This window comes from Mercenaria mercenaria, chromosome 6 (assembly GCF_021730395.1).
Source record: "Mercenaria mercenaria strain notata chromosome 6, MADL_Memer_1, whole genome shotgun sequence".
NCBI lineage: Eukaryota > Metazoa > Mollusca > Bivalvia > Venerida > Veneridae > Mercenaria > Mercenaria mercenaria.
In genome coordinates, this window is record NC_069366.1 from 72,132,513 (window position 1) to 72,276,691 (window position 144,179).

The following is a 144,179-nucleotide window of genomic DNA, read 5'->3' on the forward strand; positions in this document are numbered from 1 at the left end:
CAGAAAATCAATAAAATACTACACTTCGCTGTCTACTGTTCCAGACACGCTGGCATACTTTTCTATCCAACAGTGCGGTAACTAGCGCGCGGGTATTAAATACCTGCACACTTTTAGTTACCGCACGCTGTACTCAGTGTATACGAATTACCTGCACCAAATTTGTTAAGAAAAAACACCGAGCTATGATACAAATAAACATATGGACTATTATACTGTAAAATAACATTTCTGAGAGATTTAAGATATACCAACATTTCAAGCTGATTTTAAGAGACAGATAGGAATATTTCAACGTGTTAAATTTTTCAATATCATATTTTGTCGTTAGTGAGATAGACAACAGTAACTTGTCCGTTTCAGTAATGCTTACTTACGCGGTGCCCTCGATTCATGGAGTGATTTTCATTTCCTGAGTGGGGGAATTTTTCTAACGGTTATCCGGATAAATGATGTTACCCCATTACTGCCGGTTTATCAAACGTACCGAGCTACCTTAAGTGCGTGTTCGAAACACAATGAAGAAAACAGAGCTTATAATGTTGAAACTGCTATAATGACCTGTAGATATATTATCGCGGTAATTATGTTGAAACTGCTATAATGACCTGTAGATATATTATTGAGAAACTCGAGGTTAAACGCTTTGTAATATTATTTGTAATGGTGCTTAACATATAACGTCGTGAAGCAGTTTAATTCAGTTTATTTCCAATTCTTTTTCTTTTAAGAGACGCCAACTTACTTTTAGCTTGTCTAATTTCGAAAAGAAATCTATGATGTATTATGGTCACTTGATCGCGGGGTGCTCTTGTTATATTTTTGTCTTAACTAATGCAATACGGAGAATGATAAGTTCCTTACTGTGAAAATAAGATTTACATTTGTATAATCATTACCGTAAAATTTATCAGGAAAGGATATCAAACTTCCATTTATTGTACATATACTGTAAGTGTGTCTACTGTTCTATGCTTTCTTTGGTTTTGATTATAATTTCCATCATGTATAAAGGAAATCTCTTATCACATGGTGAAAAATATCTGATGACTTTCTGTATAAGAGTACGGAATAACATTCGCATTGACTTTGTACGACAGTTTTGTGTGAAACAGACCTACGAACTTCGCAAGCATTTTATACGTTTCGCGTACGAAGTGTCTTGCGAACTTCATAGGAAAAATGTGAAACAGACACCAGTATGGTAAAGAAACATTGTTTCATAGTTTCGGAGTCATAAATTCATCACCTATAAAAATGATGTGATTTTCGGTAAAGTTCATGTTTCGTTGTAATTAGTCGTCGGTAGAAACCAGCGACTATATTTGATACGCTTTAGGATTTTGCAGCTGGTAGGAGAAGTTATTAAAAATGTGACAATGAAAAAATGATATTGTAAATAAAAGAAAAATAAGGCAGTTAGTGAAAGGCTTACATGAAGGAATTAGGAGCTGAAAATTTCGTAAGATTTTATTATTTCAAAATATAGCTTTTCAGTTAAATAAGAAATATATATAAAGAACTTATCCCTTTACTCCGTATCAATAGCCCATCACGTGATCTGAAACAGGTAAACATTCTCACTAAACTGCAAAGAGAATGCCTTAACACTGGGTTTACAACTATGTCAGGTTAATAACCACAGTTAATCTACTTCTTATCACTTGTTAATAAATAAGCAATTAGACTCCCAACCTACACAGAATCCCAGTTCAATCCCAGTCTTTACAACATTCTACAGATACTTTCAAAAATGGCCTCTAGTAGTTCTTTAAATTGGAGTAAAAATTAAATGGAATTCTAAAATATTGCTGATTACATAAAAGAAAGAGGGAATATGACAGGGTCTTTGTAAAAGAATACAAGTTTTTATTGAAAGTTATTTGCACGATGTGTTTGTATGTAAAACAGACAATAAATTTATTCTAAAAGCAGAATATTGTCGAAGTTAGAAGAAAAATGAATTACCACATATATTTTCTTAAAGAATCAAACGTTCTTGATGGACAGCTAGGTAAATAAAAAATAAATGTGTACTTTCATTAAAACAGTTGAAACTTAATTATTTTTTATATTGTAAATACAGTTTTCCGGCGACTTGATGCTCTGCATCAAAATTTTACTTGCAACTTTTGAGCAAATAGTTTCATTCTGAAGTGGATCAATCTTTGCTAGAATGTTCTCTTCGTACAACTTTGTTAAGTATTTTTATTGCGTTCATATTCTCACTCGTAATTAATTGGGAGTCAAAAAACGAATATCTACTTATAGAAAATTACCACCTCTGGTTGTAAGGACGTTTATATCGAAAATAAGTTAAACTCGAGTGTAGTGTATCGGAGCATCTGTGACACCTTTTGATATAGTTTAACATGTAAAGCATTTATTTTTTATACTTAGGTGTTTGTTATTGCTCAAACCCGCTATTCTATAGCTGGAGCATGCACGGTATGTTTAAATACTGTTCCACTTGCAGAACTAGTGTGAGAATGCATATTTATAAAGAAGATAGTCTTCACCATCTTTCACCGTCTGTATTTTCTATATTATACAACACAGACCAAATACAGCGCAGTCGGCCGTAAATGACCTTATATTTTTGTTAAGGTCAACCCGAAATAATAAAATTATGACGAGAGTGAAATGAGGAATTTGGAAAATACCTGTATATGAATGGAAATCTGAAGCTGAAAAAAAAACCAAGTGCATAAATAAATGTATTCCAATATATGGCCCTTTGCATAAAAGCAATATTATTGTCGCTCTGGTATTTGACCAAACGTTTTCCAGTTATATACTACACATAACAAAAATAGATATGAAGTTGTTTAAACAAAAATGTTTTCATGTTCTGTCGCCGATTCACTTTTTCGGATGATTGGCAGCCAACTGAAAACAATTCATGCTTATAAACAATATCAAAATAGTCCATAGAATAAATGCGATAAATGGAGTGTTGTGTGTTCGTCAATATTGATACGTACTGTTTTCATACTCTTGTCAAAAAGTATAGGACAAACACAGTCCAAGTAAATAATACTTTCAAGAATTTAGTGCCTCTGCATCCGAACTCTTAGCCTGGTTTGACTTTAACTTCGATTTTTCCAGGAAGTCGGCTGCTGCATAGGTTATGTGTCTAAGCGCCAGTAATATTGGGACTGATGTTTCCAGTTCTAACTCGATTTTTTGTCCTCCTCCGTAATTAACAACCGGGTATACATTGTTCGCTGGGATAAGAAACCAGTCTCTAGCTCTCTCGACAGCTTCTTTTACCTTAGTACTTCTGTAGATACAGCCAGTATTTTTCTCTACTTCATTACACAATATGTCGCATTTCGTCAAAATGACAACACGCGGCACATCTGAAAAACAAACATTGATAAGTATTATTTTCAAAATAAATTCGCGTTACTCATTTTGAAATTAAAATGGTTATTGATTTATCCAACAATTTTGTAAATGTGACTGTTTAAATGAGAGTGTCAGCTAGTTTAAGTGGACTCGTGCAGCATATATATATTATGATGAGTCCACTTAAACTAGCTGCACGACATTGCTATATTTTTAGAAAATACTGTAAATATTAGCTGTTTGATAAACGTACTCATATTTTATACATATTTGTTCCTGTATTTTCATTTTTTTCTATCTTACGTAATAAAGATAACTTAGTCTGTCTTAAATGTTAACCACACGAAACATATTTGAAACCGTTTTGGTTTTTGTCAAGAATACCAGCTATTCATATGTCACAGTGTATTTCTTTTTTAGAAAATTAGGTACTTGTGTTTAGTATGACTACATCCCAACAATTACCAGGATGTATTTGCCGAAACCGTGAATACCAGGTTTGTTACAACCATGTTAACAGTGTTTCTCTGTTTACAGTCTTCCTCATTCAAGTTATGAAGCTTGCGTAGATTGTGTTGCATATGGATATTGGATTAACACCCTTTTTAAACTAAAGAAACATCATACACCACTAAATTATTTGTAATAGGAAAAACTTATATATAACAAGGCAATGTGCCGGTAAAGTCATTTGGAATCTGAATTATACATGACTATGGACAGATGAATTCGGCATATAAACGCAATTGATCCAAATGTAAAAAGGATCAAATACTTATATGTACACAATTTTTGTGCATTAGCAGGGATATCAATATCATTTTTAAATAACCTTTACAAAGAAGAAAAATGGTAAATCATTAAAATTTTCAAAGATACACTGAAAGTAGTAACAATTAAATTACATTTATTGAATAATATATCTTTAAAATAACATTTGTAGACAGGACTGTACATTGTAAATATAAATAGCTTAAATATTTAGCAATCGTAAATAAATGAAGAATTCTTAAACATATGAAATGTTTTGACATAGATTATTAATAGGTTATCTACAGTTATATACCCTTTTCCATTAATGCTTTCTGCAAGGTTCTTATTTTGTTTAAGTACTTTTCGCCAAGGTCATCATACTGTAATTGTGCATTCATTATAAATGCTGCACAGTGTATCTTGTCTTTCTCGGATGGTTTGCTAACGTAACACGCGTCGGAGATTTGGATAGGACTTGCCGGATTGAACTGTAAAATAATGTCAACTAGAATAATTTTAAACATGGCAAGAGGAACGTAGACTTTTTATGTACATTTGCGGAGATAACATCTCGGATGAGTATTAACAGGTAAGAATTTAAGAATTGATTATGCACGATTGGCGGTTATACGTCGGGCGTAATTATTACACAATGGCGCAGCCCGAGTGAAATGTTTTGTACGACGTTTTACCGTCTGAGTATTTAAATAGTGTTAAAATACGGTTTTGCTGTAAATTATTTCGATTTTGATATGCCCTTAATCTAAAACAGTAGATAAAATACGGTAGGGCTCTTTTTTGGCCGCATCAAAAACTTTGACGTCACCACACGTTAACGCGACGTCATCCAAGCGTAAGCGTGTTTTAACAGAGACAAGCATATTAATACTGTCTCTGTTAAAACACTCAATTTTTTGTACGACGTATTACCGCCTGAGTGTATAAATAGTGTTAAAACAGGGTTTTATTATAAATTATTTCGATTGTGATATGCCCTTAATCTAAACCTCTAAACCAGTAGATAACATATAGAAGCGCTATTTCTTGGCCGCAACAAAAACTCTGACGTCATCGCACGTTTCCATATTTCCGAAATTAAAAATAAACAAACGAAAATGGAAATATAGTAATATTAGACAAGTAGTTAATTCAAAATCCAACAACAAGAACATTTTAATCATATTTAAGATATTAAAATGAGGATGGGGTAGGAATAAGAAGGAGGTGTCTGGGTGAACTAACCGTTATATGGTTGGCACCTAACCTTTAAGATATAGAAATAGTGATCGGACAGAAAAAAGAGGGTGTGGGGATGCTTTTGGGAAGGTTACGAAGCAACATACAAGACAAAATACGACACATTATATAAAATGGACTAAAGCCAAGTATAGGGGCACCGCCTTGGTACAGTAAATAACCCAAATAAAGGAAACTTAGGGAGGTGGGGGTGGGGGGTTAAACGCGTTTGAGACATGCCAACCCACCTCTTACCCTATTTTCAACAAGATAGTCAAGACAGTAAAAATAAAACTACACCCCGCTGAATAAGCTCTTATGTAAATGACAGCATACCTGATTGTATAGAACATTAAAAAAGGGTCAGTGTCAGGTATAGGTAAACCTATACACTCATCTCTAATGTCTAAGCATTAAATCTAACTTTTAAAACAACAACTTAGCAAGTTGGAAGATAAATTTCCACTTCCTCCTTCCGTTTTTGTAGGAATTAAAAAAAGCATCACGGAGTCCTCAACATTATTAGTCACGCAGTGTGAAGTGACTTTTGAGTAGTCAATCACTAAACATAAGCTCTCCTGTACGACTTTCGCATTATTTTCATCACTCAAAGCTACTACTAAGTATTTTCGTTTATAAGATGATGTGGTAAATTTGTATAAAGAGTAGAAAAACTCGTACGTACCATTAAGCGAATATTTATAGTGTTTATTTAATAGTGTTAGAGTTGTTCTTGATGCACCAGAACAGATTAAAAATACGGCTTGTAATTCACAAGTAAATAGAAAAAAGAGAAGAAAACAAAGTTCGTACTGTACTGTAAATTAGATACAGAGCAATACTCATCAAAGCGGTTTTCATTACTGGCTCAGGTGGGCGCGAATAATAGAACACGAAATGGACATTTCAGCCGAATGCTAGCCACTGGCACCAGAACAGAAAAAATGCCTCTGTACATGTTATACCCTACCCGTAAAGAGGCATGTTCTTTCTGTTGTGGTGCCAGTGATGCTAGCAGGTTTGAACTTTATGATCTCAAACCTTATGTATTCTAATAACGGTAACAGTAACAGTAACAGCCAATTCATGCAAATGAACTTAGCATCACCTGTACTTTCTCCAAATAATATACCTACAACGCCAACGATCAAAACACATCAAATGGACATGCTATCTTAGATTTTACAACGACTCTATTCAATGGATCAAAAATTGACATGATTATTGGAGAGACCTCTCCATTGTTTTGACTTTCAAACTAGGGCGATTTAGACTAATATACTTATTTTACGGCGTTAGACTTCACTTCCTAGCGCAAATTATGGTGAGCTAGTCTAAAATGGCCCAGTGCGCTTGGGCACAAGTAAGTTTTGAAATCCTCTAAGACGAAAATAAGCGTTCGTTTAAAATAAAGAAATATAGTGTAATACTAAAGTTACAAATGTTGGAAACGGTTCAGTTATTAATAGCAAAATCTATAGATATATATTTACTATTCTTTGTTCGCAGTATTTTAAGATATGCATATGCATTGAATCACGTTAAAATATCTTTCTTTCAATTAAATGAATTTATTGTTTAACTTTTGTATCGTTTGTCTCATTCGTTTTGGCCACGAAAAATCTGCCGGAATAAGAAGAGCTTGGGCCTATGATCTCTAAACTTGATACGCAGGTTGGAAATCACCAACAAAATGTTGACCCCTAATAGGTCACAGTGATCTGCATCAGGGGAACTGTTTTTTTTTTGTATAAAGCACAACCAATCATATAACCAGAGACATTGTTATCTATGTCCCTGATATAACTTCAAAAGGAGCGACACTGGACCTCTCCTAGGTTTCTTTTTAAAAGAAGCCTACTTGAATATAATACAGAGTTCGGTCACAAACTTAACGGGACGCCTTGATATAGCTGAGCAGACGATCAAGGGTTTTGATGTCAAATTTAAAAAATCGAGAGAAGTCTTCAGTTTGACAGTAATGACCTCAAGGAATTTAGTAAAAAAAACAGCGACAAATTTACTCTTCGTTGGCTTATCTGCATATGTTTGAATCAGAACAACCTATTAAAGAACAGGACTTAATACAAAGAGAAATTACTGATCTTAAATGCAGAAGCATGAGGACAATCTGCTGTTATTAAGTATTCCAAAGGAGAAAGACGAAATCTGCGAGAACAAATTATTAAAATTATTAGAGTCAAACTTAAGAACCGAAAACGCAAAAACAGAGATTAAACTTCAAAGGGTACACAGCATTGGTGCATTCAAATCTTCTAAGATTTGACCGACTGTCGCAAAATTCGAAAGCTTTCCAAATAGAGAGAAAGTCAGGAAGTCTGCGTGATACAACATATTGAATCAAGGAAAAATTTCCACCGGAATTGTTGAAGTATGGAGAAAGTTTATTCCGGTGATGAAGAACTCTTTCTTGGAAGGGACGAATGCGTTTCTCAGCATAGATAAGCTAAATACAGAGAAGCGTTTGTACAAAAGAAATGAGTAGAAAAATGCCGAGAGTGTTATAAAATGATGTTCTTGTAAGGTAGAGGGATTAACAATAGCAAGACGATCATCAGAAAAAAATCTCAAACTTATTAGTGAGTATGATGTAATATGTTTAACTGAAACTTGATCGGATAAAAATCAGATAATGAGTTGAAGGACTATAGTAACTCAACACCCGTTAACCGGTTGCGAACAAAACAGTTCGTGGCTGACAAAACAGTTCTCCGATATTTTTGCCGGCATCTAGACTGGGGCAAATATTTTCAATCCAAGAATTGGTTGGTGTAAAATATGTAAAAGATCTTTATTTCTATAAAAAGTAGCATGAACAAAGAACATGCCATATGATTCCCGTTTGAAAGTAATGTATATTGCGAAAGTTATGGCGGGTTAAAATGTGATTTTGTTGAAAAAACAAAACAAAACGAAAACGGACGTTTGTCGGGATATATTTAATTCATTTGTCAACTTACGGCTATAGCGTTAACGTCAACCTTTAAAATAATGTTTGGTCTGAACAATGTGCAACTTTTAACCGACAAAGCGCAATATTCAAGACATTATGGTGTATATAGTGATATCAAGCTCGTTACTCATTGTAAACTTACAAAAGCAATCGGTACTGACTCTGCAATGTCTCAGTGAGTGAAACGTTAGACAAACGTAAGACTTGGATTCAGTACCTTTATCTATAGACATTTGCGTATTTTAAATAGCCACGGTACAGGTAAAGCAACGTGCATAAGCTGTTGTGTGTGTTTAAGGATTTATTATTTATAATGTTTAAAGAGTATAGCGGAGATGACATTATGCATTTCGTATGCATACACTGATGTAAAATATGCGTATATTGATTATATACATCGCCAGTCCATAGTTCTATTTTACAGGTATATTTTGAAATAATAACTTTAAAAAAGAACATATTTTTTGATTTTCATGTAATCCATGCCGGTCAGTTACATAGTATTTACTGAATAAAATAGAAAATATGGAAACTTCACAGGTCGCTCAACACGACAAAAACTAAAATGTTGTAGGCTCGGTTTGATTGAGCCTGTTCATGGACGGTAGTGGAAATGCATGCTACCGTCCATACCCTCTAGCCCCTGGTTGAGAAAACTCAACATTTACACATGCTAAAAGTACAAAAAGCAATTTAAAAACATCCACAGATGTATTCAAACGGTGGTGCACAGGAAACCTTCAATGATACACGGGTTGTGGCGTGTAATTCCATGAAAAGTGGCGTTTGGTCCCCAGATAAAGTAATGGGTTTGCCCTAAACGAACAAACAATGGGCAGAACTAAACAAACTGGAATTTAGAAAGGGGATCTGAGGTTATGGGGCCTGCATATCACAGGAACTGTCAAAAGACAAAATTAAAAAGCAGGCACCATATGCAAGGGGTGATTATACAATACCCAAGGCTATGAAAGCGGGAGTATTGGAACTACCCAGGCCGAAATGTTCATGCTGAGAAACTAAACAGTACCATTAACAGGACATAAAAGTCGTGCTGAACGATCTGAGAAGATCTAAATATAACAGCCCTGATTGAATGTACGGGGAGACATTTTACGGCCGCCACACGGCACAAACATCGCTGCTGTGATAATAAAATAGAAAAAGTGGAAACTTCACAGGTCGCACAATACGACAAAAACAAATATGTTGCAGGCTCGGTTTGATTGAGCCTGTTCATGGACGGTAGTGGAAATGCATATTACCGTCCACTCTCTCTAGCCCCGGGTTGAGCAGAACTCAACATTTACACATGCTAAAAGTACAAAAAGCAATTTAAAAACATCCACTGATGTATTCAAACGGTGGTGCACATGAAACCTTCAATGATACACTGGTTGTGGCGTGTAATTCCATGAAAAGCGGCGTTTGGTCCCCAGATAAAGTAATTGGTTTACCCTAAACGAAAACACAATGAGCAGAACTAAACAAACTGGAGTTTAGAAAGGGGATCTGAGGTTATGGGGCCTGCATATCAAACTTTGGTTTGTTAGTTAATAATCATAGTTAATAACAAGTAAAATTTTGATGCAGCGCATCAAGTCGGCGGAGAGCTGTCGGCTAATATTTTGATGACTGTATTGGAAAAAAGGGTTATAAAGCTATAACTGCCATTGCGGTGCATTGCATGCCGTTGAAAGGCTGAAAAACGTCGCATCCTTGATGAAAGTAACCTCAAGACCGTTACCCTCTTAACATCTTAATCGTTTTATTTTGTCTACAAAACCAGCGCTAAGCCTCGTTCTGAAACCCACGCGCCAGCATCCTCACGAATAACAGAAATCAACGACGGCAAATATTTTTCACATTTTCAAACAATGAGTGCAGAAGATTTCTTGTAACCAATACACTTCAACAAATTACATTATATTTCTTCTAATGAAATGCCCATAGTTTGACAAGAAAGTAAAAAAGAATCACGAATTTTATAGACTGGCCTTACAGATTGAAGGTCAGCAATTTTGTCTCATATAAAAAAACGACAATTTCAGGTCGTCTTTGCGTATCTTTATAGAACGTCACTTTTTCCTACACCTATTTTTCATGAAAGTTCTACTATAAATTAACGACAAAAATGAAAAGAAAATAGGGGGTGGATTAGTTCCTAGTGAAATGCCAGTCAGTTGTGGTCTGCTACTCTAAAAATGGTGCATATTTGCTCTTGTCCGCACAATAAACCCGTACTCTCTTTCGGTTTCGATCCACACAACTTGCCATGTGAGGTGTAGAAACACGAAAACCGTCTCCTTTCACGCAGAATATATTCTAGCAGTGCAAAAGCGTAATTAAAGCACTCGCTCTACACGAATTTGCGCTAGAAATAGGAAATTCTTCTTTCGACTACACCACGAAAGCACATTTTCGACCGATTTACTGACCTTATTCCTACAAATTATGCCCTAAGAATGTGTTACTTCCCTTGTCTTAAGTAGATTAGTAGTATATTCTACATGTACGCAGCGTGACGTTTACACAGGTAGAGACTCAGCCAGTCATTCTCGCTGGAAATCTCTAGCAGTCGTAAATTTATTTATAGGGATAAGTTCTTTATACGTTTTTCCTACTTTTTTTCTAAAATGCTTCCTTTTAAAATAATAAAAATCTTATGCAGTTTTCAGCACCTTATTCCTTTATGTAAACATTTCAATATCTGTCTTATATTTCTTTTACTTACAATATCATATTTCATTGTCACATTTTGATAAATTCTCTGTACCAGTGGCAAAATTCTAAAGCTTATCAAATATAGTCGCGGGTTCCTACCGACGACTAATCAGTACTATTTGTCCGAGGTCTGAATGAAACCAATCTATTTATAAATAGTTTATTACACGAGATCTGAAATAAATTTTCAAGTTTTGTTAAATACTGAATACTGCTTGTTTATTTGTTGGTTCAGAGTTTAGCGTCGTTTCTTGATAATATTATCGTTATATAAAGGCGAGTCTCACTTGTGGTTCTACCCTGTTCTCTGCCAAAAAAAAAAAACCCTATCAATTTCGCCCACTGAATGAATCAGAGTCGGCGGACGAAAAGTTTAAGAATAATTGTCTTCTCTCAAATAGTCACAGGGGACTTGAACTCGAACTCACAGCTTCATTATGTATAGCCCTTTCTAATGATCTAAGTGAGTGGCCTTTGTTTGAACTGTAGAATGGCTATTTATATAAGGATTCCTATAGTTAAATTGGTCTAAATGTCGTCGGCATACATTTATTTTGTAGACTGGACTCAATGTCAATGCCAGATAGACAATTGAAAACAAGTATAAATATCCTAAAATATATTAATATTGATTGTACAAAATATTGTACAAAATATATATTGTTACCTCAGAAACATGAATCAAAACACTACAATGACCAGGTATCATGTGCAATGAAGCGTCACACATAGTACCCGAGCATTGGAGATTTAGTTACGGGTGACAGGTTACACACTCTATAGCGCGACACTACCAGATAACATGACACCAGATCGGACAACGCGACACTCTAAGGAGATTGTTGTCGTTTTGAAGTAATTTTTTTTCAATTTTTTTCTATACACAGTCTGAATCAATGAAAATCAGATTTCTACCAGGTTTCGAGGATAGATAGAGGCAGCTAAAGGAATGTTTTCTGAATTAACAAGACCACCAAATAGTCATGCAGATGGCTAATCCACGGCCAGATTTTCATTGTTTTGGATATTGAACTTTGGAGTCTTTCTCATATCTGAAGCAACAAGCTTGGCATAACCCTCAATAAAAAGCCCAACATTCGCTCTCTTTGTCTACCAAGTATCCCGGCGAAATCTCCATTACTTTCGAAAAAAACGAGGTGTTCAAGTTGGTTGGGTAGACAAAAAATGTTCTGTCTTACACCACATGTTTCCCAGTGAAGGTTCTTACTGGCACCAGTTTATGATGATAAGAAGTTCTGTTTGACACCAACATTTGATCATACTATTTTTGCCGTTATTTCGCTCGGTTTGCAGTGTTTTATCAAATTCACGCGTGTTTTCGGATGTAACGGTTCGTTAATTTTTTTTTTCTAATTAGGTTTAGGTTATAATGTAGCAATTCACCGTAATTCAGTCGAAAATGTGCCTTCGTTGTGTAGTTGAAAGTAGGAGCCATAAAGATATTTACTGTTTCATTTTTGGCACTTTTGCATGTACAATGGGGGCTAAGTTCATTCGTAGAATGTATTTCCAGTAAAATGAGACATATTTCAGGTTAAATATCTCAGGTATACGGTCCGAGAAAGGGACTTTAATCTGGCGGCGTTTTACCACAAATCTGTCTACACCCTCTTTTCTTTTCAAAATTTGAAAATTGGAATTCGGTTTTCCATCTGAAAATGATGTATCGTAATAGCCGTAAAGTTTGCTAACTTTTTCACGGAATCTAGCGAGAGTAACGTTGGTGTGAAATCGCATCTGTCGTCTGGAAATACAGGTGCAGAAATCCGGCGTCGGACTAGAAGGTGGGATGGTGTGAATGAATCTTCATCAAAGTGATCAGAAGACACATATGTTAGCGATCGGTCGTTGATGATGCATTCAACTTCTGTTACAAGCGTCTGAAGAACCTCGAGGCTGATAAGCGCTTTTCCTTTTACTTTCTTAATGCAGGTTTTTGTCAAACCGACCAGCCTCTCCCACCAGCCTTCGTACCTAGGCGCATGTTGAGGTATAAATTTCCAGGTAATTTCATGTTCTGACAGTGCAGATTGGTCCCTTAAAATCTTCGCAGAAGCATTATACGTTAGAGCGTTGTCTGACATCATAACTGTTGGTGTTGATTTTCGGCTGGAAAAAAAACGACGGAAAGCTAACATGAAGGATTTTATGGTCATATCGGGAACAATTTCAAGGTGCACTGCTCGCGTTTTCGCACAAGTGAATAAACAAATGTTTGCTTTTCCAATTGATCCGTCTTTATTTTTGATATTCATGGCTCCAGTAAAGTCTACTCCTGTAATGCTAAATGGTAGTCCGTCCTGTACCTTGTATTACGGTAATAGTGATGGGTCTGATACTCTGTAAGCTTTCCCTGAAATCTTTCGACATGTTATGCACCTGTGTATAATGAATTTTATTCTTTTTAGTATTCTCGCAATCCAGAACTTCTGTCTCAGGTAAGTAACTAAACTTTCTGGACCGCAATGCAGTTATTGTTTTGTATGTTGAAGTAATGATGAGGTCTGTTAGTGCGTGCTTTGTAGGTAGCAAGAATGGAAATTTTCTTTTCTCATGTACATAAGCATTTGACATACGACCACTACAGCGAACCATATTCTGTTTATCCAAGTAGAGGTCAAGTTGTCGAACGAAATTGGACTTTGTGTTAAATATCTTCTCTTCTTTTGTGAAAATTTCTTGATATCTTGTATGTTGTACATCTTTAATCCACGTACACAATACGCTGTTTATTTCGTCAGCAGTAAGAGAACCTTGTATTTTCTTTGTATTTCTACAGTTATATATTAACCGTTGTACATATGCTGTGGCGTTCAGAAGTCTATGGTAAGAGCTAAAATTATCTATTTTCGTCCCATTTGAAATGGTTGATAGATTGTCGACATCTGTGACGGTTAACTGTGTTGTAGACGGCAACGTTGTCTTTGACACTAATTGTGAAGACTGTAACTTATCTTGAGTAGACTAGTACACGTCTCTCATATTCAGGAAATTGGTTTTTGCACTGTAAGACGTATCACTTGTATTCTGGGACGAATTTCTGGTAGTCTTTTTGTATTCTGAGACGTATCTCTAGTATTCTGGGACGTATCTTTTGTATGGGACCTATGTCTGGTATTTTGGGACGTCTCTTTTTCTTCTGTCAGTGATGGTAACAGTAGCGTTTAAGGGTAATTGCTAATGATCAACCACGAAGGTCCATGTAACCAAAGCTGGTTAATTTGGACTTTGTCGAAGGTAATACCTCTTGATGGCAAATCGGATGGATTAGAATCGGTAGGGCAGTATCTCCACTCACCATCACCACGCAGTTCTTTGATTTTCTTTATCCTGTTATTTACGAATGTGTTTTGTTGTTTTGATGATGTAACCCATTTAAGTACTACTTGGCTGTCACTCCAAAATATCGTCGTTGTGCACTGGGCACTTTTCTGGATATGCCAATTTTGCACCAACAACAACAGCAATCAATTCTAGTTTTGCTATAGTTAAAGTCTTTATCGGAGCAACTCTTGTTTTTGCCATCACTAATAAGATCTCGTTTCTGGAAATTATATATGCGCATGCGCCGTATACTTTCATATTGGAATATGTAAATACGTGCAGTGTAGGTAAATCTTTGAATTCTTTCAAGCAATAACACATGGGAAGCTCCGTTTTGATTCTCTCATCAATATCTGCTTTCACGCTATGCCATTTGATGACTATTTCGGCAGGTAATGGTTCATCCCATTCCAGTTTCTGTTGTCATAGCGATTGCATCAATATTTGACTTCTAACTGTTAGTGAACTCAGGTTTTTCTAATGAATCGTATATGGATGAAGTTTCTTTAAGCGAGTTATCGTTTCGTCATATGGACCAGACTGCTTGTACAACTTTTCGAAAATGTGATGATGTCGCTTTCAGGGTTCCATACTATTCCAAGGACTTTGGTAGCTAAGCAGTCGTCTGCATCTTTCTCTGATCTTGCTGTTTTACGTAGAATCTCGTAATTCGAAGCCCAAGACCTCAGACCGAATCCCGCTCTCTTAAAAATATATCTGCTTCAATGGTAAAATTCCATTAGAGTGTCGTGATCAGGTAAGATTAAAAGTATGTTGTCAACATAAAGATCCCTTGAAAGTTGCTCTCTGATGGCACACTGATTTTAGGGCAGATATTTCTGTATTACGGCGCTCAGAATAAAGGGTGAACACGTGGCACCAAACAGCACGGACTTGAAACTGTAGATCTGTAAGTCACTGCTCGGACCGCCAGGATCACTCAACCAATAGAATCTTGTGATGTCAAGATCGTCTTTGCTCAGTCCAACGTTCAGAAGCGTCTTTTCTATGTCAGTCGTGACAGCATACTAGTGAAACCTAAAACACATCAGAATAGACGACAGGTCGTTCAGTATAGGCGGAGTACTTTGGAGACAATTATTCAAGCTTGCTTATATGTGATAAAAGATCTCTGTGCTTCTTCATCGAAAAGTACATTGGCTTCAAAAATATGTAGAGTCTGTCTGTAACTTGGCAACGGCGGTTTTCAGAAGTAAGGGTCCATCTGTATGTATATGTGAGGAATGCAGCATTGCTGTATCTTTCTGTTCAGTGTTTATGTTTTCTTCTTGTGTTGACCTCTTCTCTGTCAGTGTCTGACTTTTAAGCTTGTACTTACATAGGCTGGTATGGTGTCTTCGATCACAGTTCTTACAGTTAGACTTAAGTTGCAATTTGAGACCCTGTGGTTTCCAAGGCAGTTAAAACACAGTCTGTCATGTTTAACTGTATCAATTCTTGAGTCATAATCTTTCACAATATTACAATCTGCGTTGTAATGAGGTCTTTTGCAGAAAACGCACCCTTTCGCATTTTTTAACTGAAAACTAGACCTATATGGATTTTCATGCCATTTGCCCGATATACCTGATTTATATTTGTTACTATTGGTCACAAACGCTGCTGTAGCTAAATAGGCCGAAAGCTGAGAGTCATTACCGGCTTCCATAATGATTAACGTCACATTCGTCTAATGTCACTTAAACTCCATTTTGTTAATCCATGTTCACAGGACATGTTCTTTTTCATTTCCATCGGAAGTTTCTGCAGTATGACGGGAACTAGTAAAGAAGCGTATGTATTTTCACATTTCCCTAAGGAATCTAAACCTCTGATATGTGTCTCTGTTTCGTCGTAGAAATGACGAAGGCTTGCAAAATGGTTTACTGGCGCAGCTATATCTAGTAATGCTTTCATGTATGTCTAAATTATCTTCTCCCTTTGTCCATAACGCTCGTGTAAAATCTCGACTGCCTTCTGGTAATTTACGTTTGTAAGCGTGAAACCTGCGATAGGTTGAAGAGCCTCTCTCCTAAGAAGCAGTTTCAAATAATTGAATTTCTGTGCATCTGGAAGTGATGAGCATAAATTGCAGATTCATATGAATTCCAGAAGGCTTGCTGGTCAATTACATTTCCGGTGAATATGGAAAGGTCTAATTTCGGCTGAAAGCTGTTTCCGGAATTTATTCATTGAACATTATTATAACTGTGAGTCAGCATTGATAGATCTCGTGCTGTACTGCATGAATTAATTTCGTACTTGTTAGGTCGATTCACTTCCGGTACTGTATTGCATTTCTGTTGAGCTATTAGATTGACTAAATACATTGGCGGTGGCGTTAAGATTTGAATTTCTTAACTTTAATGTTGTTTTTTTTTTTTGCTTTGATTTCCTTTAATATGCACTGTAGAGTATAGCTATAGTCGTGTTGTGCGATCACCTTCCTTCTATTTCCTCTTCATTTTCCGGCGGTAGATTTTCTAGAACCTATGAGTGTAGACTTTCAAGTGACGTCTGCTTCTCTTCTAAAGAATGGAGACTATTCTCTATTTCTTCTGCGTTGATCTCCGAATCGTCTGCATCGAACTTTGAAGTGCATTTTGTAACTGCGGCTGTATTTCCCTTAATATAAGCCTGTAATTTCGTCAATTTCATTTTTGCGGCTGTAGCGGTAAATCTACACTTAAACTGTTACATAAGTTTCTCTTTGTAGGCTGTGCATCCGCTTCGCGGGACCAAAATGTCGGGATTGACATCAGTTCTAAAAGCAGGTTCGGTTTCGATGACTGTATTACATCAACTCAATTCAAATACAAAAAAGTACACAGGAGGTACGTCAAGAAGTTACGTCGCGGTAAAAAGCGCCAAACGATTTGGTCGGTTGATCTGCACTATTTTATTATATGTCTGTTATCTATTAGTAACTATGACAGAGTGTTCTAGAAATGTATGTTTTATTCTGTTTATCATATACATTTGATTATTAAACCATTGTCAAAATATGAATTGGTCAATATTATATGAACCGGTCTCTCAGAGCTCAGATGGAGCGGGTTCTGAATATGTCTCGGACATCCCTACCAAAATATGCTCCCTGAGACGCCCTCCGAGATGTATAACCCTCACATGTTAGGGGGTTTTCTTTCTCTACACAGTAAGTGTCGTTTCTACTATCATTTGCAACATACCCGAGATATTTAACCTTAAACCTATCTTATTGTACTGAAAATACATTCAGCGAATGAAATAAACCCCCACTTTACACGCAAAAATGCTAAAAATAAAAAAGTAAGGATTTTTTATGGATACTACTTTTAATTACACCACGAAGGCACATTGTCGACCGAATTACGGTGAATTGTTACAACATAACCTTAATCTAATTAGAAAAATGAATCTAACGACCCGTTATACCAAAAATACACGCAAATTCGATAAAACTCTGCAAACCGAGCGAAATAAAGGCAAAAAAGTATGATCAAATGTTGGTGTCAAACAGAACTTCTTATCATCAAAAATTGGTGTCATTAAGAACCTTCCCTGGGAATCATGTAGTGTAAGACAGAACATTTTAGGCATACCCATTTGACTTCAACAACCTGTATTTTCGATAGTATTGGAGATTTCGCCGGGATATTTGGCAGACAAAGAGAGCGAATGTTGGGCTTTTATTAAGGGTAATGCCAAGCTTGTTGCTTCAGATTTGAGAAAACATTCTCGGTTCAATATCCAAAACAATGAAAATCTGGCCGTGCATTAGCCATCTGTATGATTATTTGGTGGTCTTTTTGATTCAGAAAACATTCCTTTAGATGCCTTTTTCTATCCTCATAGCCTGGTAAGAATCTTGTTTGCATTGATTCACATTGCGTATAGACAAAAATGGAAATACTTACTTCAAAATGACAACAATCTCCATAGAGTGTCGTGTTGTCCGATCTGGTGTCATGTTATCTGGTAGTGTCGCGCTATCACGTTATAGAATGTGGGTTAGTAATTGTTAATGATGAACGGAAGGCAAAAAGGCAATGTTTTGAGAAAATACCGGACTGACATAAAGGTCAAGTATAGGATTAAAAAGGTTATATATGATTTTAGACTATTGGTTTATCATAGATGGTTACACGTCGATAGAGAACGCTGAAAATAACAAAATATCAGTTATGTGGGTGTACTGTTAAAATAGCGTCCCAGGACATAAAGATCCAACCAGCTACCAAATATTTCCATTTTTACTCACTTATTTGATTAAAATGCCGGTTTACAGGGTTCCTATCAGTGAGTCAGCAAAGACACTTATTGATTTCCCTCTTGATAAAGCTATCTTTTTCATTTCGGTGCGTCCATTACTGCAATACGTAAATTTATTATATGTTCAATAAATGATCAGGCGTTGTCAGAATATAAACATGGCTTTTTAAGAGTTACGGGCCCGATATCACTATTTAGACTCTATCTATCAAAATAAAACCACAAAAGTCGCGGAACTACTCTGTCTCGCCACACAAATAATTTTGATTTGCGCAATACCGACACTTTTTTCAGACCATGTCATATTTAAATCTATAACTCGTTGAATATTGCGCTTTGTCTGTTAAAGGTTGCACAATACTCAAAGTAAACATTATTTTAAAGGTTGACGTTAATGTCATAGCCATAAATTGAAAAATATAAGATTTAAATATATGGCGATAACCTTTCGTTTTCGTATTTTATCAACAGATTCACATTTTTAACTCGCCATAACTTGCTCAATATACGTTAGTTTTAAACGGGAAACACATGGCATGTTTTTTGTTCATGCTACTTTTTATATTTCAATTAACGATCTAAATAACATATGTTGCACTAACCCATTCTTGTATCGAAAATACTTACTCCCGTACTTGCATATATAGGGGTTTCAACACAGGTGGGCAAAAAAGAAGGTATAGTGGTGAAATCACCGTATACATAAAATTATGTCAAACTGTGTAAAAATAAAATTGATTTTAAAGTAAGGGTTAAATTTGATAAGAATATTTTTTTTTGCATATAGATGAAGATTTATATGCAGCACTTGCATTAATTCCGTCAGAAAAATCACCTTTTTTTCATGACATTAACGATAATAATAATTTTCAACAATTGGGAAATGATGTAGTTTCTTTCCTAGACAAAGGTAAATTTTTCCTTACAAGTGACTTAAATAGTAGAATAGGTCAGGAAACGGGCTATATCTAACATGGTTATGAATTACAAGATGATCGATACACCGTATACGTCACCTTAAATCAAATAGGTTCAGAGATAACCTTTTAGATCTGTATAAAAACTATAAACTTACGGCATATCGCACAAGGACAAAAAAGTATAACATGTGTGCGCCATAACGGGAAAGTGAAGTAGATTATATTTTAACTTCCGTTTATAACTTTGATTGTATAGAAGAACTTGCTGTAAAAGAATTCAATGAGTTCTCAAACTTTTAGTATTTAGAAACCACAATATGCCGAAACATTCGTTAATGAGAACTGCTATAAAGGTGATAAGTAACTCAAACAAAATGTTGCTGTAAAATCTGTAGTTTGCGTGTATAGACAAAAATCAGACGATAGTAGTATAATGATGAACGTAAACATATAAAAAGCTGATTTGAGTATAACATAAGTAGAAATAACTTAACAAGAAAGGCATTGTTAGACAAGGAGAAATATTATAAATATTGCTGTAGAAAATATGAAAAGGAATTTAATAGACAAAAGTATATTACAAGAAAGCATATGATTTAATAGATAGGCTTTATGGTATAATCTGATAAAATCTGGCATTGATAGGAAATTATTATTCATCATTCGCTCAATGTACGAAAATATTGAATTATGCGTACGACATACGAATACATTGTCAAACATTTTCAATTGCAATCTTGGTTTATTACATAAGAGGGGAGATAACTTCTCCGATTTTATTCTCGTTCCTAAACGATATTCAAGTACACCTACAACAAAACTTAGATGCCGACATTACATTAGATCAGTAACTGTAGTCAATTTATTTACTATTATTTACAGACGACGTTGTATTTCTTTTTCTAGAGAAGGATTACAGAACAGAACAGAAACTTTATTTCGACTTAAGCATTTACGGCTCAACGTCATAGATGATGATCATAATATATATTTACAATATACATTTATAATATATATTTACAGACTATATATGAATATTATAATAAGAACATGTCGGTAAACAAAAACGTAAAAACGTGTGTTTAACTTCGAATACACGAGATATGCTCAGTTGTTAAGTACATCATTTCTAAGTTTAAAACCTCTAGTACAAAACGTAGCTAATTTATTAAACACTGACATGTAAATAAAATGTTTAACTTGTTTGATTCATATGTTTTATCTGTGTTGAACTATGGTTGTGAAATATGGGGATTTTTAAAAGCAGATAACATAGAACGCATCCATAGAAAATTTTGCAAATGGTTGTTAAATTTATAAAGATCAACAAACAAGTTGTCTTAAAATGCGGAATAAGGTAGATATCCACTACATGTTAATCATCAGACTAGCATTATTAAAAAATGGTTTAAACTATATGGCTGCAAAAAATAATTGTATCATAAAACTGTTGTAGATAAACAAAGAATAGAAATACTTATTGACCATAATATTACAAGTTGGTCGTCAAAGTTACGAAATTTTTCGCAAACCTCAGGGTTTCCAAATGTTTGGTTATTTCCAGAATCAGGAAATATTAATGTCTTTATACCTTTGTTTTAAACTCGACTTCAATCAATGTTGTTATATTTTCATCCTTCAGGGATTGTTATTCGTTCTAAACTCTCGGCCTCTATCAAGATGAGAAGTATCTTATACTGCGTTGAAGGTTTTGTGTTCACTGACATTCGGGTCCATGCTAGTTATCCCGTCCTATTGTATTCTGGGACCTCCAGCGCTTTTTAACTGTCGCTTAACATTTTCACTTAACGAATTGAAACTGATGACTGTTCTACCCGAACGCCACTTTTTACAGAATGGTATTGGTTTTCGTTTTGGGGAGGCTGCGTTTTTGGTACGTGGCATTCCCTGTTTGATATTTGCATTTGTATTTTTTGCAGATATATATATGTATATATATTAAACAAACAGATGGAAGCATGTTCTTCATTGTCACTTCATAGACATACCAGTACTAGTATATCTCATGCTAATTACCTTAAAGAGGCACCACAAAAAAAGCAGTGTTCTTTTGTGTTTCCATGATGGAAATTATAAATGATTTGCATGAAAAAAGTGAGAAATACTAGCAAATTTGCTGAGAGATATTTAAAAGGCCAATCCAATGTGTTTAATGTCTAAACATTGACATGACTCTCGTGCTGTAAATGACGTATTACGAACTACATAATTATATGCAGAAGATTTATGTAGTAATTTATATTTTATTTCCAAAAAAAAAAAAACAAAAAAAAAAAAAAAACGGAATAAAAATCCAATACCTTGACATTTCCTCTTTGCTCCTGATAGTATATTTCTCGATTCAAAACACGTTATTTTGTCAAAAACTCATAACGTTACGCTGTAACTGATAAACAAAATCGGATCTAAACATTATTATTTGTCTTTGAAACGTCATGACGCTTTGTTTAAATACTCAGCTATAAGAAATACTTCTAAAAAAGCCGTTCGTTTAATTTTATTATCATTATTATATTTTGAAATCGGTATGCAAGAAAAAGATTCTATCACTGGTTATAGGTGCAGAATATCCGGCTCTCGGGTAACTATTTAGGCGGTAACTCGGTTGGAGCCTCGTTACCCTTCCAGTCTGCACCTACAACATGTGAAAGAATCTTATAATATTTCAAGGTTCTATACGTCTCGACCTAGTATCTGTAACTTTGTTAAACTCAGAAAAGAAATATTTGTTAACTTAACTGGCACTATTTGTATCAAACTTAGGAATGATACTTTGAATACGTAAGAACGCATGACGTTTGTGATTACGCTCAATATGTTTTTAATGCTATTTTGAATGAGATTGTATATATTACCTGCATTTATAATTTAACATGATTTATTGAGACCGACATATTGACATAATGATGATGAGCTTGTATGCTTAAATCATAAAGTTTGTTATGTTCTGTTCTGTAAATACTGTATTGCGCATGTTACCGATTATTATCATGACATACACAGTTTTGTTAGGAGCGTACTCAGTTCTATTTCAATATCGATAAAACTTGGAGATTCTGTTCAATGTTCAGTTGTCAAAAACCAAAAACAACAAACAAAAAGGTGACGGTAATATATTAAATGGTAATTATTACAGTAGTTATATCTGTTTTAATAGTATTCGGCTTTCGTGGAGTTTTTTCGGGGGCAGATCACTCTCGGAGTGTCTCGCATGATCAGACCTTGCGAAAGAGCAGTATTGTGCATCCTAGATCATGATTTAACTATGATAACCCTGTTACATTAAACTTACAGTATAGCCACTTTTGACATGACCATCTATCAGTGAAATAATGTTTTCAACATTAAAGCCAACCGGTCCTTCCATCAGTCCACTTGTATCAAACATATTTACGCACTTCATTTCATCTCCCCCTTGGAATGAAAAGTACTGAAAAAAAATAGATAAAGCTGAAAATATATTTATTTTAGTTTAAACGTATTTAAATTTGCCATTTAACATAATGATACAGAAATGCAAATATGAGTTGGTCAAATAAGTTTTGAACATTAAGCAATGCCCTTCCTATATGGAAAACATTCTAAGTAAAGTTACGATATATCCGCTAAGTGATAACGTGACCCACCCTCCGCATGTAGTTACGGAGAACGTTCCTTAGGTAACGTCGCATATCTATTCTGTTTGGTAAATTGAATGACATGGAAGCTGATTTAATTAAGTAATATTTTATAGCAAAACACTTTCTTAATACTATTTATACACGCCACCGGTCATACGTCGAGCGTAATGAATTTATGAGGGCGTAGCCCGAGTGAATTATTTTGTACAACTTATAACCGCCGGAGTGTCTAAATAGTGTTAAAACACGGTTTGGCGACAAATGATAAGTCGTCACGTTCCTTTGTTTATACACACCGAGTTCGTTTGCGGAATAGCTCAATTAGAGCGCAGATGATGGCGAATTATCTGAACAGAGAATTACCAACTCAGTGAGTGTATAAATTAATCAAGATAGTTGTGCTGAGTGACATTTCGTTTTAAACATGATTTAAAGTAAAATATCTGATCAAATTTGAAAGCGCTATTTCTCGATGCGTCCATGGCACTGAATATCACGCTGACGTGACGTCAACATAATATTGTTGTGATGCTTTAAGCATTGCCTAGTCATATAAAAATTTAATATAAAAAAGCAACAAGTGTATGCAAATTATAAACCATATTGTTAACAAATTGAAAAGAAATATAATGTAAATATAAAATGATTTTTGCGAAGTTCATGCGAAATGTGACTGGCAAACTAACCTTGAGCACGACTCGTAGTTAAATCCCCGATCATATTTTATCATTTAGTGCGCATGAACTACGAAAATAAAATCTGAAATGATTCAGCGAATTTTATAACAAATATATTTTTCGAATTTCGCATTCAACTACAGTAAAACGATTATCATACACTACGGTGATTGTTACGTTTGGCGCTGAGATAACTCTGAACGTCTACATAGAAGTGTATGCAAGCCACATGGTGTCACTTTTTATGCTTGAGTGTTAGATTATACATAATTTATTTTAGGTCGATTGTGAAGGAAGTTCTAAAACTTATGTTAATCACTCTCAACCCCTCATTCCTGGTGGAATCCATCGCCACGAGGGTATGAGAGAAGAGGCCAGATTCCCTTTTAATGCTGAGCACCAAGCAAGGGAGCTACTGGTACCATTTTTCACGTCTTTGGTATGACGCGGTCAGGGATCGAACCCACGGCCTCCTACACTCGAAGCGGACGCTCTACCACTAGGCGGTACTAGTGTTGAGTGCTTGAGTGTTATTCAGTCCCTCATCTAAAGTGTAACGGGTTGTTACAGTTTGAAATCCATACTTTTGCATGCAGGCCACGAAAGGTGGATGGCTTAGACAGAATCTGAATACAATTAATTTTAGTGGTCAATGCATCCAATTAATTGCACTTATTTTCCTAAGTACCTAAGCTACGTCTTCTTGTGAGTTTTCAATGACAAATAAAAATATATCGATAACCAGAAGAAATTATATCATGAACAATACATTCAGCATTAATACATTTATATTAAATTTTATTGTTGTTTATGAAGAGCATTAAACATTGAAATTTAAACAGTCAAATTGGTTTTTAATTTACTACCTCTTTCGTAACACTCCCCCAGTCACCATCTGCAGTGTAGGCCATTTCACACAACCTTCCCTTGGAAATAGATAGTACCGAGTTGATGAAAGCTGATTGTCCAACACTAGTTGGACCAAGAAGCAAACAATTTGCTGATCCACTTTTCCAAACCTTTTCAAATTTGTTAATCTCGTCCTTAAGCTCCTTGCAATACTACAAAAAACAAATAAACTTTTGTGAAATTTGAAATGCTGCCATTTACTTAAGAAATATTTCTGATCAAATAAAGACGAATAAAGTCATTGAAATCCATTTGTTAATTGTTAGAATTTTAGTATTGGTGGTCAAATTGACCTTAGTAGATCTAGCTTCTCCGAACATAAATTCAATAAGGAAACTATATGTTAGCAAGTCACGTTTAGTGCTATTAATAATGTATTAGTGTTTATTAAAATCTCATCGAAGTACACACTGCAGAACACAGCTAAAATTGACTCCCTGTCAAAAAATTGCTAAGATAATTACCTTTGTCAAATTATTGGTGGGGTGGGGTGGGTGATGGGGGTCATATATTTCAACATAATTCGCCCCCTTAATGCAAAAAGGGTACCAAGTGCCTTCTTCATTCATATGCTCATGGTTCCTTTTTTGCATTAAGGGGACGATATAATCCTAAAAACAGGGAGTTATTTCGAATACTTAAAGGCAACTTAACATGGATACTTTATTTATTGAGGACACTTTGAAAAGAATAATAAACAACACAAAAATATAAAATGTGAAAGATAACTTCCAAATTTAAAAAGTCATCTTATTAGATCTGAATTTAATGAAAACAGAACTTCTCCATCAGTACTAAAATGCAATGACCCAACAAGAGCTTGTTGAAAGGATATACTTTAATAATTACCCTTTGTTAATTAGCTTTTCATAGTCAAATGATAGCCTTTCTCAAGGAAACAACTGTGACACAATATGTCTAAGTACTTCTAGCTGTTAATTTACTCAATCAAAATGTTTCAGTCTGAAAAGGGGGTATAATTTTGTATACTTGAAGTCGAACATATGGAATCTTCTTTGAAATGACCATTTCAAAATGCCGAGTGTTATGACAGGTTTGAAAGCTTGTTGTTGTTGTTGTTGTTGTTGTTGTTGTGTGTGTGTGTGTGTGTGTGTGTGTGTGTGTTTGGGTTTAACGTCTTTTTCAACAATTTTTCAGTCATATAAACGACGGTGTCTACTTGTAGCAGTGAGCACAATGCCCAACTTTATAGTGCTGCCTCACTGGAATATCACGCCGTAGACACGTGGCATGATACCCCACCCAGTCACGAAAGCTTGTTGTACAGCTGTTACTGACACACCTGCTTTACATGCGAAACAGTTAACAAAATTCAAGAGAAAAACGGCAAAATTTTGTCAAATAATAAAACAATAAAACTACAATGATTAATATTTAACAGGAAAAGTCACGTTTAGAAAGCGTGCTTCCTTAAAACTGGTTCATTTCTAGTAATGAGCAAACTTTTAGGAAAAACAAATGTGCACAATATTCATGAAATGAAAACCATACAAAGTCATACAAATGGCTTTTTAACAGCTTTATTTCATATACATGTACCTGACCCACGCACAATGGACACTTGCATGAACGTAAATGTAGGTTGTATTTCATTGCGGCTTTTGATTTTCAACAAACAACAAGAAACACTACTTGTAGCCATGTTCGTGTGCGTAAATGAACATTTTGATAAAATGCGCCAACAGCCACGTAACAAAGCTCTGACTTTACTGAATTTATGCGAAAAGATAATCTGTCAATAGCTTTATTAGGCAACATAAGACAACTGTATTTTCATCTGCAAATTAAAAAGAACGGCCTTTTCGGCGAAGGCCGTCTAAATTCGTTTTCGTTACCTATGCCACGTGACTTCAGTTTGCAAATCAAACTACTTGATAACGCATTATAGATAATTTATCAAAATGGAAGATTTATGCAACACTCTGCCTGATTGGACGAGAGTGTCAATTTCTTTCACTCTGTTGATTGTGCTACGCTGAGTGAAATGTAGACAAAGCGTTTATCCTAAACGACGCTGTTCACAGTTTTAAAGCTAACTTTGGCTCAGTATATTTAGCAAGAATATTGATGTATCTCAAAATGATAAGTAAGTTTAATAAATATGATAAAAACCTGTTCAAATACCAACATATATCAAATTAAAAAAAGAGCTGAATACGGTCTGCGTATCACATGAATAAGGGTGTGATAAGAGTCTTTTATGTAGAGAAGTGCTTTTTAAAAGATTTTCCTTGTTACAATTGTCGTCTGTATATGAAAAGGTTTCTTGCTTTTGTGACTTATTCAGATTGCATATTAAAACGAGTACGTGTTTGCTTTTAAATATTTGTTATAAATTATTTAACTGATTTATTATATATGAATATTTTTCTTTAGTATGGTATGCAAATATTGAACTCAGTTGAAATCTGTTTTATTATATATATGCTATATAATGACTGAATCTCATTACACAGAAATGAAGGTACGCTGCATACAGTTTATCTATGTGATATGACTACGGTCAAACTTTGCTTATGAAACAGAAATATTGAAATAATTACAATTGTATGTTTTGCTTGACCTTCACTTTTTTATAGGTGTGACGTCATTTTCCAAAGATTCATGAATAGCGAATATGCATTTGTTAAAGCGGGATCAGTTGGCCTATTTTAGAAATAAATAAAAATAATAAATAAAAAAATCCTTTAATTGATTTTTTCTCATGTATTCTAATCAAACTTGATTTGTAGCATCTTTATTAGGCCCGCAGCCAACTTTGTTCAGCTGGGACATTTGACCCCTTTTAGGGGCTGCTAGAGCTAAAACTAGAAATGCTTTTATACAGCGTCTCATGAACAGCTTGGTGGATCTTTGTCATACTTGGTCTGGAGCATCATTATAAGGTCCTCTTCCAAATTTATTTATATAGGAACTTGGGCCCTATTAGGGACCACTATAGCTAAAAGTAGATATGCCTTTCTTCGCATTAACCACTAAAATGTAATGGATTTTTATCAAACTCGATGTGTAACAATATCGTAAGGTCTCCTGCTATTTTGTTACAAATGGGGATAGGGACCAATTGAGCTAAAAATATAAACACGTTTAATGACCTCTTCTCATGAACCTCTTCATGAATCTTCATCAAACTACTGCTGTAATTATTCGTCTAAGGATAAACGAAACAAAAATGCAACCCCGCCCGCTTAGCTCAGTAGGTAAGAGCGTTGGTCTACGGATCGCGGGGTCGCGAGTTCGATCCTCGGGCGGGGCGTATGTTCTCCGTGACTGTTTGATAAACGACATTGTGTCTGAAATCATTAGTCCTCCACCTCTGATAATTCATGTGGGGAAGTTGGCAGTTACTTGCGGAGAACAGGTTTGTACTGGTAGAGAACCCAGGAACACTGGTTAGGTTAACTGCCCGCCGTTACATGACTGAAATACTGTTGAAAAACGGCGTTAAACCCAAAACAAACAAACAAACAAAAGCAACCCTACGAAACCTTTGCGAAAAATTAAAAGAGAACCATTTAAATTGTTAAAGTGCGGTGTTTAGTTTTGCAGTTTGAAAAATGTTAGATGAAAGATGAATGTTAGATGAAAAATTCATAAACTTCTTTCCTTATTATAATTCGCCGACCATCATTTTTAAAGATATTTCTTGTTACATTTTATCTTCGGTTAAGAATCGCAAGTGATTACGCTGACATGAAATTAAAAGTATGCTTACGTCAATATTGGGTGCCAACTCTCGTTTATAAGTGCTTAACATTATAGGCAATTTGCATAAAAACAAATGTTGTTAAACACTTACCAATGATAATGTATTTAAGAAACAGACTCCGTTTTTATACTGCTTTCACATTTTAGAATTAATTGTTGAGACACCATACCTTCTCATTCCAGACAAGAGTCTTCATTTTCCTCCATGGCTCGTCTGTGAGGTCTTTCGCTGTTTCTGACCCACTATTTCCTTGAAGATAGTAGAGAATATTTGTTAATTTATGGTATATACTCGCTAAGTGATGAGACAATTTCATATCTTCACGATCACATAGCGCTCTCTTCGAGGTAAGATATCTACCAAATTCGTTTTAAACTTTAATTTATGCATAGTAACGTCAAGATACGCATTTTGCAACATTTAAATTTCAGAGCGGGTAAAAGACGCTCGTAAACGAAAATGACGACAGAAGTCACATGTGACATCACAAAGACACACACGACGTCAGGTTCCATTTATTATTGAGACCACGAATTAAAAACAAAATATTTGAATCTTACTGGGGAAAAAGGTAATGTTTGTCCGTTTTGATGGGTCAGTAATGTAAACCAACCCAAGAAATGATTGTTTAAAAACAATGAAATTGTTTACTGCATTTACAGTATTTCATTTTGACAGATTTGCTACATTTTATGCGTATTGAATAACTTTTATCAAGCAAAATTATTCCGCAATGCCAACGGGTATAAATAGAGGGTTATCTCATTCTCAAGAAAACTAGTTAAATAAAGTATCACTATTCATATGTTAATCTGTCCGATATTTTGTTGGAACTAAGATAGTTCTTGAAAGACATGTAAGTAGATAGACATGTTTCAATTTATGGAAGGCCGTACACAAAATAATGTTATAATGGAATTCTGTGGGAAAAGAACAACTGATGATCTCTACCATTTAATTTATTATTTGCAGCATAACGTTATAAACTTACCGCCAAGTAACGTTATTTGAATCAAGAAATAAAATATATGGAACATCAGCCCATTGTAATACATGGAAAATATGAAATTAATAGTACACACTGTGTACGTAGATCTGCAAAGCTATCACACACCATGAGTTATATGCAGTGAGCTGTAAGGAATGTATCTCATTGATTAAACATAGTATTTCACTTAAAAGCAGAAAATAAATATACTACATGTACTAAATATATCTTTATTTTTTTTACAGGTCATTAAGTCACAATATTACATGAAACGTTAATACCTTTTCATATTGACTTTCAAATTTCTTATCAGGTGAGTGTTTTCAATCACTCAATAGGTGTCGTCATGTAAGAGAGATATTTTTTAATTTTTCTGAGCACAAAGAACAATTGTGAATCATTTTCATGTGTACATGCGTATTACTTTAAAAAGATTATTAGCTTTGCACAAACAAATTTGCTCCTAAAGTCGCGCAGAACTCGTGCATATTCTTTGATACAAATTGGACTAGAACTGTCGTTCTTTCGGCAATCGATATAATACCTCAATAACATCGCCTTCCCATACGAAATAAAGACATAAAGACTTTACAATTCTAAAATGTCTGCTTTTAGAATTAAATGATTGTGTAAAGGCTTATGGGTGTAAAATGAATTTAATATATTCATCCATTCAAGAGTTATTGAATTGACAGCCAAATTTATGTCCAAAAGGTTTATAGGCCCAACTAAAGTCAAGGAACCAGCGTGGGAGCCATCTGGTCTAGTCATGTAATGGCTGCTAGGCTTTTGAATATTAATTTTTCACTTGGCATGGTAACAGAGGTCTAAATTTAAGATAGTTTTTGTTTAAATGTCATTGTGGAAGTATTTTTGAGATTTCTGAAGGGAAAATGGGAGAGGAGGATGTATTTGGTGAAGTGAAACTCAATTTTAGTATGAGTAGTAATTCCAGGTCACAGCAATGTGCTTTTGATGTGATATTACAATAAGTAAATGTGACAAGAGATTGAATCTCTCTTAGAAGATATATGACCCCTACTTTTCTCTATCTTTTCTATCAGTTTTAACATAACTCTTTAAAATGAGGTAAGGATTTGTTCTCTGAAATGGGTCTAGCTATGTTTGGTAACTCTTTAAAAATGTCAATTTTATATAGAATATACAGGGAAAACTATTTATAGTATTGTGACCTATAACTTTGCCAACAAGAGCTATCACTAAAGGTGATGAATGTACCCCCCCACATGCACTGACACAGTACATTGCAATTTGACGCACACAAGATTGCATAATTATGTGGACTGTATGTATATAGACTGTATGAATACAGTATAGTAACAAAAAACAAAGTCCCATAACTATGCAGAATATTTATCTAAAAGAACGTAACAGGCACCATGCACAACTAGGGTTTGTACTGATCACTTGTGTGAAGTTTCATTTAATTGTGTGCAAGGGTTCGGAAGATTAGGCGCGCACAAAATTGCATATGCAGACTGTATGTACATAGTATGTTAACAAGAAACAAAGTCCCATAACTCTGCAATGTTTGTTGTTGAAAGAACCTAACATGCCCCATGCACAGCTACTGTTGTTACTGATCACTCGTGTGAAGTTTCATTAAATTGTGTCAAGGGGATGAGGAGAGATGGTGCGCTTAAGATTGTGTCTATGTATATAGTATAGTAACAAAAAACAAAATCCCGTAACTCTGCATTTTTTCCTGAAAGAACCTAACGTGCCCCATGCACAACTACTGTTGTTACTGATCACTTGTGTGAGGTTTCATTAAATTGTGTCAAGGGGATGAGGAGAGATGGTGTGCACAAAATGGACAGACAGCATTTTCAGTCTGTGTATCGAAAAATAATTTAGTCCATTCGTCTTTTAAAATGTTAACAAACTGACATCTACATTTTACCACGTTTGCAACAACCATGTAAATGACTGGTGGATTGTAATCAAAACTGAACTTGGCGTGTATTTTATAATCATATCCCTGTGTACTATCAAAAACTTTGTCAAACGATCATCAACATTTTGCAAAAAAAATTAAGTTAGAATCTCAACAAAGGGGAAGACTGTAGCTAAAACTTAATTTTATAAACAGTCTTTATAAAATTATACATGTGTACTTAAAATGAATTCAATCAATTCATCCAAACAAGAGTATGAAGTATAAGCATTTTTAAAACAAATTAATGGGAAACACTTTTTTACTGGGACAAGGGGAATAACAGTAATTGTGGGCAAAGGTTATGGACTAATTGATAATTATGTGATGTCTGGAGATTCTAGTTATAAGAGCATGTAGAACACTTGCATGAAGTAACTGACAAGAAACAGAAATTATTTGGTCACTGCACACTGGACATTTAACGTATTGACCTCAAATTAATAATCATGGGTCATTTACCAGTATGGCAAAAAAGTTCTATTTTCAATGTGATCTTGAAAAAAATGTCTTTGAAAACGCATCTCTTTCTCACATGTTATGCATAATAACAAGATCTGAAATACTGTTGAATATGGCGTTAAACCAAAATCAAACCATGACAGGTTTGTTTCGTGTAGAGATAGGCATTGCTCTCATAATGTAGTTTAACGTTGACGTAATTTATGGATGATCTTGTTTTAATTACTATTCCTTTTAATCTTTTACCAACATATTTACATGTATGTATATGTATATATGTATGTGTTCTTTATATTTTTGTAAAGCACTTTTGAACGCACATATTATTTATGAAAGTGTGGTATAATAATAAATAATGTGATCTTGACTTTTGACCTACTGAACTCGAACTCAATAGGGGCCATCTGCTGGTCGTAGCAAATCTCCCGATCTCATGATCCTAGGCTTAAGCGTTCTCCAAGTATCATCCTAAAACCGATTGGTCTACAGATTGACCAACATCCATCATCAAACACTAATATTTACAATATACCCCTCTTCCTCCGAAGGAGTGTAATTAATTTTCAAATTAGAAGATGCCCATGTCTCCCTAAATACATAGTCGTAATAGGCAAGAAGTCAATAGAGGATGGGAGCGAAAGACAAAGAGGCACTAATGATTGGCTGCAATAGAGATAATCTACTTGGCATGTCCAAACACCCTATGAAGTTTCAAAATTCTGCGTCAAGTGGTTCTCAAGTAACCATTTTCCCTGTTCAGGCCCCTTTGACCTTGATCTTTGATGGAGTGAGCCAAAATCAACAGGGGTCATTTATCCTGCATGTCCAATCATCCTATGAAGTTTCAACATTCTGGGTGAAGTGATTCTCAAGTTGTTGATCTAGTAAGAATTTTTCAATCTTCAGGCCTCTGTGACCTTTCTCTTAAGTCAAGTGACCCCAGAAACATTAAGGGTCATCTACTCTGTAATTCCTGTTATCGTGATTGAAGGTTTTGGGTCAAATGATTCTAAGGTTATTGATTGGAAATTGTTTTCAAAGGTCTGGTTCCTGTGACCTTAACTTTTGATCAAGTGATTTAAAAAACAATAGGGGTCATCTTCTCTACATGTCCAATCATCCTATCAAGTCTTAACATTCTGGGTCAAGTGGGTCTCAAGTTATTGATCAGAAACGGGTTTTTATGTTCAGGCCCATCTGACCTTGACAGGTGGTTTTTTCAATTTTTCAAATGAGATCTCATCTTGTTAAAAGCAGGCTATGATTATATTATACATAAATTACATAGATAAAAGACACTTCAGAATAGTTCTTAAACTAAAAGCAACCACAAAAAAATGTTTACAATGAAATTAAATGTTTCTTTCAATTTCAAAACAACCAAAACAACTAGTACTGTCTCCAATATCAGCAGACATCATGATCTTCAGGTTGCATTCAATTATTTTTCAGCTGTAGACCGCCTCGGTAGCCTAGTGATAGAGCGTCCGCTTCTAGTGCGGGAGGTCGTGGGTTCGATTCCAGGCCTCGTCATATAAAAGATGTAAAAATGATACTAGTAGCTTTATCGCTTGGCTTTCAGCATTAAGAAGATATTGCTAGGACTGGTCAGCCCGGTGTCAGTATAATGGGACTGGGTGGGGTATCATGTCACGTGTCTACGGCGTGATATGCCAGTGAGGCAGCACTATAAAGTTGGGTAATGTGCTCACTGCTACAAGTAGACACCGTCGTTTTTATGACTGAAAAATTGTTGAAAAAGACGTTTAACTCGAACACACACACACGCACGCTCACACACGCTATGTTAATGTAAGATGCCTCATAATCATGACAACATGCAGTGTTGTTATATTTTCTGGTCCTTTTGGATTATGGAGTCCATTCAACATATATGTAATAGAGTTCCGCTTCAGCCGGTGCTAGGGGGCGTAAGAGGTGTTGCACATTTCATAAACGCTCATGAACAGGGTCAATCAAGACGAGTTTGTATTATTCTCCTTAGTTGCATTCTATGCTTCCAAAGGATCGTTCTACGAATTTTACTGCAAATATTGAAAATTGAAATTTTTCAAACTTAGTTTGAACTGTCTCAAATGATTTCATTGCAGTCTTCCGAATCCCGCTATTGTATAATTATCCGAGAAGAAATTATACACCAGTACGTGAATATTTGGGGACGAAAACACCACGAATCTACCGGTGATTAAAAGGCTAACCTGTTAAAAACAAGGTCTGTTTCGAATTAATTATACCCTTTAATGATATGTCAATCACAAACACTAAAATGTAACATTAAATCAAATTGAAGTGCAGATGTTCGTATTTTCGGGAAACAGGTACGAATTTCTCAACCCCTCCGTTACGGCTGCAATTATTTTTCTAAGTCGTGCAAATAAAAATTATTTACGTAAATATTATGAAAGATATATTATCGTATCTTTTCTAAGAAAAATAAATAAGAAAGCACCTCTTCTGTTGATTTCAGGCAATTTATCTTTTCCTTAAACCATTTCTATGCTACAAATTTCGACCGATACAATGGTGCAATTTTATCATTCAGTATCGTATCGAATAGAACGCACGCCGTGAAAGTGAGATGTTTTTTTATCATGTCATGTGACCAAAACAAGCTCTTTTGTGTTGTTATAATAACAAAATTTCGGTTAACTTTTCTAGCAGGAATTGAGTTTTAATCTAAAATGTTTACAAAAGACGCAATTTGGCTTTAATACCGGTCATAGATCTAAGCGGATGGTACTGTTTTGTAGGTTATTTATTGTTTATTTTGGTCATTGATGAAGAATTGTTTTGGTCATGTGATCAAAGCAAACATGCTCATTTTCGTACGCTTTGCGTTAGTTATGAAGTATAGATTACGACAAATATGTACTTAAGCAGTGCATTTTTGATAAAGTTGAATCTAAAAAGCTTTCTTAAAGTAAAAACAGACTAGCATATCAACTTGCTGATGATTCTGAAGATCGTAGTGTGCGTTTTGAAACTTTATTAGACAACAGATCGATTAGGAATTGAGGGGCATTTCCAACAGAACAGTTGTACATATAAGCAAGAATCTTAAAGTTAATTCTTGTTTTGATGGGTAATCAGTGCAGATCAACAATGTATGTTTTGAACTATCGTACCTACTGCGGCCAAGAACAAGTTTAGCGCACATATTCTGTATGTTGTAATTTGATTCTGAGTGATTCCATGGAGAATAACTTTGCAATAATCTAAGTTGGAAATCACTAATGAAAGAACTAAAACCTATGTTGCTTCTTTAGTTAAATATTTTCGAATACTTTCAATCTTAAAATAGTTCAACATTGTAGTTAGACACTTTCTTTTCACATGCTCCTTGAAAGTTAGAGTGTCATCGATAAAAGCGACTAGATATCTGATTTCATTTATATCATGTAATTGTACAATTTATGTTATGCATTTCAGGAAAAATATGTTTAACTAACATCCTAATGCGGGCTCAGTAAGTATGCAGTGCGAACCACGAAGATCAATGATGAACAGCAAATATTTCTTTAACTGAGAGAACGGCAATATTCAACATGATTATTTGACAGTTGAATGAAAATTGTACGGATATGAATTCGTCCAAAGTGGTGAAAAAATACTATCTTCTATGTCTCCTTGTGCTATGAGCTCTTAGAAACTGAGGATTTCCGTTCCCTGCTTTGTGATACACTACGACGGTTTGTTTTAGATGACTGCTTTATGCACTTAAGTGCTTATGCACACTACGTGCGCCACTCCTTGTTCTGACTTTTATCTGAATTTGTTGGAAAGTTAGCGGTGGCACTAGACGTGGGTTGTTGAGTGGTTTTGTATTTATTTCAACGGATAAAACGTTACACGATAGATTCATCGCTAATTGCGTCATCTCTTTCTATGTTCATTTTTATCACAAGCCGTTTAGGCTGCGCTTCTGCCTGTCGCCACCCGATTGATTAAATCTGCTGCGTCGCAAGTTGACTCGCGTAGCAGTATTTGAGGCAATATGTGTATTTCTAGTTTTTACATCGGGGCATAGTGACTTTTGCGGGGTTCAGAACAGAAAATGAATTCATATTTGTTGACGGGAGAAAATTTGTTTTCAGCAAAACGGTAAGGTATGGTCCGTCAACTGGTGAGTCATATTACTATCCCGAATGTACATACCTATTATCAGTTGTTTGACGAAAAAAAAATCAAATATTGTAAACATTGCGTTGTTTTGTAAATGTGGGATTACATATATGAAATAAAATCATACAACTTAGAGATTGTTTTCTATTTAACAAAATATTCTCCATTGCGGTAAGCAATATATTTTAGTCACTTTGTCATTTCTATCTTAAATATGTTTTGAATTATAAGCAATTTCAATTTCGGACAGATGGGCGATCCACAGACAGATGGAAGGATGAACAGCCGGACGGACAACTCCAAAACAATATCCCTCTGCTTTAAACATGTGATATTCAACCAATTAACGTTCATTAAAAAAATTCAAATTGGTAAGGCCTAAAAAAAAATCTTTGTTTCCGGTAACATGCTAAAAAAAAATTAGGGTAGGTAGGTCGGAAATTTTTTTTTTGAATATTTTTTTATTAAGGGAGACTTTTCGGAAATTATTTTTGTGTCAAAAAACGAATACAAATAAGGGGGTTATGCCTTTAGAGCATCAGTAAGTTGATTTCTAACATCACTGGCCATGTTTAAAGCATAAAAAGTGCAGTTTTGCAACTTTTTGTTAAAAAGTTGAAAAAAAAAATCTCCAAGGCCATAAAAACATTTAGGGTCGGGCCAAAAATTTAGGGTAGGTCGGGATACCGGAAACAAACATTTTTTTTACGCCTAATGAATGAAAAACAAGGAATAAATTGTTTGCTACCGGAATGTTTATCTTCTATAGTGAATTTAGCTTTTTTTTTCAAACAGATTTATCATTTTTGTCCAGAAGATGTCACTGAATATTGCTGAAACCACAGCTATTTCGAACAATGGACAGTTTTTGTCACATTAAGGTCACATAGGAATGTTTTCGTGAGCACAGTCATTAACCATAAAGATATTTCGCCAATAGATCAAGCTTTTTTTTCACAAAATTTATGATTATTTTTTTATTGTAGACAACAGCTGTGTCCATATAAAAAACTTCTGATTTGTTTAAAAATTCAGATAGAAAATACATGTTTCTCATACCTATAATGTTAAAGGTATTTTCATTTACGTCAAATATTTTCTTTGATAATGAATAAATGGAAAAATATGCATTTTGATAAAATCTGAAAAGTAGAACGTGTCAAACTTCACTGTTCCCACTGACAATCCACTTGATAATATTATTGACTATTCAAAGTATTCAGCTGTTTCCGAAAGGTTAACACTACAGTTAGAATCCTTTCGGTGTTTATCTAAACAAGATTGCTTTACAAATAATAGAAACGGATGTAAACAACCTCAATTGTAATTTTAAAAAAGTCCATACGGGAAAATTTAACCCATCGCATTGCACCTAATAATCTTCGCCAATATTTTAGGCCGTTTTTGTTATTTTACGCAGTATTTATATCCTGAAAACATCTTAAATACTTAAATAACCTATTTGTGAGGCTCTCTGAGGCACGTTGGATACCCAAATTACGTTCCCTGAGCTTTCCGCGCATGATGATACTAGCCGGTACACACTTGTTTATATAATCTAACTTTTATTTAGATTAATTCTGAATGCTCCATATTTATGTATAATTGAAATGTAAGGAACGTATCCCTGACTACGTGCTGGTGCCGTCCAAAAAGCGGCACGTTATCACCAAGCGGCATTATCGTAATTTTGGCGCCTTTCCTTAGGCAGTTCAAACAAACTCAACGTCATAATTGTCAATATTACGTATAAGGAGAATGTAAAAATAATTAAACATTATATTTTGAAACATTGAGCGCAACAAACATATCGCAAGTATATGGTGACTGATTTGGGCCATTTCGTAATTCAGTTCTATCGCAGCACAACGACAAACAGTCCCGCCGAAAATCAGTCAGCCGAATGTCGCTCCGCAGAACGTAACCCCTACGAACGTCGCACCGCCGAATGATGCCCCGTCAAACGTCGCCTCGCCGAATGTGGCTCCGCCGAACTTCGTCTTTTCACCTTTCTGAATGCCTTGATAGTATTTATTAAGTTGGACATAAAAGTTAGTAAGATATGATATTTGTAATATATTTATTAGTCCCTAATGTATGAAAAGCCATAGAGAACCCCCGCTTCTTCAATATAGAATGTATAGAAACAGCGGAAAGTATGGAAAACCGTAGAGGACCCCCGCTAATTCCATGTAGATTATATAGTAACAGCGGAAATTCGGGAATCCCGCACTTCTGCAACCTCACACATAGCTCCCGTATTTTCAATATACATACATAGTAAATGTGGAAAGTCGGAAAACCTGCCGATTTAGGGAAGCCCCGCTAATTCAATATAAATTATATAGTAACTGCGTTAAATCGGAAAATACCGACTTTCCGCAACCCCGCACATCGCCCTTGTGTTTTCAGTATACTTATATAGTAATTGCGGAACTTCATAGAACCCGCCGATTTTCATACAGTATGTGCGTTATTTCGGGAAATCCCGCATTTTCCTATGCAAGTCCTATAGCCCTCGCGTTTTCAATATAGTTAAAATAGTATATTACGGAACATCAGAAATACCGCCGATTCAATACCTTCCGCGCGTTCGAGTTTTTGAACAACGCAAATTAGCTCCTTCAATAAGGGAAATGAAAACGACAAATAATATATATGAATTTTAATGCCAAATATAATCACACGTGTATCAATTTAATTATCAATTATATAAATATATACTGAAAACCGCCATACGGCAGGTTAACTTTTAACAACATTAGCAATACATTATATCAACATCACGACAATTCAACACGGTTCATTTCTGAAACAGAGTTCATGACACTACACAACTCGTCATCTCTGCGCCTAACAGAGTTCATGTACACATCATTTTATCACTGTATATCACCATCATTAGCACATGAATAAACACCGTTCATCTCTGATACAGAGTTCATGATTGTATGAACACACACACATGCACATGTAATCCAAGAATGAATTTAATTAAAAACAAAATTGTATAAATATTTATGTAAACATAAGGTAATTAATCACTGTAAACGAAGGAAAAACATGACAATTATTTGGCTGTAAGTTAGCGGAGGGTGGGAGGGTTTTTCGAAAAAGAACGTGTGATCAGTTCGAAGACAAAAACAACAGTGAAGAAAAGGGTTAACTCTAAACAAAGGACTGGCCTCAAACTACGTCAGAAACCGCGGAGAAATACAGTCTAATGCGCCAAGAATAAACCAATCAAAAAGTACGTAACAAAATGTAATTCGGAACTATGACCAAAGAAGTTTAATAACTCAAAAATTATGGACTGGTTTATTCTAACTATTCTCAAGAAAGGTAATTACAGACAAGAGTAAGTAAACATGGGTAGCAAGAGTTATCACTCGCTAATTAAATATTTTAAAGCTAAACCTTAAAATAAACCGATTCTGATAACACAACGCGGAGCCTGCTAATTTATACAGCATTAAGCGGGTTTCCTATGACAACCCGCCAGTTAGGTTTCAACCAATATAAGTAATGTGCTGCGTTGCGGAAAAGTTTTTCATTGCGACAACGTTTCAACTCAGGGCCTTTATCAAGTCACATGCATTTGTCTTAGATTACATATTCTGCAATTCTTTTGGGTAACAAATATATAAGATAAGTTACATTATATGGAATAACGGAAATGACGTACGACCTTGTTGATTCATTTATTACGTGTAATAAAGCATTGATTCTACGTTATCATAACTTAAAAGGTGAGTTTAATGTGTGAAAGTTATATTAGCTATTTGCAAATTAAAGGCACTAGTTACAAATGAAGTTCTGTAAGCTTTATAAATGTTGCATAGTCGCAACGATAACAAAAAATATGTGACAACGTCTCACATACAGAGTTGCAGTCATTATTACCATTTGAAACGTTAGAAAATTCCTTTGTACATTTTCTCTTTTCCTTGAGACCATTACTTTGACACTTTCATAAATGACCGGGTGATGTCTGAGCAAAGTACAACAATTTAATCAGTATGACAAATGTATTTGTTAAAACCCTTAAACGAAACAAAACAATTAAAAATGCAGAATTTCATAAAAGTTTGGTTCTGCATGTTTCACAAATGATTTTACATCCAAATAGGGCTAAATCTTGTTCGAGCACTTTGTTTGCTGCAATAGGTTCAAGCAATTTCATACATAAACCTTTATGGTGTACAACTATTGCGTTACATGTACATTTTTGCAGCACCACGCGGCCCTTTGATGTTTTGAGATAAAAATTTGTTTTGATAAAAAGCTTGAAACTTTGAACGTAATGTGTGACTTAAACTGAATGCACCAACTTTAACTCAAACTCTATAAGACAAATCTCAATGATTCACATTATTTTATAAATTTCATAATCTCAAAAAATCTCAATCCTTTGAAAATAATCTTTTCATATTTAAGGCTGAAGACGGGTTTCCATCACGCCAAGATAATATTATAAAAATGTCGTTAAATTAAGCAAACGAAAAGCAAAAAGTCCAACAAACGGCACAATAAAGAGGTGACGGATATGCATATTGTTTTAAAAAAGAGATGAACTATTATATCTCTAAGTTTATTAGTGCAAATTTTCGTGCATAACATGACACATGACATTTTCGCCTTTAAAACACCAAAACGAAAATGTTTTGCTAAAATTTACGATGGACTGCTTTAAACTAAAGTGGTATAAATAAAGAGGAATCAGTGAAAACTACAAAAGAATATGAACTTTCTGGAGCGAAAATCATTTAAATAAGGTCGAAGGAAAAGAAATTTAAAAAAGAACTGATAGTGTACCTTCAGCAAGCAATCTTACATATACCAGCGATAATGAAAATGAAACATATCAACAAACTTCAGGTAAAATTGATGAGGCGACATCATTTTTGACACGTTTGATACGGGATGGAAAATATTCTACAACAAGAATTTAATTTAAAACGATTGCAAAACTATTTCTTAATTGAGGCTTACTGAAGAAAGTAAAGAATTATTTTGCACAGGCTAGGTTTATTGGAAGGACAATTTGCCAGATTCATGCATGGAATTTGCCCATCAGGGGTTTGTTGAAGGACGAAAAGCGACTGTAGGTTACTACAATTCATCGTCATCTGACATCGAATGTTCCTGTTCCGTCAGACAGAGTATTAAAAGATTTCTGCTCAAAGTTAATTGCATTTAGTAGTGATAAACTGGAACTAGGGATTCGTAAAGAAAACATAGAAATGTTGGCTGAGTTTGGTGATATTTTTTAACATCAAACATAATTGTGAACGACGCATCTTTCGTTGCTTTTCCATACATTTCATTGTTTTCTATTAGAATCCCTGATTCAAATTCAGCACTACCAAATGCATTCATCTGTGGGCAAAGCCAGGCTTGAATCTGACAAATTGTCCACCAAATAGTCTCTGACATGTCCAAAAGAATTTTAGTGTCTTTTAAATACCTCATTTCAGAATTCGTTTGGCAACAGTACAATTGTAAGGCATCTTTGAACAAATTGAAATATTTGATTTGAAATCCCTCCCTAGTTCGCGCAATATTTCTGCCGCATAACTGGGGCATATATCTCTATACAAATCTAATAACCTATAATTACTTGCTCACTTGTTGCTTATTTGCTTCCTGGGCTTCAAATGGATCTTTTACAGACTGTATTATAATTAAGATTCGCGCACGAAATAGTATAAGTCAACTCTGTGCTACGTATATGTTGCTTTCATCTTGACTAAGATATCTTAGGAAAACCCTTTAATGGAAAAACAAGATCAAAATAAACTGCTGCCCACTGATCAGAATCTAAATTTTCAATCATATTTAGACTTGAGGTTTGGCGGGGCGACGTTCGGCGGGGTGCCAATACTACTTTTGTCGCTGTGTCGCTGCAACAAAACGAAATGGCACAAATCAGTCACCGTACAATCATACAATCAGACAGTACTTATGTAATTTTAAAATTATCATTACTTAATCCTGATTTTCTAAATTACTAGTACAATTGCATTCTAGATCTAACTACGGGTAACGCTGAGGACGCCTATCTATTTAAAATTAAATATCAAAATACATAATGCTCTTACCCATGCTGCTAAACTATATCCTTCGCTTTTTCAGAATGGTGAACTGAATATCTCTTATCATGCTAATGTTATTCACTGTTGGGAATATTGAGTTTTGCAAACTCTTAACATGCCGAGAAACGAAACCTATATTAGAAATGATAAAGACTAAAACACAAGTTTTACAAGAAAATACTTTGACGCACACTTTTAAAGCAGACTCAGAATCCATCACCATGCAATCGTATGAAGAATTAATTATGACATAGATCTACCCTCCTATTTTATGTATATCATGCAGGTATTAAGTTCACCAAGTTCGTAAACGTACAATGCTTTTGCAAATAATGTTGACATAATATGACTGAAATATACCCGATTACTTCTGTAAGGTGTTGCTAGCACCGGTAAGTTTGTAGCAACCTTTCGTGTATGCATTAAATAGTTTACGTTACTTTACATTTTTATTGAACTTGCCATAATGACAGATGACAATGGAAATAAGTGCAGTTTCATACTGTGACATAATTTAGAAGAAATTATCACTAATGTCAATAAATGTTTAAAATTAAAAGCACATGATCGGAGATGTAGGTATATATGGCAAAAAGAAAGTAATATTTTTGATATTTTTGTGTCGCCCATCCAACTTCGGCATTGTTAAAAGTTATATCCCTGTTTAAATATTATAATTCTATTTGTTTAGGCTTAGGGTACAAATCAGTGCCTTGAAAAAATCAAGTTCTATTGTCATACTAGAAGTTTTCACGTCGAGATTGCAGTTAGATTTGACACTTGTCCTCCCTATCTAGTGGCAGACACTAATAACTAGGTAATTTGTCATATCTGTTTCATTCTTATTCTATTATGTTAAGAATGTGTCACATGGAACAGCTTCATATTTTTGTAAAACAGCGTTTTTGATTTTTAGCTCGACTTTTCGAAGAATAGGGGAGCTATCCTACTCGTCCCGGCGTCGGCGTGAACGTGAGTGTGAGCGTGAGCGGGAGCGTGAGCGTCACAAAAATGTTAAAGTTTGTGTACCACCCCAAATATTTTCAAAGTCCATTGAGATATTGCTTTCATATTTTGCATACTTGTTCACCATCACACAGTCTGTAAAAAGGAGGAGGCAACTCTATCAAGCGCTTTGACTGAATTATGGCCCCTTTTCGACTTAGAATTTGTTTATTGTAATGTTAAAGTTTGTGTACCAACCCAAATATTTTCAAAGTCCATTGAGATATTGCTTTCATGTTTTGCGTACTTGTTTACCGTCATGACCTCAGTCTGTATAAAGGAGGAGGCAACTCTATCAAGGATTTTGGCTGAATTATGGCCCCTTTTCGACTTAGAATATGCTAACTGTAATGCTAATGATTTACTCATAGCTTATATTATACTATCAAGCACTGAGAATAGTCAAGCACGCTGTCCACTGACAGCTCTTGTTCTTTATCCCTTGAAAAAAATATTAAGAAAAGAACGCATGAATGTAATTCCGAAGCGCAGGTTCCGCTAAGTGATTAGCAAAGCCTTATTGTTTGTTACACTCGCTTGGTAATAAATGTGCACCCGTTTTACGTCAAAAGCAAAACAGAAGTTTTGGATTTTGTTGGACTGCAAGTAAGAAAGAAATTATATTTGCAAATTATTATATAGAGGATAATTGTTGGTTTCGGTGTAATATCACGTTATAATTTCACCGAGTGGGCACCAAAAGTGATATTTTCACGAGTGGCGCAGCCACGAGTGAAAATAACAACTTTTGGTGTTCACGAGTGAAATTACCGTGATATTACATCGATACCAACAATTTTTCTGTTTATTTTATGTCTAAAACTCTACTTTTGTTGTGTTTATTTCAATAAAATGTCGAAATTTGCGGGAAATTTTATCAGGAAGCATCGCAAAGATGACGTCATTTTAACGACGTCATCGTCATATTGTTTCCGGCTTTCAGTACGCTCGGTAAACTTTTTGACGTTAATCCGGGTATCAGATTTGATAATTTTCACTGAGTGGCCAGTGAGTTTATCAGGATATAATTCACCGTTATATTTCGATAAACCACCGAAAAACATAAAATAAATTAAAATATAAGGCAAACAGTGATGGGAAATTATTAATAACAAACTCTTTTGAATTGATCCGTTCATTTAAAGTGCAATGATTGCGTAAGTATAAGTTAATTTATATGAAAGCAATTCTTAAACCTTTCATAACGCTGGAAAAGCTAAAAATCAGACCAAAATTGAAAAATATATGGTTGTTTGAAATTTAAGAAAATGGCTGAGCATGGAGGTAATTATTTTAGTGTGTTTATGACGTCATTTACACATTGCTTTTTTCCTTGTTTAGCAAATAACCTTTTAAATAGATTAATTTTAAACTTAAATTAAAATGTTTTGGTAACGTTTTTACATAAATAAGTGACACACAGTTCCAGTGTATGTCCTCCGCCATTTTGTTTAGTGTTGCCGTGGAAAAAGGCCGCCATATCATGAGATATTGCAATTTTCACACACACATATATATATATATATATATATATATATATATAATGTTGTGTTGGGTGACTAGTTTTCCACTTTTCTATATTATGGTTTATATTTATAGTTTGAAATTCGTTTTATGAACATCCATATAGCCAAAACACAAAATACATTACGTCACTGTGGGGAATCACATGATCAAAATAATCTCTAAACCAAAGTTATATTTCAAAGAACATGAATAAATTCCAACGTTCAAGTTTGCAATATTTCATTGAAAAGGGATTCCATTGGATGAATTCTAAAGTAAAGGCGATTCCACAAAATATTCAAACAACAAAATGTCTAATACTGGTGCTTTGTTTCTATTCAGCTTTTTTGAGTTCGCTATGATTTCATCCCGCGATATTGTCTTATCTGTCTCATGGGAGTAGCGACTATTGCGTCAACCGAAGCACTTGCCTCGGTCAATGTTTTTGCTTCATCTGCCTCTGTAATTCTTTTCTGTCTCAGATGCCTAATTTATTTTTTTGCCTAGCCATTAGTTTTGTCTCCGGATTTTGTTTTGCCTTAGCTGTATCTATACGGATTGGAAAGTATTTTCTGAATATTGTAAAAGCAGAAATTTTGGCGAGTAATTAATTTTCACTATATTCTCGAGGCCCTACATCTCGCAAAAAGTAATCCTCGCGCAAATATTCAGCATAAAATATCGGTATTACGCACACCTTACCTAACACATCTAATGGAAATGGCCATATTTACAAAAATCGGATATGTTCTGTATTTTTTTTCCCGTAAGAACTATAGGAGAGTGTAATTTTAAGACGAACACAACAAGCCACAACGGAACATAGAAACATATATATTATAATTTTCACGTTAGTCTAAAAGTCACCAAACACATAATGAACATATTATAGAACATATTATACACAACTAATATATATTTTAAATTGAAGTCGGTTTTTTTTGAGACAATTCTGCAATTACAGTTCTATTATCAGGTCATACGTGTTTACACGTTTTCAAACCAAAATTTCTCCACTTACAATATGTCTTTTTGATTATGTCTGTCTGTCTGTCTATCTATCTATCTATCTATCTATCTAATCTAATCTAATCTAATCTAATCTATCTATCTATCTATCTATCTATCTATCTATCCTGCCTCAGACCTCTCACGAGTATTATGGGCAGGGTGCGTGTCGGTGATTAGTACAGAATAAAAACTGAAAGACAGTTCTTTCAGCAATAGTAAGAATGTGAAAGTGACGAATGTTGTTAAAATGTTAAAAAGGATAGAGTAAAAGGATACAAAACAATTGCAGTTTACTTAGTAAATGAGCTGGGCCACTGCCTGCTTGAAGGACCCGAGGTCAGGCAGGGTTGCAATATTTAGTGGTAACCCATTCCATAAGACTGTAATGTGTGTGTGTGTGTGTGTGTGTGTGTGTGTGTGTGGATGGGGGTGGGGGAGGAATATTTCAAGTAATCTGAATTGACATGGACTTGACGAAGACATGGATGCATGTGCCTAGTAAACCTGGTAGGGGCCTGTAAGTAATTGGGGAGGGAGATAGCTACAAGACCATGGTATATATTATAGAACCTGACGAGTTTAGAGTCTAGACGTCTGTTCTCAAGCATGCGCCAATCAGGGTTATTTTGCATTTTTTTACGCTGGAGTAACGGGAATAATCATTCTACGTTTGATTAAACCTAGTTTTCTGTTTGCATTAGATGTGATTCCGGAGATATGTGTGTTTCATCTAAGATCGTGACTAATGTCGACTCCAAGGTATTTGGCATCTGTAACTAAGGACAATGTTTGGCCATGAAGTTTATAGTGGAATTCAATGGGTTTCCTGTTGCGTGTGATATGGAGGACCCGACATTTACTAGGATTAAATTCCATGTCCCATAAAGATTTCCATTTCGCTAACTAAAGGAGATCATTTGATAGTCCTCGACAATCAGAGTGGGAAGTTACCGCGAGATACATAGCTGTGTCATCTGCGAACAGGTGCACCTGGGACGTGACCATGTCAAGGAGGACATTAATATAGAGTAGGAAGAGGAGGGGCCCCAGAACAGATTCCTGTGGGACACCGGTCGTGACGGGGACTTGATCAGATGCAATGCCCTTGGGATCTGCCTATAAGGAATGACTGTATCCTAGACACGATTTGGTCACACACACCGTGTTCTGGGAGCTTGTATAGTAGTTTTAAGTAATTGACCTTGCCATAAGCTTTACTAAAATCAAGCAGGATAATATCTGTCTGTTTACCTATTTAAAGATTTTTTGCCAGATTGTCTACTAACGCAATGAGCTGGGTCTCGCAGGACCGTCTTTCATGAAACCCGTATTGCAGTTCATAGAGTATATTATGTTTTAAGCGTGTGGATAGGCTAGATGCTATGACGTGCTCCAGGAGTTTATATAGAACACATGTTAATGATATGGGCCTATAGTTTGCTGAATCACTAGTATCACCTTTCTCATAGAGAGGGGCGACGTTTGCCTTCGTCCACTCAGAAGGGAGTTGACCAGAGTTTAGGGACTTTTGGAATAGCAGCAATACTATATCAAGGATCTCATGGAAGAGTTCCTTAAGGACAATGAGCTTAATCTTATCTGGGCAGGTAAACAGGTAAAATATTTAAGTTTGAACACATGTTTCATTCGTAATATTTGCAGTATGTCTACAGAAAACAAACATTGAAATTTATGCCTCGGAACATAAATTACATCCACAGCTGTGATTTTACAATAATTATATTTGTTAAAGGTATAAAACTGTCAAGGTTTACATGTAATCAAAACCAAGAGTGTTATTTACAGCAATCGGCCGTTAAGGTACCAGTATCATAGATCAGTGCTGGGGCGGGTCCGGGTTTTTTTTGCAGTGGGGGATCCAGATTTGGGTGTACGTGCAGTGTGCGGGGCCTCCCCCGGGTTTTGTTTTGTTTCTCGGGGTCAACGGACAGCAAATTTCGAGTGTTTTCGAGTAAATCTGAATCCCACAAAAAATGTAATCATCACTTCGAAAATAACAACTCTTATTTTACAAATTTTCCCATGAAAGTGGAGGTACGGATGAACAAGCATGAAAAAAAATCAATATTGGCATTGACAAAGTTTAAGGCCCCCGACTGAAGGGTTATTACAAATATAATATAAATCATGTATTGCCATTATTGATGTGGGTGTTTGTCGTTTGATCTTAAATGTTACCACTTTTAGAACCTTTTTATTTATTTTGTTTATTTATTTTATTTTAGATATAAGGCCTGTGGTGTACCGTTCTAAGTTATGTTTGGATTTTTGGTGCCGTAGCACGTTACACCCCGCTGGATTCGCAGTGCAGTTCAACATTTATAAACACCTGTCTTTAGGTAACCCTTCCCCCACGCTTTCTACTTATGGGATGATGATCTGTACATACTCGAACATTGACTCCTCCGTGCTCCAATGAGAATCAGTCTGAGTGATATGCCAGCTTTCGGGAAGGGTGGCACACTCAGTTACTCTGCTGATTGCTGAGAAACATTTTCACCTCCACTCCTCATTGAAAACTGCTACAAATCATTGCGCATATTATTTAGATTGCATCTATTTTGGGCTCCTACTTACAAGGACAGACAGATAGACGGAGACAGATAGACAGACAAAATTTATTGCAATTTATTTAGGCTTAAAAGCCCATCGTGACATAAATATTACATAATAGACATACAGCAAACATTGGTGGATATCACTATATAATAGGTACTGATACAAAATTGTATAACATGAAGACAAGCGACATAGAAGACCAAATTACAATCAAAAACACACACACAAATAAACAAACAAAAACGGAGAAAGTCATCTTTTGACGTTAACAAGAGTTATACTTCTTGCAATAGATCTATACAAATAAAAAAGAGAAGCATAATTAATGCTTAAATATGTAGCTTAAAAACAAAGGAACAAACCAAATCGATATCTGGGCCGTCTAACAATATATTTAAATAACAACATGTATAGAACAATCAGTTCAGTTACAGCCTTGTCGAAACTAAGAGCAAGACCTGAAGAACACACACATTTCACTACAGTCATATCATAACACATAATTCTAAAAAGTATTTCAAATATTCCTAAATTTTGTATTATTTTCTTATTTTTGGAATTCAAAATTTCTATAAATTTAAATATATTTGGTCTAATCCAGTATTTTTTTGGTATATATTGTTTTCTTAAATCATTATACAAAAGATATTCTATTATTAAATGGTATTCATCTTCTAATTTTATAACATATAATACATTTTCTTTATCTAAATACGTACTAACAGGTTTTATCCATTTTCCAATTTTCCAGCTTCTACTTGTAATTTATGCGAAAATACCCTTAAAGCAGCATGCCTCTAGATTTGGCTAAAACTAATATTTCTTTCAGATTGAAGTTTTTTTCACATTAAGAACATTAGAATATGAATTTTTGTTTCTAAAATATTTTAAAAATTCCAAATCAAGAAAAAAAAGATGACCGTGTCGGGAATCGAACCCCGGACCGCCGCGGCAATAAAGGCATTTCCCGTCGTCGTAACCAATAGCGCTATAGCTGAAGTAGTGAATAATTACTTGTAAATATAGATATTTATAATCGAGACAGTTTACTTGGAGTAAAAGCGTGACAAACGCTTTTCGATTTTCATCGTAAAACGTAGTAAAACAGCAAATTCTCATGTGTTTCCCTAACATAAAGTTTGTCAGTAATTAAGTTTTAAAGCCTTCTTAAGAAATATAGCATTTATTTCTAGATATCTAAAAAATATTTTCTTTTGTTGTCGAACGATCTGGAGGCATGCCGCTTTAAATGTGTAATAGATATGAAAAATTTATATACATTAAAATATTCAAGATACGACTTAAATCTAAAAATCGAAATTCATTTATACAATAAGGCTCCAAAAGATTTATTTATTCTTGAATTGTAATGTTGTATAAATTGATCATTTAATCTTTGTTTAACCTTATATAAGAACATATCAACATTTCCTACACCTATATCCAGGCATCTACGAAACCCAGAGAACAAAGTAAATCTTTACGTAATGAGCACCAGTTACGTCTAATGATTTTCAAAGTCGTTTTATAACAATGTGTTTATAATATAAACATATTAATTTTGTTATGACCAAGTTGTTATAATTTCAACACGTATTTTACTATATTATACATGGGAATTGTTCTGTAAGATTCTCGACCTCATTCGCCATGAATAAAGTCATTTTGAGTTGCCTTTCTAACTCCTAAAATTTTCTTGCAAAATTGCATTTGTACCCTCTCGACAGATATATCATTTGCAAAACCTCTGACTTTGCTGCAATAATTTAAAATAAGTGACACAAACTTATTAAATAATTCTAATTTATGTTCAGGTGATATATAAGTAAACTTGTACAAATATCTATGTAACTTGAATATTGCCTTTTGTGCGTGGCCTGTTTAAAAAATTTGGGTTGTACTCAGTGAGCCTTCTCAAGTAAATGCAATACCTAAGTAACCAAATTTATTGACAATTTCAGCCCGAAAACCATCATATAAAAGTTCTATGTTTCTTGGAATACTACCTTCTTTTTAAAATTATTATTTTTATTTTTGTAATATTTACTTTAAGTTTCCAAACCAGACAATAACAATACAGCAGATTCATATTGTTTTGTAATTCTTCAGCAGAGGACGTGTTTGGCGAAATATCAGATCGTTCAATTAAGATGTTCCACATTTTACTGTTATTTAGTAGCTAGTTCAGGGATTTCTGTTCTATAGGCATATCTGAAACTCTGGGATACAGTCAAACTAAATGTACTTGAATATAGATGTTAAATTTGCCTAATGCAGATTTTGGTACTCCTTGTCCTACAGCATTGCTATTATATTTCATTGTAAATTGTTCACCGTGCTCTAATGTAAATGATACCATACTGGTTTACATCAATAGAAATTTTACCACTATTACAAAAATTGGATGACGGATTAATATACTTTGATATCCTGTCATGATCCTTTCATGATTCAGACACATCTATAAAGAAATTTTAGTAATCTTCAAAAGATTTATCAGATATAATACTGGATCAAGTTTAGCGGTCAAAAATGTTTACTGTATCAGAATGACAGTATATGTTATTAGATACATTCATCATAATCTAAACACTGCTTAATGCAAAAAAGTATCTACAATACGATTGGAAAAACCGTACGATGAAACTGCTTTTAAATGTAAATAGCGAAATGAATTTCAGTGCAGTCTACCAGAGGTAATAAAGCCCTTTGTTGCAATTTTACCGTTAGAGATATTTGAACTGCTACCAATGTTTTAAATATATTTTAACAAAATGTGATTTTCCTATCAACAATATCATTTATTTTATGACACGGGTGTAATAAGAACTAGCATGAATTATAGGTGGGCCGATGGTCTAGTGGTAACACGCTTGACTGAAAGGTCCGGGGTTCGAATCCCGGTCCAGGCACTGGAAATTTCTGAGATGCTCTCGAGTGTCTCCCATCTAACTAGAGGCCTGTACTGGTTCTTCCCAGGAAAGACGGCTTCGCGTGTATCTGTGCTATACACCGGGCACGTTAAAGAACCAGACTGTCTATTTGCAAAGAGCCAGGCTAAGTTAGTCGGACACGTCTGTATATAAAACGTTCTCTCTGTCTATTCTGGGGGCTTTATCTCACTCTGTCCTTCTGGTCAGATCGCTCTGTGTCTGTACTAGTGGAGGATTAATTTCGCGCCCTGTGTGGATGCGTCTGCTGTATGTAAAGGGCCTTTAAACGTGGTTATCATGAAAAGGGCGCTATACATATCTGATATAATGAATGATGAATTGTATCTATAAATCTCACATTTCGCTTTGTGTAACAATCTGCAAGAATGTCATTAATACCATTTAGAAAAAATCGCATGATAAAGAAATATGCACTATAGTACACCTTTGCAAGCAAATTTTCTTTTAATTGTTTCTTCACGATTTACATTGTAAGATAACAAATAAGTATAGGCCGGCACAGAATGTGTTGGGATAGCTTTGGTTTTGCCAAGCTGATTATTACTTATACCATGAACAAAGACCTTTGAGACGGCTTGAAATAAGAACTGTGTAAGAGTTCTTTTTTCTAGATTTGTGTGACTTAACCATTTTCAACGGTCCAATTTTATTCATTATATATACATATTTTCATTTGTCTGATATCAAAATAGAGAAAAGTGAAAACTTCACAGGTCGCTCAACACGACAAAAATGAAAATGTTGCAGGCTTGGTTTTATTGAGCCTGTTCACGGACGGTAGTGGAAATGCATCAACCCATCATAATAACCCCTTAGAAATAAATCGCGATTTAGTAGTTTACATTTGGGTATGAAATACATTTGCATGTTATAAGTGTTTGAGATTCCGCGCGCATTTTAAACACGCCCATGTATTTCATCTTGATATCTCAGAGTAATTAGATATTGATGTAAGTTGTTCTATATAGACAATATTACATTTAAAAGGATTTGTGTGCCAAATGTTTCCGAATGCTCTTAAGGTTGTAAAAATTGTCTATCAAATGTCAAAAGATTGTTAGACACATACGATTTTCTGATTGTTTTATAAAGAATTATAAAATAGATTATAAAACATTCTAGAAGCGCCCTGGATGATACAGAAGCTAGACGTTCGGGGAAATCTCTAAAATTTATCAAAAAGAATTTAAGATGCCAAAAGCACCATAAAGTTGAATAATTAAGATATAATTTATAGCAAAACGGTGCTTTAACACTATCTATACACGATGGGTGGTTATACGCTGGGCGTAATAATTTAATAAAATAATAACAAGGGTGCAGCACGAGTGAATTATTTAGAACGACGTATAACCGCCCTAGTGTATAAACAATGTTAAAATAACGTTTTTTAGCTCACCAGAGCCAAAGGCTCAGGGTGAGTTATTCTGATCGTTCACCGTCCGGCGTCCGTCGTCAATCGTCCGTCGTCCGTCCGTAAACTTTTACTTTAAACGACATCTCCTCATAAACCGCTAGGCCAATTTCATCTAAACTTCACAGGAATGTTCCTTGGGTGAAGCTCTACAAAAATATTCAAAGAATTGAATTCCATGCAGAACTCTGGTTGCCATGGCAACTGAAAGGAAAAACTTTAAAAATCTTCTTCTCAAAAACCAGAAGCCCTAGAGCTTAGATATTTGGTGTGAAGCATTGCCTAGTGGACCTCTACCAAGTTTGTTCAAATCATGACCCCTGGTCAAAATTGACCCCGCCCCAGGGGTCACTTGATTTTACATAGGAAAATCTTAAAAAATCTTCTTCTCAAAAACCAGAAGCCCTAGAGCTTGGATATTTGACATGTAGCATTGCCTAGTGGACCTGAACAAAAGTTGTTCAAAACATGACCCCGGGGTCAAAACTAACCCCGCCCCAGGGGTCCCTTGATTTTACATAGATTTCTATAGGAAAATCTTCAAAATTTTTAAAAAATAAACCAGAAAGCCTAGAGCTTAGATATTTGACATGTTGCATTGCTTAGTAGACCTCTACAAAATTTGTTCAAATCATGACCCCCCAGGTCAAAATTGGCCCCGCCCCAGGGGTCACTTGATTTTACATAGGAAAATCTTCAATTTTTTTTAAAAAATAAACCAGAAGGCCTAGAGCTTAGATATTTCACCTGTAGTAATGCCTAGTGGACCTCTACAAAATATGTTCAAATTATGACCCCCGGGATCAAAATTGACCCCGCCCCAGGGGTCACTTCATTTTACATAGGAAAATCTTCAAAAATTTTCTAAAAATAAACCGGAAGGCCTAGATCTTAGATATTTGACTTGTAGCATTAACAGTAGACTTCTACAAAATTTGTTCAAATCATGACCCCCGGGGTCAAATTGACCCCGCCCCATGGGATTACTTGATTGTACATTGAAAAATCTTCAAAATTGTCTAAAAATAAACCAGAAGGGCTAGAGCTTAGATATTTGACATGTAGCATTGCCTAGTGGACCTTTACAAAATTTGTTCAAATATTGACCCCTAGGGTCAAATTGACCCAGCCCCAGGGGTTGCTTGATCGACATAGGGAAATCTTCATAAATTTGCTAAAAAAATACCAGAAGGGCTAGGTCTTAGATATTTGATATGTAACATTGCCTAGTAGACTTCTACAAACTGTTCAAATCATGACCCCCGGGGTAAAATTGGCCCCGCCCCAGGGTTTACTTGATTGTATATCGGAAAATCTTCCAAAAAATTTCTAAAAATCATCAGTTTGACATTTGAAACATGTAGCTCATATTACTCAGGTGAGCGATCCAGGGTCATCATGACCCTCTTGTCTATAAATTATTTCGATTCTAATGTGAATTTTGTTGTACGATTTAGATGAAATATTACAGAGCTGTTTCTTCGCGCATGCATGGCGCCAAGAGCGGAAGAGTTCAGTTTTGGCTCAATAGATGGCGAATTTTTCTGCAAAGTGAATAACCAACTTAATATATGTGTAAATCAATCAAGACAGTGGTTCAATGCGACATTAGTCGGGTCACAAAAGTGGCCCTCTGGCAGTCTTAGGGTTAAGGAAGTGATAGAGGAACCTTTAAGACCCATGGCAATATGCAATAAATTGACAAAGTTTTGCTGTTGAAATAGGAAGTAAGTTATCATATAGATAGTATGTGGTGTGAAAGGATGTATTCCGCTTTAAAGCGTTTCTATAACTGATTGCCGTAGCTGGTGCAAGCGAACCCTCTAGAAGCCTCAGAACAGACTGGTTCAAATGTCTAATAGATGTTCCGGGACTGCCGTCGGCATGACATGCATACCTGATGGCAGGGAATTGAATATGTTGATCTGTAAACGTGAAACTAAGGCAGGTAAAGTATTGGTTTTACCAGGGTTGTAAGCAACTTTCACTAAGATGTTCAATCTCATACATGCCAAAAACTAAACGTCTAATCAGTACCGTACCATAATATGCTTACTAGTATTATTACTTGATTGTTTGTTGATAATATAAACAACTGCTTGGTTGTCAGAATGCAAAATAATGCACCTATTTGTAAATATAGAACGCCAAATTTCCAGTAACAAAACTATTGGAAACAACTCCTTAAATGTACTTTGGTGTAGCCTAAGATGAGTAGGCCGAATCAGTCATCATTTGAAATCTAACAGATTTTTTTACCGTTGAAATGCCAAATGAAAAGTTGCTAAGCCTGCATGTCACGACGACTCTTGGCAGTAAGAGAAATGCGATGTTGAGGCTTTTTCACTCGAGTAGTGATATCAGTCAATCTGCGCATAAAACTCCGACCAGGCAGGACAACACTATAGCAAAAATTCAGTAAACACAGTAGTGACTGCAATTCTGCTATCTTAATTTTTCTATGCTTTGTGTATTCCTGCAAAAGTGACCTTAGTTTATCCGATTTGTCTTCTGGTAACCTAGCTTCCATCGCCACACTGTCCAGCTGTATACCCGTGAAAGTCATGACCTGTTTGGGAGGTTCTGTTTTTTTTTCAGACTTAATTGGTATACCGACCTCCTCGCAGAATTGTAAGAAGGATGACAGATAAGAGTGACTGAACGTGAACGTTTAACCCAAAAGGAGGAACTCATCTAAAAAATGAACCAAGTTTGGCATCTTAAGCTTGACATGAGCTATCTAATGGAAAGCAGAACATAACGTGTCAAAAATTGCACAAGAAGAGGAGCTTTTCATTACCAGACAGATATTGTAGTAAAATTTGTCTCTAAATTTGAAACACAAAAGCTCGTAATCTGCTGAGAGAATGGGTATGATCATAATTGTCAATAATGCGCATCCTCAAAAGTCATGTATTTTACAGAAGCTAAATTTGACCTAATATGGTAATTGAATGAGTAACCTTTTGGATGACCAAGATTCTGAAAAAACCTATTACTTTTTAACCAACCCTATTGGCCTTAATTGACGGTTCGGAAACGGTTTGGATTTGAACGGAGCCCGTTATCAGGTAGATGCCAACTCAATATGCTCCCGAATAAGTTCCCGAAAATCCTCACACGTTTTCATATTCATACAATCTACGAGACTTCTTGGACCGGTATAGTCAGTATCAAAACCCTGTGAGAAACCCTGAACTAAATGATTTGTGTGTGTATTGCCCTACAAATAATATTGCAGTACCTTATTTTTATTTAGGTGACCACACCATTTTCTGTCTGAACGGGGCTGGGATGGGTGTGGTTTGGTTTTGGAAACCTGCAGTTGCCTGATCTGTTGTTAAACACCGAACAGTTGTTCTCAAAGAATTCATCGGAGTTTGGATGTTGACACGGTCTTTTTTCTGGAAACGGGAACCCCATTGATAAGAGAAACTGGTGTTCCGAAAGGGACGAAAAGTATGGTTTGGGCTGGGTATAGAAGCCATTAAACCAATATTCTGTGGGGGAGCGGAGACTTTTCCAACAACGGGAAATGTGACACATCCAAGTCAAATAAATCATATTGGAAATTCCCAGCTAACTTATACTTACTGAATTTTTATATGTTAAAATTTGTGGATGCACTAATATTTGTTTTTGGTTATAGCATATGAATCAGTTTCATACCAACTTACTTTAACAAGTGTTATGTTACACAGGTCTATACCCGGCACAGTATCATTGGTATCATTGGTATGGCTCTGTATTGCCTCCCCAAATGGCAGCCCTTCCTCTTCATCTCAAGAAACTGAAATATTCGAATAATTGCTGGAGGCGTCATATAGAACATCCTCTGTGAAAATTTCACCCGGGTTCTCATCCGCTGGCTCAACCAGATTCCTCTGTGTTGATGATTTCCCTTTATTGTTTATTTTCTTGTTGTGAAATTTTGAAACGGATGATTGCACTTGAATGTCATTTTGATTTTGCTGGACGTGAGAGGATTTACGTGCCCTTCGACTGTTTGTGATTTACCCACATCAACCGAAGGCATTTGAGCTTTTCGGGATTCACGACTAGCTTCAGTTTGTAAGTCAGCAGCGGGCATGTGAACCTGACAATTTACTGTTTCTGCCGGCACTTGTTTCCGCGTTTCTTTTCTCTGACGGGCAACACGGACATGAAAACACTGTGGAAACAGATTTGCGTTCAAACCGCATCTGAAATACAGAAATTATGAATAAATTCCACGTACTTCAGACACCAAACACATATGAATAACTTTAATACGCCGTGTCGGGCCATTTTTACTGTCTGAAACAGACTCTGCGACAGATCAGCACGGAAATCCCTGTTTGTAAATAAATGTGCGAGTAGATTTATAGACAAACAATTCATTCAGGAACCAATCGAACGTTGCTGTTTATCAATAATATTTTCCATAATAATGTAAAACTGCCTGATGAAAAACAACAATAAAACCTTTTAACAAAAGGCAGTATATATTCACGGACAAACGATAGTGTAAAAGTAATAGTGTGTATAATGCGCCTAGGTATATGAGAGGAAGCCACATAGGTTTTAAAACAACTGCCGAATAACATGTTCTCAAGCAGTAAATACGCTCTATTGCTGAAAAATATGACATCTCATATGTCAAGCATATATACTGAACAGCAGAAGAAACTATCATGTATAACTGGTATAACTTGAAATAAAAAAATATTTTTTTTTCAAATTTGAATTGCTTTTTCATACCAAAATTACACTTGAAGATCTTCATGTGATAATTTTTTAAAAATCAGTCAACCATGAAGTAAGTAGTCCCACAATAGCCGTTTGAAAGGCTATATCTTCTGAGCGTCAGTTGCATTGTAACACCCCAATTTGACGCTCACGAAAAATTTGAATCAGTCGTGCGGTGCTAACAATATTTTTTAAACTTTATACTGTTTTTCGAGTTACTCAATTATCAATATTTCCAATGACAAAAATTTACAAAGAAAATTGTTAATTACAGGCGCACGTGAATTCCGTGCAAAACAACTACTGACTTCACGGTTGATAAATTTTTTAAAAATTTTACACGTGAAGTTCTTCAAGTGTAATGTGATATGAAAAACAAAAGTGATTTATAGATGAAAGTTTTTTTAATTAACAATAACCCAGTTATAAAACTGGATAGTTTCTTTTGCTGTTCAATATATTACGTATGTCATATACACGGCATGTGTACTGAAAAACTATATATTGAAACATAACTGCCTAATAGCGTTAGCGCTCAAGCAGTAAATAAATAACAATTGCTGACACACATTAGTAGTGAGTAAAATAAGGCTTCTAGGCCAATCTGACCCCACCTGACCCCTTGCCCCTCTTTTGAAAAATCCAACACCGACCAATTCAAATTTAAAAAATCCAAAACCAACCAGTCTTTAAGAGAAACAGAGTTTCTATCTTTAAGAGAAACAGAGTTTCTATCTTAAAAACGACTCGCGTATTACTGAAATCTTGATGACTAAGTGAAGGTCAATCGGCCCCCCCGCCCTCATCCCTTTAAAACCAATACAAGCAAAAAAACTCTGCCACAAAATAAAAACCCAAGTTAAATGCATTTCATTTAAAACAGAAACAAGTTTCAATAGAAGTACCCTTATTGATAAAACACAACGCATTAGATTTTTACTACGTTTATTCATTCATAAAACGTAGTAAATATTGGTCCAACCAAAGAGAGAGTTTATCATGCGGAGTGACAATCGATACTAGCTATCAATCATTTCTCACTAGAGAGAAATCAATATCATTATTGCCAGTGTTGAAAGCATTAAAAGCTTGGACAAGCAAATATACCTGGGAATACCTCTTTTAGTACGAAAAAATTTCACTAGCGAGAAATGTTCCCTACCCCATTTGGCGGACCTTCCACAGTCTCGAAATGCACGGAAGGTTCACCTGAAGTAGTGAAATGTATGAACAATAACGTGGTCAAAGCTAATCAGTCACACAGATCCGTACTTCAGTCGGACAGTTTTCATAGCTTCATAAGATTAATTTATCTTTGATATTCCAAGTATGCTAAAGGTAAACCGTTTAATTATAAATATCGATATTTACACACGTTTATACACAAGCGTTCATAGCTCAATCGGTTAGATGGAACGAAATAGTTTTTATTACCGCCACGGTCAGGGGTTCGATTCCAGGACCAGGAGGGTTTTTTTCTTTTGTTTTTTTGGTAAAAATGTTTTTTTTTTTAAATAATTTTAAATACATATAATATAAATGAATCAAAAACAAATATATTGTGTAAAAGAAATGAAATTTACTGATAGTATAAATCCTCAATAAGTTACAACAAAAAATGGTAGACTTATGTTAAGAGCTCAATGTGCATCCTGCGGTAATATAAAAACACAATTTGTTAAACGCTCTGGAGGTGCAATTGATATTCATAAAGCAATGTTACCTTTATTACCTAAGAAAGGTCTGCTTGTACCAGGCGGCTTCCGCTATAGTGGGCCTGGAAACTCTTTAGATAATGGACAACCCATAAATGAACTAGATGCAGCATGTAGGGACCATGATATCTGTTATAGTTCAGAAGTAAGTAAACAAAAATGCGATAAGCAAATGCTTTCCGACTTAAATAACACTAAATCAAAAACATTTGGGGAAAAGATTGCAAAACATTTAGCTGTGAAACCTATAATTAAAACGAAATACAAATTTGATCTCGGACAAAAACGAAAGTCAAAAAACGGGAAAAGGGGGTATACTCTACCCCCGAAATAAATTGGAGTGATGAATTAGCAGAAGAATTACACATACCAATTAAAAGAAAATTTAGGATACGAAGAGTGATTGTCAATGATATTGATGATACTTGGTCTGCCGATTTAGTTGATATGCAAGTTTTTTCAAAATATAATAAAGGAGTAAAGTACTTACTTGTTAACCGTTATTGATATATTCAGTAAATATGCTTGGGTTATTCCATTAATGAATAAAACCGGAGAATCTGTTACAAAAGCATTTGAAAAAATAATTTTAAAAGGTAGAATTCAGGGACGAAAGTCCCCGAAGACTGCAAAGATACCACAAAATTTATGGGTAGATGAAGGAAAAGAATTTTATAATAAAAGTTTGAATCATTTTTGAATAAATATAAAATTAACATGTACCATACATTTAATGAAGGTAAGGCTGTAGTAATCGAAAGATTTAATAGAAGTTTAAAAAGAATAATGTGGAAATATTTTTCAGCAAATTATACTTATACTTATTTAGATAATTTGCAGGAAATGGTTGATAAATATAACAAAACAAAACATTCTAGTATAAAAATGACACCAATCGAAGCCAGTAAAAACTTAAATAAAGGTACTGTTTACTTTAACTTATATGGTAATTTAAAGGTACCAAAGAGTAAAGCAAAATTTAAAATTGGTGATCGAGTTCGTTGAAGCAAACTTAAAAGACATTTTGAAAAAGGATATACACCAAACTGGACAGAGGAAATATTTATAATTTATAAAATTAATAATACAAATCCAAGAACATACTCTATTAAAGATTTAAATAATGAAATAGTTCAAGGTTCATTTTACGAACAAGAACTTTTACCTACTACGCAAGAAGTTTTTAGAATAGAAAAAGTTATTAGACGAGACTTTAAGAAAAAACAAGCTTTAGTAAAATGGAAAGGTTACAATGAAAAATTTAATAGTTGGGAACCATTTAATGAATTGGAAGAAATTTAAATTGAAAATATATTATATCAATGAGTAATAAAAATTTAATTTCTAATAATGGAATAGAAACAATAGATCAATTAATTATTCACCTAACTAACTAGCTGCTGCTACAGAAAAAGTATAAATTTTGTGGGAGAGTAAGTACTGGGTTATATATACAACAAATATCTTTGGTTGTTCAGCTGCATTAGCACTTGTTCCAGCTATTCCTATATTTGTAGCAGCTGTTGGTGTTGTTCCATCAGTAATTACCATATTTATTAATAGACTAAAACTTGACGACAAGAAATTTATTTTAAAAACACATCATCACAAAATAAAACAACTAATAACAAAAGCACGGATTGCAGCTTTAGCTGTTCATAACCCTAATGATCCTGGGAAAGAAGAAGAGAAAAAAGTTATTCAAGATATTTTTACAATACTGTTAGAAATGCAGAAAGAAAAAAATTATTTAATGCCCTTTGAAACATATATGAAAGAATTTTAACTTAATGGATATAAAAGTAAAAAAGAAGAAGAGTTATATTAACTTTAACTTTAATTAAAGATTTTTTCTATAAGTATTTTATATAAATGAGAAAAATTATATCAGTTGAAGGTAATATTGCATCAGGAAAAAGTACGTTTTTAGATATTATTAAAGAATAGAATCCTAATTTTAATATAATTCCAGAACCAATTCATGAATGGCAAAATGTTAAGGACCCAAGCGGAAATTCATATAACCTTTTTGAACTTGCTGCTCAAGAACCTCTAAAATATTCATTTCCTTTTCAATTAGCAACTTTAAACAGCCACATAAAAATGTTAAATTCTGCTAAAAAATTTGATGGTGTTTCTTTTCTTGAACGATGTTATTTAACTAACAACAACGTTTTTACAAAACAATATCACGACAACGATGTTATAAATGACCCCGAGTGGGCAGTATACAATCTTTTCTTAATTGATCATGTTATTAAAATACATGATAAAAACCCAATTGATGCTTTTATTTATGTTAAAACTGATCCTTAAATATGTTTCCAAAGACTTTAAAAAGGAAACAGAACTGAAGAAAACAGAGTTGGTTTAGATTATTTAGAAAAACTGCACAAATTACACGAAGAATGGCTAAACAGAATGTCTCAAGAAGGTATTAAAATTTTAACAGTTGATAACAATTTAGAAAAAATAACTTTAAAATCTTATTCAAAAGATATAGATAATATAAACAAATTTCTCAAATCAATATAATTTCTTTACGTGTGTTTTTAGAGATTTTTTTCTATAAGTATATTATATATAGATGGTTAATAGAAAAGTAGATAGAATGATTATGTTAAAATTATCTAGCACTTTAGGAGAAATAATGAATCCAGACAATAATTCAGATAAAAAAGTTCTTAAAAGAAGAAATGTTATTAAATCAAAACTTAATCAAATAGTTAGCGATGAATATAAAAATCGTGTCATTGATAAATTACAAAATGTTATAGATCCTTATCTATTAGAAAGGAATTTTATAAATGGGACTGTGGTTGTTTAATGTTAGAAGAAGAAAATGTCGAAAAAATATGTGATTGTCCCAGACCAAATAATCATCGAAACAACCCTAAAAGAGTTATTACAACCGATTGTGACACTAATGAAGAAAAAATATATAAAAGCACTTACGCAGCATTTAAAGACCTTGATATTAATTCAGGGTTAATAAAAATGTGCTGTGAAGGGAAAAACAGAGTAAAAAGTGGAATATCAAAAACTAAGGGAAAAAGATATAAATTTAAATATTTTATTTCTTCTTAAACTTTATTTATTTTATTATTTTTTAACCCTTTATTACTTAACGAATTTTTTCTAAATATAATATATAGATGGAAATTGAGAGATCAATAAAGCAATATTATAAGAAATTTGAAATTAAAATTGAATATAGACATTATCCAAAAAATCAATTATATTTAACTATTAACGACTCTTATGAAATACTTAAAGTTGAACTTAAAGCTTTAAAAGGTATAAAAATAAACGTTGTTTTAAAAATAACTTTTGTAAAAATGAGTGCAACAGATACAATATATAAACCAGCTTATTTTCAATCAAAAGATTTAGAAATTATTAATACAAACGAAATAAAAAACACTTTACGTCAAACTTTTGATGAAATAATAAATAGAATTGGTAATTGGATTTCAGAAGGAAGCGGCTGGAGAATAGAGTCAGTTGATGCTCATTATATAAATAGATATAAATATACACCACTGGCTGCTTCAAGTTATTTAGAATTACCAAAACCATTACAAAATCCAAAGAAAGGATTGATAAATATAAAGAATGATGATAATGAATGTTTTAGATGGTGTCATTTAGCTTACAAATTTCCTGTAACAAAACATTCTGAAAGAGTTTCAAATTATAAAAATCATATAAACGATCTTGATTATACTGGAATTAAATTTCCTGTTACATTAAATCAAATACCTAAAATAGAAGTTTTAAATGATATTTCATTTAATATATTTGGTTATGAAGAACCTACGGGAATTTATCCATTGTACATATCAAAATATCAATATTCCGAAAGGTGTGACATGTTGCTAATTAATAATAACGAAATAACACAGCAACAACATTATGTTTGGATAAAAGACGTTAAAAGATTAATGTTTAAAAAAACAAAATGTAAAAATAAAAAACATTTTTGCAAATCATTTTTACAAAATTTTTCTCAAGAAAGAATATTAAAAGAACATGTTGAAATTGTTTAGCTATTAATGGTGTTCAGGGTGTTAAAATGCCACCAGAAGGTAGAAAAGTAGAATTTAAAAACTACCACAAACAATTAGAAGTACCTTTTGTTATCTATGCTGATTTTGAATCAGTAACGAAGAAAGTTTTAACAACTCTTCCAAACCCAGAGTTTTCATTTACTGAACCATACCAAAATCATATAGACTGCGGCTATGGTTATAAAGTTGTTTGTTGCTATGACGACAAACGTACTAAACCAACACATATTTACAGAGGACCCAATGCAGTTTATAAGTTTATTGAAAAAATGCTTGAGGAAGAAGAGTATTGTAAGGAAATATTTAAAGATAATTTTAACAAAGATTTAAGAATGTCTAAAAAAGATGAAATTGAATTTAAAAAGCAGAAATCTTGCCACATCTGTGGAAAAGAATATATAGAAGGTGAAGTTCGAGTAAGAGACGAAAAACAAAATTTTCCGAATGGACCGAAGGTCCGTGACCACTGTCATATAACAGGAAAATTCAGAGGAAGTGCTCACTCAGAATGTAATATTAATTTTAGACTAACACATAAAATTCCCGTCATTTTTCATAATTTAAGAGGTTATGATTCCCATTTTATTATGCAACAAATAGGGAAATGCAAAAAAGAAGTCAGTGTTATTCCAAACAATATGGAAAGATACATGGCATTTATGGTAAGTGATTTAATTTTTATTGATTCATTCCAATTTATGTCCCAATCATTGGATAACTTAGTAAAAAATATTCCAGAATTTAATCTCAAGAATTTAATTGTGAAAACATTAATTTATTAAAAACAAAAGGCGTTTATCCATATGATTACATGGATTCATTTAAAAAATTCAAAGAAACAAAATTACCCCCTAAAGAAGATTTTTATTCAATTTTAAATGAAACACATATATCTAATGAAGAATATGAACATGCTAAAAATGTTTGGAATAAATTTAAAATTAAAACAATGGGAGAATATCATGATCTATATTTAAAAACTGACGTATTACTTTTGGCTGATGTATTTGAAAATTTTAGAAGGTTGTGTTTAGAGTACTACAAATTAGACCCTTGTCATTACTTTAGTAGTCCTGGATTAGCTTGGGATGCAATGCTTAAAATGACTGGAATTCAGTTAGATTTAATAACTGATATTGATATGTATCTTTTTATTGAAAAGGGACTGAGAGGAGGAATAAGTTATATTTCAAACAGATACAGTAAAGCAAACAATAAATATATGAAAGATTATAATCCTAAACTTAACAGCAAATACATTATGTACCTCGACGCCAATAATCTTTACGGTTGGGCCATGTGTCGACCTTTGCCCTCTGGAAACTTTAAATTTATATCCGAAAAACAATTCAAGAAATTAATTGCAAAAGGTAAAACTAACTTTATAGTTGAATGTGATCTTGAATATCCAAAAGAATTACATACTGTACATAATGATTATCCTTTGGCTCCTGAAAAAATTAAAATACCAGACGAATGGCTTTCAAATTATAGTAAAAATATTAAAAAAGAATTTGAAATAGGAAAAAGTAATGTAAAAAATTTAATTACAACTTTATTGGAAAAACAAAATTATGTTGTTCATTTTAAAAATCTTGAACTATATACACAATTAGGGTTAAAAGTAACAAAAATACATAGAATATTAACTTTTGACGAAAGTTCTTGGTTAAAAACGTATATTGATTTTAATACTCAAAAAAGATCTAGAGCAAAAAAATTCATTTGAAAAGGACTTTTTTTAAATTGATGAACAACTCTGTATTCGGTAAGACGATGGAGAATTTACGTAAAAGAATTAATATTAAGCTGACACATGATGAAAATATTTTATTGAAGTATATAGCGAAACCTTCATTTGTTAGTTCAACGATGTTTAACAAGAATTTATTTGGTATTCATAGAATAAAAGAAAGCTTGTTATTAAACAGACCTTGTTATGTTGGAATGTGTATTCTGGATTTATCAAAATATTTAATGTATGATTTTCATTATAACTACATTAAGGAAAAGTACGGAAGTTCAGCAAAGCTTTTATTCACTGACACTGATTCATTATTATTATTATGAAATAAATACTGAAGATGCATATGAGGATTTTTATAAGGACAAAGATTTATTTGATAATAGTGATTACAATTACAACTCAAAATTTTATTTTAATAATAATAAAAAGGTAATTGGAAAATTTAAAGATGAAGCTGCCAGTATTCCAATCGTTGAATTTGTTGGATTACGTAGTAAAATGTATTCATATTTATTAGAAAACGAAGTTAAAGTTAAAAAATATAAAGGAATTAAAAAACATGTTGTTAAGAAAACAATAGTTCAAAAAACTTATAAAGATACTTTGTTTAATTCAACACGAAGTAATCACACCTTTAAAGTTATTCGTTCTGATAAACACAATCTTTCCAGTTATGTTATAAATGAAACATCTTTATCATGTTATGACGATAAAAGATATATTCTTGATATGGTATTGATACATTAGGTTATTCTTAAATTAAAGAACCATAAATTGTTAATTGAATATTTTTAACATTTAAACCAGTAATAAAAATAATATCATTCATTTTAAATTTATTAGCATAATTAATAGAAATAGATTCATTTTTTTCTGTTATTTTTTATATCCTAACTTTGAAGAATTATATTTTCTTTGTTTTTTAGTTGTAATTTAGCTTCTCCTTTATCTAATTTAATTGCATCAACAAGAATAATTAAAATACAATTAAAATTAATTCTTACATTATTACCATTTTGAACTAAACCAGGACTAGCATTTACAGTTTTCCATTGAAATAATCCACTATCAGTATCTTCGGTATAACATGTTAAAAACAGTGGAGGTTTTCTTATTATTTGTCTTTCTATTTTACTTACTTTTTCGTTTATATTATTGAATATTCCCATTATATTAATTATTCCAGTTAAATAAAAATACAGTAATTAATTAAAGTTTTAATTAAGATTTTAATTCAAAAGTTTACTTTCTTTATAATATATATATTCCTCCAATATGTAGAATTTGACATAACTCTCCGACAAAAGTGTAAATGATACTTCTGTAGATGTTGAATCGTCATAAGGATGAATGTCAAACATTGTCCTTTCTGTTAAATAAATTTTTTTTTTTTTTTGATATCTACATAAACTGATTTGGGTGGGTCTAACTTCACTTATCTCGGGTGTTATATTTACACTCCCACCGGGAAATTTACCTGTAAAACCATCTTGCCACCACCTAAAAAGAAAATGTGATATTTGGCATTTTCCCCTCTGTCCAATCGACGTTAAATAAAACCTAATATCTATTATATAAGTTCCAGCTTTTTTGACTAAAAACACATTTTTTAATAGTACATCCGGTACAGCTAGTTTATATTCTTGGTTTGTGTTTATAAAATCTCTATAATCTACGATATTTCCAGATTCCAAATTAAATGTATTAAAATATCCCTGACCACTTCTAATTATATTTTCATATAATGAATATATCCAGACACCGTGGCGATCAAAATACTTTTTCATTTTTATATATGAATATGTTGTAAAGGAATCTGGTTCTTCTTTATTATAACCGCTGTTATATTCAAAAAGAAACACTTCACGTCTTACTTTTTCCAGTTCAGATTTATATTCTGCAAATTTATTTTCATGTTCGAGAATTACTTCAGCTAAATCATCAACTCGTTTTGTTGTAGCAACTTCAGAAGCAGACAAATTGTCAACAACACCTTTTGTTCTAGTTAATTGTGTTTCTTGTTTTAAGAAAACATTTTTTACTTTTATAATTTCTTCTGCATTAGTAGAAATCGCTTGGGTATTAGCAGTGGTTGATTCTCCTTGTTTAGCTGATATTTCAACTACAGAGTCCAGATCATTTATTATTTTTTTAATTTTATCATTAAATTCATTAATATCTTCTTGTAATAAACCTGTAAGTGTACTTAATTCCGCGTACTTTAAATTATGACGTGTGCCAACAGTACTAATCAAGATCCGGAGTTGTTTCTTTAAATTTTTTAGTTGATCATTAATTGTGTTAATTGCTTCTCCTTGTTTAACTGATTTTTCAACTAAAAAGTCCAGTTCAATTTTATGTTCTTCAACTTTAGCATTAAATTCATTAATATCTTCTTGAATTTTTTTTTGTAATATTACTTAAGTCTGCATACTTTAAATTATGACGGTTGTCAACAGTACTAATCCAAATTCGAATTTGTTTTTTAAAGTCATCTATTTTAGAATTAAACTCTTTTTTAAGGTTATTTAATGTAGTGTCATGGTCATCGCCTCTTTGCGAAGCTGCCTTTTCCAATTCAGATTTATATTCTGCAAGTTTATTTGAAAATGTATCGAGCAAATCTTGGTGGTTTTTTTTTTCAGTTTCAGTGTTTAGTTTATTTATTTCTGTTCTGATTTCTAACTGATACATATTTTGTAACTTTTCTCGGTTTCAATAATCTTGTCTTTTAGTTCTTCATGTTTAATCATACTATCCTTTAATTCTTGAATTTGAGTGAATAAAATGTTTAAATTGACTCGAAATACTTCTTTTATGTTTTCATTTGTCAAATCAGATTTCTCTTCAAGTTCTTTAATAGAATCGACCATAGCTTTCATTTCTTTTTCAATTTTATCTTGTAATTGAACTATTAATAATTAATTCTTTTTAAAATCTTTTGTTAATTCTTCAATATTCTTTACTTCTGTTTCTAATGTCTGTTTTATGCTTTTGATATCTTCAAAATTATAATCATCTATTACACCTTGAACTTTTTTAAACATAAACCGTCTTGAAACTGCATCGTTGGGTTTATCTGGATCTCCTAGGTTGATAAGGTTATTACCTCCCATATCCAATGCTCTGTTCATTGTGTTATCAAGTTCCGTATTTCTGTGAAGATATGATTCCGATTCCTTTTTAAGTTTTTTAAATTGTTTTTTAGTAGCATAATCACTTAAATCAATATCAAATTTAACTTTACTTATACTGTCAGGTTGATTATTTTGTTTTACATCATTAAAAACTCCCATCTATATATTACCAGTAAAGTTTTTTCTTAAAAACTTCCTTGGTTTGTCAATATATAAGAAATCATATTTTTGATTTGTTGCATTAGCAAAAGAGTTAGGGTTAATATTTTGTTCATTACAAATCATATCATTTTCTCGTTTACTTGGATTTTCAAATAAAATATAATGTGAACAGTTTATTCGAATATCTTTTGGTGCTTTATAGTAAGACTGACTTAAATAAATAACACAACAGTTTTTGTGACGTCCTTGAATAAAGTATTTTGTTTTTTCATTCTGAACCTTTTTATCTTCACATATAAAATCATCAAATATTACTACTTTTTGTTTTTCTGATTCAAGATTCTCACAGGGTTCAATTTGGCTGGGATCAGCTGAATATTCAAGTAATTCATTTGGATCCATTTTATTTTTTTCTGCAATTCCATTTAAGAGCTTAATTAAATCCTGATATTTAGATTGTTCTAGGTTTTTAGCATATAGATAAAATTTATCATAATATATAAGAGGTTCTCGTATCATATTCATTAATGTATTTGTTTTTCCAGATCCAGAAGATCCACATATTAACATTCTAAAACATGAATCTGGCATAAAAGGATATTGTTTAATTTGTTTAAAGTTATTGTGCTCGACATTACTTTTTGTATCATAATTTGGAATTACCATTATACAATAATATTACATTATCTTACATTATCTTACATTATTATATAAATGTTAGCAAAACTTAAAGAAATAAGAGAACTAAACAACCTACTTGAACAAAAAGTAAAAACTAAAAGAGAAGAAATAAGAAGAGAAAAAATAAGAAAAACTACTAGTCAAGAAATGTATAATGAAATTTATAAACCAATTACTGAAGGAATAGAAAGTCAAAAAGAAAAATTATCAAGTCAGTTAAAAGCATTACCTGGAATTCAAGAGCAATTAGCGTTACTAGGTGATGAAATGAAAGACATACAAGCATATCAGGGTTTACCACAGTTATTTCAAGAACCGCCAATTACATGGTCTCCTGAAGAACTGGCGAGGGAATATAAAAAATACAGGGAAATACACAAAGAACCTATTGAAAAAGAAATTAAAAAAGTACTGAAAGAATATGAAAAAGAACAAGCTTTAAAATCGGCTTCTTATATACCGATAGATTGGGGAGATGAATCTGCTGGATGGGTTCCTCAAGATGAACTTAAGAGATTAGAAGATTATGGAAGAAAAAAGATGGGAATAACTGAAACAACTGATGATACAACTGAAAAATCAGAAGAATTGGGAGCAAGACCAAAAGAAAAAAAATACCTACAGTAGATTTAGATGTTTTTCTGGATGATAATGTTTTAGAAGAATATGAATATTACAAACCGTCTAAATGTTTGTCTTTTTTACTGCAGATGAATCTGATACTAATAAAATAAATAAAAACACACTTAAACGTACAATAAATTATGTTACTGCGAATATTAAAAAATTAAATGGTCCAATAGCTAGCAAATCGAGAACAAAAGATCCAAATAAACAAAAAGAAGCAAAAGAATTAAAACATACCCAAGGCGAATTATTAAAGTACAAAGACCGGTTAAATCATATTCTTGGTAAGTCTTCTACATATGAGCAAGGAATGAAATATCATAACCCATATAAAGTTTCACCAAATGGACAATATTGGAATTTAATTATTAACTTAAATAAACTTTATGGTCAAAACAAATTCATTGCTCAGGATAGAATGACTGGAAAAGAAGTAATTAACACTAAAGTAGATGATGATTTAACTGATTTGATTAATAAAAGATATAACAATAATAAAAAACATACAATTCATTCAAGAAAAATATTTCAAGAATTAACAGAAAAGTCAGGATTACCTATCAATAAAAGATCTATGAAATTTAAAAAAGTAATTAGAGGACGAGGTTATGACGTTTGTCCATGTAATCCAAAACAATTGGTTAATGACTTCGAGTTAATTTGTGGTTCAATTAATGCTGGAAATAATAATGAAGAACTAAAAATTGAAGGTATTAGAATAATTGATGAACTATTAAAAATGAATAAATTGTTACCAAAAGAACATGAAATGTTATATAAAAATTATTTTTCTTGAATATATAAATGGAACAAAAATAGTATTAAGTTCTGAAACAGTTAAAGATGATAACAAAAATACTCCAAGTGATTTTACAATTAGATTTAGTCGTTCTTTAATTTTAGATAAAAATAAAACTTATGTTGTCGGTTTGGATAGTATTAACACTATGACTTATTCTTGGCATAATATTAGTGATGAATATGATAATAAAAGAATTCGTTATAATAATGGTAAGGATTGAAAAGATATCAATTTTACAAATGGTTCTTACAGTTACACAGACATTAATAATTATATAAGGGAAACATTAATAACCAATGATGATTTTAAATTTGATAAATCAGATATTGCTCCAATAAGTTTAGAATTTGATTTAAGTAGTTTTAAGATTTTGATTTCAATTCATCATAATTTTATGTTGGATTTAAGAATGTCAAATTTTCATACATTACTTGGATTTGAGAAAAAAGCATTGAGAAATACTGAATGGGGAACTACAACACCAAATATAACTAACTCTGTGGATACAATTTATATTCATTGTGATCTTATTGATAATTCACTTGTTGATGGTAATTTCAGTGATATTATCTATGCTTTAAGTACTGCAGATTTAACAAGAGCTTATCCATTTACAAAAGAACTACAAAGAGTTGGATATTCTGAAATTAATAAAAATATTATAAATTCAATAAGAATATATATTACAGACATATTTGGTAGAATAATTGATTTTAATGGGGTTGAAACAAGTTTTACACTAATTTTAAAAGAAATATAAATTTTAGTTTTATATAATGTACAAGAAAGTTTTTGATAAAAATAAAGGAATATTTATTTATGTAAATGCTCACACAGGAGAAGAAAATATACATGGTATACCTGTGGTCTCCGAGGACGTAGTCCTTGGTACAGGTATCTTTGACACTTTAACGAAATTGTTTTCAAGTGGAGTTGCATCTTCAATTAGCACAGCTGGAAAAAAGGCTCTGGAAACAGCAGGAAAAGCAGCACTTGAAAGTGGAACAAAAAAGGTTGGAACGGAAGTTGGAAATTCAGCTGCTAATAAAATTGTTGAAAAATTTAAAAAGAAACCTGCTCCGGCAGTTGGTGATTTAATTGTTAAGGAATTACAAGAAAAGAATAACAGTAAAAATAATGAGGAGGAGGAGGATATTAATATAAGATTAAATAGATTATTGTCAGGATCGGGGACGCGTATACGTATTAACAGATTAATTTATAAAAAATAAAATAATATATAATATACATGTTTAGAACAAAACAATATTGTGAAAGATACGAACTAACTCCTATTCAATTAGATACAGCCTTAATATCTGTCTTGGGAAATAATGTTAAACAAGAAAAAAGTGGGTATCTCTTTACAATTAATGATAGAAGTTCATATTTTGATTGGTTTAATGGTTATTTTGAAGTAAGTTTTAAAGTAAATAAGCTTGCTAATGGTAATAATTATGTTGACGGAGATCAAATTGCTTTAACTGATAATGCAACATCATTAATTGATCAGCTTATAGTAAAACAAAATGGAAAAATTGTATATGATTGTAATAATTTATACAAGGTAATCAGTGTAAAGGGTTTAGTTGAACTATCTAAGGATTATGCAGAAACAACTGGAACAAATGAATTTATTTATTTAGACGTTAACGCTAGTGCTGAAAGCAGAAAAGACCAAGCTACATATAATAGTGGTTTTGCTTCTAGAAAGTTATTAATCCAGGGTGGTAAAGAGGTAAATGCTAAAATTCCACTAAATAATTATTCATTTTTTCAGGGTTTGGAACAAAACATGTTACCACCAAGCCAAATACAAATAACACTTCAATTAACAAATGATGATGAATTAATTTTTAGAGCTAATGCTGCTGATCCAGGTAGGGTAATTGTAACTAGATTAATTTTGTGGGTTCCACGTTTAATTTTTAATCCATATGGAATTAATTTAATTTCTGAAAGATATATGAAAGCAACAAGTTGGAAATACCTTCGTTAAATGATTTCACAGTCAACTGATACGCAACAGGTTAATACAACTTTTAGAATAACAGCTGGTGTAACAAACCCCGAGCATATGTTTGTTTATTTACAACGACCTGATAAAAGTAATTCACAAGAACATAATCCACATTTATTAGATACATTTAAAGCTAATGCTGCAGATAATGATTGTAGGCTGGAATCTTGCCGTCTTGAAGTTGGTAATGGTGTTTTTTATCCGGAAACGGAATATACAAGCATATCAAGAATTTATGATGATGTTCTTAATTATTATTATAAACAAAATAACAAAACTACTGGAAGTCTCTTAAATAGATGTAATTTTCAAAGATTGTTTTGATTTGTTCTTTTTAACTTAGAATTCAAAAAGGAAGGAATGACAGAAGATCCTAAGCATATCACATTACACTTACGTTTAAATACACTTCCCACTGCAAGATATCGTATTTATGCAATTGTATTATATGAAGAAATAGTTAAAATAAATACTATTGGAAATGAACTTGTTATTGTGTAAATAAAATATAAATTTAATATATAATGACATCAAATTATATTGAATATAAAGTTAACCTAACAGATGGACAAAAGAAAAATTTAACACAAGCTTATAATAATAAAATTCCATATACTTTTAGATTAAAACATGAACAATTACGTGGACACTTCCCTTTGCTTTTAACAAAAACACAAATTAATCAAATTAAAAAAGCTGTTGCAAATAAGAAGGGGTAAGAAATTACAATTTCAAAAAAACAATGTCCAGTCAAGGTCAAAATGGTGGATTTTTAGGAGCTTTGGCTGGTTTGTTAGGAAAAACAATTCTTCCAATGGCAGCAAAAATAACTCCAAAATATTAGCCCCTCTAGGCATTGGGGTCCTCTCTGGGTTGGCCAGTACCGGTGTTAGTAAGTTACTTGGGAATGGTATGATTTCGGTAGCTAATGATAAGAGAAATATGATATCGCCATATCTTACACCAAATCAAAGAAAGCAACTAGTAGGATCTGGAGTGATTAAATTAACACAAAAACAGAGACAAAATGGCGGCTTTTTGGGTATGATGGCTGCTAGTCTAGGAATACCTTTGATTACATCTTTGTTAAGTGGGAAAGGATTACAGATTGATTCCCAACGGAGGTCGTAAAGACGAATTCCTATAGTAAAAAAAAAAATTATAAACAAACCAATTTCTAACTTTGAAATTGAACAATGGGTTCAAAAATTAAAAATTAAAAATTTTAGGGGTGTATTTAGTAGAAATAATTTACCAAAATCAAAGTTGAATAATGAATGTGGAATTATAAATTTGGACGACTCTGTTGGACCTGGAACACATTGGGTTTGTTACTTAAATACTTTGTACTTTGATGAAACCAGAGTTTTCGGAAAAGTACTTTGTACTTTGATCCATTTGGGCTTCCTCCGCCGAAGGAGGTAACTGAATATATACCCGGAGTTAAGTATAACAAAATACAATATCAAGACAAAACAAGTACACTTTGTGGTTATTATTGTTTATTTTTCATTAAAATGTTACAAGATGGTATAAATATTTATGATTTATTGTATAGAATACTAAAAGTTAACAATCAAAGAGTAAATGAACAAATAATTATAAATTATTTTAATTAATAAGAACATTTTCTTCCAGTTTTTTTTCTGTTTAATTAATGTGTTTTGATTTGAGTGGACCTTGGTTTTCATTTTATCCCTTCAACCTTACGTCCATCAAAGATTTTCAGGGTACAAATACGCCTAGTTAGTATTTTAAGATAGAAACTCTGTTTCTCTTAAAGATAGAAACTCTGATTCTCTTAAAGATAGAAACTCTGTTTCTCTTAAAGATAGAAACTCTGTTTCTCTTAAAGACTGGTTGGTTTTGGATTTTTTAAATTTGAATTGGTCGGTGTTGGATTTTTTAAAAGAGGGGCAAGGGGTCAGGTGGGGTCAGATTGGCCTAGAAGCCTTATTTTACTCACTACTCACATTAACATATAATATTCAAAGCATATGTATGTAGAATTGTGCCAAGTTTGATACTGCTGAATAGCGTTTGCTCTCAAGCAATAAGATGAATTACAAAATAAAAGCTGATAAGTAAATTACATACTACTCTCAAGCAAAATCTTCAAATATACTACCAAATAGCACCCGCTCTCAAGTAGAAAATAAGCAGACTAAAATGATTGATCTACCTCATGACCTAAAAATTACATGTACCATTTAATATGTAACTGTCAGTTCTATTTATTGCACTTATTCTTCGTAAAGCCCTTAAATATCCAGTATTGTACTAAACATTTAGTAATCAGCTGCAAATCCATAAGAACAAGGCAGTCTGAAGGACAGCTAAATCCCCCGCCACTGCTATGGATAGTGAAAGGGTAAATCTTTGATTTTAGCTGTGACCTTGACCTTGAACTGACATGAATTCTGCACAACGTCTTGATGAGGTGATCATTTGACCAAAGTTTCATGAAAATCCTTCAAGGGGTTTAGGAGATACAGAGCTGAAACCTTTGACCTTCAGTTGTGACCTTGACATTGAGTTGACATGGCTGACTCGTGAGTTCTTGATGAGGTGATCATTTGCCCCAAGTTTGATGAAAATCCTTCAAGGGGTAAGGAGATACAGAGTGGACACCAAATGGAAGGCTCAAACTTTCGACCCTTAGTTGTGACCTTGACCTTGAGCTGGCATGGTTGACTCATAATTTTTGCACATCGTTCTGATGAGGTAATCATTTGACCCAAGTTTTATAAAATTCCTTCAAGGGGTTTAGGAGATATAGAGCGGACACCAAATGGAAGGCTCAAACCTTTGACCTTCAGCTGTGACCTTGACCTTGAGCCGACATGGCTGACTCATAAGTTCTGCACATCGTTTTGATGAGGTGATCGTTTGATCCAAGTTTGATGTAAATCCTGCAAGGGGTTTAGGAGATATAGAGCGGACACCAAATGGAAGGCTCAAACCTTTGACCCTAAGTTGTGACATTGACCTTGAGCCGGCATCCCTGACTCATGGGTTCTGCACATTGTCTTGATTAGGTGATCATTTGACCCATGTTTTATAAAATTCCTTCAAGGGGTTTAAGAGATATAGAGCGGACACAAAATGGCAGGCTCAAACCTTTGACCCTAAGTTGTGACCTTGACCTTGAGCCGGCATGGCTGACTCATGCGTTCTGCACATCGTCTTGATGAGGTGATCATTTGACCCAAGTTTTATAAAATTCCTTCAAGGGGTTTAGGAGATATAGAGCGGACACAAAATGGCAGGCTCAAACCTTTGACCTTGAGTTGTGACCTTGACCTTGAACCGACAAGGTTGACTCATGTGTTCTGCACATCGTCTTGATGAGGTGATCATTTGACCCAAGTTTCATGAAAATTCTTCAAGGGGTTTAGGAGATATGGACCGGACACGATTTTGTTACGGACGGAAGGACGGACGTTCTAACGAAACGGTCTTTATGTGACTCCCCCATTGTTCTCTCTATTGTTCTAACAGTCACATAAAAAGAAAAATAGTCACATAAACAGAACGGAATGAATGACATCAAAGAGAAAGTACCGTTATGCAGTCACTTAACCATCATTTCGCGGGCACGGACAAACGGAAGGACGGACGCAGACCATTCCTATAATCCCTCCGCCACGGCGGGGGATTAAAAATAATAAAGAAGTCACAGACTTTGTCTTAAGAATGCAATCTATGTATGCATATATGAAAAAAAAAATGAATTTAAAACAATAAGTATCTTATAACACATGTCTGCCTGCATTCAACTCTGCAACTACCGCCGCCCGGATATTGTTGTATAGTTTCTGTTGACCCCTCTCTGACAAATGAACACCGCCACTAGCTAGGACCTTCATCAGCGCCTCATCTGACCAGAAACCTTTTGGCACCCAAAAGCGAACACGTTTGTGAGAACAACAATTTATTTTTGCAGAGAGAAGGTCATTGTTTCATAAAATAGAAAAAGTAGAAACTTCACAGGTCGCTCGACACGACAAAAACGAAAATGTTGCAGGCTTGGTTTGATTGAGCCTGTTCATGGACGGTAGTGGAAATGCATGCTACTGTCCACGCCCTTTAGCCCCGGGTTGAGCAGAACTCAACATTTACACCCTGTTATTGAACCAGAGAATATTCACTACAAGATGAATTGGAATTTTGTTTACCAAACGATAGAAGATTGGTAACACGGTTACAAATGATACTGCCTGAATAAATTACAGCGTACCCACCAAAGATAATAGGTAATGGTAGATTTCTCGGAAGCACAGAGCACCAAAAGACCATAATGGCAGAACTAACTAATTCGGGACTGTTCGGCGAAGCAAGGTCAATAGTGCCGATGATTAAAATCACATGTTCCGGACCACGGTCCTTCACATAAACTAAATTCTGTCTAAATATATCCACGCCAATGAAATAAGTGTATTGCATAAGCGTACTTCTCTGAAGTTCGAAATTTCAGTTGAAAATCATCGTGCGACAAGACTAAGTTCTTCAAATGTTTTCCAAATGAGTGACCAAACAATTGCACTTTAAATGCTGGATCCGCCATCTTGAACGTTCTGCCGATGACACGTGACTATGATAAAAATAGTAGTCCAATTCTGGTTGTAGTTTGACTTAATTCCAGCTAGGCTATAAGTGATACATCCTTTGTGATGAAATTAAACTTTCACACAAAATTATTTCGAGCGACGGTGGTTGTGTTGACAAAATAAGTATGCCAAATGCACAAACAATATACCCAAAATCTCATACCATTAAAGTTTTCAAGAAGATATAAAATTTATTAACAAAAATTGATTGATAATAACATGCAAGACTGGCAAAAATCCTTTCAAAACAGCACAGTGTTAGAGCTTTACATACAATGTAAAACTGCTTTGCCATTTATCTTGATATTTAACGAAGTAACTTAAGGTTTTTCCTCTTTAGATTAAGACTTCCTGCTCATTCTCTTAGAATACAAACTTACCGTTTTAATAGAAATAGACTGCAACGAAATGAGAGATATTGCCAATGTTGTAATACCCTTGATATCGAAGATGAGTACCATTTCATTTTTATTTGTCATTGTCACAGTAATTTACGAAGAAATATATAAAGAAATGCTTTTAAAGACGACCATCGATGTTGAAATTTATTTAGCTATTGCAAACTACTAACAGATCTCTATTATACAAATTTGCAAACAGTTTAAAGAAAGTTTGAAAATGAGAAATTCTATCATAAATGTGTAGCAAAATATAAACATCCTCTTTGTAAACTGCTTTTTATTATAATTTATCATACATTCTAACACGATCCGTAGCAGTTGCTTAAAAAACATATAGCAAAATCGTAAGTACATGAAACTATGACAAAATATAGCTGTTCCAATCCACCCTACGATTGTAACAGGACTGTGAGATTCTACTCTGCTTCCGTTGTATGCCGACTAATGTTCTAAAAGTAATAAAAGGTACATAAATTTTTCTTAAACAAACAATTTCTAACTTATGAATTTATTAGTGTCCTACTGGTTGAAAACCAGTTTCGGGGACTATAGGAATGCGCTTTTCTGTTCGTCCGTCATTCTGTCATTCTGTCGTTCTGCCCGTCCGTCCGTCCGCAGTTTCGGGTCAGATTCATAACTCTGTTATCCATGAAGGGATTTTAATATTACTTTGCACAGATGTTCCCCATGATAAAACAACGTGGCATGCGCAAAACCCGGACCCTTAGCTGAATGGTCAAGGTCACTATTGGTGGTCAAATGTCAACAGTGCTTTTTTCCTGCCCGTTCTATAACTCTGCCATCCATGAAGGAATTTTAATATTGCTTGGCACAAATATACCTCATAATAAGACAATGTGTCATGTACAACTTTTAAACCGCTATCTTAAAATCAAGGTCACACTTGGCAGCAATATGTTAACATGGTGTGAAAATGGTCTGTTTCTAGTCCGGTCTATAACTCTGTCATTCATGAAGGTATTTTCATATCACTTGGCACAAATGTTCCCCATAATAAGACGATATATCATGCGCAAATCTTCGACCACTGGCTCAAAGGCAAGTCACAATTGGATGTCAAAGGTCTTCAGGACTTTTTTCCTGTCCAGTCAATACCTCTGCCATCGATGAAGGGATTTTAACATTACTTGGCACCCATGATTTCCATGATAAGACGACGTGCATTGAGAAAAATCCGGACCCTCGCTCAATGATAAAGGTCACAATTGGAGGTAAAAAGTCAATAGGATATTTTTTCCTGTCTGGTCAAGAACTCTGTAATCCATCAAGGGAATTCAATATTACTTGGCATAAATGTTCCCCATGATGAGAGGACTTGTCATGTGCAACACCTGGAACCTTACCTTAAAGGTCAATGTCACTCTTGGAGATCAATGGTCAATAGGATTTTGTCTTCTTCATGCATGGAGGATTTCGATTTCTACTTGGCACACATTTTTACCACCTCGAGACGGATTGTCACGCGAAAGAACCAGGTCCCTCGGCCTAAGGTTAAGTTCACACATAGCGGTCAACGGTCAAATTCAAGAATGACTTTATCCGGAGCATTTCTTTTCTTCTTCATGCATGGAGAGATTTAGATGTAACTTGTTACAAATGTTCACCACCATGAGGCACCCTTGTTTTTTGAATTACGCCCCTTTGTTGTCGCCATAAATAGATTATATGTTAACCTTTTTATTACTGGTCATAGGGAAAAATCGAGACCATTTTTCTGTGGTACAACATGGATGTTACATCTAATCTGTAGGTGTATTTTGACATATCTCTATCTGGTAAAGAGTTTCTTGTGGAATTATATTATATATATATATTTAGGATTTATTTCCACTTGTTGTTACTATATAACTTATATGGTAACTTTTGTATAATCGGTCAAAACATTTCATTTGAAAACAACGGTAGGTTTTTATGTATTTAGATTTTAATCCAAGTGTTCTGTTATAACGTATTGTATATATAGTGCAAAATTGTTATATTTCATTGACAGATATTAGTTCATTAGTAGAGAAAATTAGGTGCATTCCAGTAGGGGACATTGTATTGCATTGCAATAATTCATTCACTTGTTTGTTTATATTTTACCGTAAGAAAATGATTCAGCCAGTCTACACAGTACCGGTAAGACAGCGCATCCATATCTGATCGTGCACGTAGTTTACAATTTCTGCGTTGTAGGCACCACAAATGTCAACTAGATTCCACATTGACAGTAAATAAATTATGTTTTATGCTCCAGTCTTCTAAGAATGTTTATATGCTGCAATTTTCAGTTGTGTATGTTGCAGTGTCATCAAAGGTGACGTGTACTATTTTTAGAAGCTGCATAGATAAATTTTACATAAAGTATTTACTTATGATCTTTTCCGACCTAAGATGTAATTGAAAATAACATTTTCACAGTAGTAACTATCTAATACTTTAATTAATTTTTTTTCCTGAATGTCGGAAAATTCCGTTATGCCACGCTTTCCAGTCGTTGGGAGGTTTTACAATAGCATATGGCCAGCCGAATGACATATCGAGCTAACATATAGTGCTGTAAAATGTGAAGAATATGCGTGGTTAGAATCGATATAATAAATATGTTCCAATATTTTTATCACTTATTCTAACACGATTCACAGCAGTTGCTATATAAACATATAGCAAAACCGCCTATACATGGATCTACGATAAAATATAATTGTTCCATTCCACTCTACGAATGTAACATCACTGTGAGATTCTACTCTGTTTCCGTTGGATGCCGACTAAATACTCGACTTTGTCAGTGCTAAGTAGTAGTAATAAAAAGAACGCCAAATTTCTGAAACAAACAATTTCTAAGTGATGAATTCGTTTGATTATATTTGTACCGTAAGAAAATGTTCCAGCCCGGTAAGTTTCAACTTCAGCATCAGTGGTTATATAACGTGTGCGTAGTTTACAATTTCTGCGTTTACATAGGCACCACAAATGTCAACTAGATTCTGTTTTGACAGTAAATGAATTATTATTCATGTTCCAATCTTCCAGACTCAAGTGTTTACGTGTTTATATGCCGCAATGTTCTGGCTTGTATGTTTTAGTGCCATAATGTAGGTGACTTGTGCTATTTTTAGAAACTGCATATATAAACTTTGAATGAAGTATTTACTTCTGATTTCTATATCCTACCTTTAATAGAAGTTATTGCAAACACAGCAGTACAAACTAATACTTTAATTAGAATTTACTGAATATCGGAAGATTCCGTTTTATGCAACGCTTGCCATTCGTGGGGAGATTTTTATAATAGCATATGGCAAGCCGGATGACATATCGAGCTAAAATGAAGTGCTGTGAAATGCGAAGAAGTTGCATGGTTAGAATCGAAATAATAAATATGTTCCAATAATTTTATCAGTTAATAAAATATGGGCAGTCGTTCGGATGCGAATATCAAATTACTCGTGCCACGCACTCGTGATTTAATTATTATTATGCATCCGAACACCTGCCCATATTCTATTAACTGATAAAATATAGGTGTGGTGAAACAGGGTCTAATGGTTCACTCTACTAAACTACAGCAGCAACAACAACTGTTCTCTATAATAACTACTTTTTAATTTTTTCTATATGCTACAACATCATTGTCTATCATTATACTTCATTAATATAGTCTCTAACATAAACTCTGTTATTTCAATTAAACTCTAATCTTTAACATTAATATTTCATCGTTAATTGCCTTGGACCTTATTTAACTTATTTCGTATGGAGTACCGGTGTAATGAAGTATTTCGACCCCCATAGAATAACGACCCCCGGTCAATTTATAGAAAATAGTGACTCTTTCTGTAAAGATTGACTCCCCTTAATAAAAAAACTGACTCCCTTTGAAAACTCTATAGATATAACGACCCCCCGGTCATTATCTATAGAAAAAATACCCTCAAGTAAAATATGACTCCCTAAAGATGACTCCCTTCGAAATCTCATAGAATAACGACCCCGGTTATTATTCTATAGAAAAGTGACTCCTTCCATGTAAAATACTCACTGCCGAAATAACTACATTCGAACTCTCATACAATATCGATCCCGGACATTATTCTATTATAAAAAAGTTACCCTTTCCGTGTAAAAACACCGCTCCTAAAAGACTTTCGACGATAATAATCTATTAAAAAGTGATCCCCACCAACCTAACGCCATTTTTACTAGATCTACAACTCTAATACCCTCCATTGCCAATAGTTAACATTTTGATTGTACTAACTGCTACTGTGCCGTAATTCTATTGCTTATTTACTACATGTACTTCTTCTTCTTCTACTACTAACTACTACTTCTACTACTACTACTACAACTGCATATACTGATATACTATACCTGCTTCCACAAATACGTCTTGTACATCTACCTTTCTTCTCCTGCTGTGTTGTTGCATGTCACTTATTCCTCTGCTGCTGCTGCTGCTGCTGCTGCTGCTGCTGCTGCTACTGCAACTGCCACTACCACTGCCCCTACTACTACTACTAAACTACCTACTTTCTTTGTTGCCGCTACCGTACTTTACTGCCATGCTAAGTATTGCAAACTTCTATTAATACTAAGTTCAATGCTAGCAGTTTCTTGTGCAGTTTTCTCTGAAGAATTACTTCATACCGAAGTTTGCAGGGATTATTGACACTGGTTGTTTTTGAACGTATTGTGAATGTTTTTTTTCCTGAAAAAAACTGTATACACCAGGATACAGCGTCTAGAAATAGAATCCTTTCCCGTGCGAAATGCTTTGATTTCTTGGGCAAGTGATGGTATTGGCTAATGGTCAACGGAAGAAGGACGGACGGACGGACAAAGCAAATCTATATGCCCCCTCCCCGAGTGGGGCATAAATGCAGCAATTAGGCCTTAGATACATGATTATCACTAAAATTGACCAAATGACCGAGGGGGGGGTCGTTTTTTTATGGGATCAATATTCTTCGTGAGGTTTCAGTTTACTTCACGTGGGGAGTCATAGTACTATGATCTGGAGGTCATATACTAATACCCGGGGTCACTTTTTCTATAGAATAATAACCGGGGGGACATTATTCTATGGGGGTCGAAATACTTCATTACACCGGCATGCGTAACTACAACCGGACAATGCAAAATTGATACTGAAGCTCTATCACAAAATTAGCGGTATTTAAGGAAAAATAACAATCGAGTGAGTCAAATGTTTTTCGAAAGACACTCGCAAAATGACCATAAAAAATTAAATATATGTCATGGTTCCTGTTTAGTCATACTGTCAAACAATTAGTAACTGGACAAAACAACAATCATTACGTGGCCAGAGGGTAGTTAACATGGGCGATATATCACGACCTTTCATATGACCAAACGCTGAAATTATTTTAAGGAGCATTCCGAAATACGTTTATGTGTGACTTATAACTGACCGAAAACCTGGATGATAATGCTTATATAATAAGTATAACCTATAAAAAGGACATACGCGTGATGCATAAAATATTTTATCAACTTTGATTTAATAAGCTTACATTCTAGAAATAGGTTTCATGTAAAATAATTACAATAAATGATTTGTACAGTCATTTATAAAAATATTATAAAAATATCTATAACATCTCTGTATTTAATGAAAATAGATTTTAAACATGTTTTCTCCTTTTCCCCTATATTTTTTTATCTGTTATCGTGATATTGTTAGTTTTTCATGAACACCCTTTAAGTTTTTATTGTTACGAAAGATTTTCATGAACACTAATAGTTATGAGGTGTAAGATTCAGTTATTGAATTAAAAGTCAATTCTAGACATTGTATTTACATTACAAAAACAGTCCTTTACATCAAAATTCCCCGGACATAATCTCCCTTTTGTTTAACTAAGGCGCATCTTGGTTTTATCAAATAAATACATAAAATAAAATACATGAATAAAACTACATGCAAATATTTACCTTTCGTTTATTTTTATGTGTTTTACCTTATTTTATTTTAATTCATTGTCAATATTAGCATGTGCTCGCAACGAAGACACCCTTTCATACAGACATGTGTTATTTGATGACACAGCTGAAAGACTTTTGTCTGTTTTACTTTTGTTTGTACTGTAAATGAGTAGAAAAATACCGGCGTTTTGCAATTGTGATCTAAGGACCGATAGAGAAAGCTATTTCCATTTAATGTTTATTGATCATTTGGGTTTTACAAATATTAGAAATAACTTCGACGAAAACTTTAATTATTTACCCATGTTTATAAACAGATTACAAGATCAATATATTCAAGACTGGTCTGCCTCAATTAATACTATGCCTAAACTCGAATACTACTGCAAATATAAGACAACATTTTGTTTTGAAAATTATATAGAAAAGATACCAAACGATAAAGTAAGAAAGAGTTTGATGTCCTTAAGACTTTCTTCTCATTAATTAGAAATTGAAGTAGGAAGACATACTGATATAGATAGAAATGAATGAGTATGCAAATTATGTACCCAAAATGTAACTACATCAGAGGATCATTTTCTATTGTGTTGTGACAAATGTAGAGATATATAGATGTCTTGGCAATGTTTCTTGGCCCTCTTTAAATAAATGTGTTTCTGTTATGTCAAGTATGAAAAAGACACTCTCTTAAACATTTGTAAATTTATAAATGAAGCTATGCTTCAACGCAACAATACCCTGTTAAATATTAATGTTTCTTAGTAAAAATATTGTTATTTATTTGAACATGTATATATTATTATGATTTTGTAAAATTGTGTCTTTGCCATATTTCTACTACAATGTAAACGGCCAAAGGCAAGTAATTTGCTGATTTGCCAATGAAATTTGAACTTTGATAGCAACAACATAAGAAGAAAATGCACATCTCTTTCTTTTTAGCATCGAAATATCATTAACTGCAATATTGAAAAATTTGTGGCAAGTAATTTAACGTGTCAAATATTTTACTACCATGTGTTATCTCTCGAAAGGTATAACATTGTTGGTTTTTATAATTTTACTCACAGGTCGGCATTTATTTATGAAATGATTTTCCTTTACGTATATGCTGAGTCCAGGCCTTATTCTACGTTATCCGGATAAATGACGTTACGCCATTAAAACGTGTATAACTACCTTAAACGAAGTTTCATATATATGAGATTACTTTACCGTAAAATAACGTATTTTGAATCGACAAATATACTATACATGTAATTTGATGTAATATTTTGTATATTTATAATATAACATTATAATATATAATCTATAGTATGCATAACAGCATGTTTGAAACGAAAATGTCACATTGCACAACGGTCTTAGGTGTTAGCTTTGCAGAATAATTCGTCATAATTTTTGCCAAAATTTTACTCTTTCACATGATGTATTACAACTTCCGGTCCAGGCGTATAAACGATGGAGCGTGGAGACCTACCATATGACAATCTAAAATGAAGAGGGAGTGCACTGCTCATGTCGGTCTGCTGTCTGACAATCCATTCGTCTGTGTGCCCTTCTGTCCATTTACAATTGATTTCCGTTCAATAGCTAGATGTTACTTTTTGTAAGATAATCGCCGAATTTCTTAAGATGATTTTTTTTAGGTAAGTATATGGTCCTAACTGTTTTCAGGTCAATAGGTCCAAGGACAAGATTGCAGTGATCCTGAGACTGAAACATGTTTCCGATCAATATGTAGAGAATAATTCGGCCTATATTAGTGAAAAACCATGGCATGGGATGGTATTGCATGAGCACAAAAATGGTGACCTCTATTGCTTTTGAGTTGGTAGTTCAAACGTTATGTTTACAGGGACCCCGACTTATCCTTACTTTTTGGCGAGACCCTAAATGTTTTATGGACTTGAACATTTTTTTTTCAATATTTGAACAAAAAGTTTCAAAACTGCACTTTTTGTTTGCTTTATACATGGCCAGTGATGTTAGAAATCAACTTAACGATGCTCCAAAGGCATAATCCTCTTATCTTATTTGTATTTCTTTTTGACGCAAAAGTAGTTTTCGAAAAGTCCCATTTAATAACCCCGCTTCCCCAAAAATACCGACCTTCCTACCCTAACATTTTCTAAGAATGTTACCGGAAACAATTTTTTATGTTAGTCCTAATATATAATTCTTAATTTCAGATATTGGCATGAAAGAAGATAAAGTTTCATTTGCATCAAAATTGTCAAAATCTTCGCAGATGCATCCTGGTGCTATTGCTGGTGTTTGCGTCATTCTGGTATGGTTGATTACACTGGCTTTAGTAATTCCTGTCTCGGTAATTTGCTCATTACTATTTCAAACCAGATTTTTTTTCAGCTTCCGCGGCTCCCACAAGTAACATTGTTGTAGGTATCTAATACATAGATCATTCCAATCTTCTCAAGAGGGTTGGGGAGGTGGGGGAGTGTGGGGGGGGGGGGGGGGGGGGCGGGGTGGGGAGGTTCGTGGAGGTCCGACCGAACAATTATTATTACAAACATGTGTCTTTATACACTCAATAATTTGATGTGATTTTTGTGAATATTAACCGAATGTCCCCACAAGCACCCCACGGAAAATTTTGAAATTCAGCTCTTCGTTTTTTGTCGCATTGTAGGAGCATTCAAGAACACCGTTTCCACTGTAATTTTATATACAATATATCCCTTATTTTCACAATTTTATGAGCTCACCTCTCAAATTTGGTAAAGTAATAAAATTAAGTTTTCTTAAACTTAAGGTAAAATTCTCCGTTCCTTTGAGATAATTAACATAAATATGAGTTACGTCTGGGTTGTAGGTAGCACATACACTTTGAATGCGGTCCTAATGTTGCCTTTTCGAAACAAATTATTTTCTTTTTCGCTTCAATCCTTATTCAGGATTTTCCAGGGGTTTCCGGACCCCCACTAACACTACCCTCTCTGGATCCGCGCATGAATAATTTGATATTGAACACACCACATTCATATGTTGTCAATTTCTTTTCATCACTGGACCGTTTATGTCCTTTATAAATCAATTTTATTCAGCAGCAGCGATGCACTACATGTTGGTTTTATTTGATACAATATATGAACACCGGAATATACACATAAACATTTTTTCATATTGTAAAACAATATCTTACTTCATCTGTGATCTTTCATGTGTGTCGTTGTGGTTAAAAGTTCTTGAACGGCGATAGTTCAATTTCTAATCAGGTTAAAGAACACATTTATATATTGATATAATTTATATAAGTTTAAATGCGAATGTAGTTAAACATTACCAATTTGCAGCTCGTTCTTCAGTGCAATTATATTGACAGGGAGTGGACGTGTTTTGTGAGTTACTGTTTTTAGACGAGAAAAATGTTAGTTGCAGTTCAAAATGACGTTTTGTTGTTTGATGTTGTATACAGGACATTTTTGTGTGGTCTTTCTTTACTGTTGGGTTTAACGTCGCACTGACACAATTATAGGTCATATGGCGACTTTCAGCTTTGATGGTGGAGCCAAGCAGCAATTTAGGGGCATCCTAGATGTTTAAGAGTCAATGCATCAAATGTCAAGGTCACAGTGACCTTGAAACTGAAAATGGATTCTGGAATCAAAAAGTAATACAGCTACGGCGGAAACTTAAAGACATTGGCTAAATAACTAAATGACCAGAGAAAGAGCCTTATGTGTTTCTGACTGGTGGAAAACTAGTTTTGGGGACAATAGAAATGCGATTTTCCGTCCGTCATTCCGCTCGTCTTCAATTCATGTCCGGTCTTTAACTCTATCATTCATCAAGGGATTTATATATAACTTGGCACAAATGTTTTCCATGGTAAGATGACGTGGCATGCGCTAAATCCAGAGTCCTAGCTTAAAGGTCGACGTCACAGTTGGCGCTCAAATGTCAACAGGGCTTTTTTCCTTGTCCTGTCTAAAACACAAAAACCCATGAAGGAATTCTAATATAACATGGCAAAAATGTACCCAATAATAAGATGAGAGGGCATACCTGGCAGTCAGATGTTAACATGGCATTAATAAGGTCTGTTTCGTATTCGGTCCAGTACTATGTAATCTTCCAAGGGATTACAATATTACTTGGCGTAAATTTTCCCTAGCTCAAAAGTCAAGGTCACTCTCGGAGATAAAAAGTTAATAAGGTTTTTCTTTCTGTCCTGTCCATAACTCAGTTTTTCATTACGGAATTTAAATGTTTTCCACGATAAGACGTGGCATGCACAAAACATGGACTCCTAGCTCTAAGGTCACATTTGAACGCCTAAGGTCAAGAGGGCTATAACTCAGTAATCCATAAAAGGATTTCAATATAACTTAATAACAAGATAATGTGTCATACACAATTTTCAGAACCCTATTTTTAAAGGTCAAAAATGTTAACATGGCATGAATAAGATCTTTTCTTCATAATTAGACGACGTTTCAGGCGTGACATTCGGACCCCTAGCTCAAAGGTTAAGGTCATACTTACTGGGAGCTCAAAGGTAAATAGGGTTGTTTTTGTCCTTTTTGGTCATGCAAAACAGGATTTAAATATTAGTCGGCATATACGTACATTACCCTGTATGAGATGGAAATAAGGAATATGTTATTGTCTTTTTAGTTTTTATATGGTACCTAGATAGATAGACGCGGCCATGAAACATGACATACAACGGCTGCATATTGGTGTCATCAAACCTTTCTGCTCCCGACAAGAAATAACTGTCTGATCTTCAATAACAGGTATTAAAGATGTACGAAAAGGATAAAGAAATGCACACTATTTTTTGATGCTTCAATAGTATTGGTGAGCACCACATTACATTTAGTATCATATTTATATAAAGCTTCCAATATTTCTAATTTCCAGTGTTTGTATTAGATTGTAGACTTCAAGAAGACATATTGGTAAAACAGTCACACAACAAAAATGTCGTGTATACAACATCAAACAACAAAATGTTGCATGTACCAAAATATTTTTGCAAAGGGAGTTTTTAGGAGTAGCACATGAAAATCTCCTATCACAGTATATATTTTTGTATACATCCAAATAAATGAACATCCCGTAAAGTGGCATTGTACCTTCAATAACAAAGATAAACACGTGAGACCAAAAGCTTAGTGAAGATAAAATAATATGGCCACCAACTGGGCGTTTCCACTTTCAAAATTCGTAAATAATAAACACACTTATTACTGCATAATGTGTCTTCTGTTACACCAGAAAGTAAACAAATGACGTCATTTTGAACGGCAACTTACTTTTTCCTCGTCTAAAAACAGCAACTCACAAAACACGCCATTCCCTCCATCTTAGATCAAACACTTACGATAAATAACTGAGTGCTTAAAAAACAGATTAAAAGGGTTAATTTGTAACCAGAAACGAAGATTTACGTTTCAATACTTTAATGGTCGATTGACGCAGACTTTTAAAACTGCCTTCATACCACTCTGTACTGAGGTGGAATAGAATAGAATAGAATATGTCTTCATTCATGGTGGCAGCCATAGTTTGTAGGGGTGCGGTTGGAGCAAGATCATTTGTTTTAATTAATAATCGTCAAGACTGAAGTCTTGAACAAGTCTTCAATGCTTGCTGTACATGTACCTAAGTTAGAGGTCTGTACTGGTTCTTCCCAGGAATGAAGGCTTCGCTTGTATTGGTGCTATACACCAGGCACGTTAACGAACCAGACTGTCTATTCGCAAAGAGCTAGGCTAAGTTAGCCGGACAGGCCTTTACTAAAAATGATTTCTCTCCATCTGTTCTGTGAGCTTTATCTCACTCTGTACCTCTGGTCAGATCGCTCCGTGTCTGTACTAGTAGAGGATGAATTCCGCGCCCTGTGTGGCTGCGTTTGATATATGTAAATCGCCTTTGAACGTGTTTATCATGAAAAGGGCGCTATATAAATCTGGTATAATAATAATTATAATAATAATAATAATAATAATAATAATAATGCTTCAGATGCATTCTATCAGCACCTGTCGTGTAACGACAAGGTTGTGTGTAAAGATAAAGTTTTAAACGGCAGTCCGATTTAGCAAAATAAAGAGGTAGTGATAGGAAAAAAAATAACGACATGTCGTAGAAAATAACGTCGAGACGATATTGTTTACGGTCATTTAGCATAAATATAGGGCGAAAGCTAAGAAAGTGAGTTTTGACAGTATTTTCGTGAAATGAAGGCATACTTCTCCTTTGTGAAAATCGTATAGGAAAGGCAGTATGAACAACATAACAAGAAATTGTGAAATCATACATCTATACAACATATATCCTGCTATTTGTATGTATATAAACGATATTTGTTGTTGAAAAACGTAGTAACTGCCTAACAGACATCTTCTAGGAAGGATACTTGCTATAATGGTAATTAAGAGTGTGGATGTTCTCCATCAAAGTCGATAGTGTGGATGTTCTCATTTTAATAATGTATTTTTTTTTTGTTTTGAATGAAATATCGTCGGATATCCTTTAAAAAAAATAAAACAATAGTTGAGTATTATGCTTGTCACTGATATAAACTGAGCGTCAGATATGTCTTCATTTCCCGAAAATACTGTTAAACTCACTTTCTTAGACAGAAGTGTAGTAAAGCTCATGCCCTCTTTGCCAACTGTTCGCGTTTTCAGGAAAAAAACAAGCTATACATACAACATGGAACACTACCTCATGTAGGTGCTCGTTATCTCGAGTCGCAAGGCACAACAATAAAAAAAGTTACAAGACCTTTCTTACCTGAATCGGCGTTAATTTTTGTATGGCCAGCTCATTTGCGCTGGTTTTTGATGATGTTGCATTTCTGGTTTCTCCACCGTGAATAAAATTTGTGAAGAAAATTAACATTTTGAATATTTTTCATATTGCAGGTTGCCGTCGTCGGTACAGCCTGTATATGCTTCTACTGTTATAAGAAGAAACGGGGATATCACAAATTTGAAACTATGCCGGTATGTATACATGCACTAAATGTATTTCTTACCATTTCAGTTGATGTCGTTTTTAAATCACTAAGGTATTTGGAAGAGAAAAATATTATCTCAATACAATTAGACATTACAGAAAGAGATAGAGAAGAGAATTTTTATACTCGTTGTAAAATAGTGCTTATTATTGAAAGTATGCACATAGTGTAACAAATTTGAGTCTAAGTGATATCAAGACTTGTTTTGTATGTGCGTAGTAAAATATTTTTCATTTTAGGTCTATACACATATTTACCTGTGTTTTTGCTATACGTTGTAAAATAGTGCTTATTATAAAAAGTATTTAAAAGCACATAGTGTAACACATTTAATTAAGGTAGTTCTGCACGTTTGAAAAACCGGAAGTGATGGCGTAACGTCATTTATCCGGGAAACGTAGAATAAAGCCTGGATTCGGCGTACGGACTTGAAAATCAGTTTATGAATTAATCGAAACCTGTGAGTAAATTTGTTATAATGGCACTGTTGCTATATTTCTAAAGTCAAAATATGATATTAAAACATATGGCACGTTAAAAAAATCAAAATAATGTCTTAGAATTAACGTGAAATGTCCGGTTCTCTTTAATCATGGTCAAATATCTCAAAAATAAGCACATGGACCTATACATTTTATTTCATTAAATTATAGACCAGGTGTTTGTTTACAACTGTGAGAAGTATCATCAAAATCTACATTGTAGAAAAAATTCAATTCGCGAAAATGTTATGAAAATTATGATTTTCCCATAGACATAAATATTGCGTGAGGTCCAAATTTTTCAAACCAGCCTAGCAAAAAATCAAGCACACGACCCTGTCTTTTTTATTTGCTGAATTTTCTAGGTATATTCTGAAGTTTTGAAAAATTGGAGTTTAATAAAATTCTACACTGTAGAAAAAATTTCGCTCCAAACGTGCAGAACTACCTTAAGTCTAAGTGATATGAAGACTCATTTTGTTTGCACGTAGTAAAAAAGTTTTCATTTTAGGTGTACAGGCAGAGTAACGTACTCGTAACTAGTTCTCATCAAGACTTTTCTATTCTAGAATATATTTAGAAAAAAATTTTTACTTTTGGTAGTATTGTCTCGAAGTCAATGTGTTTATTTGTTGATTGCGTTTTTTATACGATCATTTTCACATGTTTGTCCATTTTGAAGTATTGACCAGTTCTTGCTTAATTGTAAATGCTGACTGTTTACTGCATTTTTGTTTTATAATCAGTAGAAACACAGCACTTGTGCATGAATGCTCTGCATGAACGTAATTTGGCTCTTGACCATTCGGTCGTCACCTATCTTTAAAGTTTTGTTTGCTCGCTGTAAATAATTCTTATTACAGAATTTACAATCAGGGTGTAAGGTACTGAGCCTAGATGATATCAGACTGGTTTTGCTTACATGTTGTAAAATAGCTCTCATAATACAAATTATATACATAGTGGAATATATTTGAATCTATGTGTTATCGAAACTTTAATTGTACTTTTGGCAGTATTGTTTGAAGACACTTTTATTTATATGTTGATCAAGTTTCTTAAAATTATGTTCACTGTTGTTTGTCCATTTTCAAAATTGGTCAATTTACGCGTACTTGTTAACTGTTAATGTTGACTGTTTCTGTACATATTTTACTTTTATATAAAGTAGAAACTTAACACTATTGAATGAGTGATGCATAAATTTTATTGTGTTTATTATCTATCATCTTCATGCAATAATGAGTGTAGACTACCGATATACACACTTTTATAAATTATGCTTAAAAGTATCTACTACGCATATCATATACATAAATGCTAAGCACGTGGTGCTCGTTGAATATTCATAGTTATAATTTCTGATAGTCTGTCTGACCTTAGTTCCATTAACTTACAACACATACAATTACAATAAGTAATGTACAAATTAAAATAAACAGGTTTAACAGTAAACTCAAGTTAAATATAATTTACGCACGGTATGATTAATCTAAAGGCATATGTCTACAATTGTGTAATATCCTGTTCAGTCGTCGTTCGAGTTATACATAGCTCTGTTAATTAACGTATATTTGCGTTGGTAAAATGATGAAATACTATGCATTTAAAAATCACACATACGACTTAATATAACTTATTACTATTTTACTATTGTAATGTTTATGATATTACTAGAATACTAAATTATCTGATTTATGGCGCGATCCGAACAAATTATTTAAACGCACATCAAGAATATAAGTTATGTAAACCATAAAATATATATTAAGGTATTTATTTGATCAGTCTATGTGTAACACATCTAAACACGTTTTGTTCTCACAAAACATCTCATATACTTTACCATCACTATTCGTTCATCACCAATTTGCTGGCACCTATTTTACCTCCAAGTCTTCGCAAGAAACAATGTTTCTCAATTTAATCTTACTCATTTCTTCTTTTTTTGTGTGCTTATTCTCACGGATGGACACGCACAATTTTCATATTGATCGCTGGATCTCTTCATGTAATTTCCAACTACTATGTTCTCTCATTTTGGTTATTTTCAAATTCCTGTGCCTACTGTCAACAGTAACATGAAATTGATTAAGCAGACTTCCTCAGCCAACATGAGAGTTTTTCGTATTCACTTCATGTTTAGATTTCTTATTTTACAAATCTTATTATTCATATCCACCTACATCGTGTATCTAAGATAACGACTTGACTTTCAAAACAATATCTTTACCTGTACACCGTCGTGTGCATCCACCTAGCAAGATTCAACATTTAAATGTTATCTTTTCGCTCTGTCTCGTCTGTTCAATCATATTGCTTTTTGCTTTTGTTAAATTCTGGAACATTTCTGCTATCAGCCTTCTGTCAGGGGATGTTCACAAAAACCCTGGACCTTTATCCAGTAACTGCAGTACGTCACCTACAACATCTGATAGTGAATATATTGATATTTCTAGGAACCTTTCTTTTGTTCACTACAACGTTCAGAGTTTGTTTCCAAAACTCGACACGTTCTACACCGAATTGAAGGACTTTGACATCCTCTCTTTCTCAGAAACCTGGCTTGGTCCCCATATTTCAACTTCTGATCTAATTCTTCACTCGTTTGCAAAATCCGAAAGAAAAGATCGCACAGACAAGTACGGTGGAGTTATACTTTATGTTAAAGAATATATTCATTATAAAAGACACCATGATCTTGAAATTAATGGACCTAAATGTATCTGGATGAATTTGTACTTTCCAACAAGCATATTCTATTTGGACTTTTTTACAGACCACCTAATACAGACCCTGTTCATCACGCTTTGATTGTTGATTCTATGCATATACCTATTGATACAGGGATTGAAAATATCTTAATTATGGGCGACTTTAACTTGAACGTAAAGAATACTGCTTCCTTGAGAAAAGTTCATGATATATGTTCTCAGGTTATAGATTCGCCTACTCATTATACAGAGTCATCTACCTCAAAAATCGACCTCATTATCACCACAAGCAAACACCTTATCCTTTCTAGTAGTGTTGGCGATCATTTTCTATCTCAAGATGTACGTTACCTTTGTCCTATGTATTGTTTACTCAACTTAAAAAAAGCCAAAGAGGTTATGTTTTTATCGTCACGTTTGGATTTTTGAAAAGGGGAATTATGGTCTTTTTAGACAACTAGCCTCTAAAACTGACTGGGAATCTAATAAAAATGATGATATTAATGTTTATGCTAATAAGTTATCGAGTGAAATTACAATTATAGCAAAACAATGTATTCCAAATAGAAAAGTTCTAATACGAGAAAATGAATCACCTTGCGATTGCTTATTAGATAAAAGAAAACGTCTTTATCGAAAAGCAAAGCGCACCGATTCGCCATTTCACTGGGAAAGATTTCGAAATTTGAGAAATCAAATGACCTCTAAAATCCGCGAGGCAAAAAACAGCACATTGACAACCTAGCCGTAAACTTAAAACAAGAAAATCGGAACACCAAGAGTTGATGTACTTATCTTAAATCCTTCATTAAACCTCCTTCATCAGTCTCAATATCCTCACTTTCTTCTGGTGATAACATTATATTATATTCAATGACACTGATAAGGCAAATCTCTTAAATGACTTTTTCGTTGTCCAGACTCGTATTGATGAAAGACGAGCCCCCATTCTCTCTGACTGCCTGATATTTCTGACCAAACTCTGGATGACATCACTATTACTCCCAGCGTGGTGGAATTGGTACTAAAATCACTTCCTTTAGGGAAAGCAGCTGGTAATGACGGATTTAACAATCGTATACTTCGTGAACTTTCTCATGAACTGAGTAGTTCTCTCAGCTCTTTCTTCAACTGTTCAATTCAGATCTATCAGGTTCCTGACACATGACAGGGAGCAAATGTTTCTCCTCTTTTCAAATCTGGCGACCCTTCATTAGTTAGTAACTATCGTCCTATATCCTTTCGGCTACCATAGCAGACTAATACGTACCATAAAAACGGGGGTCGCTATTACCGCTATCATACACCGACTGACTACCGCAGACACCTAAAACGTACCATCAAAACGAGGGTCCACATTACCGACATCGTACAGCGTAGGACTACAGGAATTTTTTAATTTTTCTTTGTATCTTGGTGGAATTTGAATGCTTTTTATTTATTGCAGAATTTCATCTGAAGTGTAAACTTTCATTTATATTATTAACAAAACGGTATAAAATCAGTTAAACTAATAAGTTAAATCATTCATATGACATACTAAATAATATTACGCAACAATTACAGGTCTCCATAAAATTTAAAAAACAAACCAAACGTCTCGTGCGCAATAATGTTCTAAAATCATTTGTTATCGCAATTTGTTGATAAGAAAATCCTTTTCAGACAATTAAGGGATCATTACTCTCCAAAAATACCATTAGTTTTTGATGGTTGCTCGTCGCGGTAATTACCGAACTCATTTTTTTAAACTTAATTAATTACTCATTTCTACGCTACGGTATTTAAAGCTATTTTACTACGTCTGCATTATGCGGCTCCGGCATTCTAGGAGTCTGAAAACCACGGGTCTGCCACTGATGCGTTTTGTAGACTTTTCACCAGTTACTTTCACTGTGGCACTACGGTAGTTCTGAACTTTTTTCCATGAAATACAAAATTTCACTGTGGTAATCAGAAATAGTGTACATTTATAAACTACGGCAGTAATATTTTAAATTGTTATTGCACATGGAACATACATATATACACTGTGGTAATTCTCTACAGAACGCTTCATCGTTTTTACACCGCAACGGTAATATATATGCACACATCGCTTCTTCCAATTGCATACTAGACGTGTGTAAATTTATCCGCTGTGGAAGTATTGTACTTTTCAAATTTAAAACTCAAACTTTAGGTAAGAATGCATTTAAATTATCCCAAAATACACAATGGTAATTTTGACTTTGAGCTCCCTGCATTATGCATTATAATGCATGGATACTCTTGAATGCTTTATAAATGGTACAGTATTCAGTATTTCACATGTGCCTTTGTATACACATTATATTAATTTATAGTCCGAGTCCGTAATGTAGGAGATACATTCGTACACTTGTAATCTCTAAATCCTCTCACTGACGGAGGTTCGCAGGTTCGAGCTGTGCTACCTACTAGGATTTTTTATGTGAGAAAGTAGGCAGTTGCTTACGGACTTTGGTAGTACTGGTCTTTCCCAGGAACGATGGTTAGTTGAACTGGCTGCCTGATATAACTGGAATAATGTTGAAAATGGCCGTAAATTCAAACAAAAACAGACTCTAAAATGATCTGTTTCCAAAACCGTATATGAATGTGCTTTCGGTGAAATGAGATCTTACCATTCTTCATTATATGATTAAACAATTGATACCTTAATTGTGACTTTAACGAAAAGTATCAACGGAATACAGCTCGCAACTGGGATACGCTCTAATTTAGATATAATGCTATTAATAAATTCAGTTATTTTAAAATCTGTTTGAAAGTCAATAAGGCATAACAAACTAAGAAAAAGACACTTTTAGCTACTATTATAAGTTTTACCACGAAGTGTCATTCATCATTTTTGAGTTTTGTTTTCGCACTTGCATCATATACACCACAAAAACAGATTATGAATATGTATAAAATTTAAATGAACCTTAATAACGCATAGTTGACGCGTTTACATGGTCCGATCCGCTGACATAACTGGTAGGTGACTAAAAGTAAAATGCAACAAAAACATTTTTATAACAGAAAATAATAAGATAAAATAATAAAATTAACAACTGAATGAAAACACTACAGTACAGGCAATCTCCTATGAACGGGTATGAGTAAGAAGAATCATATATCAAATGCTACACAACCTGAACAACGTATTTTGGACTAAATTTCATGATAAAGTAAAACATTAAAAGTATACAAAAACATTTGACAGAAAATAAAAAAAATATATTTAAACGAAAGCAAGTTGTAAAAGCTATGACAGATGAGGATCATTCATTACTTACAAATCATCGCAAAAGGTAACATAGAGCATATGTAATGTTACACAAAAAGTTCACTAAAAGTCATGAAATAATTCCTGTTTTTTGTTCAATTTATACTGTAGTCCGTTTAAACTGAGTAAGAATGAAACAATTTTGTCTACAGCTTACGACAATAACCGTTAATCTATATAACATGTATTTTTGAATAGCCGTCTAAAGTCAAGGGGGTGGGGGTAGGGTAGCTAGCATTGTTAATGACGCATAGAAAGATAAAATGTCCAAAATTCACTCTGATAAACATTTCATCGGTAGAACTGTTTTAATAAGTTAGTTATGTGTCTATATTTAATATGCCCGGTTGTATGATTATTATTTCTATACCATATTACAATGTATCAAAATTCACAAGAAGCCAAACTTTATGAAACATGTTTTTCTTGAATTTCAAAACTTAAACTCTAAACACCTTTTCTCTTGAGACAGCTCATATTAGAAAAGTATATTGCATGTGAAAATTAATTATCAAAAGATCATTTCTTCTTCGTCGATTTCCAAGATGATTTTGTTGGCATTTTACGGGGTGTTTCTATTTTAATATGTACCTTACTGGGTGATTTTTTGCAACCGTTATGTAGCTAAATTGAAGGAAGGGATCTCTTATTAAAATGTAGTAATAATGAGCAATAATAAAACGTATCAAATTATAACATTTAGTGATTTGCAATGGTTATATATACTAAAATAATCGATTTTCTGGAGTTTCCAATTTTGCTCTTGTTGCCATAAGTTTTACGGGCGTTTTCAGATTGGAGGTCTGTATGGACTTGTCCTTTAGTTAGTCAATCCCAGTTCTGGACGCATGATATGAAAGAAAGCATTCCATGAAAGTATTATTTAAAAGATCACGGGGATTAACCTTGAAAATATATGACAAATATTTTTATATAAGCAAGACATTTTGATTTGCAACTACAATTATTGCACAACTCTGGAACTGGCTTTTATACTTAAGGGCAGGATTTCTTGAAACATTTTATCCTGTACTAAGAAGATTATAAGGATCTTACATGCCTGCCTGTGTAAGACGGGGTTTTCCCTACCCGAGGGACAGTGTGGAATGGAAAACCGAGCGTTAGCGAGGTTTTTTATCCATGCTGTCCCGAGGGTAGGGAAAACAGCAGGCATGTTGGATCATTTTTCTTGCATATCATGTTCAAAATAGATCGTAAAGACAAATAGGTTTGGGTAGATCTATTTCCTGACATTATTTATAAAGTTTATGACGTCACAATGGTTCCAGTACTATGTGACGTCACCGTGGTGCACGCTATATTAGACAAGGTTTTTCCCTAGGGAAAGACAGGAATATCTACCCCCGGCGCGTGCTCGGATAAATGTATATTTTCCCCGCTAGGTAGGCAAGAATAACCTGTTAAGATCAGTAGAATATATAATGCAATAACAGACTTTTCCTCTTCTGACATGCTTAATTTGAGTACATTTTTGGATTTGAGCGACTTGTTGACTCAGACCCAATTTATATACATGGAGTAAAAGAAAGTACGTTCACGTAACATAGCAATGACTCAATAATACAATGAAATCTTTAAAACTACTCATTAGATCAATATAACTTTTTAATAAGAAGAGTATTGTTATACCTGTATAAATTGTCTTTACACTGCTTACAACCAAATGATGACGTTGTTGTTCGGAGACCACCGGCGGTCTTTAGTTTCTTCATACTGCAAAACTGACAAGCATTTGTTCGCCCTGACATTGAGATAATTTCATGTGAGTCTGCAAACTCTCGGTCAATGGTATCAACTACCTGCTTTTGTTTGGGTTTCCTAAATCCTGAACGGTAACCTAACATACTCTAGCTACCATGTTTCCATCTTTGATTTGACGTGTCATATGCTGTCCTTTGTTCATTGTACTAACCCTAACCGAATTTATTCCTGCCGAAACTTCCTTCTGTCGGACTAATTTCTGTGGTTTCAAATCATATGGCAAGAATTTTCGCCCTTATTAAAAGACCCACAAAGATGGGTTGAGCTGACAAGGAACGCCTGTGCCAAAAGGATGTGTCTAGAAGCACTATACGGTTCAACCAGATGTTCAACAACCTTCCTCGTTAGTTCTACTTCTTTTTTCCCCTCTAATATAAACTTTAAACTTCCAAAGATATGCAGAAACTGCATCTGCTAAAACGAATATTTTTAAGCCACTCTTTAATACATACTATTAACTAAATAAATGTTTATCTATCTATCATTTTATACTGCATCACTCCTCTTTACGAGTATTACGTGCAGCTGCGCGCCTGTACAAGAATTTTAAAAGTAGAATGGACAGGAGAATAAAAGTAATACATGATGTGTATTGCAAGCATGAATACAGTTGATGGTGTTAAAAACAAGAAGGATTTACAGATAAAAGCAGTTTAAAGAAACAGGTTTATCATGTTAAGCATTGTGTGCAAGTTCGGTTACACCCTGCTTAAATTGGTTCATGGTGGGGGCTTGCACAAGTTGTACTGGAAGGGAATTCCAAAGCACTATGGTGCCTGGAAAAAAAAAGAGTACTTATAGTAATTACAGGGAGTGAGGATCTAGGTATAGGAGTGGGGATGCATATGTCTTGTTAGACGGGATTGGGGAGGGGGAGGGGCTGACATAGGGAGGAAGTGGTACAGCAACCAAACCACTCTGCAAATAATTACCACAGTAGACGTTTGCAGGAAGAACGAATTTCAATGTAGTACCGCAGTGTAGTTTTACTCGTCCTGTTACTAAGATCTATAGTAGACTTTCGTGAGAAACTTGAATTTTAAGGCAGTGCCATAGTGTATTTATACATATTAAATGAAATTAAGTACACTTCCACAGTGATGAGAAAGTTACCCTGCGAAAGGATTATACTAGTAATCAAAACTTATCCTGTAGGCATTTATTCCCCCGATTACTACAGTACTTTAATGCAGGGCATGCGAAAAGAGTGCCGCAGCGTATTAATACATATTCACACAAAATAGCATGTACTGCCACAGTGATGCAGTGGCCGTTTAAATATGTGACTTTTCATAAATAACATTAACTGTATGTTTTATCTGCATATAAATACCATAGTAGACTATTGCAGGAAACAAGAAACTATAAGTTGTGCCACAGTGTAGTTATACCAATAACCACACAATGAACATAACTACCATAGTGTAGCAACCGTTTTACATAAAAATTACCGCAGCATAAAAATGTAGTATATTTTTGGTAATTCCTTCTATTTTCAATTGCGAAAAAATACAATTTTTACCCAAATACTGCATTATGCGCTATGGAAATGAGCACCCCCATTTTTCTGGTACGTATTAGTCGTCTGCGGTAGCCCGCCTGCAAAACAGTAGCGGTAATGGAGAACCCCAAAAAATATAGTCTGCATTTGGCGTCTCAGGTAGTGCGTCGGTGTGCGATAGCGGTAGTCGAAAGGATATCCCTTATCAGTACTGTCATTAAAGTATTTGAAAGAATTGTATTCAAACATACTTTCAACTTTCTTCGAGAACATGATATTCTTACTCCTTTGCAACCCGGTTTTGTTCCTTGTGACTCTACTGTCAATTAACTAACATACATCTATAACTTATTTGCACAGGTTATTGACTCCGGTAAAGAGGTCAAAGCTGTATTTTGTGACATAAGTAAGACCTTTGATCGTGTCTGGCACAAGGGACTTATTTTCAAACTGAATTCTGTCGGTATTTCCGAGTTGTTCTTCCTGGTTGCAAATCGTCTGAAAAGTTCACTACAGCTGGTGTTCCACAAGGGTCAATTCTCGGGATTTTACTCTTTCTTATTTATATAAACGATATAGTAATAGATATCCAAGCGAATATTAGGCTCTTCGCTGACGACACAAACCTTTTCATTGTAGTAGAAGACCCTATCACTGCTTCAACTATTTTAAACTCGGACCTGCAGAAAATAACTTCATGGGCAGAAAAAACAACAGAAATATTAATCATCATCCAATCAGAATGCAAAGCATACAAATAGATGAAGTCCGTAATCCTAAACACTTGGGTATCAATCTCTCGCATGACCTGGCCCAATCACATAGAATACATAAAAAGCAAAGCTTGCAAAGGAATCAATATTATGAAAAAATTAAAATTTCAGCTTGATAGAAAATCGCTAGAAGTTATATATATATCTTTTATAAGACTAAGTCTAGAGTATGGAGATGTATTATTTGATAACTGCACACAAAATGAAAAACGAGAGCTTGAGCAAATTCAACAGGAAGCGGCAAGAATAATTACTGGAACAACACAACTTGTATCCATTGATAAACTCATGACAGAGGTTGGCTTAGAATGCTTGAAGAAAAGGCGATACAAACACAAACCCATTCTCTTCTTTAAAATGAAAAACAATCTTACCCCACAGTATCTTTCAGATCTTGTTCCTTCGTCAATTGGCAGTGAGCATCTCTATCCACTAGGATGCAAACGACACGCTAAACATCCTCACACATACCGACTTCTATTACAATCCATTTTTGCCTTCTGTTATCAGAGATTTCAGTGCGCTCCCAGTTCAGACACAAAATACTCGAACGGTTGCGTTATTCAAACGAATGCAAAATAATGACCTACCAAATGTCCCCAGCTTCTTCTTTTTGGTGACCGTAATCTGCAGTTCCTTCACACTAGATTACGCACTCACTGTAGCTCTCTTTCCTCAGATTTATTTGAGAAAAATATTATCGACTCTCCTTTGTGTGACTCCGGAGAAATAGAAAATTCTTACCACTATTTCCTCATTGTCCAAAACACACAGATCTCCGACCTGAACTACTTACTACGATTTCCCAACATTGTAACCCTTCTATTAATATTATCTTAAACGGTGATATTTCATTATCTCTCGATTCAAATATAACAATTTTTAATGCCGTTCAAAAATACATTAGAGAAACAAAACGATTCTAGTAATAGCTAGATAAGATGTAATGTTGCATAAAATACAATTGCATACACGTCATAGCCCGCACGCTTAGCTCAGTAGGTAAGAGCGTTGGTCTACGAATTGCGGGGTCGCGAGTTCGATGCTCGGGCGGGGCGCATGTTCTCCGTGACTATTTGATAAACGACATTGTGTCTAAAATCATTAGTCCTCCACCTGATTGATGTGGGGAAGTTGGCAGTTACTTGCGGAGAACAGGTTTGTACTGGTACAGAATCCATGAACACTGGTTAGGTTAACTGCCCGCCGTTACATGACTGGAATACTGTTGAAAAACGGCGTCAAACCCAAAACAAACAAACAAATATTCCCTAAGACATTATCTAAAAATGTTGATTATTTGATTGATTCAGCTATTTTCTTCACACTATATCCTTATCGCTCATCCGTTTATCCTTTCTTCTTTTACGTGTTTAAGTTTTTACTACTCTAAATTTAGTTTGGTGTTTAATCATTACATTTTATATTTACCATTTAAATCAGTATCAAATATCTCTTTCAACTGGGATTTGCTTGTAATTTCATATCCAGTGATTCTGAATTCTGAATACTACTATTCAATTCATTGCTATAAGTCTGAAATATGTTTTTATATTTAAACTTAAATTGTACTTTACAAAAGCACTTTTTGGCTTATTGAAATGTGTCATCTTTCCATATATTTCATATAATACTGTATTAACTGGTAAATACTTGTGCCATGAAACAAACATGTAATTTTATGTAATAAAGAGAGGACAACTGTAAGCTAATATAGCGTTCTGTCCAATTTCTGAAATGTTGTATTGTAAATATTTCATGCTTTTCTGAATAAAAATATGTTTAAACTAATTTTTATACTCGAAACAAAGTCATTTTTTTATCGGTAAGTTATATTATCCGCATGTTTATGAAACACTTGCAAATATGGGTATAGTTAAAAAGGCATAGTCATTTAATTTTGAATGCACCGGCACGCCACCGGTATATATAACATAACATCTAAGAAGATCCTTTGGAAGCATATAACACTTTCTCGCAAAATAATTTGATTTATTGTGGCCTCTTATGCCCCCTAGCGCCGGCTTCTGCTGTTATATATAAACACTGTTTTGTCTCTATGATCCCGGAGGATCAAATACACGAAGTATGGATAGATATTTTACGACCGCTACATTATACGGGAACTGCACAAAAACTAAATCGTATTTTTCAGAAAATCTTGAACAACATTTTATTTAACATTATCAAATCATGATTTCAGTGTTTTACTTTATCTAAATGTCACTGAGATAATCAACTATCACGCAATATCCACACCCCCTCCCCCACAAAGTTGGGCATATATTTAAATTGCAATACTTGCAAAGCAGATGCTGCTAAGCTCAATTTCAAGTTCACATGTCTCAAAGAGATAGTAATATTGAACAATTAATTATAAACCATGCATACAAAACTACTCGAAATAAATAATATGGAATAACTCAAATATAAAAATGGAAACATGCTTCTTTACAAACCTTTGTTGGAAAGAGGCATTTTATACATGGAACACATTTTTGACTTCCGAACTACACATTTCTTTAACATTTGAACAAATGCAATATATGTATGGCATTGAAAATGGTGAATTGATTAACTAGTTGACATTGAGAGGAGCAATTGACAAAAAATGGGGAAAAACACTTAGCTGAAGAGCAAATCAACTTAACACTTGGAACTGGATATTTGATAGATAAAATTAATCAAACTATAAATATAAATAAAATGTTATATGAATTACAAAGTAAACAAACACACAGTAGCAACAAAAATCTAAAGAAATACGGATCCAGAATAAATTAGATGGAAACATGATTTTACAGTACCAACAAAGTGTACTATTGAATCAAAGAGAATATCAGTATAAATATCTAATGAGAATAATACCAAATAACAATTATCTGTACAATGCAAACTAAAAAGTTCTAGGTTGGGTGATTTCTGTTCAATGGTCCCAGAAACCCAAAGTCACTTTTTTTTAATAATACAAATATTCTGGGTTAATCTACAAAGATTTCTCAGAACTAAAATATTCAAATAGGTATCTTTAGTTATAGAACAGTGTCATTAGGGTTAGAAGAAGAAACGGATATTAGAAAAAGAAATATAGTTAACTTCATTTTGATATTAGCCAAATATTTTATAAGTAAATGCGTGCATAACAAAAAAATAACAGAAACACAGAATATAATAACGTAAAACTTGTACTTTCCAAACATTCTTGCTCACAATAGTTTGGATATTTTTTTTCAAATTTTCAACCCCCACGTCATAAAACAAAATCTTTTAAGTCTATCAGATTACACACTATATTAATATTGGATACATTATGTTATTGTTATGCAGTATGTTTATTCTTCCGTTTTTCTAACATACATTATTAATATACAATATCAGTAAGTGTTTAAAATGTGTATACTTAAATGAATAAAATTGTAAATACAAAATGTTTTTCTTTCACATCGCAACTGACAACTTTTATGTATTTGAGATATGATAATTAAAGGAAAATTTAGGGGGGAAATGCACTGTCCGTCCGTGCGTCTGTACGTGCATGCGTCCGTGTAAATTATTGTCTGGGCTGAAACTCTATCACACTTAGAGATCAATGCTAACAGGGTCTGTTTCGTATCCGGTCCATAACTCTGCCATCCATGAAGGGATTTTGAAATATCATGGCATACATGTTTTTCATAATAAAACATAGTGTCATGCGCAAGACCCAGACCCCTACTCCAAGGTCAAGGTCACACTTAGAGGTCAAATGTTAAAATGGTCTGTTTCGTGTCCGGTTCATAACTCTGCCATTTATCAAGGGAATTTAAAACTTGGTACACATGTTCCCTAAAATGGGACGACGTGTCGTGTGCAACACCCAGACCTCTAGCTCTAAGGTCAAGGTCACAGTTACAGGTTTAAAGTTATCATGGTCTGTTTCGTATCCATAACTCTGCCATCAATGAAGGGAGTTTAAAATAACTTGGCATAAATGTTCCAGTTATAAGATGACGTATCATGCGCAAAACCCAGACCCCTAGATCCAAGGTCAATGTCACACTTAGAATTCAAATGTTAACTTGGTCTGTTTCTTGTCTGGTCAACAACTCTGCCATTTATAAAGGAATTTGAAAATAATTTGTCACAAATGTTAATTATATTAAGAAGGTGTGTCGCGCTTGTATGTCAGGTCAAGGTCAAAGTCACAAAATAATTCATACAAACTATTCTGGCATATATTGTGAAGACAACTGTAGCATTCTTGGGCATGCTTCGGCGTGGGTGGGGGGGGGGGGGGGGGGGGGAGGAGCATTTTGTCACTAATAGTGACAGCTCAAGATTGTTTAAATTGATTATACAATTCAAAATATGCACAAATGTTGCGTTCAAAAGTATCTTAGTTTTGAATCAAGACATCTTCAGAAATCTCAACAGCTTGTTACGGTCTTGTAAAGGTTGATTTGACCGTTCTTATGTTCCCGATGGAGGCCATATTAAAATCGCGCTGTCCTACCGTCGGTCCGTGTGTCCGTGCGTCCGTGTAAATTCTTGTCCGGGCTGAAACTCTGAAATCCATTGAGTGATTTTGGAATACCTTGGCAAAAATGTTTACAATAGTGAGGCGACGTGTCATGCGCAACATCCAGACCCCTAGCTCTAAGATCAAGGTCACATAACATGGGCGTGATTGTACTGAGGATATATAGCTGTATGAAATATCAGCCATGTAAAATTACAAATGTTAGCCCTTTTCTATAGTTACTGAAGCATTTACATTTTAATTTTTTTACCAGATTAAGGTAACATACTATGATCGTAAGACATGCCCAGCATGTTAAGTTAAATTCAAGTTGTCATATCTCTAGATCAGGTCAATTCAGCCGGAACGGGATATTTTAACTTGATCGTGATAAAACAGTAACATTACAAAGGCACAGTACTTTTTAAGAAAATGTCAGGCTCATGCTTGGGTTTTATTGCTCTGTGCAGGTCAGTCCGTGACTATGGCATTTCGGGATCTTTAGTACCGGTGCTGGAGGTGGGTACGGGGGTGCCTGTGGTGGAGAGTTAATGTTACTAATTGTAGATAAATGTGTAAGGTTTTAAGTACCGATAGAGTATTTTAATCATCCGTGATAATCAATCTCGTGTAATTCATTTTATAAGTGGTCATATGCAGGATTTTAAATGTTATGTTAAATTGTATATAATAAATGGTTGTAATATGGATGAGAATAAACTATAAACCTGTTTTCTGTTAAGCGTTTGAATATGACTTCTTGATAGCTGGCGTAACTTGTCTCGCATAATACAATAGGGTTTTCATATCAGTAGCTTGATCTGGGATGCCATATTCTCGATTTTGCCAGATCGGATCACACGAGGCCCGCAAGTGTTGAAATGACTCTTTTATTATATATTTCTAACATTTTGTTTGTTGTTTAGTTATCGAACGAAATCTTCAATGTTTGTCGATGTTAAACTAGAAATGAGTGAGTGTTTGAGTGCGCTTTTTATAGAACTGTGTCAGGTCATGCATATTAAAGAAGTCCTGCAACATACAATACAGAAGGAACAATACGGATTTTTTTGTATGTCCATATTTACTTGTGAAACACAAGCCGTCGTTTACACAGAATCTATTTAGGTATACAATAAATGTAATTGTTATGTAAATTTGAGATCTCATATCATATTTGTACATAATGTCTAGAATCATTATTTCTTTTTAGTTAATAACCAAATAAACAATATGCATATTTCAGAAAAAACATTAAATTTTGTTTTAGTTTAATGTATGATGTCAGTGTTAATCACTCATATTAGATGCGAAGTAATTTCCATGAAAAGTATTAAGTTTGCATAAGTTTGATAAATATGCGTTAACAACTTTTTGCAATCGTATTCAAGTGCTATGCCTTTTTCACTTTAAGATCTACGTGTATCCAAGTACCCCGTTAATGCAGTTCTGTTTATTTAAAAGTTATACATTAAATGCAAATACTATAATATCATTGAAGAATATTATAATACATCTACATCTACATCTACATCGTACATAGACGCAGTCACACTTGACTATTACGAGATTGGTGATAATATATAGACATCTTAAGAACTTGAGCCATAGAATATGTTTCCATTTCAGGTGAACAAACCAGAAGTTTATCTTATAAAACACTCTTCCGTGTCCAATATCGATATCGTGGTGAATTTAAAGAAACTACACATCGTTGCTAAGGAAACGACAGGTTTTAATTCAGCCCATCCTGACGTGCCTATTATCATTGTACGCTATAAAGCGTTTCGGAAAGATGCCGATATAATCGGCTGCATGGAGTCTTGTAAACGTAAGTAAGATTGAAATAATAGATCTACTACCCATTTCATGTCATTATGTCTCACTATGTTTTTTAGACGATTATTGTTGCATTCACTGTATGTCATGTTTTCAGATTACCTGAGCCAAAGGCTTAATGTGAGCTTTTGTGACAACTTGATGTCCATCGTCCGTCGTCAGCCGTCCGTCTGTCAACAATTTCTGGTGGCTGCACGATAGTGGTTTCATTTATAATTTGATGTTAACCAACCCCACAACTTTTATCACCATAAGATCTTGGTTCCTTTCTTCAACCAGCCATAAGTTCTAGAGATACGGCCTCTGAAAGTGTACGAAATTGGCTATTTTGGTCTTGTCTACACAATAGCAGTTTCATTTTTAGTTGGATTTTAAGCAAACTTTCACACAAGTTGTATTACCATAAAATATTGGTTCTTTTTTTCTTCTTTTTTTTTTTGAACAAGCCATATCCCAACATGGGTTCTAGAGTTACGGTCCCTGAAAGGGCAAACATTTGCTATTTTGGTCTTGCCTACAAGACAGTGGTTTCATTCGTAACTTGATTTTAACCACACTTGCACACAGCTTGTGTCACCATAAGATCTCGGTTCCTTTCTTGATCGAGCCATACCACACCATGTGTTCTTGAGTTACAGTCCTGAAAGAGCCAGAAATTGGCTATTTTGGTATTGTTTGTACAATAGCAGTTTATGTATGGTTGATTTTAATTAAACTTGTACACAAGTTGTATCACAATAAGACCTCGGTTCCTTTCTTTAACCAGCCCTATTCCACGATTGGTTCTACAGTTAGAGCTCCTGAAAGGGCCACAAATTGGATATGTTGGTCTTGTCTGCACAAAAGTTGTTTCATTTATAATTGAATTTCTATCAAACTTGCACAAAACTTGTATCACCATAAGATTTCGTTCACATGATTTATATAGATTTATATAGGGAAAAGTTTGAAAGTCTTCTTGTACAAACCTCATGGCGTAGGGCTTTTTGCATCCCCTCCCCCTTTACTTTTAGTAAGTTTTCGTGGCTCCCCTTTGTTTTGGCAGCCGAATCCCAAGACGGTACTTGATTGTTTTTTCCTTCTTGTATGGGTGTGTTTGTATGCTTGTGAGTTTATAACGGTATCCTACTGTTTTCTTAAGTGTTGCTTGTTCGTTTTTCTATGTTATTCAGTTGATCGTAGTTGTGCGTTTGTCTTTGGTGCATGGGTGTCTGCGCTGTTATGGTTTGCGTTGTGGTGCGACTGTTTTTAAAGAGCATCGCGTTCCCTTGTGTGTTCGTCCTTGTTCAACTTTCCCTTTCGGATTCCTCTCCTCCCACCACCAACCCCACCCCCGACCCCATTTCGTCCCTTGCCATTTCCTTCCCCTCCCTCAATATTTAGCATAAATTAATATGTACTTGTTGGATGTTTGAAGCAACCCGTCTGAAATATTTTCCATTACAGCTTCTTTTTGTTGTGGGCCTACTATGTAAATGCGTGACTCTGGGGTTGTGTTTATGGTGCTCTGTGCTTACGAGAAATCTACCCTTACCAATTATCTTTTATATTTGGTATGTAGCATTGTGTCGCAGGCCATTACAAAAATCGTTCAAATTATCATTCAGGGATTAAATTTGGCCCCGCCCTTGGGGCACATGTTTTAAATCTATTTGTTTAGGGAAAACCCTTTCAAACAAAATTCTTAGATACATAGATAGATAGATTTATTTCGGTAAAAGTGTACATAAAACAAAGCATTCTCAATAAGATGATTGTGTTAGAACAAGTAACAACAAGAGGGTCATGATGACCCTGGATGGCTCACCTGAGTAATATGAGCTACATGTTTCAAATGTCAAATTGATGATAAAATATTAAGAAAATCAGTAGGTCACATCCATGGTCAATGAATTACAGTTGTACAATTTGTGTGCAAAATTTGTATGTCATCAAAATTTCAAGATAAACATTCTGATCACGTTTCATTAAGATATGGTCATAAATGTGGCCTCTAAAGTGTTAACTAGCTTTTACTTTGATTTGACCCGGTGACCTAGATTTTGACCCTACATGATCCAGATTCGAACTTGACCTAAAGATCACAAGATTAACATTCTGACCTAGTTTCATGAAGATACAGTCATAAATGTGGCCTCTAGAGTGTTAACAAGCTTTTCCTTTGTTTTGCTCTACTGACCTAGTTTTTGACCCCACCTGACCCAGATTTAAACTTGACTTAAAGATTATCAAGATGAACATTTTGATTAAGTTTCATTAAGATATGGTTATAGTTGTGGCCTCTAGAGTGTAAACTAGCTTTTCCTTTGATTTGACCTGGTGACCTAGTTTCTGACTCTACCTAACCAAAATTCAAACTAGTCCTTAAAATCATCAAGATTAACATTCTGACCAAGTTTCATGAAGGTATAGCAATAAATGTGGCCTCTGCAGTGTTAACAAGCTTTCCCTTTGATTTGACCTGGTGACCTAGTTTTTGATCCCAGATAACCTGATATCAAATTCCTTCAAGATTGTATTAAGAGTAACATTCTGACCAAGTTTCATTAAGATTGAACCAAAATTGTGACATCTAGAGTGTTAACAAGCTTTTCCTTTGATTTGACCTAGTGACCTAGTTTTTGACCTAAGATAACCCAATATAAAACTCATCCAAGACTTTATTGAGGGTAACACTCTGACCAAGTTTAATTAAGATTGGGCCAAAATTGTGACTCTAGAGTGTTAACAACCTTTTTCTTTAATTTGACCTGGTGACCTAGTTTTTGACCCCAGATGACCCAATAATCCAAGATTTTATTGAGGTTAACATTATGACTAAGTTTCATTAAGATTGGGCCAAAATTGTGACCTCTAGAGTGTTTACAAGCTTTTCCTTTGATTTGACCTGGTGACCTAGTTTTTGACCCCAGATGACCCAATATCCGATTGTCCAAGACTTTATTGGGGGTAACATTCTGACAAAGTTTCATTAAGATTAAGTCAAAATTATGACCTCTAGAGTGTTAACAGTCAAATTGTTGACGACGGACGGACGACGGACGACTGACGACGGGCGACGACGGACGACGGACACAGGACGATCACAAAAGCTCACCTTGAGCACTTCGTGCTCAGGTGTGCTAAAAGCACAATGACATACAAATTGAACCTTGTAGTGCACACCAATACCAGGGATAACACAACAAAGGGAAAGTAACTTTCCTTTTATTTCCATAGTGGTCCATAATATCTTGTCTTAAACTGTAAGGCCAGTAGAATTGTCCAGTGGTCAACTATTAGGTCTGTTCAAATAATGACCCTGGGGTCAATACTGACTGCGCCTAGGCCAACAGTTTTTACATTGGCTTATATAGGGAAAACCTTTTTAAAAAAACTCTTTTCTGAAACCATAAGGCCAAGAGCATAGATTTTTGGTATGTGGCATGCTCTGGTGGTTCGCTACCAAGATTGAACACATCATGACCCTTGGGCAAATACAGGCCATGCCTGGGTTGTCCATTGTTTTACATAGACTTAATTGTTTTGAAGCAATTACAAAGACATTTTTGACTACAAGTATTATGTTTGATACAAATTCCAAAACTCATTTTGAATGTGTAATCGTGACCTACTGATCTACATTTTTGTTTTTGAATCCATAGCATAGAGATTTTTGACCACATGTATCATATTTAATACAGATTTCCATACTCATTTTGAATAGTCTTAATCATGACATACTGACCTACTTTCTTGTTCTTGAAGGTAGAGCATAGAAATTTGAGCCACGTTGTAAATTACAATTAACACCTTTACAAATACACTTATATAGTTGAATATGTGTTCATTTAATGTTGCATGGTATCTTGAGTTACTGACATATGTTTTGCAATCGACATAACTAATATAATTAAAGGAATAAGACCAATCAAACTACATATACATGCGCTACAAAGACAGCATTAAATGCTTTACCTGTGATTCGGTAATTTGTTGTTGTTGTTTTGTTTGTTAAAATACCACCCGAATAAAAGGTCCTGCCGAATCTTTTGTACGTTAGGAGCTCTAATTTGGCTTTTAAACAACTTTTCAACAGTCTTGGCGCAACGAGTTGAAATTAGTTCTTTCAACATTTTGCCTTGCGTGCTAAATTTTGGGTCGCGAAGTTGAAATTTCTGAAGACGTTATTTATTTATCAATGGTGATAGTTTTTTTCTAATGTGTATGTGACATGTATATTCGACTTTTTGTACGATCAGACTATTTATTGGGTTTTTATGTGCTCTTGGTTATGCAATAATTGGCATGTTACTTATTGGGATGCAGCACACATAAAGTATGTGAATCGACTTCTGGATGTTTAAGAGTGGAGTAATCGAGTTAGGTCTGTCTTACATTTACCTAAAACTTGTCTTTAAGATCACTGGTACTCGGGCGATATAAGGTCATTATGACTCACTTGTTAGTTATCAGTATAATGCAGTCAGCTTTTTGTAAGCTTAACTGGGTTCCATATCAGTGTTGACTTCAGTTCAATAGTTTTGAAGAGAAATCGACCATTACCTGAAAATATAAAATATGCAGTACTACATTTCTATTTTCATTTAGTTTAAAGCCCAGGACAGCAAGTACAATTTGATAGAAAAAGGATCTTACAAAATAGTGACCTCAAATCGATTCAATTCAGTTAGTTCATTTTTAAACACAGAACGCAAGTAAGCTCACTTTGACTGAGTCTGGTCTTTAGAGATAATAATACACCCCCACCCACATGCTTTATTGGACTTCTATAAAGTAACATTAAAATTAATGGTATTCATTATCTGAGAAAAAACAAAACTGTCAGATATGAAAACGACCAAATTGCAAGATTCGCGCTAATAGTTCTGACTTTAGTTCGTCAAGGCATTAGATATGTCTTTTGACATCAGAAATATATTTTTAAAGATTTTTTGCCAAGCAAAAGGTGAATACAACCCGGCCAAGCCTGTAATATAATACAAACTATATATGGTCAAACGATTGATATAAAGAGACATGTAATAATATTTCTTAATAATTTCAGCGGAGGATATTTCGCGTACAATCATCATAATTCTACACAAAGAGGAGAGGGAACAACGTTTCCACGGCCAAATTGACGAACCAACGTCGGTGATGTTTAACGAAAGCGAGTGCCCCGGTTCCGAGAAATTTAAAAAACTGCGTGGAATACTTCACATACACCCTGGAGCTGGGAAGAAAGATAATATTTTTGCGAATACAGATGCAGCTAACATCCTGAAGGGATGGATAGAGAAACCCGCTCAATAATTTTTGTGAAATGAATGGCAAATTGGCTCCGTTTTTAACAAGTGTCTTTAAGCTACTTTTCTTTATTAACTGTTGACCTTATTGTTGCATCAACCTAGAGAAGTGCACTGTATATAAGAAATTAAAATATGTGTTGCAAAATATATTGCATTCAACTGTAAAATGAAATGACATTGTACTGGCTTTAGGAACCGAATTGGTGGCTAAAAATTGGCGCTTTACCCAATTCTGGAAATATGTTCTAAGTCGATCCCACTAAAGCGATAAATTAAAAAAAAATATATAGTACACTTACTCAATAAAAGTAGCTTCGATGCTTTCATTAATATACACACCATTTGAAATCTTTTTCGATCTCAGCTGAGTTTGAGTTTGAAATTTTAATATCAATTTTCGAAATCTTCAAAGTTAAATTTCATATATAAAAATGGCCACTTGAAAATAGTAATTAACTTGAAATTCAGTTTTAAACAATTAGATAGAAATGACATATAAGTTTCATAATCAAACTCAGCTAAGACTGAAAATGTTTTGTGAACACGGGGTCTGGTTTGCTGGTTCAACATTTGCCTATATACTCATATCTCTGTTATCTTGTCTCACAAATTAGCAATTCGACTTAAGGATGATGTGCTAGAAATAAACTCCTGGCTTAAATGTGAAGGACACATTTAGGGTTCAACCTAAATGTTCTAATGTCAGACTGTGATTACACAATTATTTGTCCTATTTATCATTACACGTGCCAAATGCACAAAGTTGCGACTGGTTTGCTTGTACATTTGGCCAAATTTGACTATTCGATGGTCATATGCATGTGCTGTCTGATGGCCCGATAATTGATCATCAGTCTGATATGTTGGCCTTCCTACTCCGGCCTGATGTAATTTTGTTACATTATGTTACACAACTGAACTAGATAATAACTATTGCTGTGACGTGGTAGAGTGCCCGCTTTAGGAGGTTGTGGGTTCGATCCCTTGCCGCGTCGTACCAAAGCTGTAAAATGGTTCTAGATCTAGTAGCTTCCTCGTTCGTTAAGAGGACAGTGCTAGGATTGGTTAGCCGAGTGTCAGTATAATGTGACTGGGCGGAGTATCATGTCACATGTCTATGGCGTAATATTCCAGTGAGGCAGCACTATAAAGGCATTGTGCTCACTGCTACTAGTTGACATCGTCGTTTATATGACTAAACAAAATGTTGGAAAAACAACCTAACTATACTACTTATTACAAGATTTAGACGGAGTTCGTTAAATGTGAACAAACAAAGAGCTGACAAAACAAAATATTTCAAACAATTATCCATCATAAATTACAAATAGATTGAAGACTCCAGGCATATTTGGAATTAGGAATTGTTAATTCACAAGTTGCATTCTATGGAGAACAAATTTGATAAAAACAAGAAATATGGTATTGCAATACTGTGAAATCATCGAGATTTTTTAAATATTTCAGTCTTGTTTTCTGATCTCGAACGCGGTTGTTTTTCACTGGGATTTAAGGTGGTATCACGTTTTGAATTTCCGGTGAATGATGAAAAACCAAAGAATATTCAGTTTTTTTGCAAAAACCAATATGTTAAGATTCAACCAAATAGTTTCCTTTGTCTACCATGAAAAGAACAATTCTTATATCTTAATATTGAGGTTAGGTGACTTTATTACAAGTAATAAACTAAAACAATAGAAATTCTTACGTGACTTCTATGAGCTCAACAAAGCAATTTAAAGCAAAAATATTAATGTGGAATGTAAAGTAAGTTACTCACTACAATGACCTACCAAGATACTTACAAAAACAATGCGTCTGAAGAATGGAACGATAAAAATAATTTTGACATCTCGTGAAAACTAATGACAAATTTTGACTGGTGTATGATGCCTCATGGCCTAATTAAAATTGTTCTTTTTTTTTAACTTCAAGTTTGATTGTCTTTAAAATGGGTCTTCTATATTGTACCTTACAACTCATAAATTAGAACAATAAAAGAATATATTGTTACTCTACTGTCGTTTTGTCTATCCAAGTCACGTATCTCAGCCGTGACGTGTCATTAGTTTTCTTCCTTACTTAAGTTCAGAAATCCACGATAGTAATTCTCCGCGAATAACACAATTTGCAAAAAGAAATCTGTTACTACATAACAGTATTTCCGAATGGCGATCAGTTACCTAAATATAGATTCTATACTAGTACTATTAATTGACAACTTTCCCACATTAACCATAGGTTTAGACAAATGAATTAATATCTGGACGTTAATATAGCATAATGAAAAACGATTGCCTGAAAATATTCTTTCTTAACAGTCTAGGCATTTCATAATTAGGCACTTAGGTGGGGCATTTTTTTATAGAAATGATGATTCAGTTTGAACAAACATCGAAACTTTATATTATATTTTGGAAATAGATTATAGCATGCCATGAATTCCCGGTCCAATACTACCACTTTATCTTTTCTGCATAAGTATACTATGCAAGTCTAAACTGCATGTAGTTCTCGTGTGGCTATCAGTGTGTGAAATTATCGCATTCGCATTAACCGTTAATAAATATGCTATGGTATTTATTTTCAACTATCGGAATTCAAGAAATTACTAGAAGTATAAAAGACCCACCAACTTTTTTCTTTCATATGAACGTGGTGGAAATAATACTAGTGTAATGCAGCTATTCTACAAGATGACAAGGGGACAATTTAGGCCCTCCTTAAATAAATGTGTTTCCACAACTTCATCTGTTGACTTATTCAGTCATTCTCTTCTCAGAATAGTTTCATAAACATAGAATAATAACTATCTTATACTGTAGAAATAAAGTGCGGTCTAAACTCACTTTAATACGTCAAGCACCGTGCATACTACTACATTAATTTAATAATATATTTAGACATTTAACACATTGTCTTTGCCTACTATATATCTCTGTCAGTTTGTAACTAGATACTTGTTGTTTCTCATTTTCTCCATGCAAAGAATGTATTATTACCATCATGGAAATACAAAAGAATACAGTTATTTTGTGGTGCGTCTTTAAGGTAACTTGACAAACAGCCACTACTGACCTTGACATTTTATAGGAATAAAATACAAGTAGATATAACTCTCAAAATATACGAAGTATTTGAAATAGAGCCTCACATAAGAGCTGCCACTATTAGTGGCAAACGCCCCCGAAGTGTGCCCAATGCTACAGTTGTCTGCGCAAAATATGCCAGAATAGTTTAGGTATGAATCATTTTGTGACCAGATAAAACAAATTCTCCGAGGGTAACATTGACCTTTAAGCTAAGGGTCTAAGTCTCGCACATGACACGTCTTCTCATTATGATAAACGTTTATGCCATGTAATTTCGAAATCCCTTAATGAATGACAGAGTTATGAACCGGATACGAAACAAACCCTGTTAACATTGACTTCATAGTGTGACCTTGATCTTGGAGCTTGGGATATGGGTCTTGTGCGTGACACATCGTCTCATTATGGTATACATTTAGGTTGTTTTAAAATCCCTTTATGGGTGACAGAGTTATATACCGGACACGAAAAAGATACTACTAAGTAAGACCTTGACCTTGGAGCTAGGAATCTGGGTCTTGCACATGACATATTGTCTGATTATGATTAACATTTATGCCAAGATATTTTTAAATTCCTCCATGAATGGCAGAGATATACACCGGACACAAAAACAGACCCTGTTAACAATTGACCTCTAAGAGTGACCTTGACCTTGAAGCTGGGTGTCTGGGTCTTGTGCATGACACGTCTTCTCATTATGATAAACATTTATGCTTAGTAATTTCAAAACCCCTTCATGGATGACAGACATGAAAATAGGCATAAATAAAAAGTTATTTGCTGAAACATCGTCAAAAGATGTAAGGAAGTTATTTAGCCGCATCAGCTCTAGTGGGTATAATTTGTGCACTAGTCAGTAGTGTACATGTATTTACAACTATGCTTTGCACTGAATGTCACGTGTCAGAGGGGTAGGTAGACTGACTATACTCATCACTATAACCCGGCGCTGAGTTAACAAACTGTGGGGAATCTAAAGTGGTAGTATATTCATGGCATGGTTTTGTATGCTTTGTTGGTAAATAAAACACGGTCTTAAGTTCAGACGTGTAGTAAAGTAATCAGGAAGGCCAAAGGATGAGTGATTAATTACGACGCATCTTCCAACAAAGCAGCAAAACTAAAGTCTATTTCCATTCTAACACATTCGAATTACACCAGGAAGGGATTCTAATCTGAAATCCGTTTTAGGCGGAATAGCCAAAAGTAGGTCATTTTACGAAACGTGTTTTAATTGACAAAACAATGCATAGCGAAGTCAATCTTTGTCTATTTAAAAGAAAATGTTAAATGTGTTAGAATATGACCTACACAATATACGAATCTCTTCGGTAGTTACTGATTTATCACTCATGGCAATGTCCATATAAAGAAGCAATGGCATTATTGTGACTAAAATGGCTGCTGTTTCATTACATGAATCAGTGTTGCTATTCCCTTTAACATTAAATTGCTAAACTTGTAATTGGAAACCGGGGTAGCTTTTTTAGCAGAGCATCTTTTCTAACAGTGTGCCCAATGGTTCTTCAACTTCATTTGCTGAGCGTTTGTAAGCGCCGATAAAAAGGAACATTTCTGCCCATTTTATTAGTGTATGCCAAACAGGACTTTCCTTTCTCCCTGTGTGATCGCCAGTGCTTAAAAAACTCGTCTTAAACCCCGATGTGTAAGATGACTCACTGGCTGTAATTCATGAATTGATGCATTGTAAATACATACCCTCCTTTAATGAAATAGTGCCAAATGGAAAGCATATGATTTGGTTTTATTTCCTCTAATAGTTGAAGAATACGACAAGCAAGAATAAGAATCTTTCACGAGCTGTAGATGGGATAAAAATGTCTCTTAGGTAACTGTTTTGTGGTAATGCGGCAGAAACTCGTTACCGCCTTAACAGCTACCCTCAAGTAAGTTATTTCGATCTGCACCTTCAACCGGTGAAATATTCCTAAAATATAGGAAGGATATAGTTTTTTTCATACATAATATTTTATCTTTCTGGTCTATGCCAGTGGAGTAACGTTATGGTGCCTTAAAAGAGCATTGTTATACTTTCATTCATGACATGAATTGTTAACCCGTGAAAGTCCGTCTATGTGTACACGGTTTTTCGCTAATCTAGTTTTCAAAATATTTCTAATAATTGCCATTGCATTTTAACAACATTTTCACATGGCATTAGCCAAAACAATAAATGTATTGTTGATATTGTTTATGTTTAAGCTATCAGTCGCATTTCTCACACGGAGAAGCTTACATAATATTTATGGTAAGCATTATCATTATATTTCATACTGAATAGTGAATTATGGGATAAATTATATAATATTTATAAGTCCACATAAAATTACTTTAAAACAAACATCCAATTAGGTGTGCCATCATTATAAGTCAGATCAGAGTGTAAAGCAACTAATAAAATGAAACATGTTATAATTACAAAGAAGTTTTACAACAAAAAACCTTCCACCACAAGCCAGCCGGTAGAGATGCAAACATTTTATATCTTTACATATATAGAAACTCCACAAAGAATTTGTTGTTCACAAATGCTAGCACCATGAACTGTAATGATATATTAGGGTATTTATCAATGTTGTGTACAATGCGGTAATTAACAGAGATAAGCTAAACATGTAATGTTAATTTGTGATCACCATTCTCACAACCTCATTGATTAATGTCAACCTTTATATAGGTAGAGAGAATTTTTACGTACCAAGTATAGGTAGAGAGAATTTTTACGAAACAAATATCAGTAGTATAGTAATTGTTTGTGCGAAGACCTATTTAACCCCCCTGACCCCTTGCCCCTATTCTAAAAGATCCAATGTCGGACAATTTAAAACATAGATTTTAACTTTACTTTCGTTTTCTCATATTTTCGGAAAACCTGGTTATAAATAACTGACATATTTACTTTACTTTCGTTTTCGTATTTTCGGAAAACCTGGTTATAAATAACTGACGTATTTTCTGAAATGTTATATGGGATTTACGTGACATTTTCTGAAAATGGTTATGAACGGTTGTTAAGTATAGGATAGACAACGAGTGCCGTTGTCTACAGGATATATACAACGAGCAAAGCGAGTTGTATATATCCCGTAGACAACGGCACGAGTTGTCTATCCGACTTAGACCACGTGACATAAAAACTGCAATTATTGAAAACTGTCCCACGCGTTCTATAGAAATTAGGATTAACGTGTTTTTATAAGAGTGATATTATCTTTGTACCGTTAGCGCTTTTTGTCAGTTGGGCATGTGAAAGAATGCAGGTTACTTTGTATAAATTCAGTTTTACTCGAATACCGGATTTACTAAAATTTGACGTTCATTCACACTTTGAGTCATTTGCAATCGCTAAACAGTTAAATATGGATTTCTCAAAAATACTCAAAATTGAACTACTGAACAATTAGTTTTTGTGAGGAGTTTGCATGTTGGCGAAACACGATGACAGATACGTTGATCCAAGAAGATAGCCAGGTTCCGAAACTACAAAAAAAGGCTGACAGCAAATCGGAGGTAAACATGTTGGATAAAAAAAAATACTGTTGTTTGAAGTAATCTGGTATTTTAAGTATGGACTAGTGCTTACTGGTAATATACATATGTCACATAGCACAACACAAACACAACACGAGTCTGAACGTTTTTGATGTTTATTTACACAGTGGAATATTTCGTACATAACTTTCATAATTCATTTCGTAACTTCTTAAGTCTTAACAAATGTCATATCTAAAACCTAACTTAATATCTGCGAGACCCATTCCCAGGTCTCATGCACCTGGTCTCTCTAGACCCTTCTGATCAACCGAAATATCTAACCATCAATGTATAAGCAGTTATCTAACATCAGTCTGACAACTTGACGTATAAAACGTGTGGGTTTGATAAAATAAACAATTACATAAATGCACCAACAATATATCAACTTGACAGGTGTGTAGCTGGTTTACAAACAATAAAATAATCTTTCATTATTTTACACATAATCACATACAAATTATCAGACTATTAGAAATCACTTTTCAACAATCGGTATAAAGTGACAAAATAATTATGGTTATATTCATTTTTGTTCTTATAAAAACAGGAACCAGTGTCGGTGTTTATTTATTTATTTATTTTGTTTATCAGGATATAGTTAGCGCGTAGATGCTTTTAGGACTACGAACACTTTTAAACTATATCGTGCCTTTCTTGTAAGAATGATGTAGTTGTTCGACTTTCTAACAGGGCAACTTTAACGGGCTGTTAGTTTAGTTTGGTTTATACTAATTTGTTTTAGCTCGCTTGTGATGAAAGCTTCAAGCTTATTGTAACCACACTCGAGTCCGTTTCCTGGGAAAACCACTACTCGTGCCATATGAGGTCATGGTCGTGACCCCAATGGTGCTCGAACCCACGACCCCTGCAGTAAGCTGTTAAACTAACTGCCTGTTAAATTTCTATTCAAGATACTAGTCTTGGTGGGTGGGAAACACTAGTATAATGTTTTAATTTTACTGTAAAGATGATTTAGTGTTTATAATACTTAACAAGTATATTTGTTTTTCTAAGTTTTCTAAACTGTCAAAATATACTAATAAAGTTAATCGACCGTTAGCTCAGTCGACTGTTAAAGTTTCGAACAACTGGATCCAGTTGTTGCAAATGTAAGGATCGTGCTGACATGTCTATTTTATAATAAGTGAACATAAAAAGTTACAACTGTTGGAAACGTTTCAGTGAATGTGTAAATTACGTATTTACCCAGTTGGTTCTACACTACAAATGTGGAGTTTTTGTAATTCAATATGACTTTATATGTATAGTTTATTCCAGTCTTGTATTTCAGTCATGTGAACCCTTTTACTGATATCAATAACATGGGGTCATTTTTTACGATATTAGTATTTAAACGTTGTCAACTGAATTTACCTCCAAGTCAATCTTATTTTTTATCCCATTGATAATTGGTGAGAATATTGCAAGGTCATTTAACTCCGGCGTTAGCCTGTATTGTTAGATGGTAAATTGACACGAAATTCACGCGTTGTTTGCCCAAGTTTCCCCCGATATATATACAACGCTACTGTTGTATATGAAATATAGACTGGTACAAGTCTGCTTTGTGATTGGCTATTCACGGATTATCGTGGTCTAAGTTACGTGTAAACAAATATAGCGTATTTCACAACACAAACGTAATTGATTAGCACCAGAACCTTCTTTGCTAGCATAAAAAAGCCGCATAGAAGCAATAACTTTATATGATGACTTATACCTACAACACAGAACAGAAAGGAGTTTTTAAAGGACTATAATGTAAGTTATATTTTGTTATATATCTTTTTACTAATTTAGACTATTACCCCGCTGCTTAAATATTTTAATATGAATCTAAACAATGTATTTATACGTTGTAGAATACGTAAGTGGTACAAAATTTTAAAGAACTATTTCTTTATTTCATTTCAGGAGTATTCAAGAGTTTTACCGAGATATCGATGGTCTGACTGTATATTTAAGAGAAAAATACCCCAATGACCACGAAATACAGAAATGGATTAATTCATATTGCAAACAATATTACAAACTTCTTAAACAATACGTCTGGGAACCGAACGAATTACAAAAACTTCAGGAAGACAACGAACATTTAAAACAAGATATAATAAAATTACAACATCAATTGGCATCGAAAAAAACAACAACACGCACTACAAGAAAAACCAGATACAATGAAGTAAAAAAGAAATTGGAAGAATCCTTCTCAGACGAACGAAAAATAACCGATGAATTTACCCGCGACCCATCAACTTCAGATGAATGTGCCGAATGTTTAGAAATGCTGGATAAATTGATACGCTCAGATACAAGAAATGTAGTTTTAAATTCATGTCAAAAAGGAAAAGTTTTAAAAAAGTTTAAAATGTTAACAAAAAAGGAAAAAAAAAAGGATTTATAGTAACACTTAAAAATTATAATTTTAATTATTCATTATCACATTGCAACTTTTTAATACGTTTGTATGATTTTGCAATGAAATATAATAACATTTTAAAATGTGCTGTATCTATTGAATATATTTACAAAAATTTTACAACTATTAAACAAGTATTACAAGATTTAAGTACAAACAACTGAAATCACTCAACCGTTTGAGTATGCCATAGGCATATGCATGATTGAATATCATAATACTTTTATGTTATGAAAATCACTCAACCGTTTGAGTATACCATAGGCATATGCATGATTGAATTATTTATTATGTTTTACATTGTTTACTCTCAGTGTTTTATACAATAAATCATAAATGTTTATACCATTTTGTAACATTTTAATGAAAAATAAACAATAATAACCACAAAATGTGTTTGTTTTGTCTTGATATTGTATGTTATTATACTTAACCCCAGGTATATATATCAATCACTGTCCTTTGGTTCATCCGATATATAGAATTTGATGTAACTATCCGCCAAAAGCGAAAATGTTACTTCTGTAGATGTTGAATCGTCATAAGGATGAATGTCAATCACTGTCCCTTGTTTTAGATAAATTTTAATTTTTTTCTTATACATAGATATTAACTGATCAGTGTCAAAGTCCTCAGCTGTTATATTTACATTATCAAATACATCAAATATACCAAGAATTGTATGATATTCAACATTCCACCACCTAAATATAAAATGTGATATTGGGCTTTTAATCGGTTTTTTTGGTTCACCTAGGGGCCTGGTCCCCGTTAATAAAATCTTAATATCTATTATATACATTCCGGATTTTTTAACTTTAAACACACCACTCAAAAGCACATCTTGTGCAACTAATTTATATTCTTGGTTTGTGTTTATAAAATCTTTATAATCAACAATAATTCTAGGTTTTAATTTAAATGCATTTAAATAGTTCAGACCGGTCATATTTTCATATGTTGAATATATCCAGGCACCACCACGGTTAAAATACTTTTTCATTTTTATGTAATCATAAAGAGTGTTATTATAGTATTCAAAGAGAAACACTTCATGTCCCACTTCCTCTAGCCTTTTTTCTATTTTTTTGTCTTTTTTTTTAAGTTGAAGAATTATTTCAGCTAAATCATCAAGTCGTTTTGTTGTGGCAACTTCAGAAGCAGATAGATTGTCAACAGTATTCTTTGTTCTAGCTAATTGTGTTTCTTGTTTTAAGAAAACATTTTTTACTTTTGTAATTTCTTCAGCATTAGTGGTAATTTCTCCGACATTAGTGGTTATTGCTTTAGTATTAGCAGTAATTACTTGGGTATTAGCAGTGATTGATTCTCCTTGTTTAGCTGATATTTCAGTTACAGAGTCCAAATCATTTATTATTTTTTTAATTTTATCATTAAATTTATCATTAAATTCATTAATATCTTTTTGTAATAAACCTTTAAGTTTACTTAACTCTTCGTACTTTATATTGTGACTTGCATCAACATTATTAATCATGTTTACAAGTTGTTTTCTCAATTTTCTAGCTGATTATTAACTGTGTTAATTGCTTCAGTATTAGCAGTAATAACTCTCCTTGTTTAACTGATTTTTCAACTACAAGTCCAGTTCATTTTTATGTTCTTCAACTTTAGCATTAAGCTGCGTCATATCTTCTTGTAATTTTTTGTAATATTACTTAAGTCTGCATACTTTAAATTATGACGGTTGTCAACAATACTAATCCAATTTCGAATTTGTTTTTAAAGTCCATCTATTTTAGAATTGAGCTCTTTTTAAAATCCTCTAATGCTGTATCATGATCATCACCTCTTTGTGAAGCTGCCTTTTCCAGTTCAGATTTATATTCTGCAAGTTTATTTGAAATTAATTCTAATAAATCTTTATGCTTATTTTCAGTTTCAGTATTTAGTTTATTTATTTCTGTTCTGATTTCTAACTGATACATATTTTGTAACTTTTTCTCAGCTTCAATAATCTTGTCTTTTAGTTCTTCATGTTTAATCATACTATCTTTTAATTCTTGAATTTGGGTGAATAAAATGTTTAAATTAACTCGAAATACTTCTTTTATGTTATCATCTGTTAAATCAGATTTCTCTTCAAGTTCTTTAATAGAATCAACCATAGCTTTCATTTCTTCTTCAATTTTACCTTGTAATTCAACTATTAATAATGAATTCTTTTTAAAATCTTTTGTTAATTCTTCAATATTCTTTACTTCTGCTTCTAGTGTTTGTTTTATACTTTTGATATCATCAAGATTATAGTCATCTATTACACTTTGAATTTTTTTATATAAAAACCGTCTTGGAACTACATCGGTGGATTTATCTGGATTTCCTAGGTTGATTATTTTATTACCTCCCATATCTAATGCTCTGTTCATTGTGTTATCAAGTTCCTTATTTCTGTGAAGATATGATTCCATGTCCTTTCTAAGCTTTTTGTATTGTTTTTTAGTAGCATTATCACTTAAATCAATATCAAATTTAACTTTACTTATACTGTCAGGTTCACTTATTTGTTTTACATCATTAAAAACTCCCATCATATATTACCAGTAAAGTTTTTTCTTAGAAACTTCCTTGGTTTGTCAATATATAAGAAATCATATTTTTGATTTGTTGCATTAGCAAAAGAGTTAGGGTTAATATTTTGTTCATTACAAATCATATCATTTTCTCGTTTACCTGGACTTTCAAATAAAATATAATGTGAACAGTTAATTCGAATATCTTTTGGTGTTTTATAGTAAGACTGACTTAAATAAATAACACAACAGTTTTTGTGTCGTCCTTGAATAAAGTATTTTGTTATTTCATTTTGAACTTTTTTATCTTCACATACAAAATCATCAAATATTACTACTTTTTGTTTTTCTGATTCAAGATTCTCACAAGGTTCAATTTGGTTGGGATCAGCTGCATATTCAAGTATTTCATTTGGATCTACTTTAATTTATTTTGCAATTTGGCTTAAGTTGTTAATTAAATCTTGATATTTAGATTGTTCTAGGTTTTTAGCATACAAGTATAATTTATCATAATATATAAGAGGTTTTCGAAGTATATGCATTAATGTATTTGTTTTCCAGATCCAGAAGATCCACATATTAACATTCTAAACATGAATCTGGCTAAAAGGATATTGCTTAAATTGTTTAAAGTTATTGGATTTATCACTTTTTGTATCATAATTTGGAATTTCCATTTATATAATATTACATTATTTTACATTATTTTACATTATCTTACATTATCTTACATTATTATATAAATGCAATCAAAACTTAATGAAATAAGAATAAGAAAAAAATTAGTCGGGCAAAAGATCTTAGAGAAGAAATAATGAGAGAAAAAATAAGAAAAGCTACAAATCGGGATATGTACACTGAAATTTATAAGCCAATTACTGAAAAAATAGAAAGTCAAAAAGAACAATTATCAAGTCAGTTAAAAGCATTACCTGGAATAAAACACAATTAGCATTACTAGGTGATGAATGAAAGACATACAAACATATCAGGGTTTACACAGCTATTCCAAGAACCAATACGATTATTACCGCCGAAAGATCATATGGGTTTGGATGATGAAGATGATGAGTTTGAAGACACTAGAGAATTTCCTGAAGAATCAGAAAAAGAATTTGAGGCAAATTTAGATGTAAATATTGATAAAGATGTATTATCAGATTGGAATTTACCTGTATTATCAGAGTTAGTAATAAACAAAGATAAAGATGATTGGATAAAAACAAGAAAAGAGGTTACCGAAAAATTAAAGAAATGTACTCGTAGAATAAATGAACACAGTAAAAAAAAATCCAGATGAAAAAATTGAATTTTCAGATGCAGAACCTAAGACTGTAGGTGAGTATGTTTCAGAGTTAAAATTAGACAAAAAAATCTTAAAAGATATGGTGAACGTTTATCAAAAATGATTAATGACTCAGAGATATTTGGAAAAGGAATAAGATCATAACCCATATAAAGTTTCACCAAATGGACATATGGTAATTTAATTATTAACTTAAATAATTTTTATGGTCAAAACAATTAATTGCTAAGGATAGAATAACTGGAAAGAAGTCATTAACACTAAAATAGATGATGATTTAATTGATTTGATTAATAAAAGATATAACAATAATAAAAAGCATTTAATTCATTCAAGAAAAATATTTAAAGAATTAACAGAAAAGTCAGGATTACCTATCAATAAAAGATCTATGAAATTTAAAAAAGTAATTATGAGACAAGGTTATGACGTTTGTCCATGTAATCCAAAGAATTGGTTAATGACTGGAGTTAATTGTGGTTCAATTGATGCTTGAAATAATAATGAAGAACTAAAAAATGAAGGTATTAGAATAATTGATGAACTATTAAAATGAATTCACTTTTACCAGAACAACATGAAATGTTATATAAAAAATATATTTCTTGAATTTACACTTTTATTAAAGTTTTAAAACTTTAGTTTTTAATTAAAAAGATATGTTTAATAATTATATAAATGGAACAAAAAATAGTATTAAGTTCTGAAACAGTTAAAGATGATAAAAATAAACCAAGTGATTTACAATCAGATTTAGTCGTTCTTTATTTTAGATAAAAATAAAAACTTATGTTGTTGGTTTGGATAGTATTAACACTATGACCTACTCTTGCATAATATTAGTGATGAATATGACCATAAAAGAATCGTTATCATAATGGTAAGGATTGGAAAGATATCATATTTACAAATGGTTCTTACAGTTACACAGATATTAAAAATTATATTAGGGAAACATTAATAAGTAATGGTGATTATGAATTTGATAAATCAGAAATTGCTCCAATAAGTTTGGAATTTGATTTAAGTAGTTTTAAGATTTTGATTTCAATTACAGATAATTTTGGATTGGATTTGGGGATATCAAATTTTCACACATTACTTGGATTTGAGAAAAAAATTGTAAACAAAACTGAATGGGGAACTACAACACCAAATATAACTAACTCTGTGGATACAATTTACATTCATTGTGATCTTATTGATAATTCACTTGTTGATGGTAATTTCAGTGATATTATCTATGTTTTAAGTACTGCAGATTTAACAAGAGCTTATCCATTTACAAAAGAACCACAAAGAGTTGGATATTCTGAAATTAATAAATATATTATAAATTCAATTAGAACATATATTACAGATGTATTTGGTAGAATAATTAATTTTAATGAGGTTGAAACAAGTTTTACACTAATTTTAAAAGAAATTAATTAAAACTTTTATTAAATTTTAGTTTTATATAATGTACAAAAATGTTTATGACAAAAATAAAGGAATATTTATTTATGTTGATGCTCACACGGAAAAGAAGTCATACATGGTAGACCTGAGGTCTCCGAGGACGCGGTCCTTGGAACAGGTATCTTTGACACTTTAACGAAATTGTTTTCAAGCGGAGTTGCATCTTCAATTAGCACAGCTGGAAAAAAAGCTTTGGAAACAGCAGGAAAAGCAGCACTTGAAAGTGGAACAAAAAAGGTTGGAACAGAAGTTGGAAATTTAGCTGCAGCAAAGCTTATTGGAAGCTTCACTGGAGATACAAATAAAATTGTTGAAAATTTAAAAAGAAACCTGCTCCGGCAGTTGGTAATTTAATTGCCAAGGAATTACAGAAAAGAATAATAGTAAAAATGTAAGGAGGAGGAGGATATCATATGAGAATAAATAGAATATTGTCAGGATCTGGAACTTCAGCCCAACAAAAACGTATTAACAGATTAATTTATAAAAAATAAAAAATAAAATAAAAACTAAAAAAAAAACTAAAATAAAAACTAAAGTTTTAACTTTAATAAAAAAATAAAATAATATATAATATATACATGTTTAGAACAAAACAATATTGTGAAAGATATGAATTAACTCCTATTCAATTAGATACAGCTTTAATATCTGTCCTGGGAAATAATGTTAAACAACAAAAAAAAACGGTTATCACTTTACAATAATGATAGAAGTTCATATTTTGATTGGTTTAATGCTTATTTTGAAGTAAGTTTTAAGTAAATATGCTTGCTAATGGTAATAATTATGCTGATGGAGATCAAATTGCTTTAATTAATAATGCAGCTCATTAATTGATCAGTTAGTGGTTAAACAAAATGGAAAAATTGTTTATGATGTAATAATTTATATAAGGTAGTAAATGTAAAGAGTTTGGTTGAACTATCTGAAGATTATGCAAAATCAACTGGAACAATGAATTTATCTCTTTAGATACTACTGCTGTTGCTTGAAAGTAGGGATGACCAAGCTGGAATAATAGTGGTTTCGCTATTAGAAAGAAATTAATCCAAGGTGGTGCTGAGGTAAACACTAAATTCATTAAATAATTATTCATTTTTTCAGGGTTTAGAAACTAATATTTTACCTCCAAGTCAAATTCAAATAACACTGCAGCTGACAGATGATGATGAATTAATTTTTAGAGCTAATGCTGCTGATCCAGGTAGGGTGATTGTAACAAATTAATTCTATGGGTTCCACGTTTGATTTTTAATGAATTTGGGTTTGATCTAATTACTACTGAAAGATTTAAAAAAGCAAGATGGTCATACCTCGGGAAATGATGATGCAATCAAGTGACACACAGCAGATTAATACAACTTTTAGAATAACAGCTGGTGTAACAAAACCACAACATGTATTTGTTTATTTACAACGACCTGATAAAAGTAATGCACAAATACATAACCCACATTTATTAGATACATTTAAAGTTAATGCAGCAGATGATGATTATAATTGTATTTTGAGTTCTTGTCGTCTTGAAGTTGGTAATGGTGTTTTTTTTATCCAGAAACAGAATATACAAGTATATCAAGAATATATGATGATGTAATTAATTATTATTATAAACAAAATAATAAGACTACCGGAAGTCTGCTAAATAGATCAAACTTTAATAGTTTATTTGGATTTGTTCATTTTAACTTAGAATATAAAAAGGAAGTAACTACAGAAGATCCTAAGCAGATTACATTAACAATTAAGTTAACTGCACTTCCCACTGCAAGATATCGTATTTACGCAATTGTATTATATGAGGAAACAGTTGAAATAAATACTATTGGAAATGAACTTGTTATTGTTTAAATAAAATAAATATAAATTATATATAATGACATCAAATTATATTGAATATAAAGTTAACCTTACAGATGGACAAAAGAAAAATTTAGCACAAGCTTATAATAATAAAATTCCACATACTTTTAGATTAAAACATGAACAATTACGTGGAAACTTCCCTTTACTTTTAACAAAACACAAATTAATCAAATTAAAAAGCTGTTGCAAATATAAGGGATTAGAAATTACAATTTCAAAGAAACAAATGTCCAGTCAAGGTCAAAATGGTGGATTTTTAGGAGCTTTGGCTGGTTTGTTAGGAAAAACAATTCTTCCAATGGCAGCAAAAATAGCTCCAAAAATATTAGCCCCTCTAGGCATTGGTGCTTTGTCTGGGCTAGCCAGTACTGGTGTTAGTAAAATACTTGGAAATGGTATGATTTCAGTAGCTAATGATAAAAGAAATATGATATCACCATATCTTACACCTAATCAAAAAAAGCAACTAGTAGGATCTGGAGTGATTAAATTAACACAAAAACAAAAACAAGACGGTGGGTTTTTAGGTATGTTGGCTGCTAGTCTAGGAATACCTTTGATTACATCTTTGTTGAGTGGAAAAGGACATGGTCAGGTTATACAGATTGATTCACAACGGAGACCTTACAGACGAATTCCATAGTAAAAAAAAAAATAAAATTTATAAACAAACCTATTCTAACTTTGAAATTGAACAATGGGTAAAACAATTAAAAAATAAAAACTTTAGGGGTGTATTTAGTAGAATAATATGTTAAAATTAAAAGAAAAGGACGAGTGTGGAATAATCAATTAGATGACTCTATTGGTCCTGGAACACATTGGGTTTGTTACTTTAATACTTTGTATTTCGATCCGTTTGGACTTCCTCCACCAAAAGAAGTAATTAAGTATATACCAAATGTAAAATACAACAATGTTCAATATCAAGACAAAACAAGTACACTTTGCGGATATTATTGTTTATTTTTCATTAAAATGTTACAAGATAAAGTACCGTTGTATGATTTATTGTATAAAATACTAAAAATTAATAATGTAAAACAAAATGAACAAACTATTATAAATTACTTTAACCAATAAGGACATGTAAATTAAACTTATTAAAACTGTGTTTTTTATTTAACTGGAATAATTAATATAATGGGAATATTCAATAATATAAATGAAAAAGTAAATAAAATAGAAAAACAAATAGAAAGGCAATTAATAAAAAAACCTCCATTGTTTTTAACATGTTATACCCAAGATACCGATGGTGGATTATTTCAATGGAAAACTGTAAATGCTAGTCTTGGTTTAGTTCAAAATGGTAATAATTTAACAATTAAACAAAATTGCATCTTAATTATTCTTGTTGATGCAATTAAATTAGATAAGGGAGAAGCTAAATTACAATTAAAAAATAAAGAAAATGTAATTCTTCAAAGTTATCATGTAAAAAATAATAGAAAAAATGAATCTATTTCTATTAATTATGCTAATAAATTTAAAATAAATGATGTTATTTATATTAATTCTTTAAACGTTATGAATATTCAGTTAACAATTTATGGTTCTATAATTTAAGTTTTAATTTAAAGTTAATTAATTTAAGAATAAGCTAATGTATCAATACCATTATCAAGAATATATCTTTTATCGTCATAACATGATAAAGATGTTTTATTTATAACATAACTGGAAAGATTGTGTTTATCAGAACGAATAACTTTAAAGGTGTGATTACTTTGGGTTGAAATAAACAAGTATCTTTATAATTTTTATGAACTATTGTTTTCTTAACAACAAGTTTTTTAATTCCTTTACATTTTTAACATTAACTTCGTTTTCTAATAAATATGATACATTTTACTTCTTAATCCGACAAATTCAACAATGGGAATGCCGGCAGCTTCATCTTTAAATTTTCCAATTACTTTTTATTATTATCAAAATAAAATTTTGAATTACTATCGTAATCACTATTATCAAATAAAACTTTGTCCTTATAAAAATCCTCATATGCATCTTTGTTTTTATTTCATAACATAATGAAACAGTGTCAGTGAATAGTAATTTACAATTACCCTCGTACTTTTCTTTAATGTAATTATAATGAAAATCATACATTAAATATTTTGATAAATCTAGAATGCACATTCCAACATAACAAGGTCTGTTTAATAACAAACTTTCTTTTATTCTATGAATACCAAACAAATTCTTGTTAAACATCGTTGAACTAACAAATGAAGGTTTGGCTATGTATTTTAATAAAATATTTTCATCATTAGTTAATTTAATATTAACCCTCTTGCGTAAATTCTCCATCGTCTTACCGAATACAGAATTGTTCATTAACTTAAAAAAGTCCTTTTCAAATGAATTTTTTGCTTTAGATCTTTTTGAGTATTAAAATCAATATACTTTTTTAACCCAAGGAGATGAATCAAAAGTTAATATTTTATGTATTTTGTTACTTTTAACCCTAATTGTGTATATAGTTCAAGATTTTTAAAATGAACTACATAATTTTGTTTTTTCATTAAAGTTGGAACTATTTTTTTACATTACTTTTTCCTATTTCAAATTCTGTTTTAATAGTTTTACTATAGTCAGAAAGCCATTGATCTGGTATTTTAATTTTTTCAGGAGCTAAAGGATAATCGTTGTGGGTTTTATGTAATTCTTTTGGATATTCAAGATCACATTCAACTATAAAGTTACTTTTACCTTTTGCAATTAATTTCTTAAATTGTTTTTCGGGTATAAATTTAAAGTTTCCAGAGGGTAAAGGTTGACACTAGCCCAACCGTAAAGGTTATTGGCGTCGAGGTACATAATGTATTTGCTTTCTTCTTTTGAATTATAATCCTTCATATATTTATTGTTTGCTTTACTGTATCTGTTTGAAATATAACTTATTCCTCCTCTCAGTCCCTTTTCAATAAAAAGATACATATCAATATCAGTTATAAATCTAACTTAATTCCAGTCATTTTTAACATTGCATCCCAAGCTAAACCAGGACTACTAAAATAATGACAAGGATCTATATTTGTAGTACTCTAAACATAGTTTTCTAAAATTTTCGAATACATCAGCTAAAAGTAATACGTCAGTTTTTAAATATAGATCATGATATTCTCCCATTGTTTTAATTTTAAATTATTCCAAATATTTTAGCATGTTCATATTCGTTGTCAGATATGTGTGTTTCATTTAAAATTGAATAAAACCTCTTCTTTAGAAGTAATTCTGTTCTTTAAATCTTTTAAATGAATCCATGTAATCATATGGATAAAACACCTTTTGTCTTTAATAATTCAACATTTTCACAATTAAATTCAGTTGATGTGTATTTAAATTCTGGAATATTTTTTACTAAGTTATCCAATGATTGAGACATAAATTGGAATGAATCAATAAAGACCAAGTCAGAAATCATAAATGCCATACATCTTTCCATATTGTTAGGAATAACATTAATTTCTTTTTTAAATTTCCCTATTTGTTGCATAATAATATGACCGTCATAACCTCTTAAATATGAAAAATAACAGGAATTTATGTGTTAGTTTAAAATTAATATTACATTCTGAGTGAGCACTTCCTCTGAATTTTCCTGTTAATTGACAATGATCACGTACTGGCACTTCACCTTCTATATATTCTTTTTCACAGATATGACAAAACTTTGTTTTTTTAAATTCACTTTCATCTTTTTTTAGACATTCTCAAATCTTTGTTAAAATGTTCTTTAAATATTTCTTTACAATATTCCTCTTCCTCAAGCATTTTTTCAATAAACTTATAAACTGCATTAGGGCCTCTATAAATCTGGGTTGGTTTAGTATATTTATCGTCATAACAACAAACAACTTTATAGCCGTAACCACAATCTATATGATTTTGATATGGTTCAGTAAATGAAGATTCAGTTGATGGTAAAGCAGTTAAACCTTTTTAGTTATGATTCAAAATCAGCATAAATTACAAAAGGTACTGCTAAACCTTTATGATAATTTTTTTAATATGTACTTTACTTCCCTCTTTTGGCAATTTTACACCTTGGGTACCATTAATAGCTAACAATTGGAAATATGTTCATTTAATATTCTTTCTTGAGTAAAGTGTTGCAGACAAGATCTACAAAAATGTTTCTTGTTTGTATTTTTTGTTTTGTTATTCATTAATCTATTAAAGTCTTTTATCCAAACATAATGTTGGACTACAGTTCTTGAGGGCTACAGTCATCATCATTTATTTTATCATTTATTTTATCATTAGTAATTAGCAACATGTCACAGTGTTCTTCGTATTGATATTTTGATATGTACAATGGATAAATACTATTTTCTTCATAACCAAATATATTAAATGATATTTCATTTAAAACTTCAATTTTAGGTATTTGATTTAATGTAACAGGAAATTTAATTCCAGTATAATCAAGATCGTTTATATGTTTTTTATAATTTGAAACTCTTTCAGAATGTTTTGTTACAGGAAATTGTAAGCTAAATGACACCATCTAAACATCGTTATCATCATTTTTATATTTATTAATCCTTTCATTGAATTTTGTAATGGTTTTGGTAATTCTAAATAACTTGAAGCAGCCAATGGACTATACTTATTTCTATTTATATAATGAGTATCAACTGACTCTATTCTCCAGCACTTCCTTCAGAAATCCAATACCAATTCTATTTATTATTTCATCAAAAGCTTGATGTAAAGATTTTTTTATTTCGTTTGTGTTAATAATTTCTAAAGCCTTTGATGAAAATAAGTGATTTATATATTGTATCAGTTTTATCCATTTTTGCTAAAGTTATTTTTAATACAACGTTTATTTTTATACTCTTTAAAGTTTTAAGTTCAGATTTAAGTATTTCAAAGAGTTGTTTATAGTTAAATAAATTGATTTTTTGGATCTTGTCTATATGTAATTTTAATTTCAAATTTCTATAATATTGTTTTGTGGAACTCTCGATTTCCATCTATATATTATATTTAGAAAATAAAATTCGTTAAGCAAAAAAGGATTAAAAAAATAATTAAAAAATAAAATAAATAAAGTTTTAAATTATCTTTAAGAAGAAATAAAATATTTAAATTTATATCTTTTTCCATTAGTTTTTGATATTCCACATTTTACTCGGTTTTCTCCTTTGCAGCACATTGTTATTAACCCAGAATTAATACCAGGTCCTTTAGACGCTGCATAATTGCTTTTATATGTTTTTTCTTCATTAGTATCACAGTCGGTTACAATAACTTTTTTAGGATTGTTTCGAATATTATTTGGTCTGGGGACAATCACATAATCTTTCGACATTTTCTTCTTCAGTTAATAGACAACCACAGTTCCATTCAAATAAATTATTTTTAAAAGATAAGGATCTATAACATTTGTAATTTATCAATGACGTGATTTTTATATTCATCGCTAACTATTTGATCAAGTTTTGATTTAATAACATTTCTTCTTTTAAGAACTTTCTTATATGAATTTTTGTCTGGATTCATTATTTCTCCTAAAGTGCTAGATAATTTTGGCATAATCATTCTATCTACCTTTCTATTAAACCATCTATATATAATATACTTATAGAAAAAAATCTTTAAAAACACACCTAATGAAATTATATTGATTTGAGAAATTTGTTTATATTATCTATACTTTTGAATAAGATTTTTAAAGTCATTTTTTCTAAATTGTTATCAACTGTTAAAATTTTAATACCTTCTTGAAACATTCTGTTTAACCATTCTTCGTGTAATTTGTGTAGTTTTCTAAATAATCTAAACCAACTTTGTTTTCTTCCGTTCTGTTTATTTTTTGAAGTCTTTTAAAACATATTTCTGGGTCGGTTTTAACATAAACAAATCCATCAATTGGATTTTTTTCCGTATGGTTTTATAATATGATTAGTTAAGAAAAGATTGTATACTGCCCACTCGGGGTCATTTATAACACCATTGTCGTGATGTTGTTTTGTAAAAACGTTACTGTTAGTTAAATAACAACGTTCAAGGACAGAAACACCATCAAACTGTTTAGCAGAAGATAACATTTTATATGACTGTTTAAAGTTGTTAGCTGAAAAGGAAAAATATTTGGAAGGTTCTCGAGCAGCAAGTTCAAAAAGGTTATATGATTATAACTTGCAAAGCTGGAACCTTCGGTTGCACGTGGATCCATAACATTTGCCATTCGTGAATTGGTTCTGGAATTATATTAAAATTAGGATTATATTCTTTCATAATATCTAAAAACGTACTTTTTCCTGATGCAATATTACCTTCAACTGATATAATTTTTCTCATTTATATAAAATACTTATAGAAAAAATCTTTAATTAAAGTTAATACAACTCTTCTTCTTTTTTACTTTTATATCCGTTAAGTTTAAATTCCTTCATGTACGTTTCAAAAGGCATTGAATATTTTTTTTCTTTCTGCATTTCTAATAGTATTGTAAAAATATCCTGAATAACTTGTTTATCTTCTTCTTTATTTACTTTTCCAATCCGTGCTTTTGTTATTAGTTGTTTTATTTTGTGATGATGTGCTTTTAAAATAAATTTCTTGTCGTCAAGTTTTAGTCTGTTAGTAAATATGGTAATTACTGATGGAACAGCGCCAGCAACTGCTACAAATATAGGAATAGCTGGAACAAGTGCTAATGCAGCTGAACAACCAAAAACACCTGCTGTAATATATAATCCGGTACTTACTCTCCCACAAAATTTATAACTTTTTTCTGTAAGCAGCAGCTAGTTTAGTTAAGTGAATGATTAACTGATCTATTGTTTCTATTCCATTATTATTAGAAATTAGATTTTTATTACTCATTTATATAATTAAACTTTTTATTTTCTAAATTAAATTTCTTTCAATTCACTAAATGGTACCCAATATTAAATTTTTCATTGTAACCTTTCCATTTTACTAAAGCTTGTTTTTTCTTATAGTCTCGTCTAATATCTTTTTCTATTCTAAAAACTTCTTGTGTAGTAGGTAAAAGTTCTTGTTCATAAAATGAACCTTGAATTATTTCATCATTTAAATCTTTAATAGTGTATGTTCTGGGATTTGTATTATTAATTTTATAAATTATAAATATTTCCTCTGTCCAATTTGGTGTATATCCTTTTTCCAAAATGTCTTTTAAGTTTACTTAAGCGAACTCGATCACCAATTTTAAATTTTGCTTTACTCTTTGGTATCTTTAAATCACCATATAAATTAAAGTAAACAGAACCTTTATTTAAGTTTTTACTAGCTCGGTTGGTGTCATTTTATACTAGAATGTTTTGTTTTGTTATATTTATCAAACCATATCCTGCAAATTATTTAAAAAGTATAAGTATTATTTGCTGTAAAATATTTCCACATTATTCTTTTAAACTTCTATTAAATCTTTCTATTACTACAGCCTTTCCTTCATTAAATGTATGATACATATAATCTTATTTTATTCAAAAATGATTCAAACTTTTTATTATAAAATTCTTTTCCTTCATCTACCCATAAATTTACTGGTAATCGTCCTTCTAAAAATTATTTTTTCAAATGCTTCAGTAACAGATTCTCCGTTTTATTCTTTAATGGAATAACCCAAGCATATTTACTAAATATATCAATAACGGTTAACAAGTATTTTACTCCTTATTATATTTTGAAAAAGCTTGCATGTCAACTAAATCAGCTGACCAAGTATCATCAATATCATTAACTATCACTCTTCGTTTCCTAAATTTTCTTTAATTGGTTTGTGTAATTCTTCTGCTAATTCATCGCTCCATGTGATTCCGGGGTATACTCTACCCCTTTTCCCGTTTTTTGACTTTTGTTTTTGTCCCAACCCAAGTGTGTATTTCGTTTTAATTATAGGTTTCACAACTAAGTGTTTTGCAATCTTTTCTCCAAATGTTTTTGATTTAGTTTTATTTAAATGGAAAGCATTTGCTTATCACATGTACCCTTTTTTACACCACTGTCATAGCAAAAATCATGGTCCATACATACTGCATCCAGTTCATTGACAGGGGGTCCATTATCTAGGGGATTTCCTGGCCCACAATAATTATATCCTGGGAGTGTTAAACCTTTCTTAGGTAATAAAGGTAACATTGCTTTGTGAATATCTAAATTACCCCCTGTACTTTTAACAAACTTTGATTTCATTTTTCCACAAGATGAACAAGTAGCCCTTATCATTTTTCTCCCGTTTTTTGTTGTAACATAATGAGGATTTATATTATCAGTAAATCTTCTTTCTTTCAAACAATATATTTTATTCTGTAAACTCATCTATATCATATGTATTTAAAACTTTTTAGTTGGTTTTTAATTGGGTTTAACTGGGTTTAAAACCTGTGGATTTTAAATTGTCCGGCATTGGATTTTTTAGAATAGGGGCAAGGGGTCAGGGGGGTTAAATAGGTCTTCGCACAAACAATTACTATACTACTAATATCAACACAATATACCAGACTAGTAACGGCAAAGTGCGTAGCAGTACAAACGAGCATGCATAGGCCTATGCCTCAACAAGTCCATGCGCGTGTATATTTCCTTGCACTTTTTATTACGCGTGCACTTATAAAATTACGCTAGCACGTCCATATATGCATGCATCTAGATACTTACGAGTGCACATATGAAAATATACACGTGGAGGTATATTTAGGCGTGCACGTTCATTCTAGTGGGACATGAATATACATATATATTTACGCGTAAACGTGAACATACCACTTTCCAACTTGGCCACAAGCCAAACTACTGAAGTCCATTACTGGGCATGTCAGCATAATATAAACTGGAAATTCAAACATTTATCTGTTTTCTAAAGGAGTTTCACTTGGAATTAAATTTAACCTTGGGTAGAATTATAAATGGTACAGAAACAAGTACTAGATTAATTTATAATAAGCATAATGCCTTTCGGCATGGAGTGAAAAAGAGATATCCTTTAACTACAATAATTCCGTATAATGTCAGGGAAATGCACTGTTCAGAAAGAAAGGGTTAAACTAAATAGCCAAGAGTGCGTTTGTTGTACACTTCACAGAAAAATAAACCCAACACATTTTTAATAGCAAGGAAAATGGCAAATGAGAGATTTATCAATAGATATTGATAATACAATAACATAATGCTTAATAATTTTGATTCAGCATAGTGGCGGTTACCAGACTCAGTGAAAGCAATTTATTTCATTTACATTTCAAGTATTGGACTATTGTAAACACAGATGTGTAAGCAACTCCAACGAGCATCACCTAAGCAACAGAACTTACTGGTAAAAACCCTTATCATGACGCTGTACGAGCGCTTATCACCACTCTGTGCGTCAACTATTCTAATATAGATGGGTACACGCGCGTAATGCTGTCCCGTCCAGGGAACCGATTCTTTCTAAATGAACACTACATGTTTACATCCGCTCTTTTATTACAATATACATGTCCTGATTAAAAGTGGCTTTTACAGATTTTATTAACTATCACAACACCAATCTTTAAGTGCCGTGTGGCGGCTGTAAAAAGTCTCCCCGTACTTCGATTCAGTGTTGTTATATTTTCTGGTCCTTTGGGATCATGGCGTCCATTCAACACATGTGTAATAGAGTTCCGCTTAAGCCGGTGCTAGGGGGCGTGAGAGGTGTTGCACATTTCATTACCTCTCATGAACAGACTCAATCAAACCGAGTCTGCTATTATTCTTCTTGGATGCATTCTTTGCTTCCAAAGGATCTTTTTACAGATTTTTTTTTAATTCCAACCAAACAGAACTAAATAAACATTGTTCTTAAAGGTGGTTAGTCCCATTTAAACAACTTAATTTTTAACATTTCGTTTGTTCTGTTTGAGTAATATTTAATGAACAAATATGTCCATTGTGGTCCCTATTGGAGCTGTATATTTCACTTACTTTATTAAGATTTTGCGGTTACACCCCATTGATATGGAAACATTTAAGAAGCTGCATATTTCTTCTGACTTCAGTGTATTTGCTAGTTCAAAAGTTTGCATTTTCAATTGATAGATATCGGGATATTTCAATCTGAACCGAACGGAAATTTCAAAACTACCTATGGCTTCGAAATTCATTTATTTCCATTTCAAGCTTGGTAGCGCAACAAAGCGGAGGTAACTATACAATTTTGCATTTCTGATTAATTTCTGCCATACATGTTTATTGTAGGTGCTTAAGCAGGTGCTAGGGGGCGTGGGCAGTGTTGCTTTTTCTATTACTGCTCATGAGCAAACTCGATCAAACCTAGTCTGAAATTTTCCCTGTTTGTCTTGTTCTCGGTGCTTCCTGAGGGATCTACTTTTCAGATATCATTTAAAGAAGTATGAACTCATTTAGAGAAGTGAACGAATTTTCAAAATCGGAGTAAAATGAGAACGTTATAAGCATTTAAATATTTGGTCAAATTAGTGGCCAAAGGTTTAGATGCACATTTGACCTGTATTTACTTATTTCTGTAAAATAATTTCTCTACCTTCTCCAGCTATATTGAAAGAAATTATCATATTTTACACCTTACACTCAAGAAACAAGAAGATTAATCATTTAAAAGGTCATTTGCTGAATAAAGAAATCAGCAGTGTGTAAATGACGTCGTAAACACACTAAAATGGCTGTCTCCATGATCAGCCATTTTTTAAAACTTCAAACTGCCATAATTTTTTTAAATAGAGGTCCGATTTTGAAAATTCTTTCAGTGTTATGAAAGGCTTGAAGATAGCTTTCATTTAGACTAAACTTATTGTCAGGCTTACTCCACCCTTTAGCAGGAAGCAAACAGTCGCTGCACGTAATATCGTGTATGTCTGTAATCGTTGTTCAATTGTGAAACGAAATGGATTCCCTGATTTTTCATTTGCAGTAATATCAAATTTGCTTAACTGTGTCAATTAGTTAGTTACATCATCACGGGAAACCACAACACGTGCACGACTGGTTATGACTGGGCGTGTTTTAGTTTGGAAAATTATTCCATAAACCGAATAGTATGTGATGGAAACAACTTTTTACTGTAAGCATTTAAGCACTGTTCTAATTTTAACTGTATTTTTGTGTGCCGCAGTAATATTAAGGAGATGGCTTTACTTCAATATATAAACAGACAGATAAATCCTAAAAATTGGAGATTTCTGGTATAATTTATCATTTACTTCTGCCCTTTTAAAGTACAACTTGCATTAAAGTTAAATAAAATCATGTTGACTGCATGTGAAGGTGGCGTGCTAAACGTTGAGTAGCATGAAATGAGAAATACAATGTATTTATAGAATTCAAGAATTTATACATAAAAAGATGCCTCTATACTTCTAAAATGTCTCACAAGGCAAAAACTATATAAGATTGAAAATAAATATAATATAGACAATAAATTCATATTCCTATGCTTGTAAAAATGTCAAAAAGATAGTTATATATTTGTCCCAAATAAAGTCGTGGAAAATATCCTTAACTTCTTGCCTCTGAATTGGGTAATGTTTGAAAGGTTTATTTGCAGGCACATGTTGCTTTTCATGCTATTAATTATGTAGACAAAACTCGATAATGTGGTATCAGACACCTATTACAGTGCCTGAATATTAATTGTTCGGTCATTAAGCTTTTTAAAAAAAATTGACTGACCTTATAACTGTAATTGATAACGTAACTGACTTCAGTCTACATATTTTTCGAGATATAATGACATGTCTCTGTTAAAAAAACTGTTCATTCTTTTTAAACTACTTATTCCTTAATTGACTATTACTTTTCTTAATATTTTCTTATACGTTATTTTTATTTAACCTTTAAATTGTTATTCCTATTTCATATTTTCTTCATTTTAGTGGTGTTGTTTGTACATAAAAACAGTGGCATATATAATTAAGTCATTTAAGACGGATGTATATTAGTTTTTATAAAACCTTCATATTCCATTTTAAACAGACCAAAATGAAATATCGAAGCATAGGAAAACCAATATTACAGAACAGAATATTTATTTATTGGTCTTAAGCATTAAACAGGTTATCGACATATACGTAAAAAATTACATACTGCATGGCATACGCAATACATAGACAAATCATACATTTTCATGGAAGTCAAAACATAAAATAATACATATACAAACAAACAAAAAGTAAAAACACAAAAAGCAAAAACGCGAGAATCCACATAATAATACAGATAAAGGTAAGATTTGCTGTACATTCTCTCGAAACTGAGACTGTCTCAATTTAAACCCTTTAATGATAAACACAGCTAACTTAATAAGGACACTTTTATGTTTTGAGTTGAGTAATTCAATGAATTTCATAACACTCGCATGTCTATAGAATTAAGTATTGATATGAATCCTCCTTAGGTAACTGTATAATTTGTATTTTATAATAAAATGGAATTCGTCCTCAATGTCATTGAGGTCAAAGAAGACACAATTCCTTTGTTCTTTTGGCACTGCTTCGTTGCCATTATCTGGATTTCTCAATCAGTGAGTCATGTGATCCTAAGCGAATTTTCGCTATTGCCCGTCTGTACTTTCAATTATTTAATAAAAGTAAATATTCGGGCGGGGATTTCAAATGTCTGCTTGATCTTTTTGTACAAATAAAGAGATGGATAAACATTCATACTAACTCGCCATTCCAATATATACATGTCTTTTAACCTCTGTTTAAGAATAGGTATAATTCAACATTTAAAGATGTAGGGAAGTACCAAACTTCACCAAAACCTGTTGAGTTCAATATAGATTTCTCACTTGTAATGTCCTATTATCGATTTCTTGTTCTGTTGATAATAGCATATGCTACCCAGCAAACTATTCAAGGTACAACTGAAATATACATAAATAAAGTAACAGATATATTTGTTGTGGAGAAAAAGATATCTTGTACCTAATATGGTTCAAACCTACAATCTTGTTGTACTGCCGCAGCTCGAAGACTATTACACAATTAGCCACTAAAAGTATTACAGTTTTGATCTTAAGATTGTTTTAAGACTTAGAACTATCCATGAAACGCACTCCTGATCATAATTTTGTATACATGTAACATTACTCATTTACGTGAAACCATTCATTTCGTGATGTGCAATGTTTTAAACTAAATCTTACCAATTAACTGATACTGAGTGGATTTTCAGTGGTCACATTCGAAATTATGTTTATTATGTGAATGTTTTTAACGGTCCAGTTTTCCAAATAAGTACATCTTTGTTGTTTTATTCAAGTTAGTATTTATTTATGAAAGAAAAAATACAAAAAAGGTTTATGGCAGAGAAAACACGAGTAAATGTTTATTTTTGTAATTTATATTTTATTTCCAGAGAACTGCTTTTACATATTCACATAATATAGCATGAATAGTTTGTTCAGTAAATCAATAGCATGATATGTTGAATTACAAACAGATGACTGAACATAATACATAGTGACAAAGTCAGTGAATAACAATAACAACAGTCATGAATATTCTATTGCCAGCAAACATATTTATTGTCTTTCCTACTTATAGACAGAATAAGACATAATAAGATAACTGAAGGGAGATAAAAGTTGTTATTAATGATACATACTTTCTGACTAAGTTGTTTCCCTTTGTAGGGCTGTGTTAAAACCACGAAGAGAAAACAGATATAAAGCTAAGAGATTGATATAAAATAAAATTTGTTATTTTTATTCTTTAAACTTTTAAATTATCTTCATAGTAATATTTCTTATTCTTAATAACAATTTAATCATGCCTTTTCTAATTTACCTATCCATCTAAGACTATGTATTAAGAAAAAATATTTTGCCAGTGGTTAGGTTATAAAGTACACCAATTATCATTATCTTCAGTTTGTTTTAGACAATGGAAATATCCACTGAGTTAAAGAGAGAAAAAAAGACAACAAAAGGTAACAGAATCTAGTTTGTAAGACAAGGTTGTCAGTTGATACTGTAATATCTTGAACACAATACAATACTCCAGGAAAAAGAAAACAACAACAACAACAAAAATAGAAAGGGAAAGAAAATAGAAAGGCAAGGGGGTTAAGCGCGTGAGTCTTCTATCTGTGTGACCGGGTGTTTATTTGGAGGGAGTGGGCAACCTATTGTTAACCTGATACAAACAATATAGAAGCGCTTTAACTTTCAACTTTTGATAAAAGAGCATAAAAAGGTAGAAAGAAAGAGCATATCAATCTGGTATAATAGTGATCACAATAATTTCTTTTCAAAGAATTTCTAATCTATCAACTGGAGGAAATATGTTTTCATTGACTTTCGAAATTTTGTAACTTAAAAGTTTTAACTGCATTGTATTTATTTACTTTAAATAAGTATTTAATACACTTTTTCAGTCCTTCTAGGTTTGGCAAAGCATTTTTCATTTTACATGAATAATATATGATTTACATGAAATAAGGACAAGGTTAAGTACATCTGGAAACAGTCTGTTACCAAATAAAATATCAGTATTTGTCCAGTTTGCACCTAATGTAATTGATGAACACTTACTTTGAATCCATTTTCTAACATTTAACAAGAATGTGGTTATAAATGGACATTCGTATACCAGATGTAAAATAGTTTTTGAAGTTCTATGACAAAAGGAGCATTGGTTATCATGTACAATACCCATTTCCTAAGATTCTAACGTTGATTCTGTACTGTAACCACTGTAGTTTTGGATCTGTTGTAACTTTAAACGGTAGACTTTACATCTTTTGCCAATCAAAGTTAACAATATTTATCTCATTTATCCATTTTTGCTGAGATATCGGTTTGTGTTTCGTTACCACAAGTGAATCGTACATAAACCTACATCCCTGTTGTTTGTTCAAGAATAATTTTAGACAAAACAGGTTGTAATGGAAAGTTTTCCTTCTTTGCCTTATGTGAAACATGCAAGGTTTGTAAATAAGCTCGGATTGCCACTACAATATTATTGTATAACAAGAATTTGTTTCCTTCTATTTCATATATTTCTTGAAACAAATCGAATGATAGCAGTCTTTGCCCATAAAGTCATTTACTAAAATGACTCCTTTACAAATAAAATTTCTAAAACAGAAAGGCTTTCTGACTATATGAAAGTTATGGTGTATTCCTGAGAAAACATCTTTCCAAAATGGATTTTTAACTTCTGAATTATTTTCTTTTTGTAAAAATATGTGCCATATTTTTCATTAGAATGAATCCATGGATACATGCTACTAACTAGATCATAATAGGAGGAGTTACTGGTCAAATACCTTCTAAACCATGAACAGTTCATGGCCATTATGAACTTTTCAACATCGATTACTCTTAAGCATCCCCCTTTAAAGTCTTGTTTTACTGTATCTCGTTTTACCTTATCTGGGCTATTATTCCACAAAAACTTAAAGAACATATTTTCTATTTCTTTTATTATATCACGTGAGGGGGTAGGAAGACTAGCAAAAAGATGATTAACTTTTGGTAGTGCTAATGTTT

The 144,179-nt window shown here is 33.2% G+C and overlaps 2 protein-coding genes across 3 annotated transcripts; one reads left to right on the top strand and one right to left on the bottom strand.

Annotated features, from left to right (window-relative positions):
- Positions 1-2,861: 2,861 nt before the first annotated feature.
- LOC123548634 (interferon-induced protein 44-like) lies at positions 2,862-42,235 on the bottom strand. Of its 2 annotated transcripts, XM_053546304.1 has the most exons (6): positions 42,166-42,231; positions 28,684-28,763; positions 24,742-24,936; positions 22,871-23,008; positions 4,418-4,592; positions 2,862-3,362 (listed from the first exon to the last, which is right to left on the bottom strand). In XM_053546304.1, exons 1-6 carry the CDS (start codon positions 42,167-42,169, stop codon positions 3,043-3,045), a joined length of 912 nt encoding a protein of 303 aa, XP_053402279.1. In that variant the 5' UTR covers positions 42,170-42,231; the 3' UTR covers positions 2,862-3,042. The 2 variants fall into 2 exon arrangements, with proteins under 2 accessions (XP_053402279.1, XP_053402280.1); XM_053546305.1 differs by lacking the exon at positions 22,871-23,008 and having other exon boundaries at positions 42,166-42,235.
- A 1,471-nt stretch (positions 42,236-43,706) lies between these two features.
- On the top strand, positions 43,707-113,219 carry LOC123550053 (uncharacterized). The gene is made up of 5 exons (XM_053546306.1): positions 43,707-43,770; positions 85,480-85,577; positions 90,187-90,267; positions 106,953-107,154; positions 112,210-113,219. Exons 2-5 carry the CDS (start codon positions 85,488-85,490, stop codon positions 112,455-112,457), a joined length of 621 nt encoding a protein of 206 aa, XP_053402281.1. The 5' UTR covers positions 43,707-43,770; positions 85,480-85,487; the 3' UTR covers positions 112,458-113,219.
- Positions 113,220-144,179: the final 30,960 nt, after the last annotated feature.

Excerpts from the sequence above, each read along its gene's own strand:
- LOC123548634 (XM_053546304.1), bottom strand. Across the intron at positions 24,937-28,683 it reads CTCTTGTCTGGAATGAGAAG|TATTGCAAGGAGCTTAAGGA; the intron begins GTATGGTGTCTC and ends TGTTTTTTGTAG. Across the intron at positions 4,593-22,870 it reads ATGTCAAAAGTGGCTATACT|TTCAATCCGGCAAGTCCTAT; the intron begins GTAAGTTTAATG and ends ATTATTTTACAG.
- LOC123550053 (XM_053546306.1), top strand. The coding sequence starts at position 85,488 with ATGAAAGAAGATAAAGTTTCATTTGCATCAAAATTGTCAAAATCTTCG. Across the intron at positions 90,268-106,952 it reads ACAAATTTGAAACTATGCCG|GTGAACAAACCAGAAGTTTA; the intron begins GTATGTATACAT and ends TTTCCATTTCAG. Across the intron at positions 107,155-112,209 it reads CTGCATGGAGTCTTGTAAAC|CGGAGGATATTTCGCGTACA; the intron begins GTAAGTAAGATT and ends TAATAATTTCAG.